Source organism: Hemicordylus capensis, chromosome 3 (assembly GCF_027244095.1).
Source record: "Hemicordylus capensis ecotype Gifberg chromosome 3, rHemCap1.1.pri, whole genome shotgun sequence".
NCBI classification, from domain to species: domain Eukaryota; kingdom Metazoa; phylum Chordata; class Lepidosauria; order Squamata; family Cordylidae; genus Hemicordylus; species Hemicordylus capensis.
Window position 1 is genome coordinate 356,996,909 of NC_069659.1, and position 141,825 is coordinate 357,138,733.

General features: G+C 49.7%; 2 protein-coding genes across 7 annotated transcripts; one reads left to right on the forward strand and one right to left on the reverse strand.

Annotated features, from left to right (window-relative positions):
- The first annotated feature begins 1,738 nt into the window (after nt 1-1,738).
- IL1RAP (interleukin 1 receptor accessory protein) lies at nt 1,739-101,405 on the forward strand. 3 transcript variants are annotated; one of them, XM_053307869.1, is made up of 11 exons: nt 1,739-2,305; nt 21,997-22,064; nt 55,974-56,259; nt 60,318-60,516; nt 64,219-64,384; nt 67,373-67,444; nt 68,975-69,104; nt 70,847-70,995; nt 76,195-76,344; nt 77,854-77,997; nt 99,836-101,405. In XM_053307869.1, the coding sequence occupies exons 2-11, from the start codon at nt 21,998-22,000 to the stop codon at nt 100,576-100,578; spliced, it is 2,106 nt and encodes a 701-aa protein (XP_053163844.1). In that variant the 5' UTR covers nt 1,739-2,305; nt 21,997; the 3' UTR covers nt 100,579-101,405. The 3 variants fall into 3 exon arrangements, with proteins under 3 accessions (XP_053163844.1, XP_053163846.1, XP_053163845.1); XM_053307871.1 differs by lacking the exon at nt 99,836-101,405 and adding an exon at nt 88,577-93,719; XM_053307870.1 differs by lacking the exons at nt 1,739-2,305; nt 21,997-22,064 and adding an exon at nt 51,843-53,500.
- On the reverse strand, nt 31,952-47,132 carry LOC128350147 (carboxypeptidase N subunit 2-like). 4 transcript variants are annotated; one of them, XR_008319175.1, is made up of 2 exons: nt 46,774-47,132; nt 31,952-32,115 (listed from the first exon to the last, which is right to left on the reverse strand). XR_008319175.1 is itself a non-coding variant. In XM_053307872.1 (2 exons), the coding sequence occupies exon 1, from the start codon at nt 41,528-41,530 to the stop codon at nt 39,677-39,679; it is 1,854 nt and encodes a 617-aa protein (XP_053163847.1). In that variant the 5' UTR covers nt 41,531-41,592; the 3' UTR covers nt 31,952-32,115; nt 39,424-39,676. The 4 variants fall into 4 exon arrangements, 2 of the variants coding, with proteins under 2 accessions (XP_053163847.1, XP_053163849.1); XR_008319174.1 differs by lacking the exon at nt 46,774-47,132 and adding an exon at nt 43,085-43,663; XM_053307872.1 differs by lacking the exon at nt 46,774-47,132 and adding an exon at nt 39,424-41,592.
- Nucleotides 101,406-141,825: the final 40,420 nt, after the last annotated feature.

A 141,825-nucleotide genomic window follows, 5' to 3' on the forward strand; every position in this document is an offset into this window, starting at 1 on the left:
CCAGAACTGTACGCAGTACTCCAAGTGTGGTCGCACCATAGTTTTGTATAAGGGCATTATAATGTTAGCCGTTTTATTTTCAATCCCCTTCCTAATGATCCCTAGCATGGAATTGGCCTTTTTCACAGCTGCTGCACATTGAATAGACACTTTCAACGAGCTGTCAACCACAACCCCAAGATCCCTTTCCTGGTCCGTCACCGACAGCTGAGATCCCATCAGCATATACTTGAAGTTGGGGTTTTTCTTCCCAATGTGCATCACTTTACACTTGCTAACATTGAACCACATTTGCCATTTTGTCGCCCACTCCCCCAGGTTGGAGAGATCCTTTTGGAGCTGCTCACAATCCATTTTGGATTTCACTACCTGAAAGAGTTTGGTATCATCTGCAAATTTGGCCACCTCGCTGCTTACCCCAACTTCTAGATCATTTATGAATAAAGTAAAAAGCACCGGCCCCAGTACAGATCCCTGGGGGACCCCACTTCTTACTTCCCTCCATTGTGAGAACTCTCCATTTATACCTACCCTCTGTTTCCTATCTTTCAACCAGTTAGCAATCCACACATGTACTTGTCCCTTTATCCCATGACTGCTAAGTTTCCTCAGGAGTCTTTGATGAGGAACTCTGTCAAAAGCTTTTTGGAAGTCCAGGTAGACTATGTCAACTGGATCACCTTGATCCACACATTTGTTGACACTCTCAAAGAACTCCAAAAGGTTTGTGAGGCAAGATTTACCTTTGCGGAAGCCATGCTGGCTCACTCCCAGCAGGGCCTGTTCTTCTAGGTGTTTTACAATTTGATCCTTGAGGATGCTTTCCATCAATTTGCCTGGAATGGACGTTAGGCTAACCGGCCTGTAATTTCCCGGATCGCCCCTGGATCCCTTTTTGAAAATTGGTGTTACATTTGCTGCTCTCCAGTCTGGTACAGAGCCCGATTTCAGGGATAAGTTAAATATTTTAGCAAGGAGGTCGGCCCATGTTGATGGGCCTCAGCTCCCATCATTTCTGGCTATTGGCCCCCATGGCCAGGGATGATGGGAGTTGTAGTCCAACCTCCAGAGAGCCTCAGGCTGGCTCCTCCTGCTGGGTTACCTAACCCCACATCTTTATTTCTTTTGTAAAGGGAGGTACAAGAGGCCCCACCTCTCTGTGGACAGCAACACAACGTCTGGCCCTGCCTCCTCTTTCAAGGCAGGGGCAGGGATGAGCCAGGAGAAATACCTTCTGCACATGTTCAGAAACCCTCTGCTTTGGCAGCACTCGCTCGCCATGAAGCACTGCAGACTTAGAGTGGGCGGCGCTGCCCCCGAGCACCACTGACTACAGGCACCCTGCTCCAGTGGTAAGGCGAAAGCACGGGGCGCCGTCCTTCGCTGAGATCCTCCTTCGGGGACGGAGCCCTGCTGCCGGTTCCAGTGGAGAGGAAGGACCCCTGTCGGGAGCTGCCTCGGGCTGTGCTGGCTGCCCACCGTGGGCGCCACGGGGGGGCCCGCAGCAGACCTCGCTCCCTTGGACGCCGCCGGGAAGCGGCTTGGCGACGCGCCCCGAGGCAGGCGAGCCCGGACGCGGCCAACATCTAGTGGGCATCCGGCAGCTGCCGGGCGGCCCCGCCTCTCCCCTAACGCCGCCCCGCCGCGCCTCCATAGGCGGAGAGGGGAGCGGCACGCCCCCTGCTTTGCATAGGTCTCGTCGTCACGCGGGGCCCGCTCCAATCCGCGACCGCGCGTCGGCGGGCGGAGACAGCGAAGGCGGGAGCCGCCGTCGGGCGAAGGGGCCGCTGCCTGGCGGGGCAGAAGCGGACCTGGAGCGCCCGCGCGGGGAGCCAGTCCGGAGGTCGGCGGCGAGTTGCTGCTGGCTGCCTCCTGCGCTGCGGGCGGCCGCGCTCCGCCTGGTGGCCCTTGCCCGCGGTGCGTCCCCGCGCCTGGAGCGCGTCGGGCAGAGGCGTCGGTCCCGTCAGCCTTCCTGGCTGCTTTTCCTCCTTCCTGGTCACTCCTCCGGCCGGGCAGGGACGGTGCCCGGGCTGCGAGCTCGGCGGCGCCTCGGAGGACCGCCGGCGCGCGCGGGAGGAGCGCTCCCCTGGGCCCGCCAGAGCCTCGCTCCGTATCCCGCGGTGGTGCCAAGTCGCCGGGGAGGGGAGGAAGGAGCGCCCCGCTGGCCCCTCGGCGCCCGGCTTGCTCCTCCCGGTCGGGCGTGGAAGCGCCGGTCCCAAAGGAAGGGCTTTTGCGCCGAGGACAGGCGCCGCCGGGCAGTGGTGCCGGCATTCCGGGAAAGGCTGCCAGCAGGGATTCCTCGGAAGTAAGTCGCCGCTGCGTTCACCAGGTGCGGGCGTCGGGCTCGGGGGCGAGTGTCGCGCCAAGCCTGAGGCTTCCGGCTCGGACCTTCCTCTGCCGGGAGGAGGCGTGTTGCAGCAGCCCCCCCTCTTCCGAGCGGAACCGCGGGAGCCGAAGAGCCGCTGGCTGGGCCGGGCTGCCCGAGGGGGATCCCTGGTCGGGAGAGCCCTGCCGGGGGGGAGGCATCCGGCCAGGGGGCAGCGAACGCGGGGCTCCCCACCCTGGGACCCGAGCAGCCGCCTGCCCTGCGTGGATCGCTCCCTCATGTTGCGCGTTCGCAAACTTGGGTCCCCAGAGATGTTGTTGGACTACAGCTCCCATCATCCCGCCAGCCTTGGCTGTTGTGGCTGGGGATGATGAGAGTTGTCGTCCAACAACATCTCTGGGGACTCCCAGGTTTCAGAAGCTGTGCTTGGCGAGAAAAGCCCTGCTGGAGACCAGGAGCATCTGGGCAGAGGGATCAGAGTCCAGGGCTGTCCAGACTAGCCCAGTGTCCTGTCTCCAGCAGGGGCTGCTTGCCGGACGGCAAAAGCAAAGCAGAGAGGCCGCCACCACAGCCTTTGCCCCTGGGCAAGTGCTCTCCAGTGGCCAGCTGCTTCTGAACCTGTTGAGCAACATCCCGCATGCTCCGGGTTTCAGTGGCATGCCATTGCTCTCATTGCCAGGAAGACATTGCGTGACAAGGTGCAAGGCTGGTCACCTGCCTCACCCTTGGGGTAGAACTGGAGGACCCCTGGGGAAGGGGGGCTGGGCTGCCGGTGACCTCTTCCCCACAGAGTGTGTCCGGAGTGGCTCTAGAGTCTCCCGGCCAGCAGGCCAGGGTCTTGTTGCAGCTGCTTCACTGGATGCTGCCAGCTCCCAGGACTGACCCTTGCAGGACGTGGTATCCCTCGCGCAGTTAGGAGCATCGTAACAAGGTTGGAGGGGCCCCCCCAGGACAGGAAGTGAAGATGGGCCCCTGAGCCCCATTCCGCCGCCACCTCCCCACCCCATCTTTGCTGCGGAAGAATGATACTGTGGGGACATGGTGTAAACCAAAGGTCTTGGGCATGCCCTGACTCTTGCTATTCTGCAGATAATATCATACACTCCCTTAGGAGCCAGCAGCTTGCCGATGGGTCAGGGAAGAGGGGAAAGGGAAGAGCCAGCCGTTTGGCAGCCGGTGGTCCCCCTGCAGGGCCCCAGGGACATCTGTACCCCCTTGTTCGGTTGTTGCTACATCCCCGAGAAGCGTGTGGCTCCTTGGTCTTCAGTTTCCACCTTGGAGGCCATCCATTAGGGCAGACACTGAGAGCAGCTTGGTGGTGTGGCCCTCTGCCGGGGGCTGGCACACGTCTCCCACTGGTAATTTTGCCTCTGGTATTCTTTACTCAGGGGCACCAACCCTGGGTAAGACAATGCTGGAATAAAAACCCCATCGCCCCCAGCCACAGTGGCCAAACACCAGGGGCATCTGGGGTCCTGAGGTTGGGGAGCCCTGCTTACCTTAGCAATAGTAATAGCACTTACATTTATATACTGCTCTATAGCTGGAAGCTCTCTAAGCGGTTTACAGTGATTTAGCATATTGCCCCCCAACATTCTGGGTACTCATTTTACCGACCTCGGAAGGATGGAAGGCTGAGTCAACCTTGAGCCCCTGGTCAGGATCAAACTTGTAACCTTCTGGTTACAGGGCGGCAGTTTTACCACTGCGCCACTTTCAAGGATGCCCTGCGCTCAAGGTTGCCCCAGTGTATGTAGCTCCTCCAGCCATGTCCCTGACTTCTCCAGTGGGGTCCTTCTTTGCATATCACCCTCGACTGGGTAAGGCCTTTTCAGCTGTGGCTGCTATTCCACACACCCCCCCCCCGTATGCTTTCCTGGGGCGGGGTGTCTTGGGATCTAAGAGCCCCTGGGCTTAATGCTGCTGCTGCTTTCATAGGGTTTGGCCTTTGAGTGGTTTTTTTGGGTTCTCTCTGTGTGTGTGTGTGTGTGTGTGTGTGTACTTAGATCTTCATGCTGATTGCCTGGGGCACCTTTTAGTTGAAAACGACACTCACAGGTTTACAAATCAATAAATCAGTAGCATCTTTCATCATTTGGCTTCAGAGATACTTGTGGCCCCCGAAGGCAGCATCTTGAATGCACATTTTAAAGTGGGGCCTTGTTAAACAGGGAGAGAGGAGCAAGTCCTAATGAGTCTTCCCTCGGCATTGTGGAGCTTTATGGGAGGAGAGCTGGTCTTGTGGTAGCAAGCTTGAATTGTCCCCTTGGCTAAGCAGGGTCCACCTTGGATTGCATTTGAATCAGAGAATACTTGTGAGCGTATGGTAAAAGGCACTCCTGACCACAGCCTCAACCTGAGGCACCAGGGAGAGACCTGGGGCCAGAAGCACTCCCAAGCTACAAATCTGTTCTTTCTGGGGGAGTAGAACCTCATCCAGAACAGCAAGTAATATCCCATCTTGCAGATTATGACCCCCAACAATGAGAACCTCCATCTTGCTTGGATTCAGTCTCGGTATTATTCCTCATCCAGCCCATTACTGCCTGTAGGCAGGCATTTAAGGGGCCAATGCCATTTCCTGATGTTGATGACAAGGAGAAATAGATTTGGGTGTCATCAACATATTGATAACACCCAGTACCAAACCTCACTCAGTGGTTTCATGTAGATGTTAAAAAGCATTGGTGACAGAATGGAGCCCCAAGGGACTCCATATAATAGCTCTTGCTTTGAAGAGCAACTGTCACCAAGCTCCACCATCTGAAACCTTCCTGAGACATAGGAGCGAAAACACTGTAAAGCAGTGCCTCCTATCCCCAAATGCCTCAGGCGATCCAGAAGGATACCATGGTCAATGGTATCGAAAGCCACTGAGAGATCCAAAAGAAGTATCAGAATCACACTTCCTCTGTCAATTCTCTGGCGAAGGTCATCTATCAGGCTGACCAAGGCCATCTCAACCCCATAACCTGCTCTAAAGCCAGTTTTACATGGGTCTAGATAATCCGTTTCCTCCAAGACTGCTTGGAGCTGGTCAGCCACCATCCTTTCAATCATCTTACCCAACCAAGAGAGATTGGAGACTGGCCTGTAATTATCCATCACCAAGGGATCCAAAGTGGGCTTTTTAAGAAGAGGTCTAACCACCGCCTCCTTCAGACAAGATGGCATCTTGCCCCCCCTTAGTGAGGAATTAATTATATCAACCAGGCCAGCTCCAACAACAACCTCCCAGCAAGACAGAATCAACAGAATTGGCAAACAGGTTTGTGGATAACAACCTAATTAGGAATGAAGTTCTTCTCCTTTCATAAACCAGGAAGCTCAGTCCTCTTCAGGTTAGACTCCTGCTTTGTGAGTCTTGATAGCCTAATACTAATAGGCCAGGTTCCCAGTCTGTGGTCCCCACACGTTGCTGGATTACAGCTCCCGTCCTCCTCAGCCACAGTGGCCAATGGGAGATGATGCAATGGGAGATGATGCAATGGGAGATGACCTTGGAGCCAAGGTTTGGAGCCCTTGATCTAGCAGTACTACCGTCTGTAGTCCCCAGCCACTTCCTGTACAAAAGGCTGAAGACCATTGTTACTGGAGGATTTGGGGTTTTGAAATCCAACATCATCTAGGTCTTCTAGGACCCATAGATGGGAACTCTCAAGGAAGAGAGAGCAGTTTCCCTTTGGCTTTTCTGGTTGGCTTCATGTATATGTTGTGCTGATTCTTGACCAGTGTCTTCTGGTTGGGAGTGGATCATTCACACATTCTGATGGAGTCCTGCCTTCATTTGATTGGATTTGTGTTCTGCATGACATGATTTGTGTTCTGCATGACATGATTTGTGTTCTGCATGACATCTTAACGTATCTACTGCAGTCTAAGAACAGCCCTGCTGGGCCAGGCCCAAGGTCTATCAGGTCCAGCATCCTGTTTTCCACAGTGGCCCACCAGATGCCTCCGGGAAGCCCACAGGCAAGAGGTGAGGGCATAAGCCCCCTCACCTGCTGTTGCTTGCCTGCAACTGGTATTTAGAGGCATCCTGCCTCTGCAGCTAGAGGTAGCCTCACAGCCACCAGACTAGTAGCCATTGATAGATCTGTCCACCATGAATTTGTCTAAGCCCCTTGTAAAGCCATCCAAGCTAGTGACCATCGCCACATCCCATGGCAGATAATTCCATAGATTAATGATGCGCTGTGTGAAAAAGTACTTCCTTTTATTGGTCCTAAACAGTGTTCCCTGTAAGATGGCTTCCCAGATGTTGACTACAACTCCCAGAATCCCCAGCTGCAATAGCCTTTGGCTGGGGATTATGGGAGTTGTAGTCAACAACATCTGGTAATCCCTCTTACAGGGAACACTGGTCCTAAATTTCCCGACCTTCAGTTTCATGGGATGACCCCTGGTTCTAGAGTTGTGAGAGAGGGAGAAAAATACAGTCTCTTATATTTGAGTTTTTTGGTTCACTCACTAATATATGTATCTGTGCATATATAGATAGATGCACACGCACACATGCATGCATACATCTCTCTGTACTCTCAGTCTGTGTATACCACACCTGCTTTGTACATCTGACAAAATGGGCTCATGAAAGCTAATACCATCATAAACTTGTTATTTCAGGAGCCATTTGACTCCTGTTGTTCTTAATTTATTTTCTCAATCAGTTTTGATGCATTATTTGACAGCTGCCCTGTAAGGCCAGCTAGAAGAACCATGATCCTCCTGTATTTCTGATTTGGAGGCGGAGGCCACCTATTGAGTTTTGGCTAAGGTGAGATCTGAACTGCAGAGCAAGCCTTCCAGCTCTGGCTCATAGCCATTCCACTGAACCAATTCTTGAGATTCTGGGTGCTACTTTATCCTGGCAGGACAGAAGGCAGATACACCCGCTTGGTGGCTTCTGCTGCCTTTTTGTGAAGGCAGTGAAGCTGCCTCCAGCTGTTCAAAATCAAAAGTTTTGCACCTGTTAAGGGCCGCTCTTTGCTCGGCTAAAGTTCACCTTTCTATGTAAGTGTTGCTGCTGCTGCTAAAGGAGCTGTTAATGTGTCTCCTTAAATTGTTACTTAGGTAATAGGCAGATCCTTGCTCCCAAGGAGACTATAGTTCAACAAAGGCAATGGGAGAAAGAGAATGAATGTGGGCATTAAAAGAACAACACTATGTTTCTGCTGGTTATAATCAATGAAACTCTAAACAGCGGAGGCTGAGAGAATTAAGAGAACGCCGCCTTCGCCATGAGCCCCACTGCCCATTGAGATCAACTGGAGAGGTCCGTCTGCAGTTGCCACCGGCTCATCTGATGGCCACTCAGGGATGAGCCTTCTCTTTTGCTGCCTGGAGACTCTGGAATGCGCTCCCTGCTGAAATAAGAGCCTCCCCATATCTGACAGCTTTTTAGAAGTTTTTCAAGACAATTTTAAGATCCAAAGCCGAATAAATACATACAAAAAGAAATGAATCCATACCATAATAATTCAACTATCGTTATATATAAAAGCTTTAGGACCAGTGTTCCCTCTAATTGTTTTTCCTCTTTGCGGAAGGAGTTTTGTTCTGGGCAGCAACATCAAGGCATTGTGTGTGTGTGTGTGTGTGTGTGTGTGTGTGTGTGTGCATTCAGAGCGGGGCCTTCCTGATTCAACCTGAGTGGGATCTGAAATTAACTAGGTGGACATCAAAAAATACTTGTGTGCACATGCCTTAGAGGAAACACTGTTCAAGTTGCATTTATTCACCCAAGCTTTTAACCTAGGAAATGTGTGGTTTTAAGTTGTTTTAATATTTTAATTTTGTTTTAAGTTATAAACCACCCAGAGACATATGTTTGGGGCGGTATACAGATATAGTAAATAAGTAAATGTTGTGATGTATACTTAAACATTTGCTTGGTTCAATTTGGGAATGAGAATTGAGGGGGATCAGCAAAAAGCTGTGCAAAAAAGCTGTGTCTCTACACCATGCGGCAGTTCCAGGGACAGTGAAGGAGGTTTATAGAGTTGTGACGGAGAGCAGGAGACCCTCAGCTGGTTGAGGATGGCAGAGCTGGAGGTCACGGGCAGAGATACGGCACTTTACATAATAACATAAGCAGAGGCAAGTCTGTGCCTCAAGGAAATTGCCGTCTAAATATAGACTCGGAGGGTGAGGAGCAAGAGCAGCAAAACTGGATGCGATTGGTCTCTCTTTCAGAAAATAAAAGTGTTTAAAAAGCAATCCTTTAAAATGCTTTGCTGTCTCGGCTTCCAGAAAGCTTAACCCACCTTGAGGAAATTAGCCCATTCAGGAAGAGAGTTCTCCCTGGGCCATTTCGTTTCTCTGAACGAGTGCAAAGGCCTCGGACAGGACTGAGCCTGCGGGCGATGACCACACAGCGACGATAAGGCAGCTTCGTGTTCTTAGGCCAGGCGTTGGGCGATGCTGGACGTAGCTGGAATGTCCGGCTGTATTTTGAGTGAACGCTGGCTTTCTCTTTTCAAAGGATATTGTGTGTGTTATTGCCGTGTGTGTGCGCAGGAAGAGGAAATTGGCGGGGAGGGAGGTTGAGGAATGCTGCCAAGGGATGGGTTGCGGTGCCAAAGGCAAGGTCCTCCTTAGCGGATCTGTCCCACTTCTAGGGCCAGCCTGATCTTTTTGTGTGGGTGACTGAATGTAACATGCAAAGGATACATCCCCATACTTCAAAGTTACCCAAACAAAGGCATACACTGCATTTGTCCCTATTGATCACAGTCAGCCTGCTTTCTAGACGGGGTCAGCAGTCCAACTCTTGCGACTTTATTTTTTGCCCCTGTTGGGCATGCCCCTTTTAACATTTCTAGAGTGCCTAGTTAGCATTACAGTATTGCTCTCCAGGGCTCTAGGAGTTCTATTTTGGAGCAGGGAATGGGTACATTTCATCCTTGGTACACATGTGTGGCGCAGGAACACAGAGATGCCATGTGGCACACAGCCTGCTAGTTCCCACATCGCAGCTGCTGAGTATATTTTGAACTGTTGATAATCTATTTGTAGGGCGATCATGTTTTTCTAGCATATCATTAACCAGAAGTGTACCAGCGTCATGGCTCTTAAATCAATGAGAGGCTGGCAATGGCAGAGTTCATGAATAAAGCTTATATATGTATTTATGTCCGTCTGTCTGTGTGTAAACGGCTTTGGGAACTTTCCTTGAAAAGTGGTATATAAATATTTGTGGCATTCCTATTGGTTATAAAGTGCAGCAGGCAGGCAAGAGCTTTCGGCAGTGTGAGGTTGGTAGTAAATGGGGGTCTCTGGCAGTGCTCCCTGACGAGAGGATTGGGACGCTACAAGCATGTCCTGCTCTCACTTATGAAACGTTGGAGCAAATGCTGCATCAAATGTCCATCAGTCGTTACTCACCGCTTAAGAAAGCGTATGGATTTCAGTCTGCAGATGAATGTTCCCATGTTGTTGGCATTCCAGAGGATGGCTTCTTTGGGGGACAGGTGGCTTTGCAGCCCTGCTGGGGGTGGACAGAGCTGAACATGCAGAGGGTCCAAAGCGGCTGACCACTAAAAAGACGCCGGGCAGAGCATCCAGGTTGGTCTTAGCCTTGGAAGTATGATTTGCTCATGCAAGAGGGGGAGGGGTAATTTCTCCCAGGTTGAGGGTGCCTCAGGGACAGTTTGGCAGAGGGGCATCATGGCAGCAAAGGGGGAGGGCAGATGGGTGAAGTCTCCCCTTCTCCTCCTCCTCCCGCCTTACCTGAATAAGAACATAAGAACAGCCCTGCTGGATCAGGCCCAAGGAGGCCCATCCAGTCCAGATGCCGCTGGAAGCCTACAGGCGGGAGTTGAAAGGGGCATGCCCTCTCTCCTGCTGTTACTCTCCTGCAACTGGTACCACTCAGAGGGCATACCTCTGTGAGGACAGCATTAGTCTAGAAGATGCTGCCCACAGGGTTCAGTTAGTGATCCCCCCCCCACTTCAAAACACAAGTTATCTAAAGGAAGAAGATCCTCCTTTTAATTTTTTGCTTTAACTGGGGTAAAATTTAGGAAACTGGTTTTTGGTTCCATTTAATCACGGCCCCGGCTCTCGTAAGTTAACTCCTGCCCAAAGGCAGTAGCCTCTCATCCTATGAATATAGTGGGTGTTTATATGCCACTTTTCAACAAAAGTTCCCAAAGTGGCAGGTGGCGGGGGGGGGGCGGCTCCCTGGCTCCAAAGGGCTCACAGTCTAAAAAATAAACTTAAGCCACTGGAGGGATGCTGTGCTGGGGATGGATAGGGCCAGCTGCTCTCCCCTTGCTAAATATCAGAGAATTGCCATTTCAGAAGTGCCTCTTTGCTCAGTTAGCAGGGCGGGGGCTGCTCTAACGGGCCGTGTGTGTGTGTGTATGCGTGTGCGCGCCAAAGGAGGCTGCTCAGGTGGTTCCTCTCTTCCTATCTCCCCGCCCTGCCTGAGAGCCATGCTGCCTGCAAGTTGACTACTCATCAGGTAGGGTTGTGTGGTGATTGGCACAGTTCTACCTGCTGAGCGGCCAGCCTGCAGGCGGCAAGTTGGGAGAGGGAGGAGCATCCCGAGCTGCTTCCGGGAAGCAGAGGGGGCCACGCTTCCTCCCCCCCCCCCGGCCGACCCCCAGTGCTTGTTAGGACAAGCCGCTATTGCAGAGAGGTCTCACTTCTGTATCTTAAAGGGTGATGGCGGCTTCTTCATATCTATTTCAACTTGACAGGTCTTAGTAATACCCCTTTGTAGCGCTGTGCTTGAGAATCCAGAGTTTGGTGATTATAGGGCCCTGTCCCCCTTGGAAGTCGTCTTTCCCATGGCTGAACATTGGTGCTTGGATGTCTGTCTTCAGCAGTTCTGTGAAGCTTGTGACCAGCAGCCCTCACCCCAGTCCTCATCTGGTGGCCCTGCAGGACCGTCCCATCCCCGCTGCCCTTGCTGCCTGCCTGGTCAAGCACTTGGCAGACCACGAGGGAGGGCTGGTGGGCAGCTTTCAACTTGATGGGCTGCCCGAGCCTGGTGAGGCGATTGCTGGCTCTGCTTGTGGCCGGGTTGGAGGACCTGGTGGCACCATCTGTTGTCTTGGGAGAAGAGCTCTGAATGCCAGCCTCCCATTGGTACAGCACAGTGGTGCCAGTTTTTCTGGCGAGTTGGCTGCAAGCAGAGTCCAAAAGATGAGCTAATGCTGCCATTGGGCTGGACGTTGGCCTTGCCTTTGTGCCTTGGGTTGGGGGGCTTTAGCTTTTAGGCTTCCTTGGAGCTGGAAAGCTGGCAGGAGAGGCAAGGGCATCGGCCTTACTCTGCGACTTCTGTGGGGGGCTCAAGCCCTTGTTGCCTGGGCTCATGTGCTCCAGGTTGCTTACTTGCTGCAGTTCAGCATGCAGGTCAAAGACTGGAGTGAGTGAACTGGGCCAAGGGCCAAGCCTATCAAAGTGGGGATTCTCTTATGTTCAGCAGGGGGAGAGCAACTGTCCCTAGCCAGTCCCAGCACGGAATCCTTCCAGAGGTTGTTGCTGGTCCCTACCTTCTTGTTTCTTTTTGGACTGGGAGCCATCTTTTATTTGTTTAATATTATTTTTCTATGTAAATCACTTCAAGAACATTTGTCGAAAAGTGGTGTATAACTATTCTTAGTGGTAGTAAGAAGCCCCAGGCAAGACCAGGAGGTCTTGATTCCTCCTAATTGCAAGCCTTTTCAAAGTGCTTTGCAAACATTATTTTGTGCTGATTGGGTCAGTATTTTTAGCCCAGTTTTGCAGATAGGAGCTGGGGCCTGAAGCCCAGAGTGAGTGACTTGTCTGAGGGTACCCTGTAAGTTTGTGGCAGAGCTGAAATTCCCGATCTTCTCCTTGTCATCCCTGGGTAAATAATCACATGAAAATTGGCAGGGCTGGTCTTGCTGGCAAATAGAGTTCATGGATCGCTACTGCAATAACTCTGCTTCCAATTCTCAGATTCCAGTAGCAATGCATTGCATGGGCACTGGGGCCTCATTCTGAACACGGGGAATGGTGGTACCTGCTCAGCCCTCTTCTCCCTTGAGGTTCTGTGAGCCCACACACGGTCAGACCCACCTTAGTAGTGTCAAGAGCTAGTGGCTTGCTTTTTTATAATAGTGGGTGAGTGGGGAGAAGAAATGAACATGGAATACTGAGATAGCCAGGACATTGGATTCTGCAGCACCAACTTCTGAGCTTCTCTGGGGCTTGCGTGCATCTCAGCATTCACAATGGTTTGCATGGCAAGTTATCCTAGGAGGTTCCCCTCTGGCCCTACGGGACAATTTGCAATCCTCCTGGAAATGGGCAGTCTGGAATAAAGTAGTGCTACTGGGCTTTTCCCTGCCCCTCCTACTTGCTGTGGGCTGTGACAAGGCAAAAATGGCCATCAAACAGAGGATTTTGGACACTGAGCGCCAGGCTGACCTCGGCAGGGCACCAGGCTTCCAGTCATAGGGACATAGGAAGCTGCCACATACTGAGTCAAACTCTTGGTCCATCTAGTTCAGTATTGTCTTCCCAGACTGGCAGCGGCTTCTCCAAGGTTGCAGGCAGGAATCTCTCCCAGCCCTATCTCGTTGGAGATGCTGCCAGGGAGGGAACTTGGAACCTTAGATGCTCTTCCCAGAGCGGCTCCATCCCCTGAGGGGAAGATCTTCCAGTGCTCACACTTCTAGTCTCCCATTCATATGCAACCAGGGTAGACCCTGCTTAGCTAAGGGGACAAGTCATGCTTGCTACCACAAGACCAGCTCTCCTCTCCTGTCCTCACAAAGACTTAGATTCATCACCATATCTCCCCTGCGGCGTACTTGACACAGCTGGAAATCCCAAGCCACAGAAGGGGCTTTTCTCTTCCCCGTTGTCATGCTCTTCCCTCAGCAGTGCTGGAAGGCAAATACAGAAGGCTACCCGTCATGGAAAGACTCTGCCCCTGTGACGATGGAGAGGTAGAAGCCACAGAGCAGGTACTCCTCTCTTGCCCCTTCTGTAAGGGCAGTCGTGACAAGCTTATACTTCCACTGCTCCTCAAGCACCCGGGTGGCCATCCTAGTCAGGTTTACACCAGGATGCAGCTTTCGGATGAAGATCAGGCCTTCATGGAGAACACTGCCAGGTTCTGTGTGGCACTTTACAAGATCTGCTGGGCTCCGACTGCCAGTCCATAACCAAGTATTAGTCTTGTACTGATTTCAGCCAATGTCTGTTTTACTTGCCTGCTTTGGTCTCAGCTAGTTATCCTGTCCTACATATTTGTCACCCCTTCCTGTAGTTTAAATATTTTACATTTTATCCTCTCATAGACGGATGCATACAACTTTGAATACTCATAATTTTGCCTCTGTTCTCTCCCTATTTTAATGCACATAGGAAGCTGCCATATACTGAGTCAGACCCTTGGTCTATCTGGCAGCGGCTTCTCCAAGGTTGCAGGCAGGAGTCCCTCTCAGCCCTATCTTGGAGAAGCCAGGGAGGGAACTTGAAACCTTCTGCTCTTCCCAGAGCGGCTCCATCCCCTCAGGGGAATCTCTTGCAATGCTCACACTTCTAGTCTCCCTTTCATATGCAACCAGGGTGGACCCTGCTTAGCTAAGGGGACAGGTAATGCTTGCTACCACAAGACCAGCTCTCATCTCTCTCTCTTAACCATCACAGGCTCCTCCCCCTATCTGCATATGGAATCCCCACTGCCCAGTCACCATGGTGCTTCTGCTCACAAACTCTCGCGAGAGCTGCCACACGTGGGATTATCCACGGGTACGCCTTGGAGAATTATATAGATAGATGCTTCATAATCTGTCCTATCATAATGTATGTACTCTTAAATTACTGCTTCTCGCTATCTTATGCTGGTCTTGGACCATGATAAAGATGATTGATTGATTGCTCGGCGAGGTTGGAGTGCTGGGCTTCTGCAGGGCCTGAGATGCAGTGAGTCTTGCTGGGAGCCCCAACAGTTTTCTCAGTTTATTTCCATCTAGAATTGTATCCTGAGAGGAACTTTCAGTCTCTGACAGGGCTTTGAATTTTTTGAAAGGGAGGAAATGAAACCCATCTGCTTTCACGGCTGTGGCATTATTTTACACGATTGCCTCGTGACTCAGACGGAGGTCTCAGGTTTGATTAAGGCTCTTCCTGTGATATTTAATCTGTATTTGATCATTTACAAATCAAACACCAATGGGAGTGAGGAGGAGAGTGAGAATGCATTTGCCTGTGTGTTCCACCAAAGCCAGCCTAATAACATATCTCTGCTCAGTCATGCTCCTCCTGACTTCTGCGGAGAACTGGGAAGTTGGGGTTTTCTATGGACGCACCTATTTTCCATTGCAATAAATTGCATTTATGTCCCACACTTCTGCTAGGGCTGGCAGAGAAAGACCCTCATTTAAAAGGACTTGCTAAATCATGTTGGGCGTTTGAACTTCCTTCACTGAGGAAATGGAGAGGCTCATTCATCGTTGTATATTGTGAGTTGTACATGACACTTGGCCAGCTTGCGAAGATCAAGAGCGTGTCGATATCCAATCTTCTGTCTCAATATGGCAGCAGTGGAGTCTCTTGGCGTGGAGCTTTGGTGAAGCCGTTGCTGCAGGTGGCACATTGGCCCCAGTGTTGAGGGTTGCAGAGAGGGAGGTGGGAAAGTCTGACCTGTGGATCTCACCGGGAAAGTTTCCTGCAGGCACCCTGCAGAAATGAATAGGTGTTGCATAGATGCACTACAGCTTCTGCTTATTCAGCTGAGCTCACTCAGGAGAAGTTATCAGTGGATTGAACCCCATTTTCAGTAGTGGAAAGGCCCTCTTCACTTCTGTCCTTGACCCTATTCTTAGATTTTCTTAAAAATCAACCTTAGGAACATAGGAAGCTGCCTTCTACCAAGTCAGACCCTTGGTCCATCTAGCTCAGTATTGTCTATGCAGACTGGCAGTGGCTTCTCCAAAGATACAGGCAGGAGTCTCTCTCAGCCATATCTGGAGATGCCATGGAGGGACCTTGGAACCTTCTGCTTGTGCTGCTTCCAGAACAGCCCCATCCCCTAAGGAGGATAGCTCCCTGTGCTCACACACGTAGTCTCCCATTCAAATGCAAACCAGGGCAGACCCTGCTGGGCAAAGGGGGCAATTCATGCTTGCTACCCCAAGACCAGCTCTCCTCTTTTCTGCCACTCTACTGAGTAATGGATTTGGGAAGCAGCTTTCCTGGAGGCAAGTGTGGCTTACTTGGTAGGTTTATACACATTGACTGAATCCATTTGTAATTTCTGTGGTGCAGTCTTTTCTTCCTCTATTCTGATTATAGAGAATTTGGGTGTCAAGTTCGCATGCAGAATCCGCTCCAAGTCTTTCAGACAGGATTGCCAGCATTTGAACTGTCCCCTGCAGCTGTGCTTGCCAGCAAGTGAAAATCGGCAGGTGATCTAGCGCTTGTCTCCATGCAGTGAAAAGCTTCACCTATTACCCTTGGAGGTGGATTTTCCCTAGTTATTTGCCAACTGTTTTGACTCTTCCCCCCACTTCTCTTCTTGAAAGAAATGGACAAAGGTGGTGTTATGTAAGGGGAATGTATACTTGTGTCCTCTCTTGGTTTTCATAGTTTTGGAATTCTTTAGTGTGTGTGTTGTGTTTATAAAAATATGTCCCGCACAACAGACAAAATGGCGGACCAAAGAGGCATTGGAGCCCTCTTCCTGACTGTCGGATGCTGTCATGCCATCAGGCCACATGATGTCCTTGGACAGCTCCCTTCTCTTGTCTCCTTGAGCAAATTAGCAGTTTGTCCTAAGTGAAAAGCGTTGGAGGCTGCCCAAAATAAGCTCTGATGTATGATTCTGGAAGTCTTTTCTGAAAGGAATCTGATTGCTCAAACATTTGTCTGTCCCCATGGCTGAAAGAAATTAGGAAGGATATTCATCACGAAGAACTTAATGAACCATAGTTAATGAAATCATCTGAAGGAAACTTGAATGGTATTATTAAAACAGAAAATGTTCAATATCGCAAGATCATTCTGTTCCAAATTTCTCCTTGGCTAAAAGGTATGTGTCTACATTTTGAGTGATAGCTGCAGACTTCTGAATGCACTTGTGAATATGTTTGCTAGGTTTTGATTTTCTCAGATATTGACTGGTGGGAAAAGTGCCGGATCAGAAAGCTGTACACTTGACCTCGGAAGTCATATCCCCAAAAGCCCAGGTGGGGTGAATGAATGCAAATTGGGTCATGGAGGAACAGTTGAGATGGCCTGGCTTTCTGGGGGTGCACTTTGCAGTTTGCACCATTTTTTACATCCAGTCAGCTATTGGAGGATATTTAGATAGCCATGTGTGTTTTTGAGACTAGCTAGTGAACATCCAGGCTCGAAATGGTGAAGGTCCCTGTCTCACAACTCATTAGTGCTGCCAGTTGGGCGCTTTGGCATCATGGTTGCCCTGTGATTCTGTCTTCATCCTAAGGGAGGGTCCCACACAAGTCTGCATTGTATGAAGGACCTCTGGGACCACTGTCTCCTTCTGCAGAAAGCTGCCTGACTATTGAGGCCCTACCCTAGTCCGCCTTGCTGGCCAAAATATACATAGGATGCTACCTTCTAAATCAAACTATTGGTCCATCTAGCTCCGTACTGGCTACTCTGGCGGAGACTCTCTAGGTTTTCAAGAAGGTATGTCCTTCCTTACCTCACAGTGGCATCTGGGGGGGCCACTGTGTGAAACAGGATGCTGGACTAGATGGGCTCCCTTGAGCCTGATCCAGCAGGGCTGTTCTGATGTTCTTACCTGGGGATGCTGCCAGGAGCTGATCCTACTGGGACCTTCTGCATGCAAAGCAGATGCTCTTCCACTGAGCTACAGCCCCATCCCTCAGATGAAATGAGGGCTCTGAGACCCAGGAAAGGGCCTTCTTGGTTGTGGTGCCCTGACCACCTCCCCAGGGAAGCTCACCTGGCCTTGACTCCGTTATCTTTCATTGCTTCATCTTTTTATAGAGAGTGTATGTGTCTTGATTGACAGTTTTATTTGGCTATTTAACTCATCTGCTATGCTGCCTTATTTGTACTAGTGCTTTTGTTAAGCTGCTTTGTAAGAGTCTGCCTGAAAAGCGGTATCAAAATGTTGAAAACCTTAAAAAGGTAAACTTGACCCACTGGCCCATGACGTGGTGACAGCCAATAGCTTAGATTAGTCAAATTCATGGAGGAGGATGGGGAGGACGGGGCTTTCAGTGGCTATGAAGTGCGATGGTAAGATGAAACCTCCATGTTCAGTAGTAGCACACCACTGAATACCAGCTATAGGAGGACAAGAGTGAGCGAGAACCATTGCCTTCCTGCCCTGCTTGTGACATCGGACTTTACACTGTGAGGAGAAGCAGGATGATCAACCCAGTTTAGCTTGATTCAGTGGGATCTCTTGATGTTCTTTATGCCACTGTAAAGAGGCTTGGGCATCTAGCATTCAGTAGCCAACATCCAGACTAAGCCTGCACTGACATGCCAGGGTTTCCCGTGTGTGTATGGGAGGAGCAAGTTTAAATCACTCACCCATCCCCCTGCAGCTGCCTGTGCCTTCTGAAATTATGCCCTTGTGGGCTGGGGGATCCTCAGGGACAAACCCCACCCATCAGGGTCATAGGTAGGCAGTTGTAGAGGGAGGACAGAGTAGCTGAAAATCAGACTTGCGACCTTGGTGTTTGCTGAGAGAACGCAAATCTATTACCGCTAAGATATTGTGACCTTGCGAGGTCATGCCTTAATTTCCTTCTTTCCCCCCAGTGCGTAGGGCTGATGACTTTCCAGTGCTTGCTCTGCTCTCCAGGGCTCTTGCTGCGGAAGGTGCAAAGTCTCTGTGCTACTGATCTGTCTGCAAAGGTCCTGTTAAGATCTGCAAAATCAGCAGTGACATTCAGGGACTCCAGTTACCTCCAGAAGAGTAATCCGGCCGAGCGGAAAGCACTCTATGCTTCCCCATTCAATGGAGCCCAGATGGCTTCCGCTGCAGTAATTTTCTCCATTGTCCAATTTCTTTTCCTTTCCCCCCCAGCTCCAGACACTTAAATGAAGACATTTCCTGAAGGCGCTGAAGGACCTTTTCTCAGCATCCCTTAGCTCTTGGGGTGCTATTTTTGCAGCTGTGTTTGCAAATTTGTTTTTCTTGTGCTTCCTTCATCGTTCTTACCCCCCCAGCACACACATCCCACACACACACACACCCCCCACACCCCAATGATAATTCCTTGTTTTTGACCCTTTAGGTTGGGTCAGCTCATTTCTAGGGAATTACGAAAAATGTTGTTTAAGCTATATTCCCGGGGGTCTTGTGTGTGTAACTTAGGTAGAGCGAGAACCATATCCTGTCAGGGCTACAGCAGAGAGTGGGCTTGGCAGGGTTAGGGTTAGATCTGATGAATGCCTTCCCCAGAGCTGGGCTGGCCTGCACAGCAGGTGACTCACCACCAGGCCAAATGCCAACCACTTGCCATGAATGTATTTGCTTATTTATTTAGTGTCTGATTTGTTGACCGCCTTTCACTGAAATAATCCCAAGGCATCTTTAACAGGATATAAATATAGTAAACCCTTAAAGCAATAAAAAATATTAAATTTCAGTATTAAGAATTGGACAGTCTATTGAAGTGGAAAACATGTACACAATACAACATTTGTTTGTTAAAAGGCTGTGCTGCTAAAGTATCTTCTTAAGTTTCAGGGGCGTAACGAGGCTGGAGTGGGCCCAGAGACAAAATTTTAAAATGGGCCCCTCGCTGATACACACACACACACACTCTCTTCACATGTGACATGCTTCGGGGGGGGGGGGCCCTAGGCAGCCGCCTCCCCGTGCCTAATGGTAGTTACGCCCCTGTTAAGTTTACCAATATGACAAATATCTATATACCGCATTTCAACCAAAGTTCCCAAAGCGGTTTACATAGATGTAAGTAAGTAAAAATGAAATGGCTCCCTGTCCCCCAGAGGGCTCACAATCCAAAAAAAAAAAAAAACATAAGGCAGACACCAGCAACAGCCACTGGAGGGATGCATGCTGTGCTGGGGATGGCTGGGGCGCCGTTAATGTAGTTGCAAATTCAGAAGTGCAGGCTCTCTCTTTGACCGCCCTCAGAGCTACACCCAGCCTGACAACCACGCCCATCCCATTGGCCACATACCCCGCTTAGATAGCTGCAATAATGGCAGGGTGGGAATTGTTGTTACAAGAATTCAGGGATCATGTAGGCTCCAGGGAATGTATGAGAATGAATGACAGGGAATGCCCCCTGAAATGCTCTAGTCCTTTCCAAATGGCCGTAGGAATGCGTGGAATTTCAGAATGGAAGTTGGCATCCTCCTTGGGAAGGCCTCTCTGCTTGCCTTTTTGAAGTGGGGCAGGATTTGGCTTTGTTGTGGATGTGGGGTTGGCTGCCGAACTCTTGATCATTTTATGTGTTTGAGTGTGGCTTGTTTTGGCTCTTCCACTGTTAACCTTCTTGAAGCAGGGGCTGCTTAAGGTAGGGTAGAAGTGTAAGATATCTGTATGGAGAGCCAAGATCCTGTTGTTAATATTTTCAGAGGAGAGAGGAGTGAAACTGTGCTGTGTTGGGTAAGTGGGCTGCATTGCTCCCTGCAGATGCTGCTTCAGCTATACACACTGCCAGCGAAATTGGAATAGCTCTTCCCTGCTTCGGGTGGCAGCTGGTTGCCTGGGCAAGTGGCTCTAGCTGTTGACGGCAGGGGCTCGGAAGGGGTGGTTAGGCCTTGTCCAGACAAATAACTTGAAGCTCGGGGTCTGTAGAACCCTATGGGGGAAACCAAGCGGGCCTGAGCTAGCAGGGCTCTTGTGTTCTTTTTGGATGTTTCAATGTACCCAAAAAAGTCCCTGCCCACAGAAAGCTAGTGTGAAGGGCCCAAGACTCCTGGTATGCTAGCTTTCTGTGTGTAGGGATTCCACTGCCCCCCATCCCCGCCGCACCTGCCCATGTAAGGAATCATTCCGTCTGATGAGAAATCTGAAATGCAGAGAAAATGGCTGCCTTTCATGCTTGGTTTGAGAGCCAAACTAGACACACCGGGGCAGCCATGTTTGCTCTTCAGACGGAAGAGGGCTGGGCTGCGGGGGAATTGATGGAGTGCGGGGGGAGCAGAGAACCTGGCTCCTCTCACCCACACACACCTTGGGGGTCTAAAAATCAGACCCGCCCCTCCCACTTTATGCATGGTCAGGGCAGACCCTTGAATGAACAGAGCTGGCTGCTCCTTGTGCGTCTAGCTTTGGCTCTGAGAATCGGGCCTGAGCACGGCTGCTGGCTGATGTCCTCGGATCCCTTCGTTAGCCCCTAATGAAGGGGCAGAGCTTCAGCCTCTTGGCTGCAGATTGGCCTGCCTGAACTGGAGCCTCTGATTTCAGTGCCTTTTTTGGCTGCCTTTGGAAGTGGAAAGCAAGCGCTTGCCTTTTGATCAGGTTTGCCTTTGCTGCCCTAATTGTTTTCTTTCCTTAATGATCTGGTGGCAGCAAGGGAAACCAGGCTAATTAAAATATCCGAGAAATGTCAGCTGACAGCTGCAGCAGGATAGGTGGGAAGCATCTCTAATGCTGAAGGATCTGGGAATGAGCACAGGTGATGCCCGGATGACTTCTCTGGCTGGTGCAGATTGAGCCCAACTGGCTGAAACGGTCTCCTCCAGAACCGCCTTGAGATTGCCTTAATGAAACGCAGGCAGTATAAAAATCTAGCAATAAACGAACGTCTTGGCACAGAATGACTTGGGAGTTGAGCTTCACTCCTGCTTAGGATTGGAAGCATCCCTCACCTGTGGCTGGGAAAAGAGTCTGCCCTTGTACCCAGGATGGGTTAGGAGTGATGATCTTCTGCGTGATCCACTCCTGCACCCACTCCGTAGGACCACGATGCAAAAGGACGCGCCCTGCCTGCAACCACAGGAAGGTTCTAACTGTGTTTGTTTGCAGTTCTGCCATCCTGGGAGTTCTCAAACCTGGGTCCCCAAATATGATTGGACTGCATCTCATTTGGCCATTGTGGCTGGCTGGGGATTATGGGAGTTGCATTCTCCCAGGCTTTGGAATGTGATCCCTGCTGAAATAAGAGTCTCCCCATCTCTGACAGCTTTTAAAAAGTTCTTCAAGACCCAAGCTTTTATTCACCCAGGCTTTTAACTAGATGGTAGAATTGTGGCTCATATTTAATGTCTTGATTCCTGTTTTAATTTGTGTTCTGTTGTGAATCACCCAGAGATGCAGGGGAGTCACAGCAGGAGGCATGCCCTCTCAGCTCTAGCCTGTGGGATTCCCAGTGGCATCTGGTGGGCCACTGTGTGAAACAGGATGCTGCACAAGATGTGCCTCCTTGGGGCTGATCCAGCAGGGCTGCTCTTATGATCTTATGTAAGTTTCGGGTGGTAGACAAATATACCCAATAAATGAATCTGGGAACTCAAAGGCGAGACCTTTGCACTATCCTGTCTTGCTTTTTCTGTTTGCCATCCCTGTATGATTCTTCTTATTAGAGCAACCCTAGTTTGTAAGCTTTGGGGGCCAGGGAGGGGCCTGCCCCCCCCTCCGGTAAAACTATAAAGCTACCTTGTATAGTGAAGATGCCATATGCGGAGTGAATGTGGAGTGAATGTCTGGCTGCAAAGTAGCTGAAATAACCATCTTGTCTGTTTCTCTGTCCGTGCAGGATGAAGGTCTGGTCCCGCCTCCTGCTGGCTCTGTGGCTGGGCATCGTGGACCTCGGAAGCCCCTCTGGTGAGTGAGGCCTGCCTCTCCATGCTTTGGGCAGAGGTGCTTTGGTATCGGCTCGTGGAGTCTGTCCTGGGGAAATGAAGACCAGGCAGTGTTCAGAGAGTGCTTCAGAGACACCCAGCCATCTCACAGGAGGGGTTTTTCAGGACCCCACCCTCACCCCTTTTGAATAGCTTTTGAACATTTGCAAAGTGGCTTGATGTGTGTGGTAGGAGGGTACTGTTTGAAAGACCGGAATCCAAAGTCTCTTTATTTATATTTATTTAGATTTTATCCAAGGCGCCCAGAGTGGTATACATGGTTATTTTTATCTGGCTTAGAGTCACCCAGTGAGTTTCATGGCTGAGTAGAGATTTGAACTCGGGGCTCCCTGGTCAGTCCAACACTCTAACCACTTTCACCGCGCTGGCTCGAGGCATGAGAACTATTGGCACAGTTCTGTAGAATCCTACAGCTGTAGAATCCAGCCTTGTGGACAAACTCTCACATGCATGGACACCACTTTGCTTTATTTCATTTTATTTTGTTGCAGAGGGCTGTAGCCCATCTTTTACTCTAAAACAGTCTCCCCAGTGGGGCTCTCCTGGAACTCTTACACACATGGCTTTATGGTGTGGGGTATCTGAGGGACGAGTGAACTTGGCCTTAGAATCACGTCACTTTAAACTTGGGGTATTATTGGGGCTGTTCCCATAGATGCAGTTCATCTGTGAGTTCCTTGTGAATATTTTTTCCCCTGTGCAGGGTCGCACACTTTGCTCTGTGTTTTTCTCTGGCCAGTGACTTCCTAGTTGAGGCAGGATGCCATGCCTCACTTTTTTTCAAACAGCACATGTGTGGTGTGCTTTCATCATCATCATCATTATTATTTTTAAAAAATATGCAAGTCAGAGTTCCACAAGAATTACTACTCTGGGCAACAGCACATGATTCTCTTTGTCCCCACATTCTCAACTCTAAACACTGATCCTGCACTCCTTGACTTGGTCAATTTCTGCCCCAACCACTCTGTCTCCTGCTTCTGCCCCCTCTTCTGCCTCTCTCTGAACAAATTTGCGGGGGAGGCTGGAGCAAGGGTGGAAAACACCATTAGAATATTTTTGCCTTCACAGCAGTGAGGCTCAAGATGACTCAGAATCACTTCCTTATCAAAGCTCTCTTTATTTTGCTTCATCTTCCTTTCCAATTTAAACTGGGCGAGTAAGGAAAAGGAGGGCTCTCTTTTGCTGGTATTATTTTGCCCATTTTTTTCTTTTTAAAAAAATCACCACTCTGTCCCCCTCTTCTGCCCTTAACTGTTGATTTCTGCTCTGATTCCTCCTGTCTCCTTTTAACTGGGATTTTCCCTGCTTTTTGTCTGTGCTTGTCAGCAACAGGGGATTGCTTTTTAGCACTACAAAGTGCTTTGTATCCCACACCTGGTGGTTGGTGTGGAGCGGGTGATGGTGGAGGATGCTCCAGGATGCTGGCAGGAGCCCTCTGTACAGAGGGATTGCACAGAGCTGCCTGTGTTTCACATGTAGCTGCTCTTTAATGGGTGCATTCCTGCTCATGCCTTTAATGGAAGGTTTGCAGCAGTGAAACAGTGGAGATGGTGGGGAAAGGGAGAGAATCTGCCTCTCTGCTTCTTTCCATGCACGCCTTGTATGTAAGAGATCCACCGAAGAGCAGACTCGGGCGCTTTTTCAATGACTGATGCCCTTTCCTCACTACATTGTCTCATCCATACAAGGAACATTAAAAAAAAAAATCACAAGAAAGAGAGACTAGAAAGAAAGGGTTCCTCAAAGACAGTGACTCCGCAACAGGGTTTTGTTTTGTTTTTAAGTGCTAAGTACCACCTCTCTACTTAAGTCCACCCAGCAAATCTCTTAACTTCTTTTAAGGCAAAAGTGCAAATTTTGAAAAAAAACAACAACCTGAATTATCGGTAATGGCCCCTCCATACATCTATCTCAGGAGAAATAGCAGGGCATATCCGAAACCTCGGCTTATTTTTTTTTTTAACCCATTGCAAATAGAGGATTTTTTAACCCTGGACATAATTCGGGCTAAGCTAAAATGCGCAGCCTGAATTTGGGGGAAACCAGAATTGCATGTGAAGTGCTTCTCAATAGTTCGCACGGACCTCAGCGCAAATCCGGCCCATGTGCGAACGCACATTCTCTATTCCACAGGAGATGCAAGCTAAAAGCCATGTGTGTAAAAGTTCCTGGCATCTTCAGTCTGTTCTTTTAGACCAGTAGTTTCCAGCCTGCGGACTGTTGTACTGAAGGTACTGCAGGTGCTTCATAGGGGTGGGGGAAGATAATGCAATCCTAGTCAACATCATACTTCTCATTAGGTAAGTGTTATCTTTTCCCCACTGATTGGCCTGCTGCACGTAAATGTCCTGTGCTGAGTGCAATATGTTTGTGAGTGAGCATAATAAATTATTCGAATTAGCTGTTTGTTTAATACTATTTGATATACATTTGACCCATCAGCCACAGGCAGCGTTAAAAATGTTTAAAATGGCTTGCTTGCATGGTGGTCTGCAAAAGCTTTTGATGATAGTCCGCATAAAGGAAAAGGTGGGGAACAGCTGTCTAGATGACAGGTGAAGAACTTTCTGATCCTTCAGCCTTAAAAAATTTCTTTTAGATGCTTTAAAATGTTTTGTATCCTTTTTTTTTGGTATTTTCTATTGTAATTTGTGTTGTGGTGGTGTGTGTATGTGTAGGGTTTTTATTGTTGTGTTGTGAGCCGCCCAAAGATCAATTAGTTATGGGATGGTGAACAGAGTTTCATCTTCATCTTCATTCCCTAAGGGATCTTATCGTTTGGAAGAGAGCTGGTCTTGTGGTAGCAAGCATGACTTGTCCCCTTAGCTAAGCAGGATCTGCCCTGGTTACATATGAATGGGAGACTAGAAGTGTGAGCACTGCAAGAGATTCCCCTCAGGGGATGGAGCCGCTTTCAAGTTCACTCTCTGGCATCTCCAAGATGGGGCTGAGAGGGACTCCTGCCTGCATCCTTGGAGAAGCCACTGCCATACTGTGTAGACAATACTGAGTGAGATGCATCTATGGTCTGACTCAGTATATGGCAGCTTCTTATATTCCTGTAGTAGGCCATGTGACTCAAGACCAAGTTGTGTTGGTGTATCTGCCAGGAGATGCTTGAGGGAGATGATGCTGAAGGCCCCCTTTCCAGGGTTCCTGCTACTGCTGTTGTTTTCCTTGAGGGAGGAAGCTGTGGCAAGCTGAGGGGAGATGGCCCTCCTCTAGGAAGCAGCATACCCTTGATGACTGTCTGTTGAGAGTGTGAATAGACTACTCCTCGGGGAGAGTATCGGCTTCTGGTTATTTGACAGCTGAGGCGTCAGATAACTGGCAAAACCAAGCAGACCTTGGCTTTCATCCCACTACATTGCAGCCAGCTTTAGACAGGCAGAGAGAGAGAGAGCACACTTGGAGAAGTTGCCACCAGGTGGAGGCTGCACCACATAAGCCTTTCAAGAAGAGTTTCCTCCAGGTCACCTCACTTTGCAATTAAAAAGAAAGAAAAAAAAGAGGGCTTACAATTGTGTGGTGGGAAACTATTGGGGGTGAGCAGATAACTACAGTTTGTCACAAGCAAGATAGCAAGAGAAGATTTCCCCCTCTCTGAAGGCTTCCTGTTCAGATAGATAAGTTGTGGTGAGGGCAAGGGAGAGGAAACCACAGAGTGGCCCTTTGCTCCACGGCAGAGTAGAAAGGAGATTCCAAAACTGCCTTCCAATCTCCTGTGAACAAGACAAATGCGGTGTTCTCTGGGTCACCCCAGGCAGCCCGGCACAGGCAGTCTATTTATTTATTTGATTTATCTGCTGCCCCTCCAAAAATGGCTCAGGGCGGTTCTGACAGAACTTTGGGGTTTGTCCCCGCCTCCAGTTGTTAGGATGATGAATGTGCTGGCGTTTGAAACTTTGAGGAACCTCTGTGGGGAGGGAAGTGACTTAAGTGCTGGGGCCAGGACAGGAACCTACTAGATGGGTACTTCCTATGAAGGGCGGAAAATGGAAATCTGACTTGCGGAGCCTCTTTGCACAAGAGTGGAAAGTCCTGAATTGGCCTGTTGAGGCAGTAGGCTGGCAGATGTTTTGATCTTGGATGCAGGCCAAGGAGCCTCTTTCTTTAAACTCTGGCACTTGTGAAGGGGAGGAGGATTGTGGCTGTTCTGGGGTGCATGTGAGATGGGTGGAAGAGAAGCCCAGGAGCGGAAGGAAGGAAGGAAGGGACAAGCAGGCAAGGGGAGCTGTGGCTTCTGCAAGAGGAGGCGTGGGAGATGTGTGTGGCTGTGTGTGGAGGTTCCTCCTGTGTGTGGAGTCTCTCCTGCACAACATCCCTCTTTGCAAGGCTGCAGATTCAGAACTACATGATTGCTGCATATGTGCGCTGGCCTTACATCCCTTTCTGTCTGCAGCAGTGTGGCAATCGCATGTGCCGTGTGTGTGAGTGAGTGAGAGAGAGAGGTGGGGGGGGAGAGAGAGATGCTCACTCACTCACTGACTCTGCCTGGAATGTGGGCAGCTTAGCTAGGGCTGGTATGGAACTTCTCCTGCGTTCACATTGGAAGGGAATGCACGTCTTTCTGCAGAGCGGACCCCAGCCTGGCCCAGAGAGTCTCTCATGGGGTCTCAGCAGTTGCTAAAGCAGGACAAAGAGATCCCGGACTGGACCCTGGGTTTCACACTCGGTCACCTGGCAACTCCTTTCTGAACTTTAGGACACCCTTGGCCTGCCTCCTGGGCAAGCAAAGGGGAGAGGAAGGCAAGGGGTTGGGTGATGGTCCCTTCTCCTCCTTGACTCAGTGCTGGGGCGTGAAAGGAGGGGAACTATGGAGCCATTCAGGAGATGGGGGTATCCCGGATGTCTGTTTTGTGTGTGAATGCATGCTGCTTTGCTGGACTCCTCGTAGCAAGGCCTGTGCAAGGGAGCAGGATGACCCGTGGGTGGGATCTCTCTCTCTTTCTCTCCCTTCCCTCCGCAGGCCTATCCATTGATAGGATCGAGGTGCACAGAACTCTACATGGTCTCCTTGCCCTTTTCAGCAGAGGTCCTACACAATAGCCCTGTTGACCTTCCTGGGCACAGATGTCTGACTGGAGGGCAGATCTCTCTGCTTCAGGCTTCTGCAAGGCAAAGTTTGAAAACACACAGTGAAAACTTATTGTGTGTGGTTTAAAACAAACAAACTCCACCAAAGATTTTTAATTGTGCATGAGTTTTCTTCTTGGAGAGGCTTTTCTAGCTCTGTTTTCATTAATTTAATTGAACACATTTATATTCCACTTTTCCATAATAAAATCCAAAAGTTGGCTAGCACAATTCACTAAAATGCAATACAAAATGTAATCGGAAATTAAAGAAGTCATAACACCAACAGCTCAGCAAGCATTTGAGTTATCAGTAGCATTCAAGAAATACAAACTGGAACAGTCACAAGCCCCCCCCACAATCCTGCCCCCAAATCCTGCCATGAACTTGCTGGCACAGAATTCTGTTTGTTTGTCAGATTTGTACACCGCCCCAAACTTTCATCTCTGGGCAGTTAACAATAACATAAAACAAGTTAAAACACAGACAAAAATCTTAAAACAACTTAAACAATCTAAAAGTCAAAAACAAATTAACACTTAAAAATTTAAAAAGCTGAAAAAGCTTGGCTGAAAAGGTGGGTTTTCAAGTGCTTTAAAAAAATTGTCAGAGATGGGGAGGATCGTATTTCAGTAGGGAACGCATTCCACAATCTTGGGGCAGCAACCAAGAAGGCCTGCTCCCGTGTAGCCACCAGCTGAGCTGGCGGCAGCTGGAGATGGATCTCTCCAGATGACCTCAGTGGGCGGTGGGGCTCGTAATGAAGAAGACGTTCTCTTAGATACCCAGGGCCCAATCCAATTAGGGTTTTATAGGTTATAAGCAGCAGTTTGTATTTTGCCCGGAAACCAATTGGCAGCCAGTATAGTTCTGTCAGCAAAGGAGTGATGTGGTCTCTCCAAGATGACTCAGAGACCAACCTGGCTGCTGCATTCTGTACCAACTAGAGTTTCTGGACTACATACAAAGGCAGCCACACATATAGCGCATTCCAGAAGTCACTTCTAGAGGTTACCAATGTATGTACCACTGTTTTGAGGCCGTTCATCTCAAGAAATGGGCATAGCTGATCTATCAGCCAAAGCTGATAGAAAACCTCTCTGGCCACCACCTCAGCCTGAGATACCAGGGAGAGGTATGGATCCAGAAGTACTCCCAGACTGTGTACTTGTTTGTTTTGGGGAAGTATAACCCCATCTAGAACGGGCAGATCAAAATCGTCTCTGGAGTTCTGATCCTGCACAATAAGTACCTCTTTCTTATCTGGATTCAGTTTATTCTCCCTCATCCAGCCCATCACTGCCTCCAGGCAGGCACATAGGGAGGTTATGCCTTCTCCTTGATGATGATGATGACATGGAGAACTAGATCTGGGTATCATCAGCATACTGATAACACCCTGCACCAATCCCCTGATTATCTATCCCAGGGGTTTCATGTAGATGTTAAAGAGCATTGGAGACAGATTGGCTGCAGCACACTAGGGAGGGAGGTGAGAGCCTCCCTGGGGAGGGGCTGGAGTTCATAGTTCTGGTGCCACTGCCAAGAAGGCCCTTCTGTTTGAGTGCATTGTTGCTAGGTGGGGCTTGCTGGTGTGCTCTTGGGCTGCTGTATGCAGGTGGAGAGTAGGGAGGCGTGAACAGGTTCGACGTAAAACTGGTTCGACTGTTTGGGGTTGAACTGAACCACCCTCTGTTCATTCCAACCCTGGACCAAACTCCATCGGGGGTTCGCAATTATTTTTTTTCCAATTTAAAAAAATCACTCTTACCACCTCTGGGGAAGTTCCAGGCAGCGGTGGGGGGAGGGTGGTCCGCAGAAGTTCCCCCTCCCCCCCGCACCAGTCTCCCTTATTAATTCAGCTATTCAGCCGCTCTTTGGTCGCTTGGCGGCCTTTCCCCCTCGGTGGCCATTTTGGAGGTCACCTCGCCTGCGCAATGGGCCTCTGCGTAGAAAGGCCGATGAGTGGCTGAAGAATGGTTGAACGGCTGAATTATGGCATAAGGGAGGCTGGCGGGGGGAGGGGGAACCTCTGCGGACACACACCCCACCGCCTCAAACAAACTCCCCCGGATGGGGTAAGTGTAATTTATATATATATATATATATATATATATATATATATATATATATATATATAAAAAAAACATGAGCCCTCCCGGACCAATCCGAACTGGGGGTGGGGTTCGAGGGGGTGCTGGACCGAATTGGCCCGGTCCAGTTCAGACTGAAGCTGAACCGGCAGTAGCCGGTTCTGTGTACACCCCTAGTAGAGAGTCCCCCTTTTCTAAAGTCTGTTTAAAGGGGATGAAGAAAGCTTCTCTTTCATGTTGAGGAATTTCCTTCACCTGTCCCAGTATGGAATCGGATGCCTCCATGGGAGACAGCAGTGCTCATGAGAGTAAACAAATTCATTCTTCCATCTCTTTTTTAAAAAAAGCAATCCAGAGAAGGCACAAGTAGGATTTTATCCTGCTAGGTCAGAAAGAGACATTTAGAGGACAGAAATATGCAGACAGAAGTTCTCCTGGAGGAGGCTCTGGTGGCTAATGTCTGTCTGGTGTCTCACTTCACAAGAAACAACTATTTTTAACAAAATTCTTTGTTGTGTTCCTACATCTTGTCATGAGCTGGTGCAGATCTGGTTGGATCTTCTCCACCCCCCAGGACAATTGGGGTGGGGATCCAGTAATATTTCAAAAGTCCAGTATCCCATTATGGGGACTCTGGGATGCAGATTTGACCATGGTCATATTTGGGCCACCTGGACAGTTGATCTAGCTATAGAGGTTATCAGTATTGAGCACCTCAGAATCTTAAGTGAGAGAGTGCCCATGGCATAATCTTTGTTGGTAGGATTATTGTTTACTCTGTGGAAGAACAAGAGTAACCTATCGCAGGACCCTCTGATCGTTAAGAAGGAGGGAGATAAAGGGGATGCAATAGTTTTAATGAACAGGGAGAATTACAGGCAGGAAGTGACTACAAGTGTAGTTGTTGACTACAAATCCCATAATCCCCAATCTAAGGCCATTGCAGCTGGGGATTCTGGGAGTTGTAGTCAGCATCTGGGATTCCTTCTTACAGGGAACACTGGGGGAGGAGTAATGTTGAGGGAGGTGGCCCTGGCTTGCCGGGGCAGGGGGCTGGATCGGGCAGTTGGGGGAGGGGGTCCTGTGCTTGGCAGACCAGGTCAACATGGAGCCTGTGAGGGGCTGGTCAGCTGCTGCTGCTTCTGCAGGGAGAAGGAGGGAGCAGCAGAAGTGGGGCTCGGGTGAGGGTGGGGAGATCTCTGGGTGCGAGAGTTGGGCATGTGGCGGGAGCCCAGAACGTGTGGGGAGTGCTGAGGAGAGGGAAAGAAGCAGGGAGGGCTAGCGTGCAGATGCTTTGGGTCAGTCCCACTAGAATCCAAGACTTGGTTTTCCCCACGTTTTTTGATATTGGAAATCAGGAGGTTGTCTCAAATTCAGACTCCTGTTCCTTTTAATTAAATGCAGATCTAGCCTGTCTTTGACCTCTACTCTTTAAGGGGATCGTCTTAAATGCAGAATCTTCTTTGATGTGGGTAAATGCAGTAAACCTAGGAGATTTGTGGGGGGGATAACCTTTTGAATGAATTGCCATCCAAGACTCAGTAAAAAAACATCTCACAGGGTCAAACATTAGAGACAGTGGAAGATGTTCTTCAAAGGCCTGCATATAAAAGTCCTATCTCATTTTCTTGTAACTTCAGGTTAGTAAGCTCTTGAATTATTTTGCCTTTTGACAAACAGTACTATTGGCAAATGCAAGGAGTTGGCCATAGGGTGTCCCAGAAATAGCAAACTTGCACATCATGTCGTTTGAAAAGGAGTATATGTTTTCTTTGGAGAATCCTTTTGTTTCTTTCTTTAAAGGATGGTGGAGATTCTCCCCCCCCCGCCCATTTCACAAGAGGAAAAGGATATAGTGAAAAAATTTGTGAATGGATTAATTTCAGAAGTGAGAATTCGGAATTTGTTTTATATCTCTGCATCTCTCATGTTGTAGCAAAATTTTGTTACATCGCAATTAGAATTCATAGTTCATTGACTGATGCTAAAGTTAATGATTGAGTTAATGTTGAATCTTGAAATAATGTTTATTGTTTGTGTTGTGTTTTTGTTTTGACCATTGGCCATAAATAAATCCATATCTTAATGAGAAAGTGGGGTGTGTGTGTGTGTGTGTGTGTGTGTGTGTGTTAGTGGTGGTTAAAAATAAGTAAGTTCTCTTATTTCAACTGATAAAAAGCCCATGAACGCATACAGATTCCTTAGGTTTGACAATTCACATCCTTGTACTTACAGGCATAATTTAACTTTGGACAATTTTTAAGAATTAGATATGATTGTTTCATGGAGGCGGACTTCCCTAGGGAATCGGCTGCTATAAAGAAACTGTTTCGGACTGCTGGTTATCTGCGGTCTGTAGTTGAAAGCCGATATTGGATGGCCTTGACACGAACCTGACTGATTTCTTGAGAGGACAAGTCAGGGATACAGGTAATTGTCCCACTTGTGTCATGTATGACTCTTTCAAGCTTTCTTTAAAAGAGCATTAGGGATATCTATGCGTGACTGGAATGAACATTAGTTGCATTTAAGAGAACTTGGAATCGTATGGAACTTTTGATGAGTGATTTGTTGTTGTTGTTTGAAATCTGTTTCACCACAACCGACCTCGACAGGGATGCCCTGCCCATGCAGACCTTTTGCTTGTGGTCTTTGTATATATCATAAGTGCCACCAGGCAGGTCTTCATTCTTTATTGTAACAATAACTTTGGCCACTCCATAACAAATGTCTTCTGGGCTCACAAACAAATGTATCAATCAGGTGAATGGTTGAAAAATGCCCATAAAAACATTTTGCCATGTGCCTGAGTTGTCATGTTGCAGGTGCCATCATATGTTCCTGTAATAAAATGTATGTGGGAGAAATGATCAGACAATTGGACGTACATGTGGGAGAACATTTAAGTGTGCTGTCAAGTCGGTGTCGACTCCTGGTGCCCACAGAGCCCTGTGGTTGTCTTTGGGAGAATACAGGAGGGGTTGACCATTGCCTCCTCCCGCACAGTATGAGATGATGCCTTTCAGCACCTTCCTATTTCGCTGCTGGCTGATATAGTAGCAGTGGGGATTCAAACCGGCCACCTTCTGCTTGTTAGTCAAGCATTTCCTTCCTGCGCCACTTAAGGTGACAGGGAGAACGTTTAGGCAATATCAAATGTCAGGAAGGACTGCCCTTTTGTGGATCATTTCTTAGAGAAAAACCATAATGCGCCAGGAAAAATATGTTGGGCCCTAGACAGAGATGGAATTTCCCCTAATTTGCATAAAATTTGCATTACTTTTTTCTAACAAAAGACATCATACAATTTTTCAAGATGCCCTAAATAGATTCTGATCTGATTTGGCATATTATCTGACCTATTTATACAGTAAAAGAATACTTTTACCATATAAGAATACAGATAAGAATGTGTGCTGTAATAGGAGTAAAGGTAAAGTGTGCCTTCGAGTTGGTGTCAACTCCTGGTGACCACAGAGCCCTGTGGTTGTCTTTGGTAGAATACAGGAGGGGTTTACCATTACCTCCTCTCGCGCAGTATGGGATGATGCCTTTCAGCATCTTCCTATATCGCTACTGCTGCCTGATAGAGGTGTTTCCCATAGCCTGGGAAACACACTTGTGGGGATTTGAACTGGCAACCTCTGGCTTGCTAATCAAGTCATTTCTCTGCTGCGTACACCATATTAATTTCCCCTCGCTGTAGTTTTTCAACTAGCCAAGTAGAAATTTTAGAATAGAAAATGTTCCACAGAGGAATAAAGTATGGGAAGAATTTCTGGAAACTTCTCCACCCCACATCTCTGGCCCTAGAAAAAGAGGGTGGGATGAGGGGAGACTCTTTTGAGGAAGGTGGTTGAATGGATGTTGGCTTCACAAACATTTTAACACCCCAGGTTCTGAGCGAAGAATTGGAGTTGCTCCCATTGATTCAGAGAGCTGGTCTTAGGGACACTTTTAGCCTCCTTTCCTTAAGGAAATTAAGCTAGCTTATGAGATCACTCAACTGTCTGTGTGTCTGTAACCAGCTTGGGGTGCTCCCCTCCTTCTGGGCTGTATTAGTCAAGTATATGTTAAAATGTGTACAGTTTGCTTACCATGTTTTGGAGCTCAATTAAGAATTATCTGAGTTTCTGTGCCTTTTCAGAAGGATTAGGCAGACAGGGCCCAGGTCTGTTAACAGCTCTCTGCTGCTTTGAGTGCAGTTCTTGTAGAAAAGTGGACCCACATTCAAGTAGTAATGATCATTGCTCATGGAACCTCTGGCTACTCTGAGCAATTCCGTGGGTTGGTGAGCATGGCTAGTTTTCTCTCCCCCACCCCTCCCCCACATACCACCTACTTCTCCCACTCTTTCAGTTTACTTAGAAGCTCATTTGCTGACAGTAGTGAATGGTCTGGATTCCAGCCTAGCTGGGTAGCAGAGTTACTTTTCTGCAGTGGCATATGAGGAAGCCCAGCGGCACCGGAATGCCAAGGAAGAGCCGGAGTGACTCTGCACGTGGTGCAACCAACTTGCAGATCCTTGTAGGGTTCTATGGAGTGGCCTGCGTGTCTGAACAAGACGATGTGCTGCTGCAGTGCCTCTTCCTCTGTGCAGAAAACATGCAGGGAAGGGAGTACCTAAAAGTCGTGTTTTGCACCCTCAGTGCTATTAATGAGGAGGATGCACCTGGAGAGTAGTGCCAGTTTTCTGACGAGCCCGTGAAGTCTGCTAGAGAGCACAGTAGGTGTTTTTTTTAAAAAATGGGAGCCATATAGCCAGTAGGGCTGTGCACGGAACTGGGTGAGGGTGGTTTGAAGGCAGCGGGGTGGGACTCTAAGGACGGGGGAGGGTGCACTTACCCCTCCCTCTGCTCCCCCCGCCCCACCGGTGCCCTGTTATTCAAGGCCCCTTCGGGGCGGCAGCATACCTCCCTGCCATTCTGTCTCCTCCTTGCCCAGAAGTGCCTGGTGCACGTGTGCATGCATGTCGGGCAGGTATGCACACACACACGCGCGCCAGCTGCTTCCAGGCAAGGAGGTAACAGAATGGCAGGAAGGTCTGCTGCCGCCCTGAAGGAGCCTTGAATAACAGAGCACCAGTGGGGCGGGGTGGGGGGGGGAAGCAGAGGGAGGGGCAAGTGCACCCTCCCCTGCTCTTAGAGTCCCACTCCTAGCCTGGACCAAACCAGTCGAGGAGGTCGGGCCTCTTGCTGCTTAAATAATAGCCCTCCTGGCAGGATAGAGGCTGGCCCTAGAGCAGCCCCCTTCTTGACACCCAGGTGGCCTGAGCAGCTGGGCCATGGGGAGTTTTAGGATGAGGCCAACTGGACACAGACCGGCAGTTACCCAAACAAGAGGGTGGTTTATTTGAGCAGAGGGAGAAGGGGGCAGGGGAAGAGGGGTTAACATACGCAAACCAAAAGATAGCAAAAGACACTCTGAGGCTATTCACACGTGTGTGCCGAACGGGGCTAAGGGAGCCCAGCCTGGTTTTGCAAGCACATGTGAACCGCTGGGACCGGGCCGATCCTGGGGGCACCACGGCGGCAAACCCGCCCAAGTAGCCTCCCTTAAAAACGAGGTTAAGGCAGCCATCAGGCAGTCCTGGGCAGGACTCAGCCACTTGTCCTTGCAAAGCTGTGCAGGGCAGCCAACACAGAGAAAAAGCCTCGTTTGACAGTCCCCCTGCCTTTCTGCCAGGCTAGGCCCCCCGAATGTGTGAAGTGGGGGGGGCTGGTTTGGGGTCTGTCTGCAAAGGGCTCCCTTGATTAAAACAGATAAGCCCCAGGCAGAGAGCGCTCCGTGTGTTGGCATGTAACTACCTGGCACGGCTGACAGGCCAATTTGTCTTAGTCCCAGCTCAGCTTTGTGGAATGCAGCCGCACTGACTCCTCACCCCACCCCAAATATTCCTCCTTATGCTGAGAGGTCCCCGAGAGAAGCAGGCTGTCCCGGCTTGGAGCCCATCCTCTCCCCAGGGGGCCATAGGAATACATCTGGCTGTCCTCAAGGCCCCATGTAAGCTCTGTTGGTAAAGAGGGTAGGACCTGCTCCAGTACCCCTGCTGCCTATGTTCCCATTCACATCTAGGCTTAATGTGAGTTACTGACATTAGTGTGATGGTGCCAACCCAGGCCAAGGTGGGAATCTCAGATGGATTTGGGGCCATAAACCACCTTGGTGTGAGTTCATACAGTCACACACACATCAGTCACCTACATTAAGCCTAGATTTGAACAACTCTGTAGTACCATTCACATCTTACATTCAGCACTCATACAATGAGTGTACAGTGCACACAGGTACAGAGTGGGACCAGGAGATCACCTAGCACAAGACCAGGAGAGCTGGTCTTGTGGAAGCAAGCATGACTAGTCTCCTCAGCTAAGCAGGGTCCACCCTGGTTGCATATGAACAGGAAACTAGATCTGTGAGCACTGTCAGAGATTCCCCTCGGGAGATGGAGAGATTCCCCTCTGGGAAGAGCAGAAGGTTCCCAGTTCCCTCCCTGGCAGCATCTCCAAGAGAGGGCTGAGAGAGATTCCTGCCTGCAACCTTGGAGAAGCTGCTTCTGCCAGTCTGTGAAGACAACACTGAGCTAGATGGACCAAGGTCTGACTCAGTATAGGGCAGCTTCTTATGTTGCTATGCAGGTACAGGCATTCACATGTTACACTGAATGCAGGCACAGAAATATCTATTTGCACCATGCATTTGAAGGGCCTGAACCCAGGTTCATTTTTAACATAAACACAGGGGCAATCATTCCCACAAACATATGTATAAGTGTACAGATATCCGTACACTCATACAGCATTACGTCTGAATAGGGCTTGTGAACGAGGCCTGTGCCTGCTGTTTGAAGGTCTCTTGCTCCCTCCAGTTGCTCCCTCCTTTCTCCCTTGCTGCCTCCTAAGCCTGGAACTCCCTCCCAGCACCCCCTTCCGACGCCCCGCTTCTGCTCCTTCAACACCCACCTTTTCCCTGAAGCCTTTGAAACAATCCCCTGCTCCCCATAACCGACTGTGATCCTGAAATAACCGCGTATCCACCTGCTGTAGTTTATCCCCACCTTCCTCCCCTTTGGGAGACGCAGGGACTTCTGCTTCTCTTCATTTGGGGTCTACCTTCATCACACGCTTCTCGGGGGGCCTCAGACTGCGCAGCCCTTCTAGGGAGGGTTTTGCCACTTTAACATCCCCCAGGAATCTTATGTGGAGAGAGTGGTTTTTCCACATTTTATTTTTATTTATTATTATCATTTTGTTATTTAAAATATTTCTATACTGCTCAAAACTTGTGTCTCTTGGCGGTTTACAATTAAAATAACATAAAACATCAAATCAATTAAGATCATTTAAAACATTTAAAACCCAGTATTAAAAATTTCAAAACTATAGATCTAGTTAAAAGCCTGGGTGAATAAGTGTGTCTTCAGTGCCTTTTAAAAAGTTGCCAGAGATGGGGAGGCTCTTGTTTCAACAGGGAGCGCTTTCCAAAGCCCAGAGGCAGAAGCCGAGAAGGCTAGTTCCCGAGTTGGCTCTGCAACTGAATCTCTCCTGATGATCCTAACATTTAAATGAAAGTGGATGGAGGCCGCCTCCTGTGGATCTCTTGCAGTCAAGGATTCACCCCCGTGAACTACCACCCCGTATGTTTATGAAAATAAACGGGCTGTTGCCAGTCTGCCATCCTCTCTCCTCCAAGAGAGTCCAGAATCCCAGTTGCACTTGGAGTTTCCTGGGACTTCTTGGAGGCAGCAGCGTAGCAATTAACCCTGCCCCTTCTCCCTCCTACATCTTGGCAGGCGGGGAGCCCTAGAACGCCCCCCGCCTCGTCTGCAGTAGATGCCACACCCCTCTCTTAATCTTGCTCCAGCAGGAGCTGCATTTGGGGGCAGGTTGTTGGGTGGTACATCTCTTGTTGAGAGTCCCTGTTCAGGACCGATGCAATTCCCGCCCTGAGCTCTGTGCATGCAGGCACGATCCCACCTGCTGCCTCCCAGCTCATCTTCTTCTCAACGGAAACTCTAAGAAAAGCAACAAAGAGGCTTGCAGCGATGGCCGAATGCTGCTACCCCCCTGGAATTGGTTCTTTGGGATTTTAGGCAGTTTGCACCAAGGGTGCACAGAAGAATGGAGTCCCTTGCTCTGCCCTCTCAGAGCTGACCCTTTGGGACCTGGATACAAAGTTAGATTCTTTGGTGGTGGAGGGAGCCACCCCTTGGAGGGCCCTGTCAGGCTTCCTCCTTCCTGAGCCATATTTATGTATTCTGCTGGTTTGTACCCTCCCTTTCCTTCAAGGTGCGCCGTGTGATCTGAGAGGTACATCTCGGGATTCTTTGCAAAACTGCATGGAAACGTGGGGGGTAATTCTCGAAAGTCGGCAGAGTGGAGCAGACCATGCATTAATAGACAAAGCTCCCCATGCTTGAAGCTCCCCTCCCAAACATGAGCTCCAGCTGCTTGGAGCAGTATTGGGTCTCAAGGGGTCTGGGTTCAAGGCTGCTGTCCTGACATTTGGGTGGCCACTGGGGCTTGAGCTGAACTGTTGGGATTTTTGCTGCCACCTCCTCAGGATCCCCAAGAGGAGGGGCAGGATGTCAAGGTGAGAAGCCAGAGTTGAGTGGGAAGGCGGTGGGTGAAAGGGGCTCTGGCTTGATGAGGGCTTTTGCAATGCGCTCTTCTCCCCCGCTCCATCCCCACCCGATATCCATTATGCTCGTTTACTGAGGCGCACTCTGGCCCTGACTCCCGAGGTGCTACTAGACCCCACCCTTATCCCATAAGGCTTCACCCTAACTTGGTAGCCCTGCCCCTTGCCTCCTGGATCCCACACCCTGCACCTCAGGATCTGAGCCTGACCTGGCAACAACCCCACCTCACACAGTCTCCAGCATCCCACAAGCTGTCTGCTAAAGCACCACTCCCTTCCTAGGAGTGTGTCCTTCTGGCTTGAGATACCCCCAAATAACATTGTGTTCTCTCTGTATCACCTTGTGGCAATGAGTTCCACATCTCAATTGAAACTTCTTCTAGGATTTTTTTTTTAAATTCAGCTTGCATGCATGAACATATTGATTTAAGCAATTGGAGATTATGTTGAAGAGGGCAATGTGAGGTGAGAAGGAGGAAAATCTTTGTATGATGCTGAAATGTTTCAGATGAGTTCAATATTGCAAACGAAGCTGACTTTAAGATTTCATGTAAAGTGTGCCGTCAAGTTGATTTCAGCTCCTGGCGCCCACAGAGTCCTGTGGTTTTGTTTTTGTTTTGGAAGAATCCAGGAGGGGTTTACCATGGCCTCCTCTTGTGCAGTAGGAGATGATGCCTTTCAGCATCTTCCTAGATAGCTGCTGCCTGATAGAGTACCAGCGGGGATTCGAACTGGCAACCTTCTGCTTGTTGTTCAAGCATTTCCTCGCTGCACCATTAGGTGGCTAAGGTTTCATGTAGTATAGTCTAATTCATTCCACGGTAATTGCAGATTTCTATCAGTTTAATTGTATACCTCATGTTTATTTCATTTTCCCTATACCCCTATCTTCTCGCTACTGTCTGTGCAGAGCTGGTCTTGTGGTAGCAAGCATGAATTGCCCCCTTGCTAAGCAGGATCCACCCTGGTTTGCATTTGAGTGGGAGACTCCATGTGTGAGCACTGTACAGTATTCCCCTTGGCGGGGCTCTGGGGAGAGCACCTGCCTGCTTGCCTGCAGAAGGTTCCCAGTCCCCTCCCTGGCAGCATCTCCAAGACAGGGCTGGGAGAGACTCCTGCCTGCAACCTTGGAGAAGCCGCTGCCAGTCTGGGTAGACAATAGTGGGCTAGATGGTCCAAGGGTCTGACTCAGTATAAAGCAGCTCACTGTGATTCTAACCCCCTTTGCTGGGCTACTTGCTTCTGTCGTATCCCTACACCCAGGATTCTGTGATTTTGTGCTGGAGGCTTTCAAGCAGAGGCTGGACAGCCCTCTCCCTGGGATGCTGGAGCCGTTGGTTTCGTGCACGGAGTGGGACTAGAAGACCCAACTCTGCAAGGTCCCTTCCAGCTTCAACCTTCTGTGATTCTGTTTTCTTTCCGATCTGATGCTCGGTTCCGTGAATAGCATGGCTTACAACAATATATCAGACAGTTTCTATCTAACATATTTTGCAGATCTTTACTTACTTTCAACGTTTATACCCTCTCCAGCACACTACTGCTTGGGGCGGCTCACAAAATTAATTAAATCCTTGGTGTGTTTCTCCTGAAAACCAGCACTGTCTATGAGGGCTCTTTCCTTCCGACGGAGAGCCGAGATGGAGTCTCAAGAAGCCATCCAAGGCAGCACAGATTTGGTGGGACTGGAACACGGCTCTCTTGTGTCCGCCTTCTTCTTCCTGCCATGCTGGTTTTCTTTCCCCGGTGCAGAAATGCCTGCTTAAGGGATTGCTGGGTGTATCGGTGCGATTTCCTGGTCTACTGTCAGGGTAGGGACGGCCTCTCCGCCCTCCAGGGGCTCCTCTATCTCAGTGCTGACTGTAATCCTCACCCTCATTCTCCCACATCCTGTGTTCAGGGCCCAGTCCTTAGCCCAGGTGGCGGCAGCTTGTGGGGTTGTGGTGAGATGCATGGTGGCGGTGGGCTGATGGACAGCAGCGGCGGCAGCAGTGGAGGGGGCCCCAGTGGTAGTTTCAGAGGTTGTCCTGATGGTGGTGCTGGTGGCTTGTGGGGTTGTGGTGAGATGCTGCGTGGCGGTGGTGGGATGATGGACAGCCGTGGCTGCAGCTTCAGCCGTGGTGAGGACTTCAGTGACTGGGGGTATAGTTGGGGTGAACTCCCTTGTGGGCAGCGACGTGGTGTCAGAGGAGCTGGTGGCCATGGGGGGGGTGGTTAGGCAGCCCAACTGGTCTTCTGTCAGCACAAGGACAGCCTTCCCAGCCAGCGCCCCTGCGCCTCTACAGGTCACTTTTTTGAGGTCTTTAACTTTTTTGGAATGATCTCTCATCCACCTGTGGAGATAGAGAAGATGACAGTCGCAGTTCCAGGGATTGTCGCCAAGATACACCGAGGTGAGTCTGCTGAAGCTGCCAAACAGACCCTCGGGAACGTTCCTTAGATGGTTCCTGTTCAGTCTGAGGGTGTTCAGTTCCGGGAGAGAAGACCCCGCCAGGCTCCCCAGAGAAGAGAGCAGGTTTGCCTCCAGATTGAGTTCCGAGAGCCTGTTGAGGCCTATGAAGACACTGGGAGGCCCACCTGCCAGCTGGTTGTGGGCCAGGCTGAGCTTCCTGAGGCTGGTGAGGTTTGCAAAGACCCCCGCAGGAAGAGTCTGCAAATGGTTCCTGCTCAGGTCCAGTTCTTGGAGCAGCGGCATCTCGCCAAAGAGCCGGCCGGGCAGCCGTTGGATGCTGTTGGAAGCCAGTTTCAGCTGCTTGAGTTTTCTCATTCCGTGGAAGGCCTCACTTGGGAGAGCCTCCAGCCGGTTCTGGTCCAGGAAGAGCTTCTCCAGGTTGGGCAGGTTCCTGAGCAAGCTGGGGGGCAGAGTTCGGATCTTGTTCTTGGAGAGGCCGAGCTCTGTCAGGCTCTGCTGGCTGTCCAGGCTCCCCTCCGGGAGGCCACTGAGCTCGTTCTCGTAGAGTCGGAGGACCTTCAGCAGCCTCAGCTCCTTGAAGACCTCCTTGGGGAGGTCTGAAATCCTGTTTCTGGCCAAGTGTAAGAAGGTCAGCCTGGGCAGGGCATCAAAGACACCTTCCGGCAGAGAAGGGATTTCGTTCATGTGCAGATACATCTCCTCCAGGTTCTCGAGATCATCAAAGAGCCCCTTTTCAATCCCTTGGATGCGAGAGTCGCGCAGAGTCAGTTTCTGCAAATGAGGCAGATTTCGGAAGGCGCCGGGTGGAAGGCTCTGCAGTTCTGCCCCACTTATTTCCAGGTCCTCCAGGTCCTCCAGGTTCTCAAATGCTCCCACTTCCACAGTCCTAATCTTGTTGCTTATGAACAAAACCTTCCTCAGGTTGGGCCTGTTCCGGAAGGCTCCCTCTTTGACGGCCACGAGGCTGGTTTCCACAAAGATCATCTCCGTGATGAGGGAACTTGCCGAGTCTGGGATCTCTGTGACATCCCTGATCTGTGTGTAGACGTCCTGGTGGTCCTTGGGGGCTGAATAGTCCTGACTTCTGCCAGTGTCCACACTGAGACCGAGGAGGAGGAGGAGGAGGAGGAGGAGGGCAAGGCCTCTGGGCAGAAGCATGCTGGAAGAGAGCCGGAGATCCAGCCTCATTAGCCACACATCCATGCACTTTACAAACCTCTCGCAATTGGAGCACCTCAGTTTTTAATGCATCCTGTTCATTTTTCATTTGGGCTGTTTCCCAGCCTGCAGTTCTAGCTCTTAGGTTACCCTGGATGTCACTCCTGCAAGCAGGACAGGGAGGCAACAGCTGTGCGCCTGCTGCTCAGGTGTACAGACACACACACCCCTGGCCCTTGTGTTAGCTGGGCTGGATGCTAGCCAGCCAGAGGGAAACATGGCCCTCCCCCCCGCCTTGATTGTGGTTACAGTATGGGGGGGGAGTGACTCGGTGAGCTAACCGAGCAAAGAGGCACCTTCTTAAACTGACGATTCTCTTTATTTAGCAGGGACCTTTATACTCATGGCTTTTAGTTGGCATCTCCCCCAGAATGGAGGGTGCGAGTCCACATATCAGCTGGATTCACCCCGAATTCGCAGTGGGCTATCAGGGACCAGTTCACATGCAATTCTGCTTTTCCTTGAATTACTAGTGCACATTCTAGCTTAGCCTGAATTACATCAGGGGTAAAAAAAACAATCCTCTAATTGTGGCAACCTTTTTGGGGTGTGTGTGTATGGGTGGGGGGACCAACCTTACTGGTATGTCCTGACACTTCTCTAGTGTTGTGTGTAGGGGCCATTCCCAGTAATTCAGCTTTTTTTCAAAACTCGCACTTTTGTGGGGTTGTGTTTTTTGTTGTTGTTTTTTTAAAAAAAAAAACTTCAAGTGGTGCCGATCAGCTTCAGAAAGAGCCTGCAGCTCCAAAGGGGCTTTCGCTGGGAACCAGAAGAGGTGGCACGAAGCCTTGCCTGCCTGCCCCCAAACTCAGCTGTTGCTCCCTCCCCACTTTGTTTTTCTCGCCTCCTGCCAAGGCAGGTCTAGTCAGTTCGGCAAGACTGTCCTCCTGTGTCCTGACACACCCGCCCGATGCCATGCTTGCGGACGGGAGGGGGCCGGCAGCAGGAGTGACTCTCTCCAACCAATAAAAGCTGCTGCTCTCCCCCCCCCCCCGCATCTGCCCTCCGCTTTGCTGAATTATCGAAGGCAAGGGGAGGGTGTCGCAGTTTGCAAGGAACTGGAGAGTTGGGTGAACTAGCGGAACGCCAAGTGTCGGCAGAAGGCGCTGCTTGGCAACTTGTCTCGCCAATCTTCCGCAAAGCTAAATCAAGGGGGAGTTTGACAGTTGTGTTTGGTATGGTCTGATCTGAGTGATTTGCAATTGCTAGCGCTGGGGAAGGGGGGGGAGGGGTTGTGACAGATTGGTGAAATTCTGTGGAGGGAGTCCAGAAGGGGAGCGGGAGGGAGGAATTCCAGAGTTAAACGCAAGCACGAACGGGAATGCAAAATGTGGGCTGCTTCTGCTGTTCCGAGCCTTCATGCTTTCCGTCCCTCTAACTAAGATCAATGGGTCAGTCTCAAAGGCTTTCTTGGGAAGTAACGTAGAGGGTCTTTCTAACCTGCATGGAAGCCCCATGGCTCAAGAGATGGACTGGAGAAGAGGCAAAAATTATGTTTCTCCAGAATCCCAGAATGCATGGAGCATGAATTTCACTTACCTGCCTGATCCCTGAAGATGCAGCTGAACTGGCGGAGTCGAGTGCAGGCTGCGGTCTGAGGCGTCTTGGCCTTAACTCTGGGAGGTGTCTCATTTCTGGGCGGCTGGGACCAAGATCTACACTGCACAGCTGCACCGCCTGGGTGTGCTGCCTGGTTCTGCAGGGGGAGATAATGCTGCCACAGAGCTGGCCTCCTTGAGCTGGCTGGCGAGCCCTTTTGGAAAGCCAAGGGCTGCTTGATCGGCCAGGGGCCTGGCCAGAAACATCCTACATGGTTTTCTCACGGTCCTCCTGAACACCTTCTAAGAAAGACGCCATTTGAAAACCTGTTGGTGGATTATGGGCCAGTAATTCAGCAGTAGAGCTTCTGCTTTGCATGGAGGAGATCCCAGGAGATCCCTGGCAGTATCTACAGGTAGGGTTGGGAAGGACTTCCCCTGAAACTTTGGAGAGCTGCTGCCAGGCAGTCCTGAGCTAGGTGGATCAAATGTCCATGGAATGCATTGAATTTCTGAACGACCAAGAGCCATTCGGAAATTCTGTGCATTCCTATGACCCTTTGGAAGGCACCAGGGCTTTTCAGTGGGCCTCTCCTTTCATTCATTTTAGGATGAGGCTGTAGCTCTGTGGGGGAGCCCCTGCTTTGCCTGCAGAGGGTCCCTGGTTCAGTCCTTGGCAGCATCTCCAGGGAGGGCTGGGAAGGACCCCTCCCTGGAACTTTGGAGTGGTTGTAGACAATTCTGAGCGAGATGGACCAAGGGTCTGACCAGAAGGCAGCTCCATATGCTCCTAGACTGGTGTATCCTGTGCAGAGGAGCTGAAGATGACATCACCCTCCCCTGTGAAGAGTGAGTTCAGTGCCAAAAGAGTGGGAAAGGGCAGTGAACCCAGAGAGGCGCAAAGGGCAGCATGAGATCTTGGAGGCTGGAGTGCAGCAGCCAGGCGGACGGCTGAAACCTCTTTGCTGCAGCCCCCGGGGGACCTGCTGGCATCTGCTGCTGACCTTGAGGAACGCTCTGCTGCCTTCCCACTTCTTCCAGTGCTCAACTCATATATCTGAGCAAATAAACCTGATGATACGACGTGGTGCAAGAATCTCTTCTTCAAGGCCAACTAGAATCCAAAGCAGGATGCAAACTCCAATTCAGCTTTTCCCTACTCAGAAGTGGGGCAGCCAAGGCAGTATAACAAATCTATTTGAATGGTTGGCTAAGCTGCCTATCAGGGGCGTAACTAGGTTGGAGTGGGCCCTGAGACAAGATTCTTAAATGGGCCCCCCCCGCCGAGAAATTTTAAAATAATAATAATAATAATAATAATAATAATAATAATAATAATAATAAATAATTTGATTTCTATACCGCCCTTCCAAAAATGGCTCAGCGCGGTTTACAAAGAGAAAAAGGTGCCTCTTTGCCCAGTTAGCAGGGGACTTCTATTCTCACATTTCTGTCCTCATTCAAAACATACAAAAAACAGATGTACAAAATTGAGCAAATGAGAAGAGAAGAATTATATGGGAGTAAAACCTTTTTTAAAAAGGAGTCAGGAAGCACATCTTTGGAGGCTCAAATGGATACCTTTCAGGCACAACTATTTCCAAGTCAAAAATTCCTTTTTCATATGGTGTATTTGCAAAACCAAGGATTTGAGCTTGAAGTTCATCTAAGCGACTTCCAGTCTGCCAGCAAGTAATACCCGAGCAGCTCCCTTTTCAGTGGTGAAGCTCTCTGCATTGTGCTCCATTTTCGAAGAAGAGCTCTAAGAGCGGAGCCGAATGCGCTCAGGGGCGTAGCAAAGTTGGAGTGGGCCCTGAGAAGATATTTTAAAATGCCTTCCCCTCCCAAAGTCCAGGGCCTCCACACACCCCAGGCTTCCAAGGATTTAAGTCTGATATTTCAAAATAAGTATGCTGCCAAGAAATACATTTCACTGAATACACACACACACACACACACACACACACACACACACACACACTCTTCACAATATATAGTAATATACATTGAATACTATATATTTGTGCTACTTTTAATGCCTAGAACACACTAGAAACACTAATTATTAAAATGGGCCCCTTGCTGCAGATTAGCAAAGGAGACTTTCAACCATGCAGGGTGAGCCTATGTTTGTTTTCTCAGAATTCTGAACCAATTCAGTCAAGTTCGATTGCAGGAGGTTTTTTCACAAGAGGCTTTTAAAGCCCTTTAACACACATCTCCTCTGGAATGGAGGTGCTGCATTCACATGTTGGCCAGATTTACCCTAAGGGGAAAAATATAAAAGCACAACACATGCGTCACTGTTCTCACTCACGTCTCAGTTCTCACTCAGACCTGGGTTGCAAAACAACTTGAACATAAGTGTATTTATGAATTAATTAATTAATTAAATAAATACATAAATAAATTTGTTCCAGAAGTTTTTGTAATTTCCTGCTATGAAACAAGCCACTTATAGGAATTTTTAGAGGGTTTTTTTAAGCCAGCAAATTTCCCAACCAGTTTTAAATTAAATATTCAGAGACTTCTCAGCCCCCCCCCATCAAAGCCCTATGGCAAGCAGTTCCCTATATAGGGGTGGGGGTGGGGTGTAACCACAAAAAGGAATTCCTATTCTCCCTGGCAAAGGCTGAGCTGTCTGGCCTGGGCAGAAGAGGGTCTGCTGCAGAGAGCTGTCGTGGCCGCTCTGACTGCCAGCCTTCTTCCTGGGGCTTGCCAGCCTACTCGAATCCAGGCTTCACGGAGGCCTACACGGAGGCCTCCCTGGAAGCCCCATCGCCCACCCGCCGGTCAGCTGAGAGGCGCCCGGGAGGAAAGCAGCTGGCCTGCTGCTTGGATTGCCGACCAGGAGGACCAGCAGGAGAGAGGAGGGCAAACAGCACAAGTGGCTGAGGGGCCTTGGGGCTGGGCAGGGGGCAATGGGGAGTCATGTGAGGTGTCTCTGGGGGGCCCCTCAAGGCAGTGGGGCCCCGAGACGACGGCCTCCCCCTGCCTCATGGTAGTTACGCCCCTGCTGCCTATATTGTTATAGACAACTAGTAATTTTAAGCCCGTTAAAATAACGGGCGCTAGTAGGGTTGTGTAGATACGTTTGTCAGATCTGTATTTCTTTTTCTGAGAGTACTGCCCCACTCTCCCTCCCTCCCTTCTGCCCCACTCTCTTGCCCTTCCCCTTCCCCCTTCCCACTCCCTCTTGCCCTCCCCCTCCCCCACTCCCTCTTGCCCCACTCCTCTTTCAACGGAAGCACACCATCTAGTACATATGGGGTGGGGACACTAAATTAAGCCAGCCCGGAAGGAGGGACCTGGAACGGAAGCCAGGGATGCTGCTCCTACCCACACCCACACCCACCAGAGGGTCTTAAAGGCGGCCTCCTCGCCCCAGAGCGGTTCCCTAACAGGAAAGGGGTCACAGTCCCTAAAGGGGACAGTTCCTCCGGCGGAGCCTGCCTCAGAGCCGTGGCCTAGCCGCTTCTTTCCCACCCGCAGACGACGGCGAGGGGGAGTCCCCGGCTCGCAGCACAGAGCAGACCCCGTCGGAAGCCGCCCGCGTTCCCTTCTCAGGCCTTGCCAACGCCACAGGCCGCAGCCTGGGCAGTGACAGTTAGAGAGGAGGCGGCGGCAGGACACCGCCGCCGCCGCCGCCGCTTTTCTCCGGCGCACCGGGCGACAGCGACAGCACCGTACCCATTCTGTCGGCAGCAGCAGCTGCTGCGGCTTCTCTTCTGGGGACTTTCCCTCACTGCTCCTGCCCAGGCGTGCCCCACACACCGGCCATGGGTTGGGGCGGGACGCAGCAGCCGCGCCGGCGCCCTGGGGCCGAGCTTGCGGAGAAGCCTCAAGGAACTGGAGAGAAGCTGGGCCCGCCGCCTCTGCTCTCCTTGCGGCTGGGCCAGACCCGCTGCCGCCGCCCCTGTTCTTTTCGGCCGGAGGGCCAGACCCGCCACCGCTGCCTCTCCTCTCCCTGCGGCCGGGCTGGACCCGCCGCTGCCACATCTGCCCTCCCCGTAGGCTGTTCTCGGCCCACCGCTCTCCTCAACATGGCCGCCTAGTGCCTGCGGCCGAGGAAGACACGGGTGCACACCCAAGGCTTTTATTATAGAGGATATTGTTAGCTAAATGGTTGGCTAAGCTGCCTATATTATAGTCTCTAGATGGCTAGCAATATATTGATTTTCGAAGGAGGAAACCTCTCTGTTTGACATTTGCTGTCAGGCTGATTATGGATACTGGCCACTTAAAGTGGGGTTTTGAGTGAGACATGAAAATGGCAAAGGTTTGAGCTAAAGGGGTTAGGGGCCGGGCTGCCACAGGGAAGGTATCTGGGAAGTCCTGTGTGGATGTGTCCTCAACTCTTGCTTAATGTGTGGATTACTTGCAGTTTTCTTAAACCAGACTATTAGCAATAGCAATAGCACTTACATTTATATACCGCTCTATAGCCGAAGCTCTCTAAGCGGTTTACAATGATTTAGCATATTACACTTTCCAACTATTCAACTTTCAAGAGACTTGATAAGATATTCCCCTCAGGGGGTGGAGCCGCTCTGGGAAGAGCAGAAGGTTCCAAGTTCCCTTCCTGGCATCTCTAAGGTAGGGCTGAGACTCCTGCCTGCAGCCTTGGAGAAGCTGCTGCCAGTCTGGGTAGACAATACTGAGCTAGACAGACCAAGGGTCTGACTCCGTATATGGCAGCTTTCTATGTCAGTGTGGTAAGTGGGTGGCATTTCCCCCTTGTTCATGACATTTCCTTGGAGGTGGAGTGAGCATTCAGCTCTACACTGGTTCAAAGCAGTGGTGGTTATTCCAGGTGGTTCTTTTGCATGGTCTCTGTGGTTCAGAAATGGGCTTCTGCATGTGCCCAGGACCCAGCCATTGGAACTTCCCAAGCCTTTCCCTCAGTAGATTTTTGGCAGTATCTCCTCTTCCCCTTTCCTAGCTGTGCTCTTGTTCCCCCCACGCTCAGTTCTTCATCCTCCTCCAAAGGATTTGCAGCCATTCTGGTGCCTGCCTTGCTTGTGCTGTTCAAAGACAAAAAGGTGTTATCTTTTTTTCATTTCTCTGCTCTCCTTTGAGTTCTAGTCTTATTCCTTGCTTTCCTCCCAAGCTTCTCCTCCTCTCTCCTTTTGCATGTTCTTTTTCTCTTTCGGTATTCCCCCTCCCTCTGGGAGGAACATTCTCAAATTTTCTGTGGGGAGTGGAGCGGTTACTCCTGATATTCAATTGAAATTTGCCTTCCTGTAGCTTAAGCCCACTGGATCTCATCTGGCCCTCTGGGGCAGCAGAGAGCAGGTCTTTGCTTGCTGTGTGTGACAGCCCTTCACTCAAAATTTTCTCCTCCCTCTGAAAGTGTGGCATCCAGAACTAGACACTGTACTTGAGAGGAGGTTTGAATAGGGCAGAATTGTTGGGAATTCTCTCTGGTAAGAGATACCCTTCTATTACTGCAGAGTGCACAGAGGCAAAACACAGCGGAGTCTGCCCAGGCATGTGTGTCTGCTAAGAGCCAAAAGAAACTTGGAGCCAGTTCATAGTTTCAAGTCAATATGAGGAGTCTTTATTGGAGAGCTCCATTCATATGAACTCCATATCTCTAATCTAGCTAGCTAGCTGGATGCAGACAGATGCTGTCTGCATCTCTGCATACATGGTGCAGAGAGAGAGGCGAGCATGTGTGTGATAGGGAGAAGAAGAAGGAAGAGAGGAAGGGAGGCAGGCAGGCCGGCAGGAAGGAAGTTCCTGAGAGTAGCAATCTACATATCAAAGGGATAGTGTCAGAGCAGTAGAGAGGAGGAATGACCAACGTCTTGACCCCTCTAGCCCTCTCAGTAGTCTGTCCCCCTCTGTCACTGAGGCATGAGCCAGCGCAAAGTCCTTACTTCCAACAAGAATAAAGTGGAACTATTACTTCTTGTGACTTGTTATAATGATGGTTCTGTTAATGGCACCTGCCTCTTCTGCAGCTGCCCTACATAGACTTGAAATCCTGAGATTTTTGCATGCACACCTTACAAGCCAGATAGATATTTCCCCTCCTGCAACTGTATGGCTTTTTCTTCTTCTTTTGCCTAAGTACAGAACTTTGCATTTTTATTTGGATTCTAGCCCAGTTTTCCATTCAATCAAAGTTACCTTGAATTTTGTTCCTGTCTTCTGAGATGATAACGCTCTCTCCCACTCTTATGTCCTCTGCACAGTTGATGAGGATTCTCTCCCCCCCCCACACCCCATATTCCTTTCAGTGAAGCCATTGATAAAGATGTTGAATTCTAGACCAAGTTGGAGCCCCGGGGCACCATCCAGTTAGATACAGAGCCATTGATGAACATTCTTTGAGATGGTTTTTCTTTTGAATCCACCTGCTGACCAAAATGTCAGGGGGGTGTTGCCAAATGCTTTGTTGAAATCAAGATAAATTGTAGCCTCGACAATCCCACAACCTTCCCAGTTGTTAACTCAGTTTTAAAGAGAGAGAAAATATTTATTTTTAACATAAGTTAACAAGTCTATGCTAGCTTCTGCTATCCACTATATTGTTTATCAAGATGCCTGCTGCTTGTTTACAGTGCAATCTAATCTCTGCCTCTGCAGATGGGGTGGACCTTGCCTCTCCCTTATTTATCACTTGAAATTTGCTGGAAGCCCAGTGAAGAGGTGCTGTTCAGGAGCTGATTTGGTCTGTGCCATCAGCTGTGTGGCTTTTATTTTATTTATTTATTTAGCATATTTGTATACTGCTCAAAATGCAAGTCTCTGGGCTGTTTACAACAATACAATAAAAACAACAAATAAAAAGGTTAAAACATTACAACAATTTCAAATTAGAAACATTAAAACTATTAAAAACACAAATCAAACAATATCTAATTAAAAGCCTGGGTGAACAAATGCGTCTTAACTGCCTTTTAAAAAGTTGTAAGAGATGGCTCTTACTTCACTAGGGAGCATGTTCCAAAGCCTCGGGGCAGCAATGGAGAAGGCCCATCCCCGAGTAGCCACCAGACGAGCCAGTGGCAACTGCAGACGAGCCTCTCAAGGTGATCTCAGAGGGTGGTGGGGCTCCGGGCGAAGAAGATGTTCTCTTTTGGCTTGTGCTGGCTAGCAAGAAGCCCCAGTCAACTTGCAGAGATCTTCAGCAGAGGCTGCTGGAACTATAAGCAGACGAGCTGCTCTATCCACAGACCTGCCATGAAATGTGGTGTTTTTAATAGTCGCATTGGGAAGTGGGATAGAAATGTATTGAATTAAACAAATTTTTTCATTGAAGGAGTTTTGTCTTGATCTGCACATTTGCTTAGTCATGGAGAGGAGCCCACTTCCTTCCTGGGCCAGCCTTGTTCAGCCTCCCCTCTCTTGGTTTGCAGAAACCTGCCGGATTTCTCCTTGGATGTGGGCTTCACCCAGTTCCAAGCCCGTGGATGGAGCTCAGCTCTTTGCTTGAGATTCAAGAAGTTTCTAGTCGTGGCCCATTCTATTGTGGATCATTTCTGTAGTGCATTTTTAATTTTTGTTTGAAGTGCTGAAAGCGATGTGGCAAATGCAGGGTGGAAGAGAGAGTTGGAGAAAATTGGGCTGTGTTGTGATTTAAGAATCAGATTTCTAGATGGAATCTAGTCCAACACAATGAGGTCATTCAGTCAATCAAAAACTGTGTCCTACCCAGGTTTGGGAGCTGTGTGTGCTCCCAATTTTCAGTTGTGTGGAAGCAAGGTAGGAGGAAAAACATCCCAGGTTTTTCTCCTACCTTGCTTTCACACAACTGAAAATAGGGAGCACACACAGCTTCCAAACCTGGGGAAGACACAGTTTTTGATGGTGTGAAAGACCTCAGTGTGTTAGAGAGTGGCCCAACTGGAACAGGGTTTCCTGTCTGCTTTTTGCGATGTGCCCTTGCATGGTAGTGAAACACGCTCTCCATGCCCAGTCCAAACAACTTTAATCTGCTAGCCAGAACCATTCCTCACTACTGCCTCAAAAATACCCCCTCATCAAAAACTTAAGGAACACAAGCCACAGGGCTCAGAGCTGGTTTAAGACAAGGGGGAGGTGAGTTTTTCCAAGCTTGAATGGATTGGCTTCAGTTAAACGGAGTTCTTTTCCGCAAAATCGCTTGGCTTAATCCAGTGCAATCCCAATCCATTCAGACCCTGCTGTGCTCACAATTGGGGACACAATAGAGTTTGATTTTCTACTCCACTCTAGTAAACCTCCATTCTCACTCACCCACCAGTTATCCTTCAAATTCTCTCCCCCCCCGCCCCGCTGTTACTGCTGCTTGGATTGCAGGAGGCAGGGAAAGAAGGAAATGCCTCTCTTCTCCCTTCCTTGGGTGCAAGCAGACCTGGGGATTGTAGCTTTTCCAGGGTCAGTGATGTCTGTCAGTAGCTGCTGAGGAAATTATGCTCCCCGGGGCTGCTTGCTCCTGGCCGGCTGCCTCCTCCGCCAGAGCATCAGCAACCACCAGGTGTGTGGCTGCGAAGGAGAGTGGTTGGAGGAGGATTCTTGGTGAGTGGAAGGGTTAGGGTAGGAGTTTGGCAGTAGTGGGTGAAAAGGAGTGGGATTTTTCTCCAACATAGGTTAAAATCTGAACCTGGGAAGAATTTGGGAGTCCACGTGCTCACCTCCTGTTCCAGGTGAGCTCCCCAAACTCACATTTCTGAACCAGAAAATGCAAGCATTGGTGCCATCTCTATTTAAATGTTGTGACACTCCCCTCTTTTCCAGCCCAAGTTCCCTGCTAATCTTGCCATAAGACACCTCTCAAGAAAGCAAAATCTTTCTTGAGAATTTGAAATCTCAAAACCCCATCTTCAGTTACCACCAGCATGTCTGGTGGCGACTCAGAGGCGGGCCTTCTCTGTGGCAGCTCCTGGGCTGTGGAATGCACTTCCGGCAGAAATTCGTAATTTGAATTTGTTATTGGCCTTCAGGAGAGCCCTCAAGACCTCTCTGTTTGGCCTGGCCTTCCAGGGTTTTTAAACTTTTTAAAAAGTTTTAATAATGGTTTTATGTTTTTACAGTTTTCAATTTCAACAGTTAATTTATTTTAGTTTTATTTTAATGTAAACCACCCTGAGCCATTTTTGGAAGGGTGGTAAAGAAATCCAATAAATAAATAGATAATAAGAAGGCAGGATAGGTGGTCTGCAATGTAATATGAAAGTGCAAACAGATACCCTTTTAGACAAACCAATGAAATGAAAGTTTTGCATTGTATAGCGGAAGTAGAAACAGTGGAACAAGGGACTGGATGGATTTGATACATTTCTTCATTTGGCTGTTTTTACCAAGCAGAGCTCAAAATACAGAAAGCTTCCTAAAGTCCTCTGTGTCTTTAAACTTAATGTATTTATTGATTTAAACTAGATTTGCACACCATCCCAAACTTTCATCTCTGGGCAGTTAACAATAGAATTAAAAAAGTTAAAAACATATACAAAAAACTTAAAACAGTTTAAAAATCAACCACAGATTAAAACCTGAAAATTTAAAAAGTTTGGCTGAAGAGGTGGGTTTTCAAATGCTTTTTAAAAACTGTTAGAGATGGGGAGGATGCATGGTCTCTTAAGCTGCATGCTTCGGAAGCAACCCATCTGCCTTCTAAAGAATCCATTCTATCCGGGGCTTTCAACTTTAGGTCCTCAGATATGTTTCCAAGCAAAATACAATGTGCTGCTTATTACCTATAAAGCCCTTAATGGCAATTAATGGGGTCCAGGGTACTTAAGAGAGTGCCTCCTCGGACTTGAATCCTGCCACCCATTAAGATCATCTGGGGAGGTCCAGATGCGGTTGCTACCAGCTCGCTTGGTGGCTGGGATGGGGCCTTCTCTGTGGCTGCCCCAGAGCTCTGGGATGTACTCCCTGTCAAAATAAGAGCTTCTCCATCTCTGGCTGTTTTAAAAAAGACCCCTAAGACACACCTGTTTTCTCAGGCTTTTAATTAGTTGGTTGGTTTTAAACTGCTTGTCTTATTTTGTAAAAATGTTTAAATCATTTTATCCTGTTTGAATACTTGTATTTTAAATTATGTACATTTCAGGTGGTATATAAATATGATAAATAAGATGGAATCAAACGCATAGAGAGGGAGAGAGGAGAGGCTACCTGTCTTCTTAAAGCTTGGAAATAGGTTCAGATCCCCAAAGGCCAGGCTGTGATGGGCATGCTATGAAATGCACCAGAGTGGCACCTCTGCGAGATAAGGAGACTTATTAACATTTCAACGGAGAATCACAGGAGGAAAAAGCAGACTAGTTGTATACACTTACTTGCTCCCTGAGCATGACAGACGAGATTCAGACACCGGAAATTAAACAAGCACGTTTGCTTGGGCTGACTGCTTTGCTAGATCCCAAAATTGAGTTTGGGCTGTGGGGAGCAGTTGTAGTAAACAAGTACACTCAGGATCATTGTAAGTCTATTTTAATTTTCTTCTTCTTTTTAAAAAAGCCGTCTGAGCCAATGGCCCTTGCCATTGCTTATAGTAGTAATGAATTCCATAAGTTAATGATGTGATGAAGAGATTTCTTTTAGCTCTTCGGAGCCTGCCTCAGGCTTCTCCCAGATCACTGTATGGCTCCAAGTTCATACACTCTTATTCTGCCCCCCGCACTCCATTTGCTCATGCCCCACATGGTCATAGGAACGCTCACCCAGTCTGACCCTTGGCCTATCAGCATAGTCTTCACAGTCTGGCCGCAGCTTCTCCAAGGTTGCAAGCAGGAGTCTCAGGCCTGTCTTGGAGATTCCAGGGAGGGAATTTGGTAGCTTCTGTATACAAGCATGCACATGCTCTTCCCAGATAGGCCCCATCCCCTGAGGGGAATATCTTTCACATGTGCTTTCACATGTAGCTTCCCATTCAAATGCAAACCAGGGTGGATCCTGCTTAGCAAAGGGGACAATTCATGCTCATTACCACAAGACCATTTGTGCTACTGCCTTGTAGGGATGTGCACAAAGCCGAGTGGGGGTGCATCTTTAAGGGCGGGAGAGGGTGCACTGTGACCCCTCCCACCGCATTTCCCCACCAGCACTCCATTTTGGCAGTGTCGTGCCTCCCTGCGGCCCCGTTGCTGCATCTCCCAGAAGTGACTGGAAGTATCAGATTCGCCTGCTTGTGCCCATCGCCCGCAGTGTGTGTGTGCCCATGCCCAGCGTGCACAGGTGTGTCTGATACTTCTGGTCACTTCTGGGAGATGCAGCAATGGGGAGGCAGAGAGGTACGCCCCCCCCGGGGCTTTACCAAAACGGAGTGCCGGTGGGGGAAATGCAGCGGGAGGGGTAAGTGCACCAGCCCCTGCTCTTAAAGATGCACCGCCCCCCGCTGTTGAACCAGCTGAATGACCCACCATTCGAACTGGTTCGGAGGCCCATAAAGGTCTCCTAACTAGTTCCATGCACATCCCTACTGCCTTGTACTGAGTCAGGCCATTGGTGCATCTAGCTTAGTATCATTGACTCTGACTGGCAGGGACAGGGCTGTCCCTAGGGAGTTGCGGGGCTGGGGGCAAATCAGCATGCGCAGGGCCTCCTTAACATTTCATATGATTACAAAAACATACTGACTGATGACATTCTGTGTAAATAGTGTGAGTGAGCGAATGAGTGAGGTTTTAGGGCAGAGGGTGTGCACAGTGCTCTGGTGGGCAGCCAGCGCTAGCCACTCTGCCTCCTGGCTGGAGAGCTTCAGGGACTGGGGAGAGATTCCTTGGAAGCCCTGCCCACCCGTTGAACAGCTGAGAGTCGGGGAACTGTAGCAGCCTCTCCTCTCCTGCAGGGAGCTTTTGGATAGTGGACAAGCATGGCTCCTACAGGCTGCAGCTCTACAGGTCGGCCGAGCTGGGGGATACGAGGAAGGTCAATTTTTGCAGGGCAGGCTGCTCCCCCGTGGGGCCTGTCCAAGCACAGGGCCCAGGCCGATTGCCCTGGTCGCCCCACCCTAAGAATGGGCCTGGGCAGTGGCTCTCCAGGGCTTCTGGCTTTCTGAACCCTACCTGGAGATGCCAGGGATTGAAACTGGGACCTGCAAGTTCTGCAAAACAGATGCTCTGCCACTGAGCTGCAGCCCCATCCCCATGTGGTCAGGTGTCCTTATCCCCGCAATGACCTTGAACCCCACAACGACCTTGTGAAGTTGGTTAGGCTGATGGGTACTGGCCCAGGCTCACCCAGGGGCTCCATGGCTGAGCAGGGATTTGAACCAGAGTCGCCTTTGTCTTAGTCCAGCCAAACGCTTAGTCTAGCTTTAGCTACTACTACACCACACTGGCTGTCCGTAGTGGTGTGTGTGAAATAGGTGTGTTCCCTGTTTCTTCCCTTTACACTCTTCACACATTGTTCTTATGGAGGAAAGGCTGATTGGCAACTGCTGGCCATGATGGCTGATGGAAGCTCCATACTCAGAGGCAGCCTACCTCTGGATACCAGTTCCCTGGAAGGCAAACTGTGGGGAGGGCTGGTGCCTTCTTGCCCTGCTCACAGGCTTCCTAGCGGCACCTGACTGGCTGCGGTGGGAAGCGGGATGGCAGACTAGACAGGCCGTGGTTCCCATCCAGGAGGAGAGACAATGAGGTGGGGGACCTCAATAGGCCCATTCACACATTATGTTCAACCCTTGTACAACGAGTGTGCAGTGTAAACAGGTACAGTCACTCACAGGTTATGTTGGAGGCAGATACAGAAGGACAGTTCCTATCTGTGCCATGCCTTTGAAGGGCCTGTATCCAGGTTCACCTCTGCAATGAGCACAGGCACAGTCATTCACACAAAAGCATGTACAAGGGCACAGACCTCTGTACACTTGCACAGCATAATGTCTGAACCGGGCTAATAACGGAGGGTGAGTTTTTGTGTTCTTTTGTCTTTCTGTGTTCCATCACCAGAGCGCTGTGATGATTGGGGCGTGGACACCATGAAGCACAAGCCTGTCTATAATGGCGAACCGACCAAAATCAAGTGCCCGCTCTTTGAGGCCTGCCTGAAGTACAACTACAGCACTGCCCACGCGGCTGGCCTGACCCTCATTTGGTATTGGATCGGGCAAGGCCGGGACCTGGAGGAGCCCATCAACTTCCGGCTCCCCGACAGCCGCATCAGTAAGGAGAAGGACACCCTCTGGTTCCGGCCTGCGCTTCTCAACGACACGGGGAACTACACCTGCATGCTCAGGTACCTGCCGCTGCTTGCTCAGTGGGGAGTGTGGGGCTTGGAAGCCTCACACAGAACAGGCCTGAAAAGTGGTCCTGGCCTTTCTGTGTGACAACCGCACTGGCCATTGCTTGCGATGGCACTGACTGTCTGCTGAGAGGAGAGGGGCCAGCTGTGAGCTGATGCAAAGCCGTCCAGCTCCTGCGAGGGAAGTAGATGGTTGAGTTTGGCTGGGGAAAGGTGCGGCACGGGGTGCCCGGTCATGCAGAGTGTATGACAGGAAGCTGATGGCTGGTGAGCAAGAAGCACAATGGCTAAGAAGGCAACTGGGAGACTGGCTTACGGAACACACTGGGCTAAGGCATAGGAGAGAGGGGGGGAGGGCTGGTGTGTTGCCCACTGGCAGGTGCAGAGAAGCGAAGATGTTGCGTTTAGATTCTGACTGTCCACATCCTTGAATGCGGGCTTCAAGGACCGGGCTGCTGGTTCTGATGTTGGCCATTAAATGGGGACCCTCTGGACAGGGCTGGAGCAAAAGAGCAAGGCTGTACCTTGGAGATTCTCAGCCTCAAGTCCCCAGATGTTCCTGGAACACAACTCCCATCGTCCCCAGCCACAGCGGCCAAAGGCAGCATCTAGGAGCCCAAAGCGGGGGTGGGGAGAGGAGAGCTGGTCTTGTGGTAGCAAGCATGCCTTGTCACCTTAGCTAAGCAGGGTCCGCCCTGTTTGCATTTGAATGAGAGACTTGGTGTGTGAGCACTAAGATATTCCCCTTTAGGGGATGGAGCCTCTCTGGGAAGAGCAGAAGGTTCCAAGTTCCCTCCCTGGCAACATCTCCAAGACAGGGCTGAGAGAGACTCCTGCTTGCAACCTCGGAGAAGCCTCTGCCAGTCTGTGAAGACAATACTGAGCTAGATAGACCAATGGTCTGACTCAGTATGTGGCAGCTTCCTATGTTCCTATAGCAGAAAGCTGTGGCTACCGGATTGCTCCCCACAGAGGTGCAGCTTGCTGGGCTGGCTGCACACAGAGCCCCAGTGCCACGTGGTCCTCTCCGCTTGAGAACTTCCTCTCTGGCAGCTCTGGGTGCAGAGAGAGCTGGTTGCCTCTAGGGCAGGCCCTGTGAATGGGGCAGGCTGTGTGGGTTCTTCTGCTTCTGCAGCTGCTCGGAAATCCAGGGAAGTGGCAGAAAGGGAAGGCTTCTCTTGGCTCGCTGTGTGGCAAGGGGCCGGGGGATTTGTGCAGCTAGGGCTGGCCAGGGGGTCCTTTGAAAGCCATGGCAGCTGGACAGTGCTGGTTCCCCCGCCCCCGTCACCCCCCTCCCAATTGATTTGGGACTGTGATGGGAGGGGAGCTCTGTGCAAACACAGGTGCCCCCCCTTCAGTGACGGGGCATTCTTTCCGCATGCCCGTGTATCTCACTCCCTGCCCAGATGCCTCTGCAACAGATGCTTCCACACCTGGAACTGCTTCCCAGAATGCCTCTGTGACACCACCTGTCTCTCTTCTTTCCTTCACATCCTTCCTTTCCCAAGACTCCTTTGGCACAGCCCTTGGGAGCCTAAATGCCACTTTAACCAATCTTCGGAATCGCGAAGTATGCAGATAAACTCTCACTTTGCCTCCTTGTCCTTCTGCTTCCTGTGTTGTCTCCTCTCGGGCTGTAAGCCCTTGAGACAAGTGCCATAAACCTACAGAGTGATAGATAAAAAAAATATTTTCATCTATATAATTGTGTTAAACATTCAGAAGAATGGGAAATACCAATATACTTGAATTCAGCAGGCAAAGATGTGGTCGGTCATTTCAGTTCTGTGATGCCTCTGGGTTTTCCTTCTCTTTCTGCCTGGTCTCCCTTGCACCTCCCTCTCCCTCTCAATTCCTGGTCCTCCTTTCTTGAGCTCCACTTCTTCCCTTGCCCTGCTGCCTTAGCACCAAAAGCCTCTGCTTCCCTAGGATGCCGCTCTGCTTCTCTCTCCCCCCCTCCCCACCGCCCACTTCCTTTTTTTAGGACCTTCTGCCTGCCCAGCTTCTCTCCCGGGTCAGAGCAGCTCAGCCAATCACTGCCAGAGGCCTGAGTACCTCACCATCCCCACCCCCAAAATCCCCTACTGCATTGCAACATTTTGGAAAATTTCATTTCCTTTTGTTATAAATTGAGTAGTAGTTGAATGTAAAATTGCAGGATTCCATTGATTGTGGTAGCATGGTGAAAGTGAGGAAATGGGCCAACTATTTCAACCAATTGGCCCATTGGCATGATTGGGGCGGGGGGGACGACAACACATCCAAATAGCTTATAGATTCAGGTGTTTAATGATTTGGAAAATCCTTAACCAGAATAATAGTCAGCTGGTAGTATAAGTTCACAGTTCTGATCACAAAATCAGAAGTTCACAGTAAAACAAGTTCACAGAAACTGATCACATTTTATGTGATCAGATTTTTTAAATTGAATATTTCCCAATGACAAACAATAGCAATAACAAATGTTTCTCCCATAATCTACCCTCTTGTGCAGTGTAAGAAGCATCAAGAGTGTGCCTTGTGAAAATGACATTTCTATTTTTATTGTTTACTAGGAAAATTTATAGTTAATATTGTTAAATTGCAAACTGGAATGACAGACAGATAAGTGCTCCCAAATTCTTCTTTTAAGGTTTTATTTATTTACTTTATTTATTTATTTATTTATATTAAATTTGTATACTGCCTTTCATTAAAACAATCCCAAGGTGGTTCAACTAGCTGGGTGACTCTGGGCCAGTCCCTTCTCTCTCAGCCTAACCTACTTCACAGGGTTGTTGTGAAGGAGAAACTCAAGTATGTAGTACACCGCTCTGGGCTCCTTGGAGGAAGAGCGGGATATAAATGTAAAAATAATAATAATAATTTTTAAAAAAATTAAACACAAGACTATAAAAATGACACAATTAAAATATTAAGCTAAAATATAAAACAATTCTGACTGAAAAGATTTAAAATACAACAAAATACAAAGAAGCAGAAATAGAAAACAATCATGTAAAAGCCTGGATAAAAAGCCAAGATTTAACAAGCTTTCTAAAAACTGTGATGGAGACCGAGTAGCGAATAGCCACCGGGAGAGCATTCTAGAGTTTGGGGGCAGCAACAGTGAAGGCCCCGTCCCACGTGCCCGACAGCCGAGCCTCCCTCCTTGATGGCACCTGGAGCAGAGCCCCCTCAGTGACCTCCTCGTCTGTGAGGTGGGGCAGAGGCCAATGCCAGAGTCAGTGCCCTGCCCAAGCTGTTCTCTCTTCCTTTGTTAAGACACCTCCTAACTTCTTCCACCTAATTCTAAACCGCAGTGAATCTAAGCAGCTTGCATTCACAGGCTGGACGTCTTTAGCCTGTGTTTTGTTTATGCACCTTGCCTTTTCATTTCCTGTGCCAGGGTTTCAGCTTTGAGAGAATTTCCTATATGGGTGCTGCAGAGTGCAGTGAGAGAAAAACAATTTGAATGATTAAAAATACTCTGGGAGCTGATGATTTGGAGGGGGTTACTAGAGAGAATAATTGTTTCCAGATAGGTTACACAAGACACAATTTCATCCCCTACTATCCAATTGCATTTCACATTTCCCAGAACAGTTTTTATCATTCTCCCTCCGTATTACACTTTTACCCTTGCATGGAAGCGTGCAAGTGGTCTGAATAGCTCAGCAGTTTGTCTCCTGATAGGGGTCGGCGCAAATGCCTCCGTGTAAGTCACAAGGGACTCACATTGGCTTTATCCACGTCTTGCTCTTGTTCTCAAGCCTCTAGTAGTCAGTGGGATGCTGATCCTGAACCTGACAGTTGCGCCATTGATGGGCCTATCTGCCACCTATACATCTGATCTCTTAAAAAACTGCTTCTGCCTCCTCGTATCCTGTAGCTCTGAGTTCCATAGGCTGGTTGAAGAAGGTCCTGTTCTTTTTTTTTTTTTTAAGCCTGCTGCTTATTGATTTATTTGGCCATCAGTTTTTTGTGTTTCCAGTGTGAGTAACTGTCCTCATTTCTGCCTCTGGTGTGACTGAAGTTGTGACAGCTCTTTCTTTCCCCAACCCCTCCCGCAGAAACACCACCTACTGCAGTAAAGTTGCTTTCCCCCTGGAGGTTGTGAACAAAGACCCTCCCCCTCATTCCTGTGCCAGTCAAGCTGTGGAGCCAGAAGAAGTCTTGCTATATTTAGACTACACCAACATCAACCTCACCTGCCCAGATGTGGATGGGTTCTATCCAGCCAACACCAAGCTGCAGGTCAAGTGGTATATGGTAAGAGAGGCACGGGCCCGGGGCTTCTGGGTGGAGAGCGTGTTTTGTCCTGAGTGGAAGGCAGCTCACGCCTGCCCAAGGGCTGCTTTGCACCTGGGCCAGCGCCCTCCTGGCTTTGCAGTTGGAATGGCAGGCATGGGAAGAGTCCACCAATGCAGTCGGGGGCCAGGAGTGACCACACATCTCTTTCTGGAGACTGTCTGCCCCTGAGGCCCAGAAGGCAGGCCCGGCTTCTGCAGTGAGAAGGTGCTTGGATGACGGAGGTGGGAAGTTCGCTCCACCAACTAAGAACGGCCATGTACCACCACCCACAGAATCGAGAAAGAGCTATCAATCTGTCAATCCTTTCCGTGTCCGGGCCGGGAGGTGGGAAGTTCTGCTGGTTGTGTAATAGCCGTGGGCTAGCCCGGGGCTCTCAGGCTTGGGTCCCCAGACGTTGTTGAACTTCCGCTCCCATAATCGCTAGCCTCAAGGGCATGGAAGTCGTCCCCAGTTCAGTCTTCAGCATCGCCTCTTCAGGACTGGAAAAGAACCCTTGGACTGAAAATGGTGGATTGCTACTGCCGGGCAGAGTAGATTGTACTGGGCAGGATAAACCGAGAGTCTGGCTCGGTGTGCAAAGCAATTTCATATGTCCAAAGAGGGGCTCTTTCCCTGCCCGGCTCCCCACCCCTGTGCCTCAGTAGAATTTGACAGGGAGGGTTCTCTCTCTTCATGCTCGGTGAGAGATGGGACTCCACACACTCCTCTCCACACAAACACACCCTGCATGCCCAGGGAGCTCCTTGGAGCCTTTTGGAGATGCTCAGAATGGAAGCAGCCGGCATCTCTCTCCTCTGGCGTGTCTCCAAGGCCTGGTTTCAAAGGGAAAAATCCGTGCATCTTGCTCCGAGCCCTGCAGGAGGCAAGGCAGGTCTAGCACAGCCTCTGTCCCCTTGCTGACCAGTGGTTCCTTGGGGTACAGAGTGGGGTGGGGTGTGAATCTCCCACTCACTGCCAAAGAGAGCTTCCCTTGTGGTCTGCAGAGTCTGATCTGCATCCCATGATGGAAGGTCTCAGTGACTATAGTCAACTGTGGAACAGATTCTGGCTTCACTAGAGTTTTGGTGGAGCTGAATGGATTCCTTCTGGCACATAGGAAGCTGCCATATACCGAGTCAGACCCTTGGTCCATCTAGCTCAGTATTGTCTACCCAGACTGGCAGCGGCTTCACCGAGGTTGCAGTCAGGAGTCTCTCTCAGCCCTATCTTGGAGATGCTGCCAGGGAGGGACTTGGAACCTTCTGCATTGTAGGATTGGAAATGTATTTAACCTACTGTACTAATTTTCCTGGTATTCTATGTTTACCTCCAGTTCTTACAGATATTAAAGGGGAATAGCTAAGGGCAATATCTTACAGTGTTGACACATGTAGTCTCCCGTTCAAATTTGTTATGGGGTGGCTAACAAATAAAGTTGTATCATTAGTAGTAGTAGTAGTAGTAGTAGTATATTTAAATTCAAAGCAAGGCAGACCAGTGTTCCGTCTAAGAAGGATTCCCAGGTGTTATTGACTACAACTCCCATAATCCCCAAGCAAAAGCCACTGCAGCTGGGGATTCTGGGAGTTGTAGTCAGCAACATCTGGGAATCCCTCTAAGGTGGAACAGTGAAGCAGACCCTGCTTAGCAAAGGGGACAATTCATGCTTGCTACCACAAGCATGGTGTCTGCCGAAACTCTGCAGATCAGAACTGGGTGGTTCCAGTCATCCTGAATTGCTCTTCCCTAGCTGAAGAGTGGAAATGGAATAAATGTTAGAAACAAAGCCAGGATATTGAAATATGCATCATTTGCATGGTTCATGTATATTTCAGAATTCTGCTTCTTCTGGACACAGAATTTGTTTCCTAGGTAGCAAATTTTATATATTTTTTCCTTTGAAAGCAGAGAGAATTCATTCTGTGGGTCAGAAAACATTGGAGCCCCTTGAACACCCTCACTGTGGCAATGTATATTTTGGCTCAAGCAGTTTAGTAAGAAGCAATGCCTTCTTCGGGAGGCATTGCTTCACTTGACTGAAGGACCTCGGCCATTAACATTCAAATCTCGACAGTCAATTAGGAAAATGAAATCGAAGCCTCCCTGGAAATAGTTTTTGCAGATGGTGGACCATCGTCCTGTTGTTAAAGCCCCATCAAAAATGGTATATTGCCTCTATCTGACATTGCCACACAAAGAAGAATCTGTCTTGGCAACATGCCATCCAGAAATAATCTCTGCAAAATGGTACACATCACCAGCATTGTGACAGTGCAGATTTCAGCCATGCATCTCACTTCCTCCCCCTGACCACCTTCTTGTGAAACTGTCAAAGAGACGGCACATGCGGGAAGCCGCCTGGCTCAGCTCAGACGTCAAATACTGAAGGAGAGGAGGGTTTTTTCCTCTTCCAGTATGTTGCATTATGTCCAAAGATAGTTGCCTTTCTGCAGCAGCCCTCTACAAGTAACTGGTACAGCTGGGGGCCACAGTACCTGAAGGCCAACCTTCTCCCCTATGAGCCTGCTTAGTCATGACGATCTTCAGCAGAGGCTCTCCTTTGTGTCCTGCCAAAATCTGAGCGACACAGAAAGTTGTCTTACACCAAATCAGACCCTTGGTCCTCTTAGCTCCATATTGTCTACACAGACTGGCAGCAACTCTCCAGCATTTCAAGACAGGGAAGGGCCTTTCCAGACTCACTGCTCAACAGCAGCAGAATGCCTCTGTTCAGGCAAGTCGCTTTCGAAACATAAACAGCAGGGAAAGCAGTCCAGTGGCAACTAACAGCCTGAAAAAACAGCAACTTCCTTACGCTGGATCGACGGCGTCCTAACCCTAACTCTATATCGCAGCAATTAAATTCAAAACAAGGCATTGGAAATGTGAACAGCACCCTGCTGTCTTCATAGGGACTGCCGTGTCACGGCGCAGGAAGTGTGGATCTAATCTGTGGGTCTAAGTGTGGGTCTAATCTGGAAGGCGCCCTGGAGATGCTACCAGTGACTGAACCCGAGACCTTGTGCTTGCAAAGTATGTGCTCTGCCACTGAGTTATGGCTTTGATGCAGGAGAGATGCTTCTCCGTGGCTGCACCAGGCTCTGGAGCACCCTTTCTAGAGAGGCCTGCTTTGTCCACTTTTTGATATCTGTTTTTATCTGTTTTATTTTTAGTATTGTGGTTTTGTTGCAAGCTGCCTTGAATTTTTAGAGACAGAAATATTAAGCACAGTGCCTTTGGAAACTTCATGTTCTGTTTTTTAAAAAGGAGAGTCCCGTGCTTCTGCCCCTTGTAGCTGAAAAGATAAATGCAGAGACATTGCTGGGAAGAGGGAAATGCCCTCTGAAATCTGGGGTGCCAGGTGTGTCTGTGTTCAGTGGATGTGGTTTCTGTACTCTGGGTAGCTCTCATTTTCTCCCCAGAACCAGTGAAATAAGCGATGCATCACCAGCATTTCTTATTTATTTATTACATTTATAAACTGCGTAACACCTAGATCTCTAGGTGGTGTACACAAGTTAAAACAATAAATAAACCTCAATAAAAACAGTCTGAGAAGCATGACACTTTAAAAATAGTTTTAACAGAAAGCATTTTGGAATAATTTTAGCAAGAGGCCTGAGAAAAGAGGGGTGTCTTTCTTCCATGTCCAACGGGTGATTCTTTCTCTGCTGACTGCAGAACTGCAAGTTGATGGATCACTACACGGAGCGATACCCCACCGGCCTCAACCTCATCTTTGGCTTTGTGCGTGAGGCGTACAGCGCCAACTACACCTGCATTGTGACCTACCAGGAGAATGGCCGGGAGTTCAGCCTCACCAGGACTCGGAGGGTGAAGGTGGTGGGTAAGGAGGGTCCCTGGGAGGGGTGAGGGCCACTTGTCTCCCTGTGCAATCAGTTGGATCGCTTCCCATGAGTTGGGAGGTAGCTGTGGGATGTGGTGGGTGCGAGTGGCGTCCAGGGTGCCAGGAGAACACTCGTGCTTTGACTGAGAAGGGGCCTGCCAACTGTGATGTGGAAGTTTAGGAAGTCTGCGTTGCCTGCCTGTTACACAATTCAAGGTGCTAGTCTTTGCTTTCAAAGCCCTCAGTGGTTGTGGACTGGGCAGAAAACAGAAGACCATGGCTCTCCCTTGGACCACTGGCTCGTTTCCAGTGATTCCAGATGCCTGTTGCTTGCTGGGTTAGGAACATAGTGTTGTGAGCAGGCTGGCCTTGCCCCTCCCAACTGTAGTCAACAGAGACTACTCCCTGTTTGGTTTCCTGAGTTAATGTGCAGTCAGGACGGGGGGTGGGGGTGGGGGACACAGGACACACAGCTGTAGTTTTTAATGATCTTTATTGAAAGTTAATGATTGCAAGTGTAAGCCCTTAAACATCTAAGCAAAATACTTTCCCATTCATTTCCCCAGTGATTGTAGTGCAGTGTTCAGTAACAGCTAGAAGCATCTCCCAGATTACTCCCACCCCCACCTCCGCCCCCATGCCAGAACGCAGAGCTGCTAAAATCACTCTGGCCTCCATAGAAGCAAGCGGCTAAGGAATTTAATTTCTGTGTGCGAGGCGTCTTATCTCTCTGCTGCTTAGCTACAAACCAAAACAGTCTCACTGATCAACTCTGGTTACATGTGAGCAAGCCGTTCAGTCAGTGTTTCCTTTAACTTGTGCAGTGGCAGTTGAATCACAACAGACATGTAATGCAGTGTAAGCTCAACTTTTTAACAGTAAAGGCATTCGTTCTAACTTCTAGGCAAACAGTCTACTAAGTATTGGGCAGTTTTAAGATCAGTTTCCCTTCATTAGGGCATGAAAATGAAACCCTGTTTCTAAGTGACGATTAGTATGAGTGCCTTATCTATTATTTGTTCCCAAATAACCCATGGTTGCTTAGACAGAGAGCAGAAGCTTCAGTCTTGACGAAAGAAGGGAAGAGGGAGGAGTAGAGCGAAGGAAGACAGAGAGGGGAGGGGGGCGAGAAGAGGAATGCTCGTAGCTTATTAAGATGAATGAGCCAATAACCAAAAGGAAGGGGGGCAGAAGAGGGGGAGGGAAACAGCTGAACTGAATACGCTGTTTCCTGTTAGCCGGCAGACCGAGAGCTGAGGCAGAGTACTTTGCTGGAGCGACAGAGAAAAGTATAAAGACTACTTTACAAGGCAGGGGGAAAGAGATAGAGGGCAGGTGTGGTTAGTTTAGAGAGGAATTGCTGGGATCTGAAAGACCATAGCATATTACCGGGTCGTGTTGGTCATTGATCCCAGAAGGCCTTGAGGGTGCCGGCAGGGGCGAGGCAGCTGGCTGTCCAGAAAGGAGCCTTGGCAATTCACAGGGCACAAGCTTGCTTCCACAAACTAGGAATTCACATAGTGTCCCAAAGGGAATCGACGCGTGTGCTTCCCCTTAACAGAGATCACACACTGCTTCTTCCCCTGGGTCAAGCAAGCCCTTCTTCCTCCTCTGGGAGGGGGTGCCCCCCCCCTTTATAACTTTTGCCAAGCTTGTTGTCATGTCTCAAATCAAAGACAGTCACATCAGTTCTTTCTGTGTCTCCATCCTAGATTGCCCCTTCCCCAGACTCTCTCACACCGTATCAGGGCAAGGAGCCTATCAGGGCTGGGCTGATACTTTGTTTACTAATTCAAATAGAAACATGTCTGTCTTTGACCAACCTGACCCGGGTTGTGGTCAGTTTAGAAACAGAGCTTGGCACCTTTCAGTCCCAAGAATAGTTATTCAAAGAGATATCAAGCAAAGAGTTTTAGCACTTAAGTTAATAAAATATGTTCCCATACACGCAAGCGTTCTTTATCTATATATGCGGTTTCCTAAATCTTCTAAAATAAGATTCTCAGCATTTACTATATGATTGCTCTTAGCATTTAAGCACGTACCCAGGCCTCTATCCTTGACAATTACAGTGTGAAAACAAGTTTTAGACCTTGGGTAGAGATAAACAATTCCATTTGGTTACTGTAGTTCAGCAAAATCAAAAGCTCACATCCTAGTTGTCTCGCAATAGCACATACTCCCAGACACAGGCCTCAATTTGGTTTTTTGGGTTCTCAGAGCAGACCCCAATTCTAAAAAGGGGTTGGCTACCTTGTTCATATCAGTAGGAAGCTGCCTTCTACTGAGTCAGACCCTTGGTCAGTCTAGCTCAGCATTGTCTACACAGACTAGCAGCGGTTCCCCAAAGTTTCAGGCAGGAGTCTCTCTCAGATCTATCTTGGAGTTGCCACCAGGGATTGAACCTAAGACCTTCTGCGTGCAAGTGCACTGAGCTAAATGATCCCATCCTCTAAGGGGAATATCTTGCTGGACTCACATGTAGTCTCCCATCCAAATGCAAACCAGGGAGGACCCTGCTTAGTAAAGGGGACAATTTATGCTCACCACAATCAATATTGGATGAGGTGACCCTTCCAGTATCCTGGTACCAAGCAGTTTGGGGCATTAAAGGTAATGGCCCTCTCTTTGACTTACACCCAGAAATAGACCGGAAGCCAGTGCAGTGAATAGGAAAGAGAGCTCATGTACTCCAAGAAATTGGCCCCCATCAAAACTGGAGCTGCTGCATTTTGTCCTAGCTGAGGTTTCCAGACAGTTTCCAGAGGCTGCCTACATCCAGTGTGCTGCAGTAATCTGAACAAATAATGGATGCTGTGTGATTGAAAACATCTTGGGATGCCTCGTAACAATGCAGCTGGTGATCTTGGGAGGGCCAGAACTTTGAAGTGATTAGCTTCTGAACAAACAAATTTTGTTTTCTGGGGGGCAGGGGGAGTTTTTTTTCTTTCCTTGGACTTTTTTTTTTTAACCTCTCTTTGTCTACAGGACCTCCAGAGAAAGCAGAACGTCCACAGATATCTTCTCCCAACGACCGAGTCATCTATGAACTCAGAGCAGGTAAAATTGGAGCAGGGGCCATCCAAGCTAAAAATCTACCCGTCAAAATTGTGACTACCAGAGTAGTCACGTGTCCTCCTCCCTGACTCACACGTAAGGGTGTCTAGGATGGCATCCCTTTGCCTGCAGGGTCTCTACAACATTGAGTTCCACCAGTCCAGGGTGCAAGAAAGCAGTGGGCATGTGTGACGTTACTCAGTGTAATGGGGTGGGGGTAGGGGGCAGTGGGGAGGATCTACCCTCAGTAGAGAGACTGCTCTGATCCCAATTTAGGAGCACGCCGCTCCTTCGAGGTAGGCTGCCACCAGCTGGTTAAAACCACTGACCAGGCTCAGCCACGGCTTCCACACCCTAGCCCTTCAGCCAGCAACCCGGCTCTAGACAAACAGGATATTAATCTAAAAATAACTCATCAGTAGCACCTGACCTTACGAGGCACATGGGGAAGAGTTTTGTGGGTAACCCTCCAGAACCTTTGAAACCAGACTGAAGCCAGTTTATTAAGAGATAAGAGTTGCACACAGAATAAGGAATAAGGGGGGATGGGAGTAAAGAAAGGCAAACAGGGATTCAAAAGAGAATTACAAAACATTAACTAAGTAGAACTAGTGTTACCTGAGTTCAGCAAATAGGTGGGTCTTGGGTTGAGAGAGCATTAATCTCTACGGTGTCTCCCTTTCTGGAGAGCAGTAGCAGCAGCAACTCATGGCTGGCCTGGTGGCAAAATGGCGGGGTGTCTTGGCCTCCATTTTAGAGTTATTAAGGTGGGGGGAGGCTTTCCCACTTTTCCAGAGATAGACAGCTTTGGGATCCAGTGAAAAGATCCAGTGAATCTTTGCTGTAACGCTGGTCTTGGGCCAGTCCAGGGTTGAGGCTTTCCCTCCAAACTGGAGTGTTCTCCTCCTCCTTAATGGATCTGAACGTACATGCCGAAAGAGAGGTCTAGTTTGAGCTGGTTATCTGTTGTGGAAAAGGGGTTGAGACTAGAGCTTGATGGCTCCGTCCCTTCAGTGACAGAAAGCTGGGACTCTGGATCACAGGTTGTGCCAGCCTGCTTCTGAGTGCTTGCCAAATGGAACTTGGCAGGTTCTGAGCCCCAAACATTGCCAGCTGGTTTGGCCGGGGGCTGTGGGAGGGATCTCTTTCTAACAGGAAATGCAGGTCTCTGCTTGGCCCTGAGGAATGATCCCTTTTGCAAGCACATAGCGTGTCTGCTGAATTAGATTGGTCCACACCAGTAGCGGCCCATCCTAACAAGCGGGGGGGTGTGTGCAAAAAAGGGGCAGCTGCCTCTGCTTCCAGGCAGCAATTGGAGTGGCTCCTTCCTCTCCTGCCTGCAGGCTGGCCATTCATCGGGTGCAGCTGCACAGTTACCTGATGAACGGCCAGTCTGCAGGCAGCGCAAAGCTCAGGCAGGGTGCCTCCTTTGGCACCCCGCTGGCTGGTTAGGAGAAGCTCCTGGTGTGCAAACATTAAGGATGTCGATCTTGCTGCTGTTATAAGGAGGGCTGCCCTTGTTCTCCATGCTAGGAGAAGACCTGGTTCTCCCTTGCAAAGTCTATTTCACGTTCCTGGAGGGTCCTTCCCCTGAGGTCTGGTGGCTCATTGATGGAAGAAATACCGATGACAGCACTGACCCCAAAATCAACGTCTCCCAACGGTAAGGGCCAGGGATCTCCCTGGCTTCTGAAGCATGCATGTAGGATGTGGGGAGAGATGTGGGTCGCAAGCAGTGGCTGGTGACGGGACTCTGTGATGCAACATCTGGGGAATGGGTAGGTGGGGCCTTGCACAGAAGTCAGGGACTCACATGGAGGGTAAGACCCTCAGCAGTCCCGTTACTTGCAGGAAAAGGGGAAGGAGACTTGAGCCTGATTTTCTAATTTGTATACCGCCTTTGATTCAAGTAATCCCAAAGTGGGGTACGATAGAATTAAAAACAATGCACAATTTAAAAAATGTGCAGTAAAAAGTACAAATTAAATTTTAAAATACTACATCTCTATTTTAAAAGTATATAAACAAGCTGCACGAACGAGCTCCACCAAGCCAAGAGCTTACATGCCAACCTTGTAGGATGGCCTCATCACTCAACTTTGTATCGCAACCTTGTATACATCCCAGAGACGCTCTTTCACTAGTGCCTGTGCAACATCGTGGAATGTCGCAATTTGGTGTAAACTGCCCAGAGACGCAAGTTTTGGGCGGTATACAAATGTGTTAAATAAATAAATAAATAAATACATAAATGGAATACATAAATCAAATGTAATTGAAAACCAACCTCACTTCAGCCGCTGAAGGCAGAAGAGTTTGGTGCCAGTCTGTGTGTTACACTGTTCCTGCACTGCAGTCCTTTCCATCAAGGAATGAGCATGCTGCTGGCATGTAGATGTGGGCTTTTCACAATATGCCCCCCCCCCCCACTGAGATGTTATGCCTGGCCTTGCACCCCCAGCATAAATGTCTGTCATGAAAACCAGTGTGTGTTGGAGTGGCACACGCTTCCCCACTATATGCGGCTTGCATGGTTGCTATTCATCTCCAAGGGGCTTCTGCACCAGAATTTCCTGAAGGGTGGTGCCCATATGGCACGTGCAGATCTTCGGCTTATCCCTGATTTATACAACTTTGAGAGCCACCCCGAGCAGGATTGCATTAGAGGAGTGGGGTGTAAATATTTTAAATAAATACTAAATAAATAAATAACCAGCACGTGTGCCTTAAACTGCTAATGTTATAATGCCCTTATGCAAAACGATGGTGTGGCCACACCTGGAGTACTACGTACAATTCTGGTCACCATATCTAGAAAAGGAGATTGCAGAACTGGAGAAGGTGCAGAAGAGGGCAACCAAGATGATCAGGGGCCTGGAGCACCTTTCTTATGAGGCAAGTCTACAACACCTGCTGGGGCTTTTTAGTTTAGCAAAAAGACGAATGCGGGGAGACATGATAGAGGTCTATAAAATCATGCATGGCGTGGAGAAAGTGGTGACAGCCAACATCCTCAATGGCTTTAAGAGGGGTTTGGATAACTTCATAGAGGAGAGGTTTATCAATGGCTACTAGTCGGAGGGCTATAGGCCAGCCTCAGAGGCAGGATGCCTCTGAGTACCAGTTGCAGGGGAGTAACAGCAGCAGGAGGGAGGGCATGCCCTCAACTCCTGCCTGTGGCTCCCAGTGGCATCTGGTGGGCCACTATGTGAAACAGGATATTGGACTAGATGGGCCTTGGGCCTGATCCAGTAGGGCTTTTCTTATGTTCTTATCTAGGAAAATACACAGGTTTGTCAAGTGTGTTAGCCCACCTGAATGCTTCATGCCAGTGCAAACACCAGAAATGTTTTCCATGGGAGAATGCAGGTCCTTAGCAAGAAGATCTTCCTCTGTCTTTTTCAGGATCACAACCTCAGGAACTGGAGACATAGAAATTGAAAGGGTTCTGACTGTGCCGAAGGTCAAAGAAGAGGAGTTGAGGCACAACTATACCTGCTGTGCCCGTAACCTTCTGGGTGAAGTTCACAAGCAAGCCATTGTGAAGCTGAAAGGTAGAGACATGCCAAAATGGTAGTTGAAAGGTGGATGAAAACAAATAACTGTGTTTTAAAAAAATAAATACATTGGATTTTAAAATTTTCATAAAATCACTTGTAAGAAAAATGAACCTAGATCAAATATATCATCATTAATATTCTATAAACATATGTTAATATCAGTATATTCATTCATTCATTCATTTATTTGATTTCTATACCGCCCTTCCAAAATGGCTCAGGGCAGTTTACACAGAGAAATAATAAATCAGTCAGATGGCTCCCTGTCCCCAAAGGGCTCACATTCTAAAAAGAAACATAAGACAGACACCAGCAACAGTCACTGGAGGTACTATATGGAGGCAGGAGATAAATGACCTGGTCAGTCCTATTCTGCAGGTGGTGTCAATGTGCACACAGTCAAGTCTTGACCCCTCTCTCTAAAGAAAAGTCAATGGATAAGGGATTTGGGGGCATGGAATAGAGAGAGAAACTTTCCAGAAATTTTGAAGTCGCGAGAACAGTCTGTCTATCTATCTATCTCTCATATTTTTATACCGCCTGATATATACATCTCTAGGCAGTGTATTTTTGAATTCATGAAAAAAAAATTTCCCCATTTATCATGAGAACAGTTTTGAAGTCATGAGAACATTTTTAGGGGGAGAAATAGAAATGGGTTTTTAAAAAATACATATATACGCAAAACGTTTTTTCTAGCATCCTTTACAGGTCTTAAAGTTACATTTTTTTTCTTTATGAGCATTTATTATGTATAACCTGCTTTGCTGATAACATTGATCATGTTTGCTATATTGCATTTAGAAGTACTGTGTCACTATAGGCAGTTTCTGTGCCTTCCAGTCCTTCATTTGTATCATCTTAATGTCTCATGAAAACTGAATTGCCTGGATAGAGACTACCTTCTCTACTTCTTCATATGTATGTTTATTTCTTGATCTGGTATAATTCTAAACATAGACCAGTTCCTTTTAACATGCTGTAGATGGTGGAGGAATCTTAAGTAAGCAAGAAGCTTGGGCAAGTAAAAGCCAGAACACCTTTCCTTATACAGGAGAACCAATCTATCTGCAGATTCACCATCTGCGGATTCACGTATCTGCGGCTGGGTAATAGACACCTGACCTTGGCATACGCGAGGGAAAGTGTATGTGTGGGGGAGGAGGGTTAAATGTGTGTATCCATAGGTCGGTGGTGGCCAGAAATGATTTTGGAGGTCTTTTTTGGCCGCCATTTTGTGGAGAAGAGCCATTTTGTAAAAACATCTGATTTGTTATGGAATTTCAGTGATTTGGTGGGGGCATCGCTTGACAGAGGAAAGCCTGTGGAGCACGGTAGGGCACTTTATTTGGCCAATTTTTTGAGGGGTTTTGTTGCTTTTTAGTACTATTTTTGAAATCTGGGTACCTAAGCCCTGCAATTCCATTGACTTCAATGCTTCGTTACCCGTGGTAGTCTGCGATAATGGAACCCCTGCGGATAATGAGGTCCACCTGTATGAATATATCTGAATACCTGTTCTTAAATATTTTATTCATAATTCCAAGAGAAAACATTTAATCCAAGTGTTGTTGTTGTTGTTGTTTTTCTAATTTTTCAAGGGAGAGTCCTTTGGGGGGGAAATGGGGCAAAGCTCTCTTTAAAAAAATCCTTCTCCAGTTTTTTCTGGGCCTTCACATCTCTAGGATGGAGTAGATCTGAGCAAAGATGAGGAATCTGGATGTAAGTGCAAGGGACAGGAGAGAGGTATAGAAAGTGAAGCAAAGGATGATCAGAACATAAGGAAACTTATTCTGAGTAAATTTCAGGACCAGTTCAAGAAATGCGTTTGCTGATGAAATGTTAAAGGAAATCACACCAGTGAGCTGTTTGGAGACCACTGAAGTGGTAATCCAGCTTTTAACAGCAGTAGCTTCTTCTGCAGGTGTACAGATAATTTTTTCATCCTTTGGATTAATTCATTCTAAATTGAGAAATCATTTGTGACCTGAAAAAGCAGGGAAGCTTGCCTGTCTTTTTCAAACTATGAACACACAGGAGGACAAAGTGAAGAAGGCTGAGGATGTAAAGCAGATAAATGGGGTTCCTTTGGTGCGGGTGCAGAGCGAGTGCTCTCCTGTGCCTTATAATCCCTTTTCCCTTGCTCTTCCAGGCATAACTTTGCTTCTTTTTAGAATCATTTTGCCTTTCCTAAGATGTGTGTTGACTCTCTTTCCCCCAGCTTGGATAATTCCTCACTGGCTTTTTCTTTAGGCATCTTTATTTCCCTTTTAGCATCTCTTTGTTCCTTTCATAATTTGCATGTTGGCCCAAGTTCTTGTCTTGAAGGCTTCTCTCTGGAAGGATGATTAGAACAAGGGTTGAGCTTGTACGAATATTTGATCACTTCTTTCTGAGAATGCTCGGCTGCCGAGAAAGACTTGCTGTTAAGAACGGCTCTACATTGCTAGGTATTCAAAGGCATCAGTGCTTATCCCTGCACTGTTCATGGATGCCTTATATCGGGGGCTCTCAAACTTGGGTCCCAGATGTTGTTTTTACGGCAACTCCCATCATCCTCAGGAGTGTTGCAAGAGGTGATAGGATCTGTAGTCCAGCAACGTCTGAGGACCCAAGTTTGCAGTCTGGCCTTATATGGTTTATTCTGGCCTTATATGGTTTATTTGCCATGCTAATGTTCAATCATTTATTCTGCTTTGCCATATTAGTTCATCAGCCTGGAAGGTTCATGCTTTCATTAAGGGGTTGTTTGTTCTCAGTCTCAGTTACATTGCTGTTATTTTCTACCCTGCTGCTTGTGCATTCAGTCTAGTTCCTCAGTTACCGATTTGTTTCAGTAAACCGGTGTGTCAGTATTCTTTGAGTCTGTGTGTGTCTTCCTGGCCATGCATTTAGCCCACTGGGGCAGTTAAAATGCCTTGTTTTTCAATAGCACTAATGGATCTGGGATGTGCCTTCCATTGCTCCGCTGTGTGTTTATGTGCTGGATACACCCCTAGGGTTCTCCATTTCTTCTTCTTTTGTCCTGGAGAATAGCTTAGCGAGGTCGGGTTTGCAAGGCACTGGTGGCATCCACAAATCTTTCTGGCCACCACCCGGAAAGGGAATCACCTTCTCTTTTTTTTATTAACAGATGCAGTGCTTCTGGCCACGTGCTGAGCTTTCAGTGGGAAATGATATCAGAAATCCCAGCCCCCACCACAAGGAGGCAGGAGAATGCAGGGCATTTGCCTCTGGTAGTGTGGGAGTGGTGGTGGCGCTTTAATTACCGATCCAGCACTGGCGCAGGGTTGGCTGGGGAGTAGCTGAAGGGAATCCCAGGAGCATCTGGTATGGGTGATGAGCAACACAGTGCAGCCTGGGAAAGTATGCAGGGTGGCTGGGAAGAAGCATGGAATGGCTGGGTATTGTCATTCCCATGCGAGAATCTCTGAGCGGAGGCCTATTGAACGTTATTCTTCTCTAGATCTACTCTTAAAAAACAACAACAACCCACCAATGTATGGATAGAGTGCATCTGAAATGAGCCACGTGATTGGTGCCACCCTACGTGGATACAGGTGCACCTCGCTATACACGGTAGTACCACTATTTGCGGTTCTGTGTATCCGCAGTCCTAAAATTGACCCTGAAAATTTTTTTAAAGCATTTGAAAACCCACCTGTTCTCTCAAGCTTTTTCAATTCTTTAAAATTTTAAGGTTTTAATTTGTAGGTGATTTTTAACTTGTTAAATTGTTTTAAGTTTTTGTATATATTTTAACTTGTTTTATGCAATTGTTAACTGCCCAGAGACAAAAGTTTGGGGTGGTGTACAAATTTGATAGATAGATAGATAGATAGATAGATAGATAGATAGATAGATAGATAGATAGATGGATAAAAATAAAATAGGCCTCTGACTCAGGCATACATGGAACACAAAGAGTTACATTTGGTGTATCCGTGGTGTTGGGGTGGCTGGAAACCACTTCCAAGGTAATTCCTGGTTGCCATTTCTGGAGCAGGAGCCATTTTGTGGCTCTTTAAAAAACAAACAAAAAACAACCATTTTTTCCTGCTGTTTTTCATGGGGAAATGATTGTAAGAACAGCCCTGCTGGATCAGGCCCAAGGAGGCCCATCCACTCCAGCATCTGTTTTCACACAGTGGCCCACCAGATGCCTCTGGGGAGCCCACAGGCCAGAGGGGAGGGCATGTCCCCTCTCCTACATTTGTTCCCCTGCAACTGGTATTGAGAGGCATCTTGCCTCTGAGGCTGGAGGTGGCCTATAGCCCAATTTGGGACGGGGGGGGCATTCCTGTAAGCCTGGAGTCCAGCAGAGCACAGTAGGGCACTTTATTGAGTGATTTCCCCACTTTTTGCCCTCCCCCCACCATTCCCATTGCCGCAATGCCCTGCTATCAGTGATTCTGATAGCTGCAGTTCCCCTGCAGAACGGAACCTCCGTGGATAACGGGGGTTCACTGTACTTGCTTTTGTCTATAGGATACCGGCTTTGTTATAAACCATAAGGGAATAACAGTGAAAACACAGGTTGTTTGATTTCTCCCCACCCCCAAGATCTGCATCTTTCTGTTCTGGCAGTTGGCCTAGAAGATGAAATACTGATGGGGCCAATCCCATGCAGTCGGAAGCTGCCTTCTCCTGAGCCAGACCATTGGTCCCTCTTGCTCAGTATTGTCTACACCAGGGGTGAGCAAAACTGGCTCTCCAGATGTTGTTGAACTACAGCTCCCATCATGATGGGAGTTGTAGTTCAGCAACATCTGGAGGGCCAGGTTTGCCCATCTCTGGTCTCCATTGACCGACAGCAGCTTTCCCAAGGTTTCAGGCTCAGGGGTCTTTGCCAGTCCTACCTGGGGCTGCTACCATGGATTGAACCTGGGACCTCTCCCACTGAGCCACAGCCCTATTCTTGCAACCCTCCCTTACCCCCTTGTCCCTCCTTTGCCATATCCTCCCATGCATTGGTCAAACCCCACATCTCCCTCTTGGACACCTTTCTTGTGTCGATTGCAAGCCCTCTGGGCAGGGATTGTGTCATACCTTTGTCTTGGACCGCACCTGGCACACTAGCCCTGTACAGAGAAGTAAGAATGGTGGCTTCCTGTTCTCCTTCAGCCAGACCAAAAGTGAGTCTTGCCACCACCATCTGCTGTGAAAACCCCTTTCTCTGTTTAACCCCCACAGTTCCGGCACCAAGATACACCGTGGAGCTTGCCTGTGGCTTGGGGGCGACTGTGTGTCTCGTGGTCATCCTCACGGTGGTCTACCATGTCTACTGGCTTGAAATGGTCCTCTTTTACCGTGCACACTTTGGGACAGATGAAACCATTCTAGGTAAGGGGTCTTGGCCACTGGCCTTGCCTTCACGGTTGGCCCCTGCAGGCCTTTATGCGCCTCCCTTGGTTTAGGGAGGGGTTCTAGGAAGGGCTCCCAGGGGGCATGCAGAGCCCTCCTGCCTTGCCAGCTGCAGACGCACTATTTGTTCCCCATCTGAGCACTGCCGGCTGCAAAAGGAGGGAGGAGTGGGAAGGACCCCCCTTTGCTCCTGATTGGCTGGCTACTTGCCCCATTAATTTCAGAGGGAGTACTCAGGGGTAGCAAAGTCTGGATGTAAGCCCATAACTGAAACAGCCCATCTCATCATAACTGTAACATTTACATCTGCCTGTGTGTGTGTGCGTGTGTATGTGCACACAAAATCTCTATAGGGTATTTCTATAGGTTTACAACAGAAGGGGTACACTTGTTTTAAAAAGGATGGCAAAGCAACCCCAGGTTTAAAGTTGCCACATACGTTATTTATTATTATTGGTGGTGGTGGTGATGGTGGTGGTGGTGGTAGTTAATAGTCATAGTGGTAGTAGCAGTTTGCTTTTCAATAAAAAGTTCTCAAAGTAGTTTCCAGAGAAAAAGAATAAGAAGATGCTCCCCTGTCCCCAAAGGGCTCTCAGTCTTAAAGCAACATAAGGTAGACCCCAGCAACAGTCACTGAAGGGATGCTGTGCTGGGGATGGAGAGGGCCAGTTGCTCTCCCCCTGCTGAATAAAAAGAAGCACCACTTGAAAAGGTGTCTCTTTGCTCAGTTAGCAGGGACTTTTATAGATGAGGTCTCTGCCTTTAAGAGCCTTGACCTTCCTCTGCATTATTTATGATTATTGTTTATGACTGTTTTATATTATTTTGATTCTTTTGATATTTTGTATTTTTGTGTGTCCTCTTATATGCATTGATGGGTATTAATAATCCTTAATAGGTAGACAATAAATTTCACTGCCTAAAAGACAACACACCATAAAGCAGAGGAGGAGGTGCCCTAAATCTGTGAATGCATTTTAGAAACAGTTGCATTTAGTATTGATTTTAAAGTTGCAGCTGAATGTCCTAATCCGTCCTCGTTTCTCGTGGTGGTTTCTGGCTCAGGCTGATTTTAGAGGGCAGACTGGCTGCCTGGTGGTTCCTCTTCCCACTCCATCCCATTCCTATCCGGCAAGAGCCAAAGGCCTCCCTCCAGGCTGCAAGTTTTCAATTTAGGGTTGCCCCTAGCAACGGAATGGCCTTCAGCCGGCCTGCCCCGTGGGGACCGGAAGGCCTCCTTACCCCTTTGGCAGGCGTGCGGTTTTTGCTGAGCCTCTTAATGAGCACAGAGAGCTTTTTGCGGTCCCTGGACAGAGGCCGGGTCCTCGTTCGCACAAGGCAGGAGGTCGCCTTTGCTTCTCGCTCTGAGACGCCACCTGAGTGTTTTCCTTCCTCCTGGAGCTGGGGCAGAGGAGGAGGAACCCACCGTCCCGCCTCACTTAAGTGTTTCCTCGCTCTCTGTGCTTCTCTCCCACTGGGGGCTGTCAGACGGGAAGGAGTATGACATTTACGTGTCCTACGCAAGGAATGCTGAGGAAGAAGAGTTTGTGCTGCTGACGCTGAGAGGAGTCTTGGAGAACGAGTTCGGCTACAAGCTGTGCATCTTTGACAGAGACAGCCTTCCTGGGGGAAGTGAGTATCTGGAGGAGGCGGCCGGCAGAAAGCAGCTCCCCGCACTCTTTCCTCTTGCTTTCACACATGCACACGCCCTGCCTTTGCTAGCAACGGTGGGGTGGGGGGGAGATGCTGGGGCAAGTGAGAGAGAAGCCGGAGCTCTGGGGCTTTGTAGGAAAGTGGGACGAGGAAGCTTTGAATGGCTTGCTGGGAGCATTCCAGGCGGGCTCCAGGTTGAGGCTTGCCCAGCGCTTGCCAGGGAGATCTTCAGGGTGGCAGCTTTTGAGGCCACGTCATCTCCCCTCTCCTCATCCAACGTGTGTCCTCTGCCTCCACAAAGGATAGGGTTCTCTCTCCCCCTACACCTGCCACTTCATCTTCACAACAGCCCTGCAAGGGAAGTAGGTTGAGGAAGATTGTGGTAAACATCCTGACAAAGCACTTACGGAAGGCGTTGTGCACTCACACGCCTTTCTGCTTTTTGCATGAAGTCTGGAGTCTTGCACTGAAGACCACTGCTGCACTGCCACAGGCATGCTTGTGGCCCAACCTGTGGCGCGCCTAATCCATTTCAAACTTTTGTGCAAAAGCACCATTCCAAACATCCCCGTTTTTCAGCACAATGATGCAGTCTTCTTGTGCTAATGCAACTTTGCTGGGGAAGTGCTTCGTTTGGATAACTGGCTCAGGAGCATCTAGTGAGCTTCCTAGAAGAGGAGGGATTAGAACCCAGGCCTCCCCAGGCCTAGACTCAGACTCTAACCACTGCACCGCAGTGCCCCAGTTGCCAGATTGTATGCATGTGTGAGGAGGAGGAGGAGGAGAAAGCCAACGTAAGATGGCCCATTGTTTACAGTTTTTCTCTTTGCACTCCTGTGAATATAGATAGCTCTGTCTGTCTGCCAGTTGAAGATAACCTTGCATTGGCCTGGGCCCTGATCCTGGCTTTTCTCCAAAGCAACATTGCTGGTGTATGATGAAGCCATTGAGAAAATTGCTGACCTTGACTGGGCGTATTGTTCCTACTTGGTGCTATAAAAAGAAATCCAAATCAAGTGCCAAAACTTCAAATTCTGCCACGTTAAATGATGGGAATTAGTACAAACAAATGTGCCTGTTCCTCCTGGAATTATATGGTTCATTCAGGACTAATTCTGTTTCTGCAGATCTTGGTATTATTTTAGCTGCTTGCTTGATGGGGCAGAGAGGAGGTCTCTGGACGGAGGCAGCAGGAGGGGCGAGCTGAGAGAGGAGTGCGTGGCGACCAGGGGCGATGGAAGCAGGCAATGCTGCACCACTTAACTCCACGTACCTTGTCTGTACTTCTTACACAACAGCCCTGCAGAGCAGGTCATGTTGTAGATGGAGGGCTGAGAGGGCAAAGATTGCCCTTAAAAAGCTTGCCGGAGGTCTTTGTTGAAAAGCTCCTTCCTGCCTTGAATCCAGCTGCAACTGCAGCAGTGTTTGGGGTTTTCAGTAGACCGCCTGTGTATTAGCAAGCCTCCTGAGACCTGGTCTCTTGCTTCCTGACTTCTTGTGTCTTTCAGCAGAGCTTCGTGCCAGCCCAAGTGTAGGGGCTCCCTGTCCTCCTTGCCTGGCTGGGACTGAACAGCTGGGGAAGGAGCTGGCCACCCTGGGATGCTCCAGATGAGGCCCAGGGAAGCGGCACTGGTCCACTCCTTCCTCCCAGCTCTCCGTCCAGCGGCTTCAGAAGTGGAGAGCTGGTCTGGTGGTTGCAAGCATGACTTTCCCCCTTAGCTAAGCAGGGTCTGCCCTGGTTGCATTTGAATGGGAGACTAGAAGCGCGAGCACTGGAAATATAGGAAGCTGCCATATCCTGAGTCACACCCTTGGTCTATCCAGCTCAGTATTGTCTTCACAGACTGGCAGCGGCTTCTCCAAGGTTGCAGGCAGGAGTCTCTCTCCCGGCCCTATCTTGGAAATGTTGCCAGGGAGGGAACTTGGAGCCTTCTGCTCTTCCCAGAGCGGCTTCATCCCCTAAGAGGGGAATCTCTTCCAGTGCTGCTCACACATCAAGTCTCCCATTCATCTGCAACCAGGGCAGACCCTGCTTAGCTATGGGGACAAGTCATGCTTGCTCCCACCAGACCAGCTCTCCTCTCCTGAGACTGCTCAGGAGAGAGCAGGGAGAGCAGTCTCCTGCTCAGGAAGAGCATTTGAGGTTCCAAGTTCCCTCCCTGGCAGCATCTCCGAGATAGAGCTGAGAGAGATTCCTGCCTGCAGCCTTGGAGAAGCTGCCGCCGCCGCCAGTCTGTGAAGACAATACTGAGCTAGATGGACCAAGGGTCTGACTCGGTATAGGGCAGCTTCCTCTGTCCCTAAGCGCTGGAGAACCCAGCTGAGGTCTTGGGGTCCCCATGGCTCTGGCTCTCTTAGCTGGACCTCCCTGCTGCCTTGTGCTTGTCCTGCCTGAGCCCGCCATCCGTTTGAACTCCTGGGGGAATGAAAGGTCCCTCGTTGGCCCACCGGGGCCTGTGCTTAGCTCAGGATAGCAATGGGGCAGTGCAGGCCGTGGGCCTGTGCCTGCCATGGGGGTGGGCCCATCTGGCATGTGCATCTGGAGGCGGGGCAAGAGGGGGCAGTTGCCCCCCTCCCAGATTGAGCCACTTCCCATTGAATTCAATGGGGCATACTCCGGGGGGGGGGCAGGATTAGGTTGCTGCCTTTCTGCCACGCCCCCCCCCCCCGGAAAAAGACTTGCAGTTGCCCGTGGCAACGAGCTCTTGTACCTCTGGCCCTTGCTCAGGGCCCTGGGCCATGTCTGCATGCACAGAGCATTCTGCGCATGTCCTGTAGAAGCGGGACTCTGGAGAATCCTGCTCTTCAAACCGGATTTTTCGTTTCGGCCCATCCCCGTCTCCACTTCCACTGGTGTGCAAAGGGAGGCAGCAAAGATTCAGGCTCTGGAGGTGGGTTGAAGTTTGCACACCCTTCGACTTCTGTATTTCGTTCTCGTTTTGATAACACCCTCAGGCTGGAGACACTCAAAAAGTGCTCCTTTTAGTGCCCAGAAGCAACTGTGGTAAAAATGGCATCTGTTTGCCCGGCAGGCCTTCCTGCTTCATGCATTGAGAGCCAGCCCGATTGACGTAAGCACCCAAATTTAACTTTCCATGTCCCACTCCTGTCTGTTCACAGGGACGTGACACAGTTCTGGCAGAAGGGGCGGTTGCTGTACCTTCTGCATCGGCAGTAGAGTTGTCTACTAAGTACAATGAGAAATCTGAATTGCCTGACCTAAACTGCTGATGGAGCTTTCCAGTTGCACAGGACTCTTTCTTGGACTGTTTCTGTCAGAGTTCTGTGCAACTGGAAAGCTTGCATACACTAATACCAGCAGAAGTTAGTGTACTAAAAGGTACTATAATTTCTCTTTGCGTATTATCCTTCAGGGTATTGTATCCAGTGTCTCCTCAGCTACTAATAGCTGCATTATTTAAGCTGTTGGCATCTTTCATATTGGGCACCATCCACATTCCCTGAATTTAAATTATACCCACTAAATAATATAGATCCAATATTTGAGGTGTGGGAAAGAGTGATTTGCTGAAAGGTGGAGATTGCGGCATACATGAGGCTCGGGGTGTGTGTGTGTGTGTGTGTGTGTGTGTGTGTGTGTGCACACGCGTGCGTGCACGCGCACACACACACACACACACACACGTGTGCAGGTAGAGGAATGTGGCTGGAGAGATAGAACTGGTAGCCAGGCAGGCCTGTGTGGGGAGGTTGGGGCTCTCTTTCCCTTCAGAATCCTGTAGAGAGTTTTGCAGGCTTTTCTGGAGGTTGCCAAGTGTGCCTTCAGAGGGAGAAGGACAAGGAACATTCTCTTCGAAAAGCACAAGCTGGTGAGCAAGGAAGCCAACAGCACTGGCAGGGTGCAAGTGTAAGTGTGACTCAGGCCTACATTCGTGTAGACTGCTGACTGTGCTTTTTGAGGAGGGAACAGGACATGCTCATGTGCACAACACACAACAGTGATTCAGATCCGGGTTGCTAAAGCTGCAAATCTACTGAAAAGTGCCCCCCAACTGTAGTATTGGGTTGCCTTTGCAGAAAAAGGGAAATACCGGGAAAAACTAGAGGCAGGCTTCCTAGTTCTGGGGGCAAGGTAGGGACTGCAACATTCCCCCTCAGGAGCTGCAGAAAGATGCACCCTGGAGGTCCGTGGGACGAGTGACCTTGGAAGGAGATGCCCTCTGCAGCTGGCCTGATCGTGCATCCTCAGGAAAGCAAGGGAGCCTCCGCCAAGCTGGGCGTGAGAAGGCAGGGAGGGGAGCCAGCCGTTGTTGTCAGCAAGCGCTCCTTTTCTCCTGATTTTAGTCACAGATGTCTGTTAACAGACGGGATCCGCCTCCCCGAGCTTTTGCTCTGCTCCTTCTGTTCTGCTGCTATTTTGGACGAACTGGGAAGGCTGCTAGGCTGTGCTCTGTCCTCGCCTGGCTCTCAGGCATCCCAGGCGGTAACACGCTCTTTCCTTCCAAACCAGATTGTCTCTCTGCCCTCACTCTAAAGCGCCTCTTTCTCTCCTCTCCGCAATGTCACATGAACATACAGAGTGGTCTCTGTCCGGTCCATCTCACTCTGCATTGTCTCCCCTGACGGGCAGCAGCTCTCCAGGGTTCCGGACAGGGAAGGGTCTTTCCCAGCCCTACCTGGAGATGCTGCCAGGGACCGAACTGGGGACCCTCTGCATGCCAAGCAAGGGCTCAGCCACTGGGCTACGTCCTTCCCCATCACCTCTTGGTCTATGGAGGCAGAACTGTTTTCAGCTTGCGGGGCAGGCGGCATTTTTCAGGGGTCTTCTATGGCCAAGGCGTTTTCCAGACTAGCTGCTCAACAGCAGCAAAACGTCTCCGTTCAGGCAAGTTGCATTCAAAACGTCAACAGCAGGGGGAGCCGTCTTGCAGCAACTTAACAACCAAAAAACCCAACAACTTCCTTATGCCGGATATATGACGTCCTAGCTCTATATCGCAGCGATTAGATTTGAGGCAGGGCATTGGCAGTGTGAATGGCACCCTGCTGTCCGTGTAGGGACTGCGGTGTCACAACACAGGAAGTGTGGAAGCACACTTCCGGGGTATGACGTGACCCCGTTATAGGGTCTAATCTGGGAAGCGCCCAAGTGGGGGTCTCTTTGGTGAGCATACATCACAGGTAACGTTATAAATGCAGTTCCTGGGCAAGATACACTAAATCACCAGGGCTGGGCAAGCCAGCTTCATTCACTGAGCACTAGGCATAGTTTTATCAGTAACGAGAATATTGAGGTGGGCACGTGCAAAGGACTCCTGCTATATCTGGATATGCAAGTTCCGACAACTCCAGAAAAGTAGGCCTAGGATTCACAGGGGCCTCGCTTTGCCCTGAATTAAGAGGCCCCCTGCCTCCTTGTCGGGAATGTTCTTCACTCCAGCCGATGCCTGCTTGAGATGTGGCTGCTGGGAGGAGCAGAAGAAGGTGCCTCCTCCTGCTCCAGGTAGCTGACTAAAAGCTTCCCTGTGTCTCCTCCTGTCCAGCCGAGCACGGCCTCCCACATTGCTTTTTAAAAAGCCAGCCCAAAAGGGCACTGCGCCCTCTGCTGCCTCTTGCAAGCTTGAGTGGGCTAATCTGCTTTTCAGCGAAGTGTGACAAGGCATGAAATCGCTGTCAGCTCGCCTCTGGCGTCTTGGAGAGTGTCAGTCTCCCTTCGAGGAAGAGGATTAAGCCGTCAATGATGGCTTAATCTTCTACCTCCAAGAAAACCTGACACGAGTTGCAGGAGGGGATTATCCCACCGTTCCCCTGACATTTCGACACTTGCCCCCTATCCCCGTGTCTCCCAGCCCCACAGATTTGATTGATGGGACCAGACCAAAGGAGGCCAGAGAAACGAAAGCAGGCCCGCATCCTGTGCCCTGCCAGCTCGGAAGTGTGATTTCCTGTCATAGTGGATGTGGAATCTCCCTCTCCCGGGGAGAGCAAAGCATTCGGAGAGTCAAACCTTCAGATTGACTTCGCACGGATTAGCGGAAGCATTTCCACTTGCTGCTGCAAAGGGACCAAGTTCCATTCTAGCCTGCCAGGAACCTGGTGCTGTGGGAGGCATTCACCCCAGCTCAGGGCCTCTGTGGCGATGTGGAGTCTCCGCAGTAGAGGCACAGAGCTTCTCAGGCCTCGAGGGAGCCCCTCCTTGGTTTTGATCTAGGGCTCTGATCTGCAGGTGCCCTCCTTTGCATCGGCAAGTCAGCTCCCTTCACTGCATGGAAGAAAGCAGCCCCTGCAAACACAGCCTCTGTTCTCAGGTGAATGCAGGAGCAGCTAGAGAGCCCGCAGGGCACCAGAGGAGGCATGGCCCCCTCTCTCCTTCCCAGCGCTCAGAAGAACAGCCCTGCTAGATCAAGCCCAAGGCCTATCTAGTCCAGCATCCTGGTACCCACAGTGGCCTACCACATGTCTCTGGAAAGCTCACAGCCAAGGGGTGAGAGCATGCCCTCTCTCCTGTTGTTGCTGGGATTTAGAGGCATCTTGCTTCTGAGGCTGGAGGTGGCCTGTAGCCACCAGACTAGTAGTAGCCACTGATAGACCTCTCCTCTGTGAATTTGTCTAAGCCCCTTTTAAAGCCATCCAAGCTAGTGGCCATCACCGCATCCCATGGCAAGATTTATTACGGGCTGTGTGGAAAAAGTACTGCCTTTTGTCAGTCCTAAATTTCCCAACCTTCAGTTTCGTGGGATGACCCTTGGTTCTAGTATTACAAGAGATGGAGGAAAATGTCTCTCTGTCCGCTCTCTACTCCATGCATATTTTAATACACTTCTGTCATGTCTCCCTGTAATCGTCTCTTTTCCAAACTAAAAAGCCCCAGATGCTGTAGCCTTGCCTCCTAAGAGAGGTGCTCCAGCCTCCTGATCATCTTGGTTGCCCTCTTCTGCACCTTTCCCAGTTCTACAAAGTCCTCCTTAAGATACGGTGACCAGAACTGCACACAGTACAGCAATTGTGGCCACACCATAGATTTGTATAAGGGCATTATAATATTAGCATTTTTATTTTTCAGTCCCCTTCCTTGTGATCCCTAGCATGGAATTTGCTTTTTTCACAGCTGACACACACTGAGTCGACATTTTCAAAGAGCTGTTTGCCTTGACCCCAAGATCTCTCTCCTGGCCCATCGCCAACAGACCCCATCAGTGTATACGTGAAGTTGGGGTATTTTGCCCCAATATGCAACACTTTTACCCTTGCTAACATCGAACTGCATTTGTCATTTTATCACCCACTCACCCAGTTTAGAAAACTCCTTTTGGAGCTCCTCACAATCTGTTGGAGATTTCTCTACCCTAAATAGCGTAGTGCCCTCTGCAAATTTCGCCGCTTGGCTCATCATTACCCCAACTTCTAGATCATTTATGAACAAGATGAAGAGCACTGGTCCCAGTACAGATCCCTGGGGGTCCCCACTTCTTACTTTCCTCCATTGTGAAAACTGCCCATTTATATGACGATGACAAATATTTATATACCACTTTTTAACAAAAAGTTCCCAAATCATTTTACAAATATATATATTAATTAATTAATCAGTTAAATAAAACCACTCCCTGTCTCCAAAGGGCACACAAGCTAAAAGAGAAACATAAAATAGACACCAGTAACATCCACAGAAGGGATGCTATGCTGGGGATGGGTTTATGGTGCACCCCCTCCAAGCTCCCCTAGTGTGCAAGTGCTGGGGGGGTGGAGTTGGAGCTGAGAGAACAGTTACTCAAAAGAGACTGGGAAGGGAAACCTCAAGTAGGAGCCACCTCAGGATTTTTCAGTAAGAACTTGCTCCCATCTCTGTAATCAAAGTCATGACTGTGGAAGAAACTTGGGTCGTCGTTCAATAAAAAAGGAGAATTCTCTTTTAGGGCTGTGTGAAGTCTTGGGGACCTGTTGAAGTTCGGCCTGAACCGAACCACTGTTTGGCTCAGGATGAACTGGGGCCAAATGGAAGTGGATTGGGCTGGTTCAGGTGGGCAGCTGAAGCTTCATTTTGGCCCGTTTCCCCCACCACCCCCTTGACCCCAGTAGGTACTTGCCAGGCAGGCTGCAGGCAGCTTGTCTTGCTCCCAGTGTCAAGGAGCAGTGCCTTGAGATTTAAAACGTCTCCTGGCAAGGTTTCCCTGCAGTCCCGGCTCACGTTCTCCTGGGAATTGTAGTCTTTTCTAGGGCTATGGCCCCCCACCCCAAATTGCATGCAAAGGCGGCTCCAAACTGAACCAAGGCTGTTTCACACAGACCTATGCTCTTTCCCTGATGCAAGATGGATTTCAGACAGATGAGCCTTGTGGCCAAAGACGACAATTTTGAGACCTTTTGCAATCCAGGGAGATCCTTCTCCCTCTCGCTGTTTCCTGTAACACATTGTTGGGAAAACTGACCTGACGTCATTGCATATTTCTCTGCTCTCCACACAAGTGGCAGCCAGTGAAGCCGAGTGGAGGGCAGGGAAATGCTAACACAGTGATCTCACATCATTCCATTTTCCAGCTCCCAGTTACCAGGGGCTGGCAGGTTGGTGGCTTCTCCCTGGCCTGTGTGACGGAGTCCTGAGGTCCTCCTATCTTCTCCAGTGCAGGCTGGGGTTTGCAGTTAAGCTCCTTAGGGCTCATGGGACGTGGGAAGATGGTGGGCCGTAAAGCCTTTAAGCAGATTCAGACATACTCTCCTGTCTTAAGCAAAACAGCCTAAAAACGAACCACCCTCGGTCTCCAGCAGGCAACATTCTGCATAAATTATGCAAATGAAGCCAATTGCCAGTTTTCAGTATTGCATAACTTATTTTGCTTCCAAAATCAAGATTCTTCTTTAACTGAATTTCTTGGCCCAGGACTTGCGGGGGGGAAGAAGGAAGAAGAAGTCTGGATGTTGGGAATATTAATTCTTTCTTTTACTTTTTTTTTTTCATTTATTCATCCTATTTCCAAATTTATCCAAAGCAATGACAGAAACTAATCACAAACATGCACAATCCAACCAGAGAGATCCACAAGCACCAGCTGCTTTCCGTATGCATTGCTGAGGAGGAGGATGCAGGCATGCCTCTCCCCCACGCCATGCTCATCTGAGCAGGATTTGAACCGGCTGTCTTTTTAAATATAAAGAGCCACGACTTGATCTTTTAGGTATCTTCCTTCTTTAAACTGTCAGCACTTTGGCCTCGTATCTCCCTCTAGCTGCAAGCAACTGCTCATGTGCAACAAAAGCACATCGACATTTAGAGATGACTGAGGAGCCTCATTCCAGTTTGCCAGTTGTTCTGCATGGCACTGCATTGCTTGCAGCCGTGCTGGGGTAAGGGACAAAACCCTTCTCAGCTTCAAAGTAGCAGAAGCCATTGAGGTGAAAACCTCCACGAAATGCAAAATAGCTGCATTAAAAATCAATACGTTGAAAAGCAACAGAATCGAACAGTCAGATCCCCCAGTGGCGTAAGGTCGTTGACCGCGGTCTGTGTTCAAAAGTGGGTGGCCACAGCCCCACCCCCAGCTCACTTTCAGCCCCCGCCCCCCTTCCCTCGCCACTGGCCTCCTCCTCCACGTCCGCTTAAGCCTCCAGGAGCTGCAGCAGCTTCCTAAGGTCTGCCTGGCTGCTGCATGGTGTAAAGATGTCACAGCCCAGCGCTTGGAGCTTTGGGAGCTGCAGCGGAGACAGTGGCCTGGGGAGGAAGGTGAGAGGAGACACCCACTTTTAAACACAGACCGCGGTCAACGTCGTTACGCCACTGGGGGATCTGACTGTTCAATTCTGTTGCTTTTCAACGTATTGATTTTTAATGAAGCTATTTTGCATTTCGTAGAGGTTTTCACCTCAATGGCTTCTGCTACTTTGAAGCTGAGAAGGGTTTTGCCCCTTACCCCAGCACGGCTGCAGGTCATGCAGAACAAGTGGCGGACTGGAATGAGAATCCTCACTCATCTCAGAACAGCAGGGGCCTGTTGCAGGGAAAGGCAGCAGGCAAGCAGCCCATCTTCATGGAAGACCTCCACTCAATTGTACTCCTGCCAGTGCATCCCCCAATGAATGGGGAAGGGCCAACTCCCTCCAGCGGAAGAGGAGAAGGGCTAATGCCCCTTGAATATCTTCTTCGGGAAGCTTGAGCCCTGCACAGCCCATCTCCTGGCTTCTAGGGATGTGCACGAACCAGTCCAGAGGCCATGATAGAGGCCTCCAAACTGGTTCGAACGTGGCCCTGTCCAGGGCTGGCGGGGGGGTGTTCTTTAAGGGCAGGGGGGTTGCACTTTCTCCTCCGGCTGCTTTCCCCCCACTGGCACTCCAGTTTTTGGAACCGATTTTGGGGTGGCAGCATTCCTCCCTACCACCTCTGCCCCCGTTGTTTGCAAGAAATACCAGAAGTTACAAGCGCGCTTGCGTCCGCCTGCAGACTCATCTCTGAAAGCTAGAAACCTGCCCAAGGAGGGAAGTCGAAAATCCACGCAGGTTGAGTTCTGTGCCATGGCCAGGGCCTCCTTGCAGAGGTGGGTCCTTGCCCCGCTGCGGAGGGCTGTGTCCTGCTCTTCCCTAATCCGTGTTGTGTTTTCTCCCCCAGTTGTCACCGATGAGACTCTGAGCTTCATCCAGAGAAGCCGCCGCCTCTTGGTTGTGCTGAGCCCCAACTATGTTCTCCAGGGCACCCAGGCTCTGCTGGAGCTTAAGGCTGGCCTGGAGAACATGGCCTCCAGGGGCAGCATCAGGGTCATCCTTGTCCAGTACAAGGCCATCAAGAAGAGCAAGGTCAAGGAGCTCCGGCGGGCCAAGGCCGCCCTCAACGTCATTAAGTGGAAGGGCGAGAAGTCAAGGTACCCGCGCGGAAGGTTCTGGAAGCAGCTGCAGGTGGAGATGCCCATCAAGAACAGATCCTAGAGCTCATTGAGCCCAATCTCTCCTCCAAAATGTCTGTGGAAGGGGGAAGCTTGGTGGGTGGAGGGAGGGAAGGTCTGGCTCTGAATGAGGGTTTTGTGATGAAGGGTGCTGTATTGAGCATTCGGGAAGCAGCTGCCTTCCCCCACTCTGGGACTTCATCGGAGCAAAATGTTTGCCTCCCTTGTTTTCAGGACGCAGCTTGGGCATTTTCCTGTGTGTGACCCCCACCCCACCCACCCACACAAAGCCAACATAGTTTCCATCCAGTGCAGATCTCCTTCCAGGGAGACGGGTGTAAGAGCTCTTGGGCCCGGTTGGCATGGGATCATGGAGAGGTTTTTTCCAGATTCTGAGGGCTCTGGTCAATCCTCTGTCTTGCCATCAAGTCTTTTGGCCTACGTCTGGGCAAACTGAGGCCTGTTCTGAACCCAGAATTAGGAACCAGCCTCTCTACATCCAACAGCAGTCTGTCTGTCCAGTAGTGATCATTTCTGCTTGCTGTTATCCCAAAACTCACTTAGCTGGCTTGTTCCAAGGGGAGTCAGAAGTTATTCTGGTGGTCCAGTTCAGTTTACTTGATATTAGATCTGTCTGAGGAGTCTGTCTCATTCCCAAAGCAACCACACAATGGAGGGACCTCACTGGTGGGCAGCCGTCAAAGAATGGGGTGTCTGTAGAGTTCTCCTTTCTCCGTGTTGTTCCAGCTTATTCCTTGTAGCTGATCCAGCTCTTAGGGGCTGCTACAGTTCAGCGCTTCCAAGGGGCCACCCCACGGGGTCCTGCCATTCTGTCCTCTCCTGCCCAAGTTTCTCCTGACTCCGGAGCAGAAACTCAGGGACCACACTTGGCAATGAATTCCTCTTTGCCACTACAAAGGGACGCAGATGGGAAGCAAATGAAGCTGCTGCTTGGCTTGAACTGCATTCACACGACCATATATACCAGGGTATAGCCTTTGACCTGGGTATGCATGGTCATGTGAATGGACGTGTGTACACACACCCATTTGTTCGGGTTTGTCAGGAGAGCTCAAAGAAAGGACCCATCCTGCTTCCTGCTGGAGCCATCTCCTCTCTGCTTGTACCCATTAGCTGTGGGGCTGCCACACTTGCAAGATGGTTCTGAGCTGGTGGGCAGCTGTGAGCAATCTGGGTGGGGATGAAGACCAGAAGCCAGAGAGTACCTTTTGGTTCCCTGGCATGCTGGCAGCAGCTGCTGGCCTGTGCTGACTAGTTGCTGTCTGTGGCTGGCTTCCTGATGAACGAAGGCCTTATGGCAGGATGTTGCACAAACGGAAGGCTGTTGTGCGAGCTGGCTACTTGCACTGAATCTGGAGCTTGAGTTCCCGATGAGCTTTACTCAACCCACAGCATGCCTCATTTGTTTTAAAGGGAGGTTTTGCTCAAGAGTGCCGGAACCCAGTTCCATGAATCCTTATGCAATCTTCTTGCGCTTGTGCAACTTTGCTTAGTACACAACTGCTTTGTTAGGATGTCACCCCATGTCCCTAGGAGAACGTTCTCCCTTGACAACACCCCTACACACACCCACACACACACCCGGAGGAGGGGTGCTCTTAAGAAGGCCCCCGGCTGGCATGTGGAACTAGTTGCCCAGTTTCTGCACTGCAGCTTCACAGAGGGTGTGTTGCCTTCCCTTTGCAGCTTTTAGCATGCACTTTCATTTGCTTTCCATTGTAGGGGATGGGTAAGCATCATGCAGAGGGGAGTCAGTGACTTGGTGCAATATCACCCCATTCACACAACTTTATATACCTGGGTACAGGCTCTGACCTGGGTATGCAAGGGTGTGTGAATGGGGTGACTAATTCAGTATTATTTCTTATGCCAAGTGCATTTATACACTGGAGGATAAAACTGGGAAGCCGCACTTGCACGCAGCTGTTACGAGTGACCCTGGGACATACAGCCCATTGGGCGCTTGGTTATTCTTTTGTTGCTCCCAGGTTTGCTTCAGTTGTACAGTTTTGTCTTAATTCTTAGACAGCCACAGTGAGGATGGTGAGGCTGCCCTATTTTGCAGCTCAAGGATAAGAAACCTTGAACCTCCTCTTGATCTCTGGTTATATGTTCAGTGGGTGAATCGGAGAAGGAAGTGATTGGGAAGAGGGGCACAGCCCATCTGCTAGGGCCAGAGGCTCTTGAGCCGTCTCTCTCTTTCGGCCCAGGATTCGCGGCGGAATAAACATCAGGTTGTTCTCGCTGGTGGGTAGACTTCACAGTTCTCCAGACAGAAACATGGTGACCTGTGAATGACACACAGGAACCAGCAACGGGCTGTGGCTGAAAGACACAAAGAGAAGGTATGGTTTGAGCTGCTGTTTCGGGATAGTGATCATGATTTGGCCACAGGAATGAGAAGTTCTTCCCTGGCCCATCCCTTTACTCTTTCCCTGGTTTAATCTCCCCCGTATTGCACTCCCCAGTTCTGGCTTGACTAGGAGAATTTCTCAAATTTAATTCCAAACTTGGAAACAGAGAACTATGGGAGGAGAGCTGATCTTGTGGTAGCAAGCAGGAATCGTCCCCTTTGCTAAGCAGAATCCACCCTAGTTTGCATTTGAATGGGAGACTCCATGTGTGAGCACTGTAAGATATTCCCTTTAAGGGATGACGCCGCTCTGGAAAGAGCACCTGCCTGCTTGCATGCAGAAGGTTCCAAGCTCCCTCCCTGGCAGCATCTCCAAGATAGAGCTGAGAGAGACTTCAGCCTGCAGCCTTGGAGAAGCCGCTGCTAGTCTGGGTAGACTATACTGAGCTGTATTTTCTTCTCCTGTGAGTCAATTCCAGATACATAATTTAAGGCTATTATTAAAACATCCGTCCCTTTCCTGTAATATGAAAAAAGTCCATGGCCCGAGTCCCGCAATTCTGAGTTTTTAAACAATGTCTCCAAACTTGGACCTGCCCCTGTTGCCAGCCTCACCCTTCCAATACTTAAAAGTTCAGGAGGCCCTCGTTATCCGCGGGGGTTCTGTTCGCACTTATTTCCATGGATAACGAAACCACCAGTAAAGAGACCTTAACCCTATGAGGACTGGGGTGGTTCAGTTCCTAAGCACACTGAAGTGTGGCGACAATCACAAGAAAAAGCAGGGAGCAGAAATAAGCACAGGGCCTTGCTCTCCAGCAATGACCCCCAACTCCCAAATCCTCTAGTTGTTGTTTTGTGCAGAAAGGAGCCACAAAATGGTGGCAGGAAATGATGTCAAAAGCCATTTCCAGCCACTCAGGAACTGTGGATAGGTTAAAATAGCCCTATTTTCGCCCCGTGAATAAAGAAACTGGGTCTTTGTGACCCAAGCATGGATATGCAAATCTGAGAATGGAGAACCCACGAATAATGAGGGTCTCCTGTATGAACACACTGTATCCTATTCAATCTCTTTTAGCCACATGCCATTTATAAACAAGGTTATAGTGAACTTCTGGTAAAGAGCCTGAAATACAGAGATGCCTGATTCCATTGGCTGCCATCCTGACTACTGCTGCACGTGCCCAAGAACGTTGCACCAGCGCAAGGAGACAGTATAACTGTGCAAAGTCTTCAAGATTTTTTGGAATTGTATTCTTATACAAAAGTCTCCAGCAAAATATATGAGGCATGCCACAGGCTGTGCACCTTGATGTGCAAAGCACAAACATATTGGCAGTAGCGCCGCACTAGTCAGGAGTGTCAGCTCCAAGCTTAGCACAAAAGGTGAGGGCAACAGCCTTGCACAAGGACAGGATGTCTGTCATGATGCATTTGTGTCCAGAGAGTACCCAATGGTTCCACTGCCAGATTTACATCTGGCCCTGCCACATCCATTAACAATGTGTATCGATAAACCACTACAATGATGTGCATTAATTGTATGTATGAGTGCATTCAGTTTCTTTTTGTGTGATGCTTTATTAACGTGCATGTATGGTCTTGGACCACACAAAATGGAGGCACAGGACCATTTACATGACTATATGTGAAATCACTTCATTTGCTTTTTGGTTGTGTTTTATCGATGCACTGCAGCGCACATGAGCACTTCTAAAAGAGTGCTCAAAAAGCATCTCAGTGCAGCCATGTATCCAGTCACATCAAGGTGACATTTTTGCAGTGTTAGATCAGTGCATGCACGATGGTGGTGTATTGGGGTGGGGATCATGAATGGACAAAAGGAGGAACGGAATGCCGTAGCACAGTCTGCATATGCAGAGCTCTCAGGAAGTCAGGGGAAAAAACCAAATGTTCCCAGTGCCTTATTTTCTATTCAGAAACAAGATCAGGTAGTTCAAGAACCCCAAAGCTTAGGGAGACATTCAGATTTTGGAAGCATCCATAAATGGCCTTAGGCGTCGAGGTGGACCAGAGATGTAAACCCAGCCCACCAAAGTGTAAATAAACTTGACACACAGTCCATCACCCATCCCACACATTTTCTGATATGCATCACGGTTAATAAACGCACTTCCTTGACCAATGTACTTGTGGGCCAACTGGACACCAGCATGGCCAAGGGTCATGACTTCCCAGATCCAGGCTCTGTCTGGCCCTTCTCAGCTTGGGTTTCTGGTGCTCCTTTTGGCTTTGCTGTGATGTCTTCCATGGCCCTTTGCCCCTGAGAGCCAGCGACCCAGCCTTCTGTTCCGTGCTCTAGAAGCTGGAATGGAGAACTCTCTCAAGGTTCATTTCTTTTATGTTTGTTTTGTTCACGTGGCTTGAGTTTTCAGTCCCCCTCTCCTTCCTCATTTTCTTATTATATTTTGAAAAGTGGCATTGTTATGTTATTTTAACTTTTGTTTTGCATGTAAATAAAACACTTATTTTGATATTTTTTCCAAGTTGTGTTTTGGTTTGTTCTCGTGTGTGTGTGTGTGTGTGTGTGTGTGTGTGTGTGTGTGTGTGTGTGTGATATATCTCATTCTTCACATATTCTCCAAAGCAGTGGCCTTAATCAGGTGCATTGCAGAAGCCTCATGCAGAAGAGAAACTGTGTCGGAGTTTGCTTAAAGAGAGCTTGTGGTCATCATGAAGAAGAGAGTTGGGCACCAGGGATCTGCTTCAAACATTCATGCAGCCAGTGCTGCAGTTCGCCTAATGAACTCCCTGCCAGCGTTCCCTCGAACAGGGATTCCCAGATGTTGTTGACTACAACTCCCAGAATCCCCAAGCAAATGGTTGAAAACCCAAGCTTTCCACCATTGCAGCTGGGGATTCTGGGAGTTGTAGTCAACAACATCTGGGAATCCCTGTTCGAGGGAACACTTCTTCCTGTACACACGGAAGCCCAACTAACATGGTCCGGACTCTGAAAGTGCTTGGGCAAAAGGGTTGCACTAAGTCAGGAGCTTGCATTCCAGATTAGTCTCCTGCACTAGTGCAAACAAGCTTGGGCTATGAAGTGCCTAACCTGTGGTACCCCTCAGATGTACTGCAGGGAGTTTTGCACCAGAGTGCAGTTACCAGAATACCTGTGATGTCACACAGCGATGCAGTTTCCTTGCATTAGCACAACTTGGTTCCTTGGGAAAGTGCTTCGTTAGTCCGGATATTGGCCTTTTGTTTTTTAGGGAAAGAGCCGTACAAATGGAATCCTGTTTGCAGACAGCCTCCCTAAGCAGTGCCTGCCTTGCATGGTACTTGATCCATGGGGGGATGGGATGGAAGGCCTACATACCCTGCCTTCAGGGCTGGATGATGGCCTATTGAGGCCCCGAGCGATGTCAAGTGTAAAAGGCCCCAGAGCATTGCAAAATGGAGAGGAAATCCCACTCCGGTAGTAGGCCACCTGTCCCCCTTTTGCCACTCTAAAGGTAAAGTAGTGTGCCGTTGAGTCGGTGTCGACTGCTGGCACCCACAGAGCCCTGTGGTTGTCTTTGGTAGAATACAGGAGGGGTGGACCATGGCCTCCTCCCACGCACTCAGTGTGAAATGATGCCTTTCAGCATCTTCCTATATCGCTGCTGCCCAATATAGGAGTTTGCCATAGTCTGGAAAACACACCAGCGGGGATTCGAACTGGCCACCTAATCAACTCATTTCCCCACTGCATCATTAGGTGGCTGCTCACTTTTAAAAGTTGTGTTTGTCTGAAGAGGCAAACACTGCCTGTAACCACGATGGTCTGATCCAGGCCCTGGTGGCCTAATAAAATCTGGCTGTAATTTGCACTTCTTTCTGCACAGATTTATGAACTCCGTATGATAAATAATTGTGGAGCCCTATAAGTATCATTCAGATAAGACAAAAATATAATGTCTGCTTTAGTCTTTTTTGCCACCTTTTTCCCTTTATTTTTCAACCACTCTTAGGCTCATTCACACCTATTCACAGTATTATTACTATTATATTCACACTATTAGGCTCATTCACACCCAGTGTTATGTTCAACACTTGTACAAAGAGTGTACAGTGTACACAGTACTGATCTGTACACAGGTATAGTCATTCACAGGTTATGCTGAGTGCAGGCAAGTAAGTATTCTTCCTGTCTGTGCTCTGCGTTTGACAGGCCTGTGTCCAGGTTCACTTTTAAAATGAACACAGGTGCACGCATTTATTATTATTCATTCTTTATTTATTCATCCGATTTAACAAGCCCCTGGTGGCGCAGTGGTAAAACTGCCGCCCTGTAACCAGAAGGTTACAAGTTCGATCCTGACCAGGGGCTCAAGGTTGGCTCAGCCTTCCATCCTTCCGAGGTCGGTAAAATGAGTACCCAGAATGTTGGGGGCAATATGCTAAAATCATTGTAAACCGCTTAGAGAGCTCCGGCTATAGAGCGGTATATAAATGTAAGTGCTATTGCTATTGCTATTGCTATATACCACCCTTCCAAAAAAGGCTCCACATGGTTTACATCAAAAATAAAAACAATTAAAATCAATTAACAGTTAAAATCAAAACTATGAAAACAGCATAAAACGAATCAACAGTTAAAACATTTAAACAGTTAAAAACCCTGGAGAACCAGGCCAAACACTTACAGCAGTTAAAAACAATTTACAACAAATTAAAAACCCTGGAAGGCACCAGGCCAAACAGAGAGGTTTTAACTGGGCTCTCCTGAAGGCCCGCCATGAATTTAAGTTATGGATTTCTGCCATTCCATTTCTGCCGGGAGTGCATTCCACCGAGTGTTCATTCACACAAACACATGTACTGGTGTACAGACATCTGTCAATTTGTACAGCATCATGTCTGGATCGGGCTTATATAAAACTTGAAATTTAGTTGGATTTTTTTGGTATCCAGAGGCCCCTCCATGTGAAGCCCTCAGCTGCTGCAGCTGACCTGAGCTTGGGCCTGAATCCTACACGCCCTCCCTCCCCTCGGCTGGGTCCCTTGCCATGTCAGCCTGCAGTGGAAGGAACTAGGCCAGCTGTGGTGTAATAAAGAGATGGCTTCTGATTTAGGCTCCGCTGCCACAGTGCAAAATGGTGATGGGGTAACTGCGAATAGGAGCAAGTTTTTCTCAAGGTGGGACTTAGGACAGTTTTGAGGCAACACAAAATAGTGAACAAACTGAGGTTGCTTATTGACAAGTAACTTGTATGTGCATAAGTAAATTTTATGGTGGGGGTCATAAATGCCTCTTTCTCTTTATATGATTTGGTTCGGTTTGGTTTGAATACCGCCTTGCAGGGCAGGGTAGTTTCCAGACAGTTAAACACAATGATCAGGTTTCCCAATGGCAGCTGCTATGGTTTTTTAACACTGCAGAAAACAGGATGCAAACGGCCCCTGGGAAAATGGTCCTCTGGAAGAACCTGGCAACCAGTTGTGGTTCATGGCCCCAGGAAATCTCAGCTGCTTCTCAGTGTAAATCTTGTTCGGTGGTCGGAGTGAGTCTTCCCTTTCTCCTTTGGATGCTAGAAGGAAAACTCCCCTCTCCTAATGCTCTAAGTACACAGGGAGGGGCCGTAACCAAGCGACAAGTTGTCTGCTTGGTCTTTGTATGGGCCCAGGTCCCCAGCAGCACGTCCAGTTTATAGGTCCAAGTCCTTCATCATCCATGGCCTTTGGTCATTGTAGATGCAGATGATGGGAGCTGTAGTCCAACAAAATCCTGGGACACATGGTTGGAAACACTTATTCTAGGAATCTGATTTAGTATGTTTGACTTCTGTTCAGTAAAGCACACACACACCCCATGTGGATTGTATATGCTACATGCATTTTTCAGTACCTTTTCTGCAATAACCAGAAGATTTGAACTGGAAATTTTATGGGGGGAGGGGGGCGGAATTCAAGGAAGCACTTGTTATGTGGCCTAAGTATTAAAGTCAAACCACTTTTGAGCTATACTATACTAATTATTTTTATTGGAATACTTGTCCATTGGCCGACATCCAGATTAACAATGCATAGTCCCCAAACTTTCCACTCCTACAACAGAGGAGGGACAACTTTTTATGCTCTCCCCTTCCTTCTGCAGCCCACAGTGCCTCCCAAAACTATCTCCCTGAGGGTGGCAAGACCCTCAGGGACATATTGGGAGGAACAGGCAAGTGCAAGGAAGGGGAGAGTGGAATAAATCACCACTCTCCCGACAGGGTGCATGGAACATCTTTCAGTGCATGCCACTTTAGCCTGGATGTCAACCATCACTTCAACAGTGTCTCCTTCCCTTGCATTATTTGCATGTTACAAAAAGCATGAAGGCACAGAAAGGCTTAACCTCCTAATGTTTGCACACCCAGAGAGCTGTGGATTAGATATATGGACATTTCCTAGGGGCAGTCGTCTGAAAAAAGTTAATTATGGTTTTTGAACTGTTCAAGCTGACTGGTATTGGATCCATTCCTTATGTTCCTCATTATTATATTTTTTAAACAGGACATCTGTAAAAAGGTTTCAATGGGAAAATGTGCCCACTGAGAGCGTTCCACCCCCACATCACTGAGCACCGTCCAGACACAAGTGGCCTGTCTCCCTCAGCCTAGGCTTGCATCTTCCAGAGCAAGCAGGGTCAGACAGGCCAGAAGGCCATTGTAGCTGGGGATGATGGGAGTTGTAGGCCTACAACATCTGGGGACCCAAGTTCCCCTGCAGTAGGACCCATGTCCCCTTCATGAGCAGAGGAGAGTTTTCTCCAGGGGCCATGTGACAAGTTACATCTGGCACATCTGCAGTCCATCGTGTGTGCTTTATGCTTGTTTCCTAAATAGCTGTCTGGGGGGACTCAAGAATGAGATCTCAGCACGGGTAAATGAGATCTCATTCGGGCAATCCTGTGATAATTTTTTTGTGAATTTTAAAGGTATTTTTCAATTTCCCTTAGGGAACAATGGGGATTTGGGGCAGCCCAGAACTCCACCTTTGGGGGGGTGGCAGAGCACACCAAATTGGCTATGGGGGCACAGCAGGGGTGGCCTGAAGCCATCCCTGCAACCCTCAAATGTATAGGATTTATGGTTCTGGAGACACAGAATTTTAAAGTTAATATTATTTTGGGCTCAATGAATGCATTAGGTGTACTATTTTCACTTAATTGTTGACCTCAGATCAGTCATCAATCAATTTAGGTCAGTAGGTCAAAGTGCAGGCAATTTCACTCTATTGAGCCCAAAATATTCAAACCATCGAACCGAACCTATTTGAATTCGAACCGGTTTGCACATCCCTCTTCACATACTGTACATGAGCTCTGTAGTGCTTACAGCAGTCCTATAAGGTAGGCCTGCTGGATCGTGGCTCGCCTGAGGTCACCTGGTGTGCTGAGTGTTGATGACCGAAGGAAAGGCTTTCCAAGCTCACAGAGCTGTGTGATAGCAGCAGCCTCTCACTCCAGCCTCCCCATGCAGTCCTGCCCCAACCATGTCTAAAGTATGTGCGCCAGTGCCAGGGTGAGGATGCAGTTTCAAGGGCCCAAAGGTCTGCAGGTATGTGTTTATGTGGGGGTGGGGGCAGAGTACTGAACCCAGAAACAGCTAGATAGATACCTGTCAAAACTAAACCAATGGAAGCTCCAAGACCAGGACCAAAATAGGCAAAACATGTTCTGTACTGACAAAATATTTATTCAAATTCGCACTAAAAATGCAAATGTGGTCAAAATGAAAATATGCTCTGAAATTAGTAAAGCAAAAATAAAAATAAAAAAGCAAATTCAAATACTGTACGGAATAACAAATATCTGAACAACTGCTAAGAGACTTGAAATGTGTACAATCAATACAGAATAGTGGCCAATATGATGGCATCACCTGAAAGGCAGCCCCAACGGCACAGCGTGATGGGTTTGCTGCAGAATGCCCGAGAACCATTTCTGGGCAGTTGTGCAGTGCTGCTTCCGTTGCTTCCCGTGGATGGAGCGCCTGGCATCTGCCTGGAAGTGGTTTTCAGTCGTTTCGCAGCCCCCCCGTCCTGCTAGACTGTCAGGGCTGCCTTTCAAGTTGCACAGCAGCCCCAGCAGGTCCCTAACGCCAAGGAAGGGCTGCCCGTCATGTCGGCCACCGATATTCTTGAGCAGACGTGCTTTGACCTGCTCCAGGTCTACTGCAGAGGCCTGGTAGCAATGCCTTAAGTTCAGAACTGAAGTCTACAAACCAACTTGCATATATGTATGGGTGAGGTGAAAACACACCACCACAAACCCAGTGTCACCCTAGAGATTCTACAAACAGAGGACTAGGCCAGAGATGGCCAACCTGAGGCTCTCCAGCTGTTGTTGGACTACAACTCCCATCGTCCGCAGCCTATGGAAGAAGGTGACGGGAGCCCTAGGTTGGTGACCCCTGGCCTTGGGCCATCTCCCAACATCCATTTATGACTTCAGCATCATCACCCCCAGGGGGGAGAGAGAGTCTTCGTCAGGCTTCTCCGCCGTCACCTCTGTGGGGCACAGAGTACCATGACGTGGCCTCCTCCTACCCCCACCCTGCCCAAGGAGGTTAAGTGCCCTTCCTCTCTGACCCGCGTCCTCCTCTCGCTTTCCCCTCAGATACCACAGAGGCCATTTTCGAGTTCATCCAGAGGAGCCGCAAGATGATCGTGGTGCTGAGTCCCGACTACTTGCTCGAGAAGAGCATCAGCATGCTGGAGTTCAAACTGGGCCTCCTCTGCCAGAACAACCTCGCCAGCCAGTTCATTGTGGTGGAGTACCGGCCCCTCCAGCGGGCCCACCCCCACGCCCAGCAGCTGAAGGAGTCGGTGCCCTTCGTGAAGTGGAAGGGAGAGAAGTCCAAGCGCCCCGGCTCCAAGTTCTGGAAGGCTCTGCGCCTGGCCTTGCCCCTGAGGAGCCTGAGCGCCGCCAGTTCCGCCTGGAACGAGAGCTGCTCCTCCTCGCACTCCGACATGAGCCTGGAGCAGGTCCAGAAGAAGCGGGGCCGCTTGAAAGGGCAGGCCGAGGCGGGGCGGGGCGGCAGCAGGCCGGGCATCCCTGTCCAAAGAGGGGTGGCCCCACTGCCCAGACTCAAGGCCAAAGAGCACAGCAAGCCTTTCCTGGCGTGCCGCTGCTGCGTGGCCTACTGCAACGAGAACCACAAACTCAGGAGCCACGGGCACACCGTGGCCAACGCCCGATGGGAGGCCCAGCTCCACAGGCCGCTCACGGCAGGAGGGCAGCCGCGGGGCCTTCGGCTCCAGAGCAGCGAGAAGACGCAGCCTCCCGGCCCACAGAGGTCAACCCTCAGCCTACGCCATTACGCCGACTTGTCCAACAACAACGACTTCTATGTGCTCTAGCCGACGGCCCTCTCCGCTGCCCTGGGCTTCCGAAAGACAGAAGAGGCCCAGCAGGAGGCTAGGATGCTGTGCTGGTGGCGGGGCGGGGCGGGGTGGGGGGAGTGCCTGAGGGGCTGGCTTGGGCATTGACCGTGCCTGTTCCATGGGGCTCTGTGGAGCTCGGGAGCCGGTCCCCCACCAGCCAGACCCCAAATCATGGAGTAGGAAATGTCCCGGCCAGAGGCACACTTTGCAACACGCGTGCAGCCCCTGCAAATGGTGAACTTGAAGAGGCTGCAGGTCCGGAGGCACTCCTTTTGGAAGGCCCTGCGAGGGTCTCTAGCCCCACAGGCACAGGACAGGAGCATGCCATGGGTCTCAGGAACCTGGCCAGAGGACACTGCGCGTCAGCTGGAAGAGTTGCTCCCAGCTACATGGGGAACTGTGAGCAGAACATGGCCCACCACGCCAGCCAGCCCAGGGAGCCCTTTCCTCTGCATTCCGTGCTGGGGCACATGGCTGGATGCTGGGATCTCTGCAGTGAGTGGTCTCCAGCTAGGCAACGGCTGGGTCAGAAAATGGAGGGATTCTTTTGGCTGCAGGTGGGGGGGGGTGCTTCTGGGGGGGTGTTAAAAATTAAAATTTCTGGGGTTTTGTGATGTTTCATCTGGGTAAGGGTTACAAACGGGGCCATCTTAAAGACACTTTGACTAATAATTTTAGGAAAGCGCTCTTTTTACAAAGCCAATGGATTTTTGAAGGGGGAAAGTGCTTCTCCCTTTTGTTTCAACATTTGAAACAAAGTTGCTTGGAATTAAAATTTTCATTCTGTGAATGATTTAACAGCATCTCTGTTGAAGTGACTGCTTTATGGCCTGGGTGGGGTGGGGTGGGGAGGAGAGGGGAGGGGGAAAACCTGAGATGCTCCGGCTGTTGTTGTTGGACTACAACTTCCATCACCCCCTGAGCTTGTGGTCTGGGGCAGGGAATGATGGGAGTTGTAGCTCAACAATGGCTGCAGAGCCTTAGGTTGGCCTCCCAGCCGGGTGTCTCCAACTAGTTCCCCCTCGGATGCAAGGAACGTGCATAGATGCGACATGGGGGTGTGTAGGGGGCGTGGGAGGGGCCACAGCAGCAGAAGTGCCAGCAGCAAGCCCTTCCCCTCCAGAAACCCGCCTTGTGTTCCCCTTGCCGCCCAGCAGGCAAGCCCTGTGAAGAGCAGCAGGAAGTGAGTAGGGAGGGATGGGGTGAACCCCCCTCTTTCCTCTCGCAGTAGGTCTCTCAGAAAACCTCCAGTTATTCCATGTTCAATTTATTTACTTGGCATATTTGTATACCGCCCAAAACTCACATCTCGGGTGGTTTACAATAAAGCAACACAGATTAAAAGCAAAATTAAAATGTTAAAACATTGAAACAATTTAACATAACGATAGGTTCTACAGATCTGTTTAAAAGCCTGGGTGAGTCAACGTGTCTTAACAGCCTGTTTAAAAGCTGCCAGCGATGGGGAGGCTCTGATTTCAGCCAGGAGCGCCTTCCAAAGCCCAGACGAGCCAGTGGCAATTGCAGACAAACCTCTCCGGATGATCTCAAGGGGCAGTGGGGCTCATGGAGAAGAAGGCATTCTCTTAAATATTGTTTTAATAATAATAAACTTTCTTGTTAGCCTCCCCAAAACAAATTGTTCTCTTAAATACCCAGGGCCTAAGCTGTTTAGGGCCTAAGCTGTATAGGTTATTACCAGCACCTTCTATTTCCCCCGGAAACTTGACAGCAGCCAGTGTAGAGGTTTTAAGATAGGAGTCATATGGTCTCTCCTAGATAACCCAGAGACCAACCTGGCTGCAGTTTCCGGACTATGTACAAAGGCAGCCCCACATACAGCGCATTGCAGTAGTCCAGTCCGGACTCTGGAGGTTACTACGGTAGCATATGCATTACTGTTCTGAGGTCATTTTTCTCCTGCTGTGCCACCAATAAAGTCATTAGGAATGGGGGGCAGAGTATGATTCCCAACACCCCTCCCGAGAGCCTCCAAGTCCCCTCACCCACATACATACATGCTTGCCCCTCAGCCTTGTGGCTGTGGATGATGGAAGTTGTAGTCCTACAACATCTTGATCTAGCCCAGCATCCTGTTCCCCACAGTGGCCCACCAGATGCTTTCAGGAAACCCATCCGCGGGAGGTGAAGGCAACTGCCCTCTGCTGCAGGGGCATAACAAGGCTGGAGTGGGCCCAGAGACAAAATTTTAAAATGGGCCCCTCGCTGATACACACACACACACACACACACACACACACACACACACTTACTTCACAATATAGTAATGTGACTTGCTTCTGGGGGGCCCCTCGAGCCGTGGGGGCCCCCAGGCAGCCACCTCCCCTTGCCTAATAGTAGTTACGCCCCTGCTCTGCTGCACCTGGAATTCAAAAGTAGATTGTCCCTGAATGTGGAGGTTCAGCTTAGCCATTAGGAATTTGTCTTCCATGGATTGTCTTCCATCACCCATCTTACATAGGAACATAGGAAACTGCTACATACTGAGTCAGACCATTCGTCCATCTAGCTCAGTATTGTCTTCACAGACTGGTAGCGGCTTCTCCAAGGTTGCAGGCAGGAGTCTCTCTCCCAGCCCTATCTCATTGGAGATGCTGCCAGGGAGGGAACTTGAAACCTTCTGCTCTTCTTCGGCTCCATCCCCTGAGGGGAATATCTTGCAGTGCTGCTCACACTTCTAGTCTCCCATTCATATGCAACCAGGGCAGACCCTGCTTAGCTATGGGGACAAGTCATGCTTATTGCTACCACAAGGCCAGCTCTCCTCTCCTCTCATCTTGTGGCAGTGAATTCTCTAAGTTCATTCGGTAAGGAAGTACTTTCTTTTGTTTGCTCTGAGCATCTTGCCAAATTCATTTTGCTTAGTGTCCCCAAATTCTAGTGCAATGAAAGAGGGAGAAAAACGCATCTCTGTCCAATTTCTCCACACTTTGCATAACTTTACAAATCTCTATCATGTTTACATCGGGAAATGCAGAGCCTTTATTGTTCCTGGGAATAGCCATCCTTATGACTTGAGGGGTTTTCTTTTTAATAATCCTGCACTAGCCAGAAACAATTAATTTAAAAAGGCTTAGGAATTGAGTATCACTGAAGCATAAAATTAAAGCTATCTGAGAAGAGCAGAAACTGCTCAAAACCACATCAGGTGGATGGGAGATCAGTAGGATCTAAATTATTTTAAAAAGGGAAAGGGAAACGAAGTATTCCCGATGAGCCGCTTTGGTGTGAAACATGGCGCTTTCCTCTGGCTGGTGCCATCCACAGTGGTCTTCACTTCTGTTATATACCCCCCCCCCCACTCCTTAGACAGATGCCGCTCAGTCAGGCTATTTCTCCCGCTCAAGGCATGATTAATGATTTCCTACATGATGGCGGCCTCCTCGTGAATTGACAATGGATTCCCGAAGGTCCCCCAGAGATGTCTCTCGGGGCAAGAATGCGGCCGTGCTATCTTTACCCCATTCCTCATCCATTACTTTTGCCCTCAACAGTATTTCCACAGTACTGAGACATGCAGAGGCTCAAAATAGTCCTTGCGCCTGCCCTGGGGAAATGGGTCTGCACATTGCATCCATTAAGTGCGTCTCCTGTTTTTTAAAAAAGGCCCTCTTCAGAGGAGCAGCAGCTGCCTCCCGCTGGCTGGAACAAGCTTCCCCCCTTCCAGGATTCCCTCCACGCGAGGTCAGCAGCCTCAGGGCACAAGGCAGATGGAGCGTGGAGGAGGCGTTGGGCTGGGGGGTCTTCACGAAGGCCAGGCTGTGCCTGGATGCAAGAGCCAGGCTGGGGAAGATGGATGAGCCGCGTCAAGGAGAAGCCTTATCTTGAGCATGGGCTGAGAGCTACGTTGGAGCGCAAGGAGAGATCTGAAAACCATTCTGCATATTAGGAGTGATCTTGGAACAGTCACCGCTCATCTGAACGGGCCAGGGTGATGCCCAATGAGGCGCAGCTGCCTCTGGTTCTCTGGCAGCTCCGGTGGCTCCTCCCAGCCACGCTGCCTGAAGGCCGGCCATTTGTCAGGTACAGCTGCGCGGGCCCACACAGCTGTACCTGATGAAAGGCCAGCTTGCAGGCAGTGTGGTGGTTCTTGTTCAAGTGGGGGGCAAGGCGGCTCAGCAGCGCTCTACCTGACAAGGGGCCAGCCTGCAGGCTGCACGGCTCTCGCTAATGCAGGGCTGGGTGGGATGGGAGAGGGAGGAGAACTGCTGGGAACCGGAGGCAGCTGCGCCTCGTTTGGCATCCCCCCCCCGCCCCCCGCAGGCTCATGAGGCTGAGCCACCACAGTCGGAGCAAGATCCCGGATATGGTCAGGGAGAGCGGCGGCGACCGTGAGGGCTGCAATCCTGTGCACGCTAAGCTGGGAGCAAAGCTCACCCAATCCGGTGGGACGACTTACTTCTGAGCCAACATGCCTAGGATTGCACCACATCATGTTAAGGTAAAGGGCGGGGAAGGCGGCTCCTCTCCAGGAATTTGGCACACCTGGAAACGGTGGTCCTTCAGGGCCGAAGGAAGGAAGCGGAGAGAAGCAGGGCTGGTGCCTGGGTGGCTGGACTGGTCTTGCTGGGCCTCTGCCTTTTCAACCAAAGCTGCTGAGAGAGATGGCTGGTCTGTCTGATGTCCCCTGGCTTGGCTCTCTTGCAGGCTGCTCGGAGCAGAGGCGCTCTTGCTTACCCCTGGACTTCGGGGCCAGAGTCCAGGGCCACCTCCACACCCTCTGGGGGACCCCCAAATCTTCTTTAGTCTGTCCTGGGTAATGTAGTTTGTGCCCTCAAGAACCTACGTGTTAAAAAAAAATAATAATGCTTAACTTCCAGTGGGGGGCCTGCAAAGGCCTTGAGGTCCAGGCTCCAAAATTACCTAGGTGCACCTCTGAGTAAGAGAGCGCCCGTCCACCAGGCAGACCCAGGGGGTCGTCTAGGGCACCAGTTCCCTAGTGCCCTATATACTGTGCCAGAATAGAGCACAGCCCATTAGGCCTTCTCTCCCTCTTGGATTGCACCCCTGCAGTACCGCCCTGTGGGGTGAGAATGTAGGAGGCGAGGCGAAGAATCCGCTTGTGGAATTCTTGGTTGCAAGATGCGGTGACAGCCGACAACCTGGATGGCTTTAAAAGAGGCTTAGGCGGATTCATGGTGGACAGGTCTATCAGTGGCTACTAGTCTGGTGGCTGTGGGCCACCTCCAGCTTCCAAGGCAGGATGCCTCTGAGTACCAGTTGCAGGGGAGCAACGGCAGGAGAGAGGGCATGCCCTCAACTCCTGCCTGTGGCTTCCAGCGGCATCTGGTGGGCCACTGTGCGAAACAGGAGGCTGGCCTAGATGGGCTTCCTGTGGGGAGCAGGCAGCAGTGCCTAGAGCACCACAGGTGGCCAGGCCAGCCCCGCTCGGAGTGTGCTGCTGCCGGGTGCAGAGTGCGGTCCCCAGGGGTCAGTCACGCAGGGTCGTCATAGCTGGCCCCACCCACATGCCTGGCTTGTGGGTCACACCGTGTGATTTGGGCGCGGGGGGACCCGTCCAAGACCTCTTTGACTACCATTCTTGCTGCCACTGCCAGCAGGATTCCCGGGCGGCTGCTTCTCGTGTGAGCTGGGCTTGCTTTGCTCCAGGGGCTGACAGGTGCTTGGGGAGCATTTCAAAGAGTGGGGAACGCTGCCCCTTGGCTTGTGCACAGGGAACAGCCAGCTCGCCCTTTCAGACGTGAAGAAAGAAACCGTCTTCTTTTCTCCTTTGGTTTCTGGTGTCTTGAATGGCCACTAGAGGGCAGAGCAAGCTCCATTACGTGGCAGTGGCGGTGGTGGTGGTGGTGGAGGAGTCTATAGCCTCAAAAAATGGCTGCAGCCCGCACAAGGCCCCGCGTTGTGGGGGGTGGGATGCTGCCACGAGGGTCAGGGGTGTCTCCCAAATCTGAACTACTTGTGTGTGTGGGGGGGGGGGCACATTTTTCCTGAAATAAATTGAAGAATGCGATTCTCACTTTACTGAAGGACTTTCCGTTGGGATTATTTTGAAAACAAAATATGCTTGTTGCAGAAATCTCTGGACAAGCCCTCCTCTGTTCTTAGGGAAGGGGGAGGATCAGAGGTGCAGGAGAAAGGAGGCGAGGCCGAATTAGGGGCTGGGTTAGGGGAGAGAGGGGAGGGCTTCAGCCCTGGGGCACATCTGGCACATTTTTCTGGCACATCTGGGGGCTGTCAGCTAGTCCCCTCCTGGAGGGGCCTAGATGACAGTCCTCCTTGCCCCCTCCCACCAAACAAGTGGCTCTGGATTCATTCCCCTGATCACATCATAGGAACATAGGAAACTGCCATATACTGAGTCAGACCCTTGGTCTGTCTAGCTCAGTATTGTCTACACAGACTGGCAGCGGCTTCTCCAAGGTTGCAGGCGGGAATCTCTCTCAGCCCTATCTTGGAGAAGGTGCCAGGGAGGGAACTTGGGACCTTCTGCTCCTCCCAGAGCGGCTCCATCCCGAGGGGAATATCTTGCAGTGTTCACACATCAAGTCTCCCATTCAGATGCAACCCGGGCGGACCCTGCTTAGCAATGAGGACAAGTCATGCTTGCTACCACAAGACCAGCTCTCCTCTCAATACATCCATACTCTGCCTTTTGTCCACCAGGGTGCTCAGAGTGGTGCACAGGGGTGCCACCCAGGCAGCCTCCGAGCCACCAGGCACTGGCCAGGAATGTTGCTGCTGAAGTGCCTCCAGGCATGAGACCCTAATGGCTACTGTTCAAGGCCACCATTTGACTGAGGCCTTGTGCACGAACAGCCCTGATTCCCAGATCAGGCTTTTTTCAGCCCGGGGAACTGAGCACACCGCCCCCATTTGCATGCATGGTCCCTCCTGCTGGATTAGGGCCTGCACGTCTGCAATCACAACTGACCCTTGCACATTTTGAAAGTGGTGTGGGGTGCAGGGAGGAGGGAAGAGGGGCCAGCAACCTCCTCTTCTCTCCTGGTGCGTCTTGCACACTTTCCAAGCAGCATGAGTACGTGCAGAGCTCAGGTGGGTCTTGAAGAGCCGCTGTGAAGGCACTGGGTGGGGGGAGTCTCTTTCCACCCTGCCCTGCTGGTGCCCAACAATCTGCCGCTGGAGGCAACTGCCTCGCCTCGCCACATGAAAGGGCTGCCCCTCTTTGTAATCAAGTGAAAAATGCTAAGAACACCCCAGTCGAGTACATGGTTCATGCAACGTGGTGCCTGCATCTTGCAATGCTCTGGATTCTCGTGTGTGTTTTGGGGTGTGGCTTACCTGCTAAGGAGACACAAAGGGGGAGGCGGTCACCTCAGCAGGGGATGCACGACACCGACCTCTTCTTGCAACTGACATTAAACACACATTTAAGTGAGATGCTTTTATGAAAGCATGTGTTGAATGCATGCCACATTGCATCCTTCTCTTTATCAGTATATTGGGGTGTGTTTCTGCGAAGAACAGGGCTTGGGCCAGGAGTGCCATCGGAGGGTTGCAGCTGTTGAAAGGTTCACTCTGAGAGATTCAATCTGGAAAGGCCTTTCACACACAATACTTCTAATCTTTGCAAGATGAATGGGCAGCAGCCAGACCACTGACGGGAGCCAGTTCTTGTGAGCATGTGACCCTGGCATTGCACCCACTTCATGGGCTCTGGTATGTTTCCAGGGCCATTTCCAAGTGTGGGTTCCAAGGCCTAGCCCAGACACCCGGGGCCCCAGCTCCTGTGCACACATAGAGGAGGGCCTGCAGTGAGTCCTCTTCTGTCTGACTGGACCCAAGGAACAGGGCCTTCTTGGTAGTGGCACCCCAGTTCCAGAACGCCTTGCTTTGAGACATTCGGGTAGAACCTATGTGCACCTCCTGCCTTTCTTTCAAGGCAGATGCCACAGCATTGCCAGGCAGTCTCCCCTCCAGGCATGAGCCAGACCCAGAACTGCTTAGGATCAGCAAGAGGGCTGCACCCCACACCTGCAGGCCAGCGAAAGGCCCACTTGGATGGAGGCTGTGTGCATGCCCCGGTCAGGCTTTTAAAGAAACATAAGTTTTTGTTTGAAAATGTAGTTTGGTTCATAAGAACAATAAATTCCAACCTCTCCCATCACAGGAACATTTTCTTGATACAACAAACAATTCCATGTTTAGAACCAGGAAGCTCAGAATATCTGCAGCGGGCATTGTCACGGCAACCCACCCAAACACTCCCCTCACCCCGCTTTCCCTCTGTGGAGTGCAAAGGGGGGAACCAGAGAGAAGGAAAGGGAGCATTCCCAGACAAAGTAGTTCAGGAGTGAGACTGCCTTGGAGTCCAGATGGTGCCCAGCCTGGCAACCTTGAGAAGTATGCTTTGATTCTGCAAAATGGCTGCCTCTCCTTGTGGTCTTGGTGTCACCTGGCATTTGATGATGGAGCTACATACAGACATAAAAACAGCCCTGCTGGATCGGGCCCAAAATGGCCCATCTAGTCCAGCATCCTGGTTCACACAGTGGCCCACCAGATGCTGCTGGAAGCCTACAGGCAGGAGTTGAAAGAGGCATGCCCTCCCTCCTGCTGTTACTCCCCTGCAACTGAGACTCAGAGGCATCCTGCCTTTGAGGCTGGAAGTGGCCCACAGCCCTCTGACTAGTAGCCATTGATAGACTTCTCCTCCATGAAGTTATCCAAACCCCTCTTCAAGCCATCCAGGTTGTTGGCTGTCACCACACCTTGTGGCAGAGAATTCCACAAGTGGATTACGCATTGTGTGAAAAAATACCTCCTTTTGCTGGTCCTAAATTTCCTGGCAATCAATTTCATGGGATGGCCCCTGGTTCTAGTGTTGTGTGAGAGGGAGAAGAATTTCTCTCTATCCACTTTCTCCACTCCATGCATGATTTTATAGACATCCAGTGTTTGCAGACAGAGAAATTCTCCATTTTAAAATGAAAGTTCTTACTGCTTCTCCACTGGGCCTTCAGAGGACACTGGCAGTCATCACGTGATTTCACAGCACCATCTGCTGGCCATTTGCCACCAATCTGTGATGAGAAAAGACTAGTCTTTAGGAGAGCCAGCGTGGTGTAGTGGTTAGAGTGCTGGACTAGGACCGGGGAGACCCGAGTTCAAATCCCCATTCAGCCATGAAACTAGCTGGGTGACTCTGGGCCAGTCACTTCTCTCTCAGCCTAGCCTACTTCACAGGGTTGTTGTGAAAGAGAAACTCAAGTATGTAGTACACCACTCTGGGCTCCTTGGAGGAAGAGCGGGATATAAATGTAATAATAATAATAATAATAATAAATAATTAATAATAATAGTCTCAAGAAATTGAATTCTCATCATGGATTGGCAGAAAACGGCCAGCAGATGGCGCTGTAAAATCACATGATGGCCGGCAACTTCAGTCTGAAGGCCCAGTGGAGAGGCAGTGAGAACTTTCATCTTCAAGCGGAGTATTTCTTCATCTGCAAACACCCATCCAGTGGCTTCTATAAGCCGTTGGCTTGTGAGCCACATCACGGGCTGCAAGTTCTTTACAATATGAGTGGGCATTGATGAGAGGAAGTCTGAATCTGGAACTTGCTAACAAGTTTCCGGCTGGTAGAAGGTGCTTCTAGGGTGGGATGGGGGTGGGGGTGAGGGGCAGGTGGGCTGGATCAATGCTGTCTGGGGACTAGTACTGCCTGGGTGCCAGCTTCCTTCCTATCTGTTCAGCCTGAACATTGATTGCAAAGGAGCACAAAGTCTTCTGCACCCTCAAGCTTGCCCTGAAACCCCACAAGTTGGGATGCAGAACAATGTTGGTGGTTGTCACAGAAGGCATATGGGGCAGCCCAGAATGGGGGTGGGCTGAGGGTGGGAAGCGGCTGTGCACCAGCCTGCCAGAGCGTAACCCGATCCCGATCATGCTCTTGATTTCAGGCAAACTTGGCGGTGAACTTGGTTGTCCTTTTACGCCTCCTTCAACTGGTCCACCTTCTCTTTTCTCTGAGGTGAGGAGCAAATATTCAGCTAATCTGGAGTCTCATGTAACATCTTTGTGGTACAAGGAGCTCCCTTTTTTAGATACATTAAAAGATAAATGTTTAAACAGCTGCAATTATTAGGTTTGAGTCAAAGGCATTGTTTGGGCTGGAGCCACAAGCTTGGCCATCCTCCAGAGGGGAGGAACTGGTGGATGACTGGGGCGAAGGGCCCATCATTCTCCCGAATCCCCTGCATGGCGCAACTTTCGCTGTGGGAGATTTCTCCCTGACAGTTGAATGGAAAGAAAGCAATGTGGAAAAACCAGCTTGCATGATTGATCACCTGGCGGCCTGTCCCGGGAGACTGTTTCCAGTGGGCATGAGTGGAGCTTTCCCTACTGCTGTGCTGGATGGCTTGGCTTGGCTTCCTCAACTACGACTACAGCGATAACACGGCTCATAAGAACCTAAGAACAGCCCTGCTGGATCCGGCCCCAGGAAGCCCATCTAGGCCAGCATCCTGTTTCACACAGTGGCCCACCAGATGCTGCTGGAAGCCTACAGGCAGGAGTTGAAAGGGGCGTGCTCTCTCTCCTGCTGTTGCCCCCCTGCAACTGGCACTCAGAGGCATCCTGCCTTTGAGGCTGGAGGTGACCTGTAGCCCTCCAACTAGGAGCTGTTTAGACCTCCCCTCCACGAATCTCCCTTCTGTGCTTTATCAGGGCTGCTTAAACAGAGCAAACGGCAGCCCTGCTTAATTTTGCCTAGAAAGATAAATAAGCCCCTCTTAATTAAAAGCGAGGAAAAGCGAGGAACAAGCTTTGCCTCTCAGTCAGCTAGGAGGGTCCTCATATGACCCTCGCAAGCCAAGGACTGCTTCCTGGCAGTATCTGCTCATCCTAAGGAGCCGGCGCGGGGCACTAAACGAGGCACAGCTGCCTCTGGTTCCCGGCAGCTCTACCTGACGCAGGGACAGATTGCAGGCAGCACAATCATTAACGCCAGGGTGGGGCAGGAGAAAGAGGAGCAACCGATGCTGCTGGGAACCAGAGGCAGCTGCACTTCATCCACCACCACCCACCGCCTCCGGCTCCTTAGGACAAGCCACTACAGCTTCCTGAAGCACCTGCCTGCAGAGGTGGCCTGACTGACTCTGGGCCTTGCAAGCAACTTGAGAAACTGCCTGGAGCAGCGGAAGTGGCCCCAGAGGGAGGGGGCAAGCCCCTCCAATGGCAAATACCTTGCCTCCCCCCGTTGCTGTGTTATATAACCTGGAAATGAAAATAAGGTTGCACTCTTAGGCTTACTTACATTACATTGTCAATGAGTCTGTATTCATCGTACACACGGCAAGTCTCTTATAGGTTGTTCAAAGAGACAGAGAGAGCGCTTTACATATTTTGGAGCATATTTTTAATCTGACCACATTTGCCTTTTTAAGTGCAAAGTCAACAGGATTTATTTCAGAAATGTTTAGGATGGGAGTGTTGTGAAATATATCACCATTTCTCTTTCAGAAATCTAACACAATCATCAGGTCGGAGGTATTGTACCCTGGTTTGCATGATTGTGTGAACTCCCCTTCCATTCAGGTTACTCAGAGCAGAGTAGCCCAGCTTTTGTGATTGATTGATTGATTGCTTAAGTGCCATCAAGTCAGTATCGACTCTTAGCGACCACATAGATAGATTCTCTCCAGGATGATCTGTCTTCAACTTGGCCTTGAAGGTCTCTCAGTGGTGCATTCATGGCTGACGTGATCAAGTCCATCCACCTTGCTGCTGGTCGTCCTCTTCTTCTCTTTCCTTCAACTTTCCCCAGCATTATAGACTTCTCAAGGGAGCTGGGTCTTTGCATAATGTGTCTGAAGTATGATAGTTTGAGCCTGGTCATTTGTGCCTTGAGTGAAAATTCTGGAATGATTTGTTCTATAATCCATTTGCTTGTTTTCCTGGCTGTCCGTGGTAGCCTCAAAGGTCTTCTCCAACACCAAAGTTCAAAAGCATCAATGCTTTTTCTATCTTGCTTCTTCAAAGTCCAGCTTTCGCATCCATAGAGTGTCACAGGGAAAACGATTGTCAGAAAGATTCTAATCTTTGTAGGTGTCGACACATCACAGTATCTAAATATCCTTTCCAAGGCCTTCATTGCAACCCTACCAAGTGCTAGTCTGCAACGTATTTCTTGACTACTGGATCCTTTACTTTTGATGGTTGATCCTAAAAGGCAGAAGCTATCCACCACTTCAGTGTCTTCATTGCCAATTCTGAGGCTGGTTGCTGTACCCGTTGTCATTAGTTTAGTCTTCTTTACATTCAGTCGTAGTCCCATTTTTTTCACTGTGCTCCTTGACTTTCATTACTAGAGCTTGCAGATCATCCTCATTCTCAGCTATCAGAGTGGTGTCATCAGCGTAGTGCAAGTTATTGACGTTTCTTCCTCCGACTTTAAAACCACGCTCATCTTCTTCCAATAGCTTCTCTCAGTATATGTTCAGCATATAAGTTGAATAAATAAGGGGAAAGTGTACAGCCTTGTCTTACTCCTTGGCTGATCTGGAACCAGTCTGTTCCACCATGTTCTGTCTGGACTGTGGCTTCCTGTCCTGTGTATAGGTTTCCCATGAGAACAATGAGGTGTTCTGGGATGGCCATTTTCCTAAGGATATTCCACAACTTGACATGGTCGACACAATCGAAGGCTTTTCTGTAGTCAATAAAGCACATATTGACTTATTTTTGGTATTCTATGGCTTTCTCAATTATCCAGCATGCATCAGCAATGATGTCTCTTGTTCCTCGGCCTTTTCTGAAACCACCTTGAACATCCAGCATTTTTCTTTCCATGTAGGGCTCTGATCTGCATTGGATGATCCTGAGCATTATTTTGCTAGCATGTGAAATTAAGGATATTGTGCGGATTTTGTACCCTTCTCTTAACCAAGGAAGGAGGGGAGAAAAGCCCTCCTACCTTGCTTTTCTGGTCGGGTGGATTCATTTATCTTCTAGCAGCCACTGGGACCTAGAAGTCCTGGAAACAATAAGGATATACAGTTTGGCTACAATATATATGCAATATAACTGTGGCTACAGGGCCTGCCATCCGTGAATGTGCCACTCTGCAAAACGCACTCTATGTTCTGTCGTGCAGCTGCTTCAGCAGGAGTGAGTCTGTCTCCTGCTCTGTAGCCAGTCAGAGAGCAGCTGCTGCTGATGTCATGAGGTTTTCAAGTCTACTGGCAGTGCAAAGCATGCTGGGAAGGCCTGCAAGGCCTTCGGAGGTCTCTCTAGGCTTCCAGCTCCCGGTTTCAGCCATGGATGCCTCGCCTGGTTATTTGAGTGTTTCCTGGATTTGCTGACCCAAACAGTCAAATAGTCTGTTGCAACTGGGGTAAGAGCTCCCTAACCCAACCCCATATGGCCATGCAAAAGGCCCTCCTGTGTTTAGGAGGGGAGTGTCATTGTGAAATATATCCTTATTTCTGTTTCATTGATCTAACATGTGCCATAAAGCTTGCCCTCCCCCCCCCCCCCGCCAATGCACTCTGTCACCTCCTGGACCCCTGCTAGTGTTCTTCGGGTCCTGCCACAGGTTGGGTGAAGCACTGCTTGCACAGGTGGCCAGAAACAGCATAAGGTGCAAGAGATGTACCCGGAGAGGATCCCGTGCACTTGTGCACTCTGACTGTCAGCAGATCTCCTGCTACCTGAGATCCTCGATTGGGAAGTGCTGGGGATGCTGGACCTGGGACCTTTGTCGTGCCAAGCAGGGGTCCTGCCCCTGACTGAGGGTGGCTCGCTCCAGGGTGTCGTTCCTGCAATGGCAGCCTGTCATTCATGGAAAGAAAAACAGCCACGTGCCTGTGTACTGACGCATGCCCGCCAGACTGTGCACATTACAATGTGTGAATAGCAGATCGAGGAAAGCATGGTGAGTTCCTGAGGAGTGAAAGGGGACACTTGGGTCCCCCTCTTGCTCTCCTGAGGAGCATCTTTGCTCATTTGCAGATAGCACCACCTCTCTTGCGTGCCTGACATGTCCTGTGCTGAGCAGTGAAGAAACAAGCAGGCATCTCTCCCTGGCTCTCTGGAACAGCTTCCATGCCTCCCCTCCGTCCTGCTATGGCCTAGGTTGTTGTAAGGGAATCTTGTTCCTGTCGCTGTCAGAGACCTGCTCCTTCGAATGCAGTAATTGGGAGATACGGGAAGTGTCATGCCAAGTGTCAGGAGGAGGATTAAGTGTTCTTTGTCATGGCACCTGGAAAGGAGCAGCGCCAATTCTGTGCGCACTGACCTCAGAGCTCAGCCAAAACAGACATTATTTTGCCTTACAAAGGGTGACAAATCAAACAAGGCAGGTGGGGGGCGGGAGGGAGCCAATCGCTTGCAACTTTTGCTGTGATGGGAAAGGAAACGAGAGGCAAACAAAATGTGACACTGCAGATCTGTAAGAAACTGGCCATGTCGGGCGGGGGGGCACAATGGGAAGCAACCGTGATCCATGCCGGTCAGAGAAAAGCCGGGGGGGGGAACAGATTGGTTCATTTATTTGGGCAATTTATCCCATGCACGAACAGCTGGAGATTCCAAAGTGACTCACAATCGTGCATGAAGACTCGGTGGCCCAGTTCTAAATAGCCTGGGTCTTTATCCACCCTATCCTGAAGCCTGAGTCAGGACAGCTTACAAATATTTCCAGGTGGTTAAAACGCAGTCAAGTAAGTTTAAAGTCTCAGTAGACACTCCCCTTCCAGAGTTCCAACTCCTCCCCGTTGTTCCAAGCTCTTTCATTCCCTCGCCTCACTCCCATTTCCTCTCTTTCTGTGCAGTGTATTTTAGAGCGTAAATGAACCCACAAGTGCCTGCTGCAGGGTGTCATTGGGAGGTGGGATGGAGGGGAGGCAGAGCCTCCGTGCTTCTCTCCGGAAAGCGAATGGGTACGAATGGGTTGCCTTTGACCAGGGCTTCGGGCTTGTGCATTTCTGCTGAGCAATTTTACCATTTTGTTTAAAAAACAAACAAAAAGGCCCCCAGAGCTAGTAACGTTTGGAACATCACATGGAGTTTGGCCCTCAGCTGTAGATTTGGACTTGTAAGGAGGGTGGCCAGGTGGCCCTCCCTTTATCCCAGACAGTCCTCTCTTTTGATGGGCTGCCCAGGATTGGTCCAGTTGCATGGGATTAAAGGGGAGGCGGAGGGGGCGTGCCCCTGCCCCCCCCCCACTATTTCGAGGCCCACCAACTCCTCCCAGACCAGCAAGGCAGGCTTCTGCCTTGCTCACCCACCAACACTTCCTGCTGCTGCCCTGAGATCCTCGGAGGAGGAGGCCATGTGTCCCTCCCTTGGTTAGAGGCTGGATGAGCCCCACCTCCCCATGTGATCTGTTCCCAGCACTCCAGACCAAACACACATTGTCTAACCAACATGCAACCATCTGCCTTTCCTGCTCTTCCTGCCTGCAGCTCTGTCCAGCCTTTGATCCAATGTCTCCTCCCTCCCTCCCTGGTTTCTGCTGGCCTCAGGTCTCCTTGACTGATTATCCATTCCTGCCTCCAGTGGGAAGATAATCTGAGGATGGCTGGGCAAGAGAGAAGAAGAAGGAACCTGGGATGCTTCCTTCTTGGACTGGAGTGTGCACAAAGAGGGATGGCTGGGCAGGCAGGCTGTGTTGTCCAGGGACTGTGTTTGCATATTTGTCACAACATATGCAAATTTTATGCAAACCCGTGCCCTCCTTTTTGGTGATGTGTGCTTGGCTAATCATATATACAGGTCATTCCAGCAGAAGGTAATTGGTTCCACCTCGAGAGCCTCCATTTTGAATGTGGCTTCTTCTTCCCCACTGTTTTGGACCCAACTCTGGTCAATGGACCTCCAGGTTTTAGCAAAACAAAACACACAAAACACACCCCAAACCCAAAACAACAACACACCACCACACCTTCCCACCACCGCCACCCCAGCCATAAACTACCATCTAGAGTGAAATGGCCCTAAGTGAATCTGAGCCCCACAGTAAGGACAGTAATAATAATTTTACTACCAACAGAGCATTTATAGAATACTTGTGCATGCTTAAAGCATTATCCTGTGGCCATACTTAAAACAAGCCTGTAAGAAACACACACACCTGCTCCTGCAGAGAAGATTGTATGCAGTCTAATCTTGTTTATGAAAGCGGAATCTGTGTTTCCACAGCAAGATGGCATATCTGTCAACAGTGTTCTCTCTAGTTTTTTCCATCTGTGTGGGGAATGAGTTTTGTTCTGGGCGGCAGGATCAAGGCCGTGTGTGTGTGCACCCTGGGCATTCAGCGTGGGACTCTTCCTGATTCAACCTGAGCGGGATCTAAAATCAACTGAGCGGACATCCAAAAATGTGTGAGTGTGTGCACAATGCATGCCAGAGGGAATAGTGTCTGTCAACTATACTGCGCTAGAAGAACCAATCATCTGACTCAGTATATGGAAGCTTGCTATGAAGAGTGCTATCGTTTTATTTATTCATTTATTTATTTATTCAATTTTTATACCGCCCTCCCAAGCTGGCTCGGGGCGGTTTACAATTAAAAAACAGAAATCATTAAAAACAATTAAAATAGAAATACAAATATAAACATCAAATTTAAAAACATCTTAAAAAACAATTAAACTATCAAAACAATTAAAACCCTGAAAACCAGGTTAAGATTAAAACAGTTAAAAACTAAATTGATTGATTGTTAAATCTATATACCGCCTTTCATTAAAAACAATCCCAAGGCGGTTTACAAAAATGAAAAGAAAAAAACACACAGTTAAAAGTATTAAGCTAAAAATATGACAACAAATCTAATTTAAAATATATAAAAAGACAGACATAGAAACAGTATATGGATAAAAACACACAGAGGCAGCAATAAAACAATCATGTAAAGGCCTGGATAAAAAGCCAAGATTCTCCCACCTCCCTGGCTAGTGCACAGGCTCCCCATCCCCTGGCCAGCGGGCTGGACTCCCTCGCACCTGTGCACGGCCCTCCGCATTGCACAGGGAGAGCGTTGTGTGCCATGATGTCACGGCACACGATGTTCTCCCTACTCAATGGGGAGGCCTGTGCAAAGGCACAAGAGAAGCCGGCACGCAGGCCAGGGAATGGGGAGGGCCGCACACCGGCCGGAGAGAAGCCAAGAGAAGCTGGTGCCCTGGGGAGAAACCAGTGCGCTGAGAAGCCCGTCCACCACCGCCACAAGTACATAGAGGGGGAAGCATGGCGGCGGGGCTGGAAAGTAGGGGGCGTTGCTTCGGCACTGGGGTGCGTGGGAAGCCCCCCAAACAACTTTGGGCCCGGGCCACTGGGAGTCTCGCCACGCCCCTGGTGCAGCTGTACTTGATGAATGGTGCCTGCAGGCCATGCGGGGCAGGAGAGAGAGAGAAGCACAGGGAGCTCTGGGAAGGAGAGGCAGCGGTGCCTCCTTTGGTGCCCCTCCCAGCTCGTTGGTGACTGTGCCTTTAGTCGCTCCGTCTTCAGGAACTCCCACCCACATGGGTAGGGTCCAGCATCGTTTCCTGAGTGTCTGGCAAGCCAGGGCCTTCTGGCAAGCACGGAGAGTGCACATATTTTTTGCAGTCATGTGAACCGGAAGCTGGGCAGGCATGAAGCGCTTCTCTCTCTCTCTCTCTCTCTCTCTCTCTCTCTCTCTGTGCTCAGCTGGAGGTGGGGGGGGGGTAGATAAGCATCGTGTCCTGATGACAGCTGGGATCAGGCAGACAAAGGCACTTAAACACCCTCCTTAGTAGGTCTTGTTCAGAGAGACTGTAGAAGTAAATCACCCATCACTCCTCCTCTGTGTACTTTCCATGAAAAGCACCTCAGAGATGCCTGGGGAGAGAATGGTAATGCTTTCTTTTGACTCGGGGAGAGAATGCCTTCTCCTCTCAGGGCAGGATGGTGATGACCCAGCCAGCCTCAGCCACAGGTCTTCTTGTGGGAACCAGAAGGTGTAACTCAATCTCCGTGGAAGTGGCTTGCCCATTGATTGAGGGGACCAGGCTGCCTTTTCTTTTTCCTGGGAGTGCTGCATTCTGCACACAGCCTCAGTCCGGTTGTATGCATTGTTGAGCAGACTCTCGAGTTGAGGATCCCAAAGCACTAACTTCCTCATAATTAGTGAGCAGCTGAAACAAATGGAAGTGTGGGGCGTAACTTCCAAGCAAATCAACCTCACACACACACTGGTCCAATTGTGAATGCACCCGTCACTCAGTGGAAGGGCACTTGCTTTGCCTGTAAAAGGTCCCAAGGCCAGCCCATGGCATCTCCAGTTAAAAATGGTACAGGCAAGAAGAGAGACCACCCTCTGCCTGGGACCCTGGAGAGATTCAGAAGAAGACATGCTTGGGGTAGATGGTGCCCACTACTTACAAATCCTGAAAACATGCTTCGCCATCATGTGGGCCAAAAACTTGGTTTGAGAAACACACACACGTACAGGTTTCTGGCAAAGCATGTTTTCAGTATCTGTCTGTACACACACACACACGGCTTTCCTCTTGTACCCCAAATGACCATGCACTCCCTCTTCACTCCTTGCTAGAAGAGTTTATGTGTCTAGAAAAATATTTTTTTATCTCCAGCATTTAAGCTTTCTCATGTTTTTCTATTTCCTAAGTGAGTTTCGTGGAAATCCAACACGAAATGCAGATTGAATTGCAGTGAAGCGATTGAAATGCAGTGAACTGGAAGAACATAACTTGTTTGTTGCCTCATAATTCAATGAAAGTCCAGGCTTTCTGTCTCAAAAAGTACCCAAGAAAGTGTGTCAGAGGTTTGTCAGGAGTATCATTCCCCACACTTTTCCAATGGGAGTTTTTTCTGCATTTTCCAGCAAATTAATCAAGTTTTCCAGGATTTCAGATTTTTCTGATGGTATGGGCGAGGTCTGAAATCTACCTGTAAAACAGCATGTTTCTAGTTTTTGCAGTTTGGCCTAGAAGTTCCAAGTGAGTCAGTCTGTGAACGAGGCTCAAGCAGCTTTATATATAAACAGACTAATACAACAGGACTGTAGGGATGTGCATGAATCATTCTTCGAGATGCAATTCAGAATGCATCCCCCGGCCCTTTGAAACAGAGGAAAGCAGGTGCATAATTCAATGAAATTCCAGGCTTTCTGCCTCAAAGATTACCCAAGAAAACGGCCAAAGTTTGTCAGACATTTGTCAGGAGTTTCCTTCCCCATACTTCCCCCCACACTTGCCATCACTTCCTGAATCGGCAGTGCTCCTCCCCGATATCCTCAGGTGCCAATGGCCCTCTCTCCCACCTGCTCCCTCATGATGCCGGCATGCACATGGCGTCTGCTTGTTGTAAACCAGCCAGATACATGAGTATGGAGCAGTATGCAAACGAACAAACAAACAAAACAAAATGATCCATGAGCAAGGGAGAGGAAGCAAGCACCCAGCTGGCCCGTCACTTGCCCACTGGGACGGAGCCGGCAAGGTGCCACACCACAGGCTCCTAGCCAGCGAGCGCTTTGTTTGCAGGTTGGGTGCAGGAGAGGACAAGGGAGTGCCCTGGGGAAGGGAAGGCACCATGGTGGCCCCCAACGCCTGGTGGCCCAGGGACATTTGTCCCCCACTTGTTCAATGATGGCTACACCACCGCCTCAAAAATCAAAGCCATTGGTTTGAGCTGATGAAGGATGCATGAAGGAAGTTTGCCGCTGCCCGCCCTCGCAATCCAAGGAAATGTGGAGGAAATGTCCAACTCTTGGCAGTGTTTCTGCCCTGCTGTTTGTTGAGGAAGTTTCTACTGAATGGACGAGATTGATTTGCTCAAAGAAAGGAACAGGGAAGGGCTCCTCCACGATCACTTCTTTTCTCCTCCTCTCTTTGTTCAGCCCAAACTCCCAAGGTCTGCCAAGCCCATCACTGCAGGGATGAATATATTGCAGACTGGTAAATTAACAGCCCATGGTTATTTCTGTAAGCTGAGCTTAGCTCCAGGACAAGGTATAAAAGGGAGAATTAAGTCTAATGTCAATAGTGATGGGCCCACTCCTGTTTGCATTTCGTATAAGCGTTTTTATGGGTTTTTGAGAAAATGAGGTTGATGGGACTTTGCCAGGCTGGTTTCTACCAACTCAAGGGACTTGAGGAATGATTATTCATCCACCCCCCACCCCCCAAGCCTCATTACATAAAAATGCCAGGTTGGTGAAGAACTATTGCCCGGTTCTGCATTTGACTTATGGAGTCCGGCATTTCTGAGATTGCCTCCTACCTTATTCCCCTTTGTAGTATCTGGTTCCATTCAAACCCACCTTCCAGCCCAGGGCTGGGACTGGAATTGTCATGCTTCAGACGACAAGGATCTACATGAGGACCCCAGAAGATCCATTCCTATCTGATGGAACCATTCTAGAAGATTATGTTGGAGGACTTTTGCTCTGCCCCTGGAACTCGGACTATGGTGTGCCCCATGGCTGTGTTTTATCCCATATGCTATTTAACACCTACATGAAACCAATCAGGGAGGAAGAGATCATCTGAACTGATGATGCCCGGCTCGCTTTCTCCTTTTTATGCAACTCCACTGAAGTGGTGGCCTACATGTTGACCAAGTGCCGGCATCAGGGATGAGCTAGAGCAGGGGCTCCCAACCTTGGGTCCAACCTTGAGTGGCTTGTCCTAACAAGCCGGGGGGAGGGTGCCAAAGGAGGCACAGCTGCCTCTGCTTCCCAACAGCAGCTCAGGTGGCTTCTCTCTCTCGCTCCTGTGCTGCCTGCAGGCTGGCCATTCATCAGGTAGAGCTGTGCAGTCTGGGCACGACTACGCCCAGCTCTGGCCAAAGACAGCATTGTGTTCTGTATCCAGTATCTTTTATGTCTTGCTGTTTGGATGTTTGCCCCAGTGGGGATCCTGTAGGGAGTGTGGGAAAGGGATCAGAAAGAAAAGGGAGGGGAAAGGAGGGAAATGGAGTGGATTCTGAATGAACGCTTCCTTAAATCTATGTAAGATTACTTTGTGTTTGTGAGGGAAGCATTCCAGCAGTCCAGCAGGCTTCCCAGCAGGCTGCTGGACCCAGTGGGATTTCAAAAGGCCTTGGAGGATTTTGACATTGGTGCGGCCGGTGATTCTGTCAATGCCCTGGTGGGAACCTGGAACAGGGAACTCAACAGGGCAGTAGACATGATTGCTCCTAAGCGTCCCTTCCGACCTGCTGCAAAGATGGCCCCTTGGTATACTGAGGAGTTGTGGGGGCTGAAGCGGTTGGGTAGGCAACTAGAGCACAAGTGGAGGAGAAATCGCTTCGAATCTGACAGGATACAGCATGTGACCCATTTGAAGGCTTATGTGGTGGCAGTGCGTGCAGCAAAAAAGAGATTTTGGTCTGCGCACATTGCGGCTGCAGGTTCACGATCGGCAGAGCTATCCTGGTTTGTGAGGAGTATGGTTTCTGCTTCTTCTACTTCCAATCAGTCCCCGGAGTTGCTCTGCTGTGATGCCTTTAATGGGTTCTTTGCAAATAAGATCTCCTGTATTCGGGCTGACCTGGACTCCACTGTTTATGCAGGGTCTATGGAGGAGGTGTCCAGCAATTCCTCTTGCAGTATTAGATTGGATCAGTTTCAATCTGTGACTCCTGAGGATGTGGACAAGCTGCTTGGGGCAGTGAGGCCTACCACCTGTTTTCTGGATCCTTGTCCGACTTGGCTGCTTCTATCTAGTAGGGAGATTGTTGGAGGTGGCCTCGTTAATATCATAAATGCATCACTGAGGGACGGTAGGGTGCTCCCCTGTCTGAAGGAGGCAATGGTTAGACCGTTCTTAAAGAAGCCTTCCCTGGACCCCTTAGTGATGGATAATTATAGGCAAATCTCCAGTCTCCCTTGGTTGGGCAAGGTGATTGAGAGGGTGGTGGCCGACCAGCTCCAGGCAGTCTTGGAGGAAACTGATTATCTAGATCCATTTCAAACTGGCTTTAGGGCTGGCTATGGGGTTGAGACAACCTTGGTCGGCCTGATGGATGACCTTTACCGGGGAATTGACAGAGGTAGTGTGACTCTGCTGATTCTTCTGGATCTCTCGGCAGCGTTCGATACCATCGACCATGGTATCCTTCTGGATCGCCTGGGGGAGTTGGGGATAGGGGACACTGCTTTGCAGTGGTTCCGCTCCTATCTCTTGGGTAGATTCCAGATGGTGGAGCTTGCTGACAGTTGCTCCTCAAAACAGGAGCTGTTATATGGAGTCCCTCAGGGCTCCATTCTGTCATCAATGCTTTTTAACATCTACATGAAACCGCTGGTTGAGGTCATCAGGAGGTTTGGTGTTGGGTGTTATCAGTATGCTGATGACACCCAAATCTACTTCTCCTTTTCATCTTCAGGAAATGGCACTCATTCTCTAAATGCCTGCCTACAGGCAGTAATGGGCTGGATGAGGGAGAACATATTGAAGCTGAATCCACGCAAGACGGAGATGCTCATTGTGGGGGCTCAGAATCTGAGGGGTGAGTTAGATTTTCCTGTGCTGGATGGAGTTACACTCCCCCAGAAGGAGCAGGTGTGCAGCTTGGGAGTACTCCTGGACCCAGGCCTCACCCTGATATCTCAGGTGGAGGCCATGGCCAGGAGTGCTTTCTATCAGCTTTGGCTGATTCGACAGCTGCACCCATTCCTTGAAGAGGAAGATCTCAAAAGAGTGGTGCATCAGCTAGTAACCTCCCAGCTTGACTATTGCAATGCACTCTACGTGGGGCTGCCTTTGTACGTAGTCCGGAAACTTCAGTTAGTTCAGAATGTGGCAGCCAGATTGGTCTCTGGGGCAACCCGGAGAGACCATATTATGCCTGTCTTGAAACAATTACACTGGCTGCTGATATGTTTCTGGGCAAAATACAAAGTGCTGGTTTTTACCTTTAAAGCCCTGAATGGCTTGAGTCCGAGATATCTTAGAGAGCGCCTTCTTTTACATGATCCCCACTGCACGTTAAGGTCATCTGAGGAGGTCCGTCTCCAGTTACCACTGGTTCATTTGGTGGCAACTCAGAGGTGGGCCTTCTCTGTGGCTGCTCCCGGGCTGTGGAATGCACTCCCAGCAGAAATTTGTAATCTTAATTCTTTACTGACTTTCAAGAGAGCCCTTAAAACCCATCTGTTTGGCCTGGCCTTTCAGGGTTTTTAATTAGTTTTAATTGTTTTAACGCTAACCTGATTTTCAGGGTTTTAATTGTTATGATAGTTTAATTGTTTTTAAAGATGTTTTTAATTGGTGTTAATATTTATATCTGTTTTAATTGTTATTGGTTTTAATGGTTTCTGGTTTTAATTGTAAACCACCCTGAGCCTTTTTGGAAGGGCGGTATAAAAATCAAATCAATCAATCAATAAATAAAATATTAAACAGACGGGCACTGTAGGAAAACCCTCCACCCCAGCTCACATACTGGCCAGAGCCAGTCGTGGGAGGGGGGGGGAGGAAGCAAGAGGGAGCTGTAGCTTGCCAGGCAGATGAGTGTGTGTGTGTGTGGAATAGTAGTCCCTTTCCCGAATGGCTTCCCAGCTATTTCAGAGCCAGCGGCATGGGCGCCACCTTCTTCCCATTTACACTTCCAGATCTATTCATGTGTTCAGAGAGTCAGGAGAAAGCTGCCTGCGCCCTGCACCATCCCTTATGACGACTTTCTGATTCCTTTGTGTCTCGGCTGGCAGAGATGAAGAATGGTTGCGCCTCACCCGGCCCGCCAGTCGCTTGGAGTCCCTGCTTTCCGCCTCAGCAGCGCTGCAGGAGCGTGTGTGGGTGAGGGAAGGCCAGCTGGCAGGCAGAGCGGGCGGGCGGGACAATGGCTCTCCTGCTCAGGGCCTTGACCGCACAGGCCGCCACCTGCCCTGGGGCTGGCTGGCCACGAAGCAGGGGTGTTGCTGCTGCCGCCGCCGCTGCCACCGCTGTCAGGGAGGCGAGGGGCAGTGGCTGTGGAAAGGGCTGGCGGAAGCCCAGGGGAGAGAGGGGGCTGCCAGCAGCCACGCTGCGTGACATGGCCGTTGGGTGAGGCTCCAGAGGCAGAATCCAGGACCCTCCATGGCTCCCACTACTGCCCTGCAGGGTAGGCAGTGCCTGGTTGGCTGCAGCCCTGGGCCACGCTGCACGCTTTCCCTTCTCATGCAGCACTGAGGCTCCTCCAAGAGGCTGCAGGCTTTGCCTAGTTTCTGTCCCAGCTGACACAGGGCCTCCATTTGCCCCCGGGAAGAACTAAGCCTCTCAGGCTTCTTCCAGAGCAAGCAGGCATGAGATTATCCCTTCCTGGAATGTCTGCCGCACCTCCGTTCCAGCATGGAACTCCAAGGAGCATCCATGGGGCTCCCAAGAACCTAGGGCATTAGGGAGGTGCCTGTATCTTCATGCAGCCCCAGACCCCACCTTGGACCAGGCCTGTAAACAGCCTCAATTTTTTGGGGGGGGGGGGGAGCTGGTGGTGGTGGTGGAATCACAGAAGCCAGGGGAGGCAGGTTATAAAATGTTCAGTGAAAACAGTCAGTAAGGCTGGGGAGGAAAGAGAATTTTTTGGTGTGGCAGGTGCACACCATGCCACCAACTGGCTACGGGCCTGCTTTGGCCTCATCATAACCATGGTATGGCTCCTGGAATGAAAGAGGTACAAAGCAATTCCTCCTGTTTGATAGGGGTGTGCAATTTGGGAATTCGATGATTCGGTTCGGGACCCGAACTCAATCACCCCTGTTCTGTTTTGTGCCCGAATATGGCCCACCCGAATCACCCTTGATTCGGTTCGGATTCGGATTTAAAAAACTTCTGAGGTGTGAATTCTCATTCTATCATAGCAAATGAGATTTTTTTCAATTAAACAACTCTCATGACCCCACTTTCACTTTTTCACACTCTCAATTACTATGAATATGAGGAAGTAATCAATTTAGCATACTTCACCTTATGAAGACAAACCTCAGAATTCACCAAAATTCACCCCTCTGCCCAATCACTCTGAAATTGGGGAAGGGTGGTAGCCTCCACCCATTAGGCACTACCATTCCACCCCACTCTTTTGGGGCAGATCCACTTTCTGCCCCCAAACTGCCCCAAAGTTATTAAAACTTCAAAAATTCTCAAAAAATCAGCCCTTTGTCCAATCCCCCTGAAATTGGGGTGGTAGCCTCCACCCATTAGGCACTACCACCCCACCCCACTATTCTGCCCCAGTCCCCACTTTCTGCCCCCATCTGCCCCCATCTGCCCCAAAGACATGAAAACTTCAGAAATTCCCCCAAAATCAGCCCTTTGCCCAATCCCCCTGAAATTGGGGTGGTAGCCTGCACCCATTAGGCACTACCACCCCACCCCACTCTTTTTGCCCAGATCGCATGCTATGCTCCCAAACTGCCCCAAAGAACTTCAAAAAATCCCCCCAAATCAACCATGAACCAAATCACCCGAATTTTTCATGCCCGAAATTCGGGTGATTCGGCTCGCACCCGAAAAATATCGGGGGACATCGGGGGTGATTCAGTTCGGCCCTGAATCACCCGAAATTGCTTGTTTCAGGCACAGATCATTCTGTGCCCGAAATTTTTTGCACATCCCTACTGTTTGACCAAAGGCTGCACACTTACTTCTAAAAAACACGCACAGGCTCAAGTTGCTAAGCAAATCTCAGGCACATTGGGAGAGGAGAGCTGGTCTTGTGGTAGCCAGCATGACGTGTCCCCTTAGCTAAGCAGGGTCTGCCCTGGTTGCATATGAGTGAGAGACTAGAAGTGTGAGCACTGTAAGCTATTCCCCTCGGGAGATGGAGCCACCGCTCTGGGAAGAGCAGAAGGTTTCATGTTCCCTCCCTGGCAGCATCTCCAAGAAAAGGCAGAGAGAGAGACTCCTGCCTGCAACCCTGGAGAAGCCGCTGCCAGTCTGTGTAGACAATACTGAGCTAGATAGACCAATGGTCTGACTCAGTATATGGCAGCTTCCTATGTTCCTATATCTGTTCATGGATCCCCTCTGCTTCAGAAGCCTGTGCAGGACAGTCTGTTGCAGAGAAACACCTGCAGCCGGGAAGGAAAGCCTTCCACAATGTGTGCCCTCAGGAAGCGATTCTTGAGGGAAGAGCAGGGATGTCACAAGTACGCAAGAGTGAGGGCAGAGGGCATTGGACTTGGGCAGTGTGGTGGACTGGTTAGTGTGTCATACTGGGACCAGGGGGACTCAGGTTCAAATCCCCACTTAGCCACGCTGCTCACCAGGGCCCTTTCCAGACTAGACCCTGCAACGGGGTCACGACACATCTCTGAAGTGGGCTTCCACACTTTCTGTGTCCTGACACCGCAGTCCCGATGAAAGCGCCAGGGTGTAATTTAGTGCTACAACATTGTTTATTCGGCATTAAAAAGGTTGGGTTTGGGGGGGTTGTTCATTTTCGCGAGACTGCTCCCCCTTCAGGTTTTACGTTTTGCGTGTGATTTGCCTGAATGGAGCATTTCTCTGCTTTTGAGTGGCTAGTCTGGAAAGCACCTGGGTGCCCTTCAGCCAGAATATCAGCCGAACCTACATTACAGCATGATAAGGGAGGCAGACCGGAAGTGCCACCTTGAGCTCCTTGGAGTGAAAATGGAACAAGCATTTGGAGAGCCCTGATATTAGTATAATGCAAGGATTCTCAAACGTGTTGGGAATTCTCTCTGGTAGAGAAACCCTTTTTCAATTATAGCAGAGTGCACAGAGGCACAACACAGCGGAATTTAGTTAGGCATGCGTGTATGCTGAGAGTAAAGTAACTTGGAGCCAGCTCATAGTTTCAGATCAATATAAATGGTATTTATTAGAGAACTCCATTCTAGATAGGAAAGTGAGGAGTTAGGATCTCTAATCTGTCTAGCTAGCTGGATGCAGATGGATTCTGCATCTTCTCTTGGTGCAGGGAGAGGAGCTTGCTAACATGTTGCAAGGTAGAAGGGACAGGAAAAGAAAGGAGGAAGGAAGTTAGTCCCTAAGAGTAGCAATCTACATTCCAAAGGGATAGTGTCAGAGCAGCAGAGAAGGGATGACCAATGTCTTGACCCTCTAGCCCTCTGACTCACTAGTCTGTCCTCCACTGTCTTTGAGACAAGAGACAGCACAAAGTCCTTAACTTCCAACAAAACGTGGATTCCCAGATGTCATTGGATCTCATTTCCCATCATTAGCTGAAGACCATTTCATGGAGGATCATTAGTCTAGCCACGGCTGTCAGTCTTGGTAGCTAAATGGAGCTTCCATGGTCATAACCAGTCTACTGCAGGTAAAGGCTCCTGCCTTCCTGCACTGCTTGTGGACTCCTGGAGCCATCTGGCTGGCTGTTGCCAGAAACCGGATTCTGGGCCCGATGGGCCTCTTCTGCTCTGGTGTTCTTTTTGTCCTGAAGCTGGTATGCGCTGGGTGCAAGTTTGCCCGGGGACTTCTCCTCCGAGACTTCTCCTCCACCCACTCTGCCTCCTGGGCGTCTGTGTGCTCACAAAAGGGAGCTGCTTTGGTGTTTACCCATTTCACACCTCTGCACGTTCTTACCACTTTGGGCAATGCCCAAATCTTTTAGTTAAACAAGCAGGAGCTTTTGTTGTGTACAGAAGTAAAAAATGAGCAGTAATTGTTGGGGATGGAATGGAACAAAAGGAAGGGGAAGCAGCAGTGAAGTCAGCCTCTCTTGGGGGTTGGGGAAAGGAACAGTTATGGAGTCTCCTTCAAAGGTCTGAGAGGGGCAGAGGGAAGGTGGGGGACCAGAGAGCTCGTCCACAGGGACCCACGTGCTGGTCACATTTTGCCTGGATTGCTGCAATGCGCTGAACATGGGGCTGCCCCTCAAAATGGTTGGCCTTGTGGTAACATGCACGGATTGTCCCCTTTGCTAAGCAGGGTCCACCCTGGTTTGCACTTGAATGGGAGACTACATGTGAGCGCTGTAAGGTATTCCCCTTAGGGTATGGGGCCATAGCTCAGTGGAGGAGCATCTGAATGCTTGCATGCAGAAGGCTCCAAGTTCCCTCCCGGCAGCATCTCCAAAACAGGCCTGGGAGAGACTCCTGCCTGCAGCCTCAGAGAAGATGCTGCCAGTCTGTGTAGACAATTGTGAACTAGATGGACCAAGGGTCTGACTTGGCAGAAGGCAAGTTCCTGTGTCCCTATGGTTCAGCAAGATCAATTACAGGTGAACCCCTTTATCCATGGGGGTTCCATTCTCTGCTACAACCGCGGATAATGGGGCATTGAATCAATGTGTGTGTGTGTGGGGGGGGAGGTTAGGTTTCTGGAGGCTGCAAAAAAGTGAAGAAAATGGCAAGAAAGGGCAGAAATAATGGAAACAAAGTGCCCTACTGTGCTTCACAGTTCTGCAGCTTTCCCGCAATGCCTTCCAAACATCCAAAATTGCCATTTTCTTCCGTGACTTTTTGTGGAATTAAAAAACAAATGAGCCACAAAATGGCCCCTTTCCTTAAAATGGTGGCCAGAAATGGTCGGAGGTCATTTCTGGCCACCCCCAAACCACAGATATGTGGAAATTAGCCTTTTGTTTACTCCCCCCACCATGTATGCCAAGGTTGGGGGTCAATTACGTGACTGTGAATACGCAGAACTACGGATGCCGGGTCTACGAATGGCGAGGTTCACCTGTAGCTCAAAACAGACTCCTGACTTGGATGGAGCACCTGGAGCCCATCTTGCCACTGGTCCCCAGTCTGTCCCTGGGCCCAGCTCAAGGTCCTGTGTTTTAGCCTTTGCACCCCTATGGGGCTTAGGAACCATTAAGACCACACCCTCCCACATGAACCTGCCTAGGAATTCAGATCTGCATGGGAGGGGCAGGGGGCGCGGCTGTTGGAGGTCCCTGGTTTTCAGAGCGGGGGCTCCTGATTGCCCAGAAGAAATCCTTTGCGGGTGTGGTGCTGCTCAGCTCCAGACCCCCTCCCCGGGGAGACGTGCCTAATGCCGACTCTTTCTGGTGGCAGAAGACCTTTCTACTTGCCTGGGCCTTTTAGCTCTTGTGGGCTTTAGGGATCCTTTTGACTGAGAAGTTCTATCCATCCCTGCTGCTGTTCCTCCTGCTGCTGCTGCTGCTGTGTGATGATATTTTTAATGCTGTTTATGATAGCTGTGTCTTATGGTTTTTAAACTTGATGTTAGCTGCTCTGAGAGGGAACTGTCAAAGACAGAGGGACAGAAACACTCCTAATAAGGAAATAAGCTTGGCGTCTTGTATGAAAGAAGGCTGGGGTCATTCCAGGCGCTGGATTTGCTTCTGTGGCTACCCACTCATTAGGTATCACTGGGTTGACTTCTTCCCCCAAGGCAGGTGCTAACTGCAGGCAGTTAACATACCTTCTGGTATGACCCACATGACTGCGTCAGACCACAGACTTGGGGGCTTTCCCTTTATGCCCTCGTTGTCTTGCTGAACATCTGTCCTGAAGAAGCACACTCTGGAGAAGTCAGAAACTCAATCACCACTTGGTGATGTTTTAGTTGGGCCTCCCAGAAAAGTATGACTCTACTGTGCTTGGACGGGGCTTTGGGACTGTATTCCCTTGAACTCTGTTATTCTGTGAAACCAAGTGAGACCTCCATGGGGAATTCCAGTTGTATTCAGGCTGCGGGTTGTGACCACTGGAGTCCTAAACTGAGAGGGCACCGCGAACCCAAAGAGATCTCCTCCTCCTCCTCCTCCTCTGCATCCTGTGCTTGAGAAGCAAGAACCTTCCACACGTTTTTTTTAACCTTTACTGAGGAAACTTGTCACTTATCACTTCCAGGATGATGTGATAGCATCCAGTTCCCCCTTTGGCCAGTAGATGGCAAAGTTTGCAAAAGTTCAGTCCTTGAAAGTTGCATGGGTCTTCAAAAGACATTTTAAAAATAACACTTTCAAAGATGAGAAAGTCCTAACAGGCAACTGTGCAGCATGAATTGTCCCCTTTGCTAAGCAGGGCCCATCCTGTTTTTCATTTGGATGGGTGACTACACAGTGTACAGGTGAGTGCAGTCAGATATTTCCTTTAGGGGATGGGGCCATCACTCAGTGGAAGAGCAACTAGATGCTTGCATGCAGAAGGTCTCAGGTTCATTCCCTGGCTGGCAGCATCTCCAGGGAGGGCCAGAAGAGCTCCTGCCTGAAGAGAGAGCCAAGGCCAGTCAGTGTGGGCAATGTTGAGCTAGATGGACCAACGGCCTGACTCCGTATAAGGCAGCTTCCTGTGTTCCTGTGGTGGGAAGTCATGTAGCAGTGGAGTCACCTGGATTCACTTTCAGTAAAACAACCGACCATATTCTGCTTCCAGGTCTACAATGCTCAGATGGCTTTCTAGACTAGAGGACTTCCACCCTGCATTTACGGCCAGAAAGCTGCCTTTCCCAGTTGTCTTTCTTCCTATGTCAAGTTACCCATGCTCAGAAGCTAATGCCAGAATCACAATAATAGTAAAGGGGGAAGACGTTGGTCTTCTAAGTGTGTATACCATGCAATCTTATTGCAGCACTCAAATGCAGGATTCGATGGCAGATGTCGGCTTGTATTCCGAGAATTCTAGCCCTTGGTCGGCTGCAAGAGGCGGGATCTTGCAGATCTGTGGCCAGCTGCTGGTGATCTCAGAAGCAGGCAGCCGCTTGAGAGAAGGGCCGTAGCTCAGGGCAGAGCGTCTGCTTTGTAGCCAGGTCCTGTTCTCAGAAGCTCCGGTTAAAAGGCTCCCGCTTTGCTGCACTAAGAAACACCCCCCCCCACTCAAGGCCTTGGAGAGCTGCTGCCAGTCAGAATAAAGAGTGCTGGGCTACGGGGACCAAAGCTTATATGGCAGCTTCAGATGCTTCTCAGGGAGGAGCCTTCATTCAGGCTGAGCCATTGCTTTGGAGGCAGAAGGTCCCAGCGTGCCAGGCCACAGAACTGGGGAAGGCCTCCGTTGGAGAGAGCATCTGCGAGAGGGAGAAGACAGTCCTGGACTGGATGGTCCCAGGCCTTTAGGGACAGAGGAAACTGCCATATGCTGAGTCAGACCCTTGGTCCATCTAGCTCAGTATTGTCTGCCCAGACTGGCAGTGGCTTCTCCAAGGCTGCAGGCAGGACTCTCTCTCAGGCCTATTTTGGAGATGCCAGGCAGGGAACCTGAAACCTTCTTCATGCAAGCAGGCAGGTGTTCTTCCCAGAGCAGCCCTATCCCCTCAGGGGAATATCTTACAGTGCTCCCATCATGTAGTCTCCCACCCAAATGCAAACCAGGGTGGACCCTTCTTAGCAAAGTGGACAATTCATGCTCACTACTACAAAACCAGCTCTCCTCCCATTTTACCTTTGCATAAGACAGTCTGGGCTGTCCTTAGGGCAGGGCAAGCAGGGCGACTGCCCCTTGGGGCCCCGCTCTTTTACCCCCCCCCTAGAATGAACTGGAAGGGGACCCCGCACTGGCTGATTGGCCCCAGGCCCCACGCCCTGCCAGGGCTCTCTAAGGACAGCCCTGAAGGCAGTGTCATATCTTGGCAAGCAAAAAGGGATGCCATGCAGAACTTCCAGTGCTTGTGGTGGAAGGGCTGGGTGGGGATCGGGGCCCTCTATGGCATCTCACTCTGTGTTCCTCCTTCATAGCTCATGGTCACTGATCTCATCTGTGTTTGCGCCTTCCCCTGCTTCCATTTCCAAATGAGATGGAAACTTTCCCCACACTTCTATGCAGGATGTTGTTGAGATGCATGAAAAGTTGCTTCGTCTGCATGGTGCGTCCTTGTTTCAATGGCACCACATCTGGGGCCATACAGACAGCCCTGTGCACAACTCATCTTTGTACAAAACAGGCCCTTTGGCCCATCTGGCCGCAGGTGAAGCAGGACAGCTCAGGCAGTTTGGACGGGCCGGAGCGATGCCTGCCTGCCTGCCCCTGTGCTCCATCCCTGCTGCTGAGGGAGGAGGAGGCAGCTGCGTGGCCCCTGGTGAGACCTGCAGCACCGGCCCGATGCTAATGTCAACACAGAAGCAGCTCATCAAAGCCTGTTACTGTAAATGATCAAATTGGAGAGGGCTCAATTAAGGTGCGGGGCCACGGGTGCCCCCCCCGCCCCCTTGCTGCTTGGCATCTCGCTGTTGCACATTAACCCATCCGGGAGAAGCCTTCTCTGTAGTCAGTGACCCCAAGGAGCTCTCCCAATTGCAGAACCGCCCTGAGCTGGGACCTCGCTGGTTGATTTCTGAAAAGTATATCTTGCCCTTTATCCTGCCTTCACTAATAGTAAAAAAGGCAACACACACACACACACACACACACACACACACACACACACACACTGCTCAAGGCAGTCTGTCCCCTGGTTGAACAGCCCTTGCAGTTAGGAAATCCCTGCTAATGTTGTTGGGCATGACACCACTTCCTGGTCATTCCATCCCACTGGTTCTAACCCTGCCTTCAGGAGCAACAGAGGACAACTCTGCTCCTCCTTCTATGGGGCAGCCCTACAGAGATTTGGAGATTGATGATTGATGATGATGATTTCTATACTGCCCTTCCAAAAATGGCTCAGGGCGGTTTACACAGAGAAATAACAAACAAATAAGATGCATCCCTGTCCCCAAAGGGCTCACATTCTAAAAAGAAACATAAGGTAGACACCAGCAACAGTCACTGGAGGGATGCTGTGCTGGGGCTGGAGAGGGCCAGTTGCTCTCCCCCTGCTCAATAAAGAGAATCGCCACATTAAAAGGTGCCTCTTTGCCAAGTTAGCAGGGGTTAGCAGTAAGAGATGGCTTGCCTCTTAGCATATCCCCCGTTGGCCTTCTCATCTCCAAGCTGAGCACAGCCAGCTCTTTCAACTGACAGGACGTGGTTTCCAGACCCCTCACCATCTTGGTTGCCTGACTCTGGACCCATTCCGGTTGAGCAATGTCCTTCTTAAAACGTGGGCATCCAAGACTGGACACTGTCTCCCAAGTGCAAGCTGAACATCGTGCCCCAGAATCCTCTAAGACTGGGGGTGAAGACAGATGACCAGCTCACCACATAGCAATGTTTCTACGATGTGGTTGGGCTGGGTCTCAAGACTGACAGCTGGGTAGGAGGGAGTATCCAGCCAGGTGCCAAGCCCCATGCCTGCTCCTGAGAACCGGCTGTATATCGGCAAGCATCAAGGTGGGAGGAGGGAGACGTGTATATTGATACCTTCAGATCACTTGGTGGGTGGTGGTGGGACACTGTGTTGGAATCCCCTCTGAGTTATGTGTGATGAAAGGGATACTGAAGAACCGTGGTGAAGGGCAGGCTCTGGGAGCCACTGCACTGTGTGGTCAATGAACCAATGGTCAGGGCTCATAGCTTCATAAGAACATAAGAGCATAAGAACAGCTCTGCTGGATCAGGCCCAAAATGGTCCATCTAGTTCACCAGCATCCTGTTTCACACAGTGGCACACCAGATGCTTCTGGAAGCGTACAGCAGGAGTTGAGGGCATGCCCTCTCTCCTGTTGTTACTCCCCTGCAACTCAGAGGCATCCTGCCTTTGAGGCTGGAGGTGGCCCATAGTCCTCCGACTTTATTTATTTATTTATTTATCTATCAAAACATTTTTATACCGCCCAAGATGTATGTCTCTGGGCAGTTTACAACAGAATAAAAACAAAGCATTAGTTAAGACAAAAGTGAAAAAATTAGCACATTACAACAATTTAAATTTTTTTAAAAGAATATTTTAAAACAGCATTAAAACCATTAAAACAATATTAATTAAAAGCCTGGGTGAACAGATGCATCTTTAAATACTTTCTTAATGCTGTCAGAGATGGGGAGGCTCTTATTTCACTAGGGAGCACATTCCAAAGCCTCGGGGCAGCAGCAGAGAAGGCCCGTCCCTGAGTAGCCACCAGACGAGCCGGTGGCAACTGCAGACAGACCTCTCCAGACAACCTCAATGGGCAGTAGGGCTCATAATGAAGACGACGCTCTCTTAAATACCCAGCAGGGCCCAAGCTGTTTAGGGCTTTATAGTTTATAACCAGCACCTTGTATTTTGCCTGGAAACGTATCGGCATCCAGTGTATCTCCTTCAATGGTCTCTCCGAGATGACCCAGAGACCAGCCTGGCTGCTGCATTCTGGACCAACTGTAGTTTCTGGACTACGTACAAGGGCAGCCCCACATAGAGTGCATTACGGTAATCCAGTCTGGTGGTTACCAGCAGATGTACCACCTCAAGAAACGGATGCAGCTGGCGTATCAGCCGAAGCTGATAGAAGGCACTTCTGGCCACCACCTCATCCTGGGAGACCAGGGAGAGGCTCAGATCCAGAAGCACTCCCAGACTGTGTACCTGTTCCTTCTGGGGAAGCGTGACCCCATCCAGAACTGGCAGATCAAAATTGTCTCCTGAGTTCCGACCCCGCACAATGAATACCTCTGTTTTAGCCGGATTCAGTCACAGTTTGTTATCCCTCATCCAGCCCATCACCAGGCAGGCATTTAGGGAGGTTATGCCCTCTCTCGATGATGCTGACATGGAGAAATAAACTTGGGTGTCATCAGCATACTGATAGCACCCTGCACCAAATCTCCTGATGATCTCTCCCAGTGGTTCCATGTAGATGTTAAACAACATCGGAGACAATATGGAGCCCTGAGGGACAGTACATGGAAGTACCAAGGCATTCTCCACCCCATAGCCTGCCTAATCAGTTTCCTCCAAGACTGTCTGGAGCTGGGAGGCCACCACCCTCTCAATTACCTTGCTCAGCCGCGGAAGGTTGGAGACAGGCCTGTAGTTGTTCAGGTCCGAGGGATCCAGGGTAGGCTCCTTCAGAAGTGGTCTAATAATTGCCTCCTTAAGACTAGGAGGCATCTTACCTTCCCTCAGAGACACATTTATAATCTCTACCAGGCCTTCTACAACAACCCCCCTGCCAGATAATATACGCCATGTCAGGCAAGGGTAGTAGCTGTTGGACCATAAGCCTTATAAGCCGTGTCGGACTAGTAGCCGATGATAGACCTCTCCTCCATGAAGTTATCCAAACCCTTCTTAAAGCCATCCAGGTTGTTGGCTGTCACCACATCTTGTGGCAGAGAATTCCACAAGTTGATTATATGTTGTGTGAAAAAGTACTTCCGTTTGCTGGTCCTAGATTTCCTGGCAATCAATTTCATGGGATGACCCCTGGTTCTAGTGTTATGGGAGAGGGAAAAGAATCTCTCTCTCTCCACTTTCTCCACACCATGCATGATTTTATAGACCTCTATCATGTCTCCCCGCAGTCGTCTTTTTTCTAAACTAAAAAGCCCCAGGTGTTGTAGTCTTGCCTGATTGGAAAGGTGCTCCAGGCCCCTGACCATCTGGGTTGCCCTCTTCTGCACCTTTTCCAGTTCCACAATGTCCTTTTTTAGATGTGGTAACCAGAATTGTATGCAGTACTCCAGGTGTGGCCGCACCATTGTTTTGTATAAGGGCATTATAATATTAGCATTTTTATTTTCAATCCCCTTCCTAATGATCCCTAGCATGGAATTTGCCTTTTTCACAGCTGCTGCACATTGAGTCGACACTTTCAATGAGCTGTCAACCACCACCCCAAGATCCGTCTCCTGGTCAGTCACTGACAGCTTCCTTGCTGATTGATCTGGGGAAACTAAGGCAAGGCTGATAGTAGCCCATGGGAGAGTTTAAGCCAGAAGTATTGGCAGGAAATAAGTTCATCATAAGTTGCCTAGGAAGCTGCCTTATAGCGAGTCAGACCATTGGTCTATCAAGCTCAATAGTGTCTACACTGGCTGGCAGTGGCTCTCCCTACCTGGAGATGCTGCCACCATGGGACCTTCTGCATGCCAAGCAGGCGCTCTTCCTCTCAGCTGCAGTCCTTCCTGTAAGGTGGGAAATCACAGTAGTCCTCTGTGGCTGTTTCTTTGTATAAATGCACCATCCACCGCCTCCCAGAAGAGAATGGCATCTGTGAGAAATGCTTGTTCATTTTGGATGGATCAATGTCAGGGGGTTACAGGCTGCAGCAGTGAGTGCTTCCACCACATGGAGCGGCACTGCAGAATTATTATTTTTATTTTTATTATTTTTACATTTATATCCTGCTCTTCTTCCAAGGAGCCCAGAGCGGTGTACGACATACTTGAGTTTCTCTTTCACAACAACCCTGTGAAGTAGGTCAGGCTGAGGGAGAAGTGACTGGCCCAGAGTCACCCAGCTAGTTTCATGGCTGAATGGGGACTTGAACTCGGGTCTCCCCGTTCCTAGTCCAGCTCTCTAACCACTACACCACGCTGGCTCCTCCATGATAAGGCAAATAATTCACCCATTGAAGATCTGTTTGCTGCGTAGGGAAGTGAGGGTCAGAGTCCCGATGCCCAGCTAGGTGTCGGCAAGTCTTTCATGGCTTGTCAGGGTGGGGGGAGCTCGGGGTCTGAGGGCCTGGAAGGACCCCCCCGACTCCTCGTTGCCTGCCACAGGGAGCTTCGCTGGTCCTGCACACGGAGATTGCTCCCCATCCATGCTGCTGTCAGAGGCTCTTTCCCCTCAAGGAGCCCGGAGTGCAGAAGAATGGAGCCTTCGTGTAATGATGACAAATGGCAGCTTTAGCTTTTGCTGGAAAGGCTACGATAACCTGATTAGGGCAGCCCTCCCCCTGTCCTTCCTGTCTCGGGGAGATGGACGAGGACTGGCCCCGCTCCAGTTTGGCGTGTGGCTGCCATTGTTCATAGGGGAACTTCTGTGCAGGATGCGAGGGAGGAAAACAAGGCTCTGCTCTGCATCAGGGCGCTTTCCCCCAGTTGGCAGCACAGACCCTTCTTCTCCTTCTCCTTGTCTCGTCATTCCGATAGGGCTTGCTTGGCTTGCCCTGAGAGGCAGGTGGGCTACCAACCGGCAGGCGCCATTTCTGAAGGGCAGGAGAAGACTGAGGAAGGAAGAATCAGAGGCTGCCTGCCAGCCCTTGCTGGGCTGCGTGGTCAGGAGCAGCAGGAGGGAGGGCAGGCCCTCAACTCCTGCCTGTGGGCTTCTCAGAGGCATCTGGTGGGTCACTGTGCAAAACAGGATGCTGGACTAGATGGGCCTCCTTGGGCCTGATCCATCAGGGCTCTTCTTATGTTCAATGCCTGCCTCTTGGCCGAGGTTCAGGGTGCAAATGCATCCTTAACCCGGCTCCCGGGATTGTGTGGAGGGCAGAGGCTGCTTGCAGCTTGCACTGACACAGGGACAGGTGCTTAGAGCACCTGTCCCCGGGGGAATCCCTCAGTGAACGGCACTCAGCATGTAGTGCACTGTGGGATTCTCTGAGGCCGGGGCAACAAATCCCAGCCATGCTGCTCCTGGCCGTGCAGCAAGCAACTTGCATGCTGCAGGGGCTCCAAGTGGCCGTCTGGGGGAAGGTAGGTTGAACCCTGCCTCTCCCCCTCCCCCAACTGTGCATGTGCACTGTCCAATATGTCTAAATATCTTCTCTCTGTGCACTGTGGGTCCTAATCCCCATTTCCCCATACTGCTCAATATGTTGAGTGTTAGTTTGTTGACCTTTTGTGCAGAATGACCGAATATATAATTTTAGAGCTGGAAGGACCTTAGACGTCTTCGAAACCAACTCCTTGCTCCATGCAGGAAACTGCTACAGCATCTCTTGACAAGTGGCCTCCAGCCTCTGACTGGAAACCCCCAGCAAAGCAGAGCCACAACTGTGCTGTGTCTGACACAAGAAGATCTCAGCTTGCAGTGATGCACTCCAGCAGGAAGAGAAAAGTCGTGAGTGCTGAGCCTCAGAAGGCATAGAATCCAGCAGTTCTCCCAGTTGCACAGTCTTGGAATATCACCCCCATCATCACCATGAAAGGAAGCTCCTGCTCCATCACTTCTTGCCTATTGATCACCTGTGGCAATTGCATGTGGCCTCAGTCCGTTGCTTTCATTGCTTTTGGTTTCACTCTCGCTCTCTCTTTTCTTTTCTTCTTTCCCTCCAAGGATTAGCTTGCTGAGCGTTTGTTTAAACAATAACTGCACACCAAGCCAGCCACAAGCCTGGGGAGGTCTGAGATTGCCGATTGAAACCAAGACAAACAGATCAAAAAATCAATTCTTCTCTTCTAAGAAGTTTTAATTGGAGATTCCAGTGCGTTTAATGTTTAATGCAAGTGGCCATAATTAGTTACCTCTCTCCATAGATCATGAGCTCAGAGGATGGGAGCTGACTGCTCCACTGCCTCCTCAATGGCATAAGGATCATTCGAGAGTTCCGTGGCATGGAAGGAGCAAGAGAGCCCTTCTTCTTTTGCTTCTCTGCAAAAGGTTGGAAATGAGGGTTACTGAAGAGCTGCGACTGGACTCTTCGGGCTCAGGACCATCTGCGTCAGGCAAGAGTCAGGACTCTTCGGGCAGACTCTAGGACTGTCAGTATCTCCTAAATCAGAGATGGCCAACTTACTCTTTCTTTATGCCCCCAAATATATTTATACCTTGCTTTTCCATGCAACATACTCAAAACAGTATACTGAGTCAGATGATTGGTCCATCTAGCTCACTATTGTCTTCACAGACTGGCAGCGGCTTCTCCAAGGTTGCAGGCAGGAATCTCTCTCAGCCTGATCTTGGAGAAGCCAGGGAGGAAACCTGAAACCTCCTGCTCTTCCCAGAGCAGCTCCATCCCCTGAGGGGAATATCTTGCAGTGCTCACACTTCTAGTCTCCCATCCATATGCAACCAGGGCAGACCCTGCTTAGCTAAGGGGGCAAGTCATGCTGGCTACCACAAGACCAGCTCTCCCTTCTTCAGACCAGGCAATAAAGAAAGACAACCTGTTCAGTCTTGCTGATAATGCAACCCTCAATTTAATCCTCTAACACCTTAATATTCAAAAACCCTTGAATCTAACACCCCCAACGATTAGGACAGCTGCAAACAAATTATGTGTAGGACCATATGATGTGACTTTGAGTCAGGAGAAGTCTCTTGGGATCTCTCTCTCCAGTGGCCTGGATTTCCATAGATGGGGAGTAATGCTGAGAAGAAGCTGGTTCTTCCTTGGGGACTGGGAGATGGGGACAGTCAACAGACTTCCCAGCCGGAGCTGCAGCTGAGCGGATCCCCACCCCGAGGTGCAGCTTGCCAGGGCCCAGCACACAGGGCAGCACCAGGAGCACTCTGCCAGGAGCTGCATCCCCATATGCAGGGAGGTCTGGAGTGGTGGCAAGGAATGCGAGAGGGCCGTGCAGATTTGCCACTAGGCTTTGCAGGGAAGGCCTCCAGACAGCCATCACAATTCTCTTCTGCGCAGGCGCCAGGGCCAAGGCAGGGATGTCCTGCTGCCTTAGACAAACAAGGTTTGCCGATCGGCCAGGCCAGCAGCCAGGCCTCTTGCTTGGTCCATTGTGGCCGGCCTGGGGATGCCCAGGTTGCCAGGCAGAGATTTCATTAATCCCACCCTCAGTTGGTCTGCATTCACGGCCACGAAGACAATGCCTTTTTCTGTGCACAGTGCCAGGGCCGGGCAGGTCTCCTGCACCACGTATGACCTCCTGTTGTTTCTCAACAAAAGCTGGCAGGCACAACACAGCCGGCGGAGCAAAACAGCCCAGCGTGCCACATACGGCTGAGTGCACGCCAAGCTGAAGCCAGCCGTGCTAGGTTCCGAATGGGGCTCCAGCAGCAAATACATCAATGAGGATCACTCCGATGGGAGGTCGATGGGAAACCATCCTCTCCTTTGTTCCATTCTAAGCAAATGTCTTCCCCGTGGAAGAAGAGCCTGAGCAATGGAGAAGGTGGGCCTGTTCTGAAGGCCGGCGAGGCCAGGCTTGGGCTGGGGTGCCCCATCCCAACGCTCTCTCTGGAGAAGGACAAGGGCAGCCTGGGTTAGGGCACGAGAGGGGCAGCCTGGGTGGGCCTCCATTTCCACACCAGGTATCTTCCTGGTCAGGGAGGCCCAGTAAGCCGGCCCTGTCCATGGGCTCCAGAAATCCTTGAATGGCAATTGGGCTAAGCCAGATTCTGTGAGTTGTTCAAGAAAGAGTGGGGGAAAAGAGAGGGCTGAGGGAGACTCCTGACTGCAACCTTGGAGAAGCCGCTGCCCGTCTGGGTAGTAGACAATACTGAGCTAGATGGACCAAGGGTCTGACTCGGAAGAAGGCAGCTTGCAAGGGCCTAGAAGTTGATGAACCCCTCTCTCATATGCTGCCTGACCAATCACTGTCCCTGCTTTCCCCTTTAGCTAGATCTCTAAGTGGGGAATGGAGGCAGCTCCTCTCCACTTCACATACTGCACTTGCAGTGCAAAGCCTGTGGACCCATCTCACTCTCACTCTTTGTTGTCTTCATTGCCATTGAAAGACCCACCTCCTTGGGATGGCTTCTGACCTGGCTAGATGGGCCTTGGGTTCTACTGTATCTTCTCATGCTCTACCTGGGCTAAGGCTCCGCATGCCACTGCCCCTTGTGGCAGCCTGATGCATTGCAGTAGTGCCAGCAAGCTCCACCTTGTGAGATCAGCTATTGGCTCCCCTTACAACAGGGAATGTCTGAAGCCCGCATGGTCTCCTTTCCAAGGTCTCCATGGTTCTTGTGTGCTATGCCGGGTCTCTCTGCCCTGACCCCGGACTCCTTATCTTTTCTGACCTCTGGCTTCTGGCTTGACTCTGGGCTCTGTTCCTGACCTCCCACTTATTGCTTGACCTCTTGGTCTCTGATTTATCCACCTGGTTCAATTCTTGGATCTGCCCCTGATCTGCAGTTTGTTGTGTGATCTTGGTCAGCTGGCCTGGCTCCTGACCTGTCAGCTTTGCTCTGACTCTGACCTTGTCTGCCCTTTGATTAGAGGCATATCTAGGGGAAATAGCGCCTAGGGCAAGCACTGAAATTGCGCCCCCTGTCCAAACATCTGACACCCATCTTTCAGATAACTTTACTATAATATCAGCTGAAAAATATAAGTCAAGCTCATTAATCTTTTAAAATTTCAAAAACTATTTAGCAGTGGACATAGCCAGACCAAAAAATGCTGTAAAACTACAAATTTCAGTATGCTGGGGCTCATGAAATACCCAAATACTATGTGGAGATGTACCTGGAAAACTAAACAGAAGTGCCTGTCTAATTCTCTACTATGCATCTACTAGCATCACTATTACATAAATTTTAAAAATAAATGGAGAATTTGACTTTCCCAGATACTCTGAAAATAATTAAAGGATATGCAGAGTAAACTGTGTCACTGCTTGGAATATATTCTAGTATTTCAGAAAGACAGTTAAAATGAGAGAAAGAGAGCGAGAAACTCCCAGTGGGCCTTAATACTAAAGATTTCAC

Coding starts and splice junctions, on each gene's coding strand:
- IL1RAP (XM_053307869.1), top strand. CDS start 21,998: ATGAAGGTCTGGTCCCGCCTCCTGCTGGCTCTGTGGCTGGGCATCGTG. Junction 22,065..55,973: donor GGACCTCGGAAGCCCCTCTG/GTGAGTGAGGCC, acceptor TTCCATCACCAG/AGCGCTGTGATGATTGGGGC. Junction 70,996..76,194: donor AGCCATTGTGAAGCTGAAAG/GTAGAGACATGC, acceptor TAACCCCCACAG/TTCCGGCACCAAGATACACC.
- LOC128350147 (XM_053307872.1), bottom strand. CDS start 41,530: ATGGATGTGTGGCTAATGAGGCTGGATCTCCGGCTCTCTTCCAGCATG.